Raw genomic sequence first — 144179 nt, forward strand, 5'->3', positions numbered from 1 at the left:
CCCTGACTTCCTTATCTGTGCTCTGCTCATCGTTTCCGGTCCGATGAGCAACTCGGCAGACCAGCAACAGACCAGAGTCGGAGTTCAGAGGCGACGTGCACGACCTGATTGTTTTACAAGTAGTCTGTTCACAAGCTCATTTTAAACTAGTGTTTCAACCAGAGCCTGCTGCGACGCGATTGGTCAACACTCCTCGGACTATGACCGAAAATCTGAACGCTTTCAATACCAAAACATTGTCCCATTGCCTACAGATTCTACATATGAATGCACAGTCTGTTTATAGAGATTAATAAAGTCCCTACACAAGTATAAAGGTCTCGTTATTGAAATGTCTTGGACGGCAATACTCTGTATCTTCTATACATACATACATACATACAAGTGCCAAAAGAATACGCTAGAAGCTGAATTCTGTCTCGTTTGTGTCATGGAACCCTCAAACTCAGACCTCAAACTACAGATGGTGAGATGGCAAGAATAATAGTTGGCTAGAAATAACGGGAACGAAAGCTTACTACAGTTTAGTTCGCCACGTCTCAATCAACTACGCATTTCTTTACCGAAAACCTACAAATGAGCACTGGTTCTCGGACTCACGGCGTAAATGTTGCCCAGGGTGTAGTGGCTGGTGAAGAGATCCGACGTGAGGTCCAAGGCAGCGTGGGCGAGAATGGCAGCATCTGCAGAGAAATGGGCGCGGTGCAGGATGTTGGCCATGTTGACCAGGGCTACGTCCTTGTGCTGCCTACAAGAACAACACACACACACACACACACACACACACACACACACAATGTGAGAGCGTGAACACCTGCGAGCGGTCTCACACAATAACCAAAAAAAACATCTATCGAACAACTATCGCAGTGTCCTTCCCGAGAAGCCGACGTTACCTCGGGGAGAAATGCAGAGCGCGCACCACACAGTCGACGGCCCTCTGAGGCTCGTTCTTCATGCGCCAGTAAAACGACGCCATGTTGTACAGCACCCAGGACGACGAATTCTGGAACACACAAAGACGTGCACACGCACATTTATTTGAACAACTTCGAATGACTAACTGCCAACTGTTAGGAGTCTGTAAAGTATTTTTCTTCTATGCACATTCCATGCTTTTGTCCAATATCAACTAAAAGGGGAGAACAAAAGGTATTTAGTATTTGTATAGTTCGGTGAAGCATCGCTGCTTACCCTCAGTAGCTCTTGATGGATGCGGTGGCCCACCTCGTCCACACTGCGGCCCAGCCTATGAGACAGCGAACTAAAAATCGGGTCCTCCTTAGAGAGCAGCGGGGAGGTCAAGTTCGCCCTCTCCTGCACGCCCTGCAGCGGATAGAAAGGGTAGTTCAATCATGTGATCGGTCACACGAAGGCTACATCTCTGTGGTGTGCAGAGCAGAAATGATCTCACCGGACAGCAGGGCTCACAGAAAAGTATATTAGTATTTATTATAAGTATTAAAGTACATAGACGGCATGCTAACGTCCAAAGTACACACGTTGAATGTCTCTGCGGCTATATTCAAGTGAATATAATATACTGGCGACCGCCCACTGGACTCTTGACCTGATACAGGAAGCTAAGACATTAAATAATAATAAAGTAATAAAGTAATAATAATAATAATAATAATGAATCAGACCTATAGCGCTTTTCAGAGTTTTTAACATACTGTAGGTAAAATGTTTTAATAAAAAGCAGTAAAACTCTTTAACAAAGACAGAAAAAATTAAGAATAAAATTAAAGAAAAGCTCAGAGGAAGGAAAGTGTGTTTTGACGGCCTTCTTGAATGACAATGTGCGAGGAATTGTTAAAACGGTTCGGTAAGGAGTTCCTTAAAATACAGTACAGTTGTTCCTGAGAATATATTTAACGCTAAAATGGTCACTGAATATTAATGTCCTGATAATAAACTCATATTTAAATACAATACATACAACCTTGTCCAAAAACTGCAACAAAAGTTTAGGTTTTTTTTTTTCTTCCCCCACTGAAACCAAACCAGCTTCCCTCTGAGCATTTCTTCTTTTTAATTCTGAATTATTGGGGGCGTAATATATCATATTGCAGCTGCCTCGAGGCCTTCAGAGCGCATAAAGACAGATTCACGTGGCCGGAGACGAGTTGCAAAACGCAGCGCTGTGTCAATAGTTTGTGCAAGCGGCAGCAGTCCTGTCTGCTCACACAAGAAGTGTATTCCTCCACCCAGGTAAACAAGCCATTCTGCTCCTTTGCTGCTTTCCACAGAGCTAATTTCTGTCCGTCTGCTTGTGTATGTGTGTATGTGTGTGTGTGTGTGGGGCTAATCGTCACACATTTCTAATGTTATTCTCTCCTGTATGTGCTTGTTCTTACATAAAAAAATAAAAAAATCCCCCACTGAAACGGTAAACAGAGCATTGCTGTAAAATGTCGGCTGCTAACATTTGATGAAATGTTATTAAAACAATGACCCCCTACTCACCCTGAGATGCTGGAAAGCATGGATGCTATAAGGTAGTTCAAACACGTTAGCGCAGTCGGGCTTTTCTAGATCGGGCGGCAAAGCTGACCGGGAATCTACGTGGTCTTCAGGGCTACAGAAGGAGGAGAGCAGAAAAACAACAATGTCATCATTAACTCAAAAAGCACAATCTAAACGACGCCATAGCTCACTTTAATACAACACGGCAGAGACAACAGGAATGTCGTCGCTCGCTTGATTCACAGAGGAGGAGCTCACCCGATGTCTTTGCTTTCCAGGGAAACGTAGGTGCCGTCGTACAGGTCCAGGTCTCCTAGGGGCACCTTGGCCATGACGCAGTCCGTGTCCTCTTTGTAGTGCCTCTGCTCCAGCCCCGTGTCTCGGTCCTCGTTCTCCTCAATGTGGATCTTCTGCGCCACCAGCTGCTTCTGCTCAACAGCAGCCAGAAAGAGGGGGAACAATCAGGGGGGAGACTAGTAAGCACAGGAAAAACAGCTGACAAGAGTAGGTAATGGACATAGGGGGTGTTTATGTGATCCGTTATCTCCGTTCTGTACAAATGAAACTGAAGGCAAGCAAACTCCTCAGCCGTTAAAAATAGATGATCCTAAAGAGAAACACACTTAGACAACATCTTTGCACATGTCACACACGCACCTCCAGCTTCTTGAGGTAGTTAACGCGAGTCTCTTGCCTCATGAAGATCACAACATCGTGTGGATGCTTCAGATTTAAAGGAGAGTCAACCTGAAACAACAACAACAACAACAAGTGCGTTAAGGACTGACATGAGCCAAAAAGCTAATACATGTAAGGAGATGACAATGGATTAAAACACTATTAGGTCATGTCCAACTTTCATTTTCAAATTGTAACGTTTCACCTCAGCCCATTAGAGCCCGTCCCCCCTTCCCAAAAAAGCCTGTCACATTAACATGAACCCCATCTAAAGCTCGTAGTTGGATGACTGTCACCAACCAACACTTATCACGTTATCTCCAGCAAAATAAATGTAAAAAATCGATTCCCAACGCGGACGTGAACGCGGGCCTGTGACACACTGGTCATCTTGACCTCACACGCCTTACGACAACGTCACGCTACATTTTAAATTTAAAGCAGCTTTCTCGCCGGTGCGTAAACGTCACCCACGGAGCTGGCGAACGGGTCTCCTTGAGATTGAGTTAAGGCTTTAAAAATGACGTTGAGAAAGCCCGTTAACGGGACCCGGTAACGCCTATATAGCTCTGCCGAAGCTAGCCGCCTGACGTCCGCGTTAGCTGGCGGTGACTGTCATACCTGCTGCTGGATCTTCCCGTCCTCCGTGACGACCCAGTGAGTCGTGGCCCCTCCGGAGTCCACGATAAGTGCGCAGAGGAGGATGAAAAGCTTCCCCGGGAATGACGTTTTTCGCGAACAGTTGACGCGACAGGGCAAAGACTCAGGACTGATTTTCCCGAGGTCCGCCATTTTTTCTGTCTCATTTTGCTCTGTGGCAACGGTTAAAAAAAAAGCGTTGCGGCCTCCGGCCAGAGGGGGGCGCTGCGCGCGCGTACGTACGTAGCGAAAAACAACACCCAACTCTACAGGTTGCCGTTGATGACGTATGGAAAAGAAAAAACAGGAAATACCGTAGAAAACGAAAAAAAAAAGTTCCAGACGTTTTCAAGGCTGAAGGTGAGGTATTTACGGACGGATAATATCTCCTATCTGCAGCTGTGGTCAGCGCTTGAACGCCGGTGTTGCTGAGGAGGATGTTTGTTTGCCGTCTCCGCTGTTACGGTCAGTATCTTTTCTCCAAAATTGGGTTCAAAGTTGTAGTTCCGCATCCAGGGTCATGCCTAACGTTTACGACATCGAGTTGACAACGTTGATCAACACCATTTATTGTGTCTGCTGTGAAATAGTTTGCACCGGTGTCTCGGTAATAGCTTTAGATAGGACATTCTTGAGGAATGCTTACTATTTATTTTAAAGTATTACTTTACACGGTACTTCCCATAATGGGTGTAACGTTCACTGTACCTCATTTTATCAGGAGATTGCAGCGCCCAGAGAGCAACGTTAGTTTGTCACAAGGACGGATACATCAAATATATAATATAATGAATCGCCTCTGTCCAAATCAGTCACTAAACTATAACACCCGTACTCTGTTGTTTGTTTGGCTACATCTGTGCATTATTCTTTTGTTTTTCTTTGTTAGTTAATTTAATATTATTCCTTTTATTTGTATATATTGTGCGTTTTTATTATTCTATGCTGTTTTTGTATATATTGTGCATTTTTGATCTTTTATTGCTTACCTGTATGTATAAATGCTGCTTTAGCGAGAGAAACAATTCCCCTTGCAGGATTAATAAAGTAACTATCTATCTTTTTTAATTATGGAAGTGGTAGCTGTATTTTAACATGGCTGCGCTGTCATGTTGATGTTATTGTGTGTTGAGCTAAACATCCTTTTAGGATATTTCCTCATATAAGAGGAGACTGTGCCACGATCAGAAAAATGATTCAACACAAGTTCAAGATTGAATGTGTCAATGCATTGACATTTATTTGAGAGGAAATAAAAGTCTTTGCTGAGCTTTCTTTAGTACTGATGCTAACTTTGAAAAATAAAGAATATTTACACGCAATGTTTTGTTGTTGTTGTTGCCACTCTCCACAGATGGCTTCCTTTGAAAGCAACAAGGGGAGTCTGCAGGAGGACAGCTATGAGGGAGCCTTCGGCGGAGAGCTCTCCAGCTGCGCGTTGGCGATGCTGGAAAAGGAACGGGAATCGCTCCTCAGCCCGTCGGAGAGCCCCGGCGCCTTCATCAGCAGCAGCAGCTCCTCTGCCAGCCTTCAGGCCGCTGCGCCCCTCCAGGGCTACGATGTGGAGTTTGACCCCCCGCTGGAGAGCAAATACGAGTGCCCCATCTGCCTCATGGCTTTGAGGAACGCCATTCAAACGCCATGTGGTCACCGCTTCTGCAAGAACTGCATCGAGAAGTCTATTCGGTACGCTACCGTTGCAGCTCTCCTAAGAAATAAAGTGTGTGTGTGTGTGTCGAAATGATGCTGCGTTTTATCTGACTCGAATCTCCACTCAGATATAACGCCTCGCCTTCAAAATTTGCTGTGTCACTCATCGCTTTTTTCCCTTGCTCTCTTGCGAAACAGCGATACGGGACAGAGGTGTCCCGTGGACAACGAAAGGCTTTTGGAAGACCAGTTGTTTCCGGACAACTTTGCCAAACGGGAGATTCTGTCGCTGACCGTTCGCTGTCCGAACTCCGGCTGCGATGAGAAAATGGAGCTCCGGCAATTAGAGGTGAGCGTTTAAACGCAGAGGCGCGACTTGTGACTTTGAACGCAGCTCAAACAACAACATGGAAATAGAGAATTTAAGTTAAACAAGCTGAATTTGAATTAATTGAAGTTACCACAATAACCTAAATATATTGAAAATCATACGGTGCAACTCAGATGTGTTTATATTTGTTATGCCGTATTTATCATTGTGGTCAGTTACAATTGATCCATGAACTTGTACTTCACTCTATCTCTTTAATTCCAACATGTCCTCACACTCTGTCCCCCCCCCCCCCCCAACAGAATCATGTGGCACGTTGTCAGTTCGCCACCGTGCCTTGCTCCCAGTGCCAGCAGTCGGTGAGAAAGAGCCACCTCGAGGAGCACAAAACTGACGAGTGTCAAAGGAGACCCATGTTCTGTCCGGATTGCGCGGCGCCCTTCTACTACGCAGAGAGAGAGGTAACGTGGACCCGCGTCTCTTGCCGTTTTTCTGGAGTTTCGGTATCAGTAAGGGATTGGTCTCCTCACCAATGTGTTGTCGGTTGCTCCTCCAGCTCCACGAGCAGCAGTGTCCCTTCGTCAGCGTGAAGTGCCAGTACTGCGAGATGGATCTCATCAGAGACCAGGTGAGATACGACAATGTCGGCCATGGAGGATGAAAAAAAAAAAAAGTCCTCTGATACATTTTTAGAGGTGTGAATAATAACAAGAATGAGAAAGCATTCCACTCACAGGCACGGCACATTTAAATAGTTTTCTGAATGAGACGGGAAGTTAGCTTTTTTACAAGAGTTTCCAGAATGAACACAACAATAACCAACTTTTTTTGAAATCCTGATTTAAATAAATAGAAGTGATACTGAAGCTGCGCTGATGTTTTCGTTCCAGATCGAATCTCATTGTGACACAGATTGTCCGAAGGCGCCCATCGCCTGTAACTTCAGCACCTTCGGTTGTAAGGAAAGGGTAGGTGGTCGCGATTGCTTGTTACACAACCGTTTAAAAAAAAAATTCAAATAATAACACACGGTTTGCCTCTTTTTTTGCAGATGCAGCGCCACGACTTGGCTCAGCACATGCAGGAGTTCACGCAGATGCACATGCGCTACATGGCCGAGTTCCTGCGCGGCCTCAGTCTCAACGGCACCGCGCCCAAGTCCCTGTGGGCGCTGGCACCGTCCCTTTCCTCCGAGGATCCGGGCGCCGCGGCGTCCGTAGCGGCCTGTAGCGGACCCAGAGGAGCCGCGAGCAGCAGCAGCGGCGGCGGCGGCAACAGCTGTGCGCCAAGTCAGCCGACTCAGGAGATTCAGAGGCTCAGGGAGATGGACGGGCGGTTGGTGAAGCAGGATCACCAGCTGCGTGAGCTCATCATCTTAAAGGAAACCCAGGTAAAGGATGTCCTTCAGAGTCATTCGGTGGGAAAGTGGGGAAAAAGGAGATGTCAAACTTGCAGTGTAATTTCATTAGAAAAAGAATAAAATTGGTTTGTTGTACTTAAAGCAGGGATACAAAAAGTTCCAAAATCTATGAAATCCATTCGCAGCTTAACAAGATGTGACTATCTTTTTAATTTATTAGCCTTTTTAACGGGATGGTGTGTCGGTGCTCCGAGCGCTGCCACAAACAAAAAGGTCACCTTTACCCAAAGGCGTCCTGCGTGGACTCAGACCGAAGCCGCTACACCTCCTGCAGGTCATAATATAACTGTCGCTCCGCGTCCTCCACAGGCCGGCCAGCTGGCGGAGCTCAGGCGCCGGGTGTCGACGCTGGAGGAGACCGTGAAGGACCTGGAGTCCCAGCAGTGTCAGGGCATCTTCGTCTGGCGCCTGCGGGGTTTCTCCGCCCACCTGCGGAACCAGGAAGCGGGCCTGGCAGTGGTGGAGCACAGCCCCGGCTTCTACACGGGCCGCCCGGGCTACAAGCTGTGCCTGCGCTTGCACTTGCAGACCCCCAACGCCCCGCGCTGCTCCAACTTCATCTCCCTCTTCGTCCACACCATGCAGGGAGCGTTCGACGGGCAGCTAAGCTGGCCGTTCCAGGGCACCATCCGCCTCGCCATCCTGGACCAGGGCCCCGAGGCTCAGCACCACGTCGAGGCCATGGAGACCAAACCCGACCTGCAGGCCTTCCAGAAGCCCGTCATCCAGCGCAACCCCAAGGGATTCGGCTACGTCACCTTCCTGCACCTGCAACAGCTGAGCCAGAGGGCCTTCGTGAAAGACGACACTCTGCTAATCCGCTGTGAGGTGACGCCGCGCTTTGACAGCACGCTGCACCGCGACGGACCAGCGGTGCAGCCCAGAGGACCCGAGGCCTCAGTATCGAGGGACTAAAGTCAAACTCATATCTATAGCATCATCATCATCATCATCATCATCATCATGCCGAATGTTTGACTGAAAGGACACCAGGAGGAGAGAAATTGATATTCACACACATTTAAAATCTGGACACTGCAAGTATCGTAGTATTTATTTGTCCACTCACTTTTAAAATGTCTGTGATTTTATTTTATTATTATTTTTTTTTAATATTTCTTGGGGTGGCTTGTTTAATATATAATTTTTAATATATGAAATGTACGTAGTCACCCACATGGTACCAACAGTCGGTATGTCTCATCAGCTTCACGACACCAGTTTAAAGATGTATACCTGCTGCCTGGCGACTGAATATTTCCGAAAGACTTGTTGGAGGCGGCACTTGTTGTTTCTAAAAAGGTGCTAAATTTGAAATTCAGCGCATTAATTAATTAATAATAATGTGGAGAGCGGCGTGCGTGCGATCCCTCAATCACAGAAGTGTGTTTTTAAAGATATGTTGATGTTACCTGTGGAGTTTTTTTTTTTTTTTTCTTCCCCTTGCCCACTAGCTGCGCTATGGAGCAATATTTTTCACAAGCATTCTTTTCGTTGTATATTTGTTTATTTCATTCCCTACCAGCAGACACAAGGATCCATGTCTGCAGACAAAAATAAGTGGTATCATTCAAAATGAAGAAAAAGCCAAACAGGTGAAAGGTCCAAACATACACCAGAACTTGTAAAAGAACGGGCTGTAAAACTATGAAGACATGCAACAAACACAAAATGACTTAGCAGCGCATTTTCAGATCTTAGTCCAACAAAAATATAACCTGTGAAAGAGCTCTAACGTCTTATTTTCATGTACAAAGACATGGGCCTTTTTTTTTCTTCTTTCTGTCTGTGAATTTGAATAGTTCTAAGATGCCGAGAAGTATTATGTCACGTCGGATCATCTTCATCAAACGGAAGGAGAGCTCCACATGGCGTCCCTCTAGGTTTCATGGTTTTACACTGGATGTGTTGTGGCAGGGAGCTCGCTGATGTTCGAGCAGAGGATGAAGAACAAGACTACTAGTGGGCGTAGATATGGGTATTTGGAAAACGATGCAAAATATTCAGAAGTCTCCATCGCAAATGTATCATTCTGTTCCACCTCGATGATGCATGCCGTGTATTTTGATGAGAAACGGAAGTGTTTTATACAAAAAAAAAGAAAATCCACAAGGAACTTTTTTTTTTTTTTTACATGGGTTTCATCGCCCCTGCATATTGATGCGTCTCACCTTACAGATGTGCATATTGCTTACTAAGATGCTCGTGTCGCCTTTGACAGATTTTTATGCTGCCTTTCACACAAGTTCCTACCTGCCGAGACCTCGAACCGATACTTCCACAGCAGACGTAAAGCTATCATCTTCATGTTCAACCTTTACGCATTCCTACGCATTCCTACATCTGTAACATCGCATTATTATGTTGCCATTAAAAGTGAAATGTGTAAAAAAAAAAGATTACTGTTAACAATTAAATGAGAAGTTATATCATCCAGCACTGAAGAAAACGGCCTTAAATTCAAGTCACGTTCAGTGTAATGTCGCACATTTAATGTGTTCTGCTGACTTGAACCATAAATTATGTGTTATTTTTTGCATTTTATCCCCCCATTTAATTCAAGAAACCAACATTTTATACGTTTTGCTTCCCTAAAGGAAGTTATTTCCATTCAAAGAAGTCTGGTCTCACAACAACACGAGGCCGTATAACGGAGAGCAAAAGGTTTCATTTATTCAGATGAATTATATTTAGTGAGCCTTTTTAAACTGGAGAGCTTGACTCTTAAAAAGAATGAGAAGGATTTAGTGAGTTTCTTGATTAAGATATATAACACACATCCCCACAACACTCAGGGAGACTTCTGAGAAAAGAATAAATTGTATTAAGTTAAAGTCCAATCAAATTAATTCCCCCCCAATCATTATACATCAAAATATTCAAAAGATTCTGACATGGTATCAAATCTCTGGCTGCGTGCTACCGGTTGCCGTTATCTCTTTTATTCATCGATGTATGGAAATCTTTTGTTGGCTCCATATCCCGAGTGACCCGGTCGGGCTTCATCCTCCTCTGGTTTGACTTCTCTCTCTTGACCTTGAGGCGCGCCCTTGGTGCCGCTTAGAGATACTGAAACGTCACGTCATAAGGATATTTAATTAGGCCAAAATGACATACGAGATATAGTAGCAGTAAAGTACTGTTGGAAGAGAAGAATATGACAAGAGAGTCCATGGATGGACATTTACAACATGGAGAAGATAACAGCATCTGTCAACTGGAACAATGTTTGGCATATTGGGAAAAACACCCCATAGACCTGATTTTACTTTCACAAATTAATGAATGTACAATAGAGAATAGAACACTCCAGCTATACATTGTTTTTATTTTTGTTTTTTGTTTCATTGTTTTTTTGTTGTTGTTTATTCTATGTTTTTCACCCCTTGTTCTATATGTGTATAACTAAAATGAGCACATGCAATGTCAATTGTCTGAAAAACATCTGTAAATGTCTAATTGATGCCTACTACCAAGAACAAAAAGGATGAAAAATAAGGAAGAGAAGAGTATTTTTGTCTATTGTCAAGTTGATTATTAATTCTGACTCACTTGGAGCTCTCGGAGCTTCCTTCCCGCACTTGAGTGTGCTCTGAGCGAAGCACTCTGCCATCCAGGACAGCACCTCTCCGCAGTATCGGACCTACACAGCGGCAGAACGTGACTGAGGGTTGATGCCGACTGTCTGTACAGGTTACTTACAAGACGGTGTCGGGTGAAACGGGCTGAGGAGAAAAGGCGTCTTGATTATGGGTCACATGGTGCTGACTTACCTGAGCCTCCATGGATGTCATTCGTTTCTCCTGGTCCTTGAACCCACCGACGATCCTCAGCAGGCTCTGAACCCTTTTGGTCACAAAGAGAGAAAAAAGTTTGAAATGTATTTATTTTTTTACATCTTGGGGGTGTTTTTGCAATTTATCATGTCGTTCTTTAAATATAACTTGTATTGCTTAATCCTGAACAAATGCAGACAAGGCCATCCAAACTCACCAAACACAAATAATAAATGTTATCTCATCCAATTCAGATGCTACGTGCATGTGTCCTGGGGGCTACCTCCGATTCTGAAAAGTGAAGCCAATGCTGAAGTGCCTTAAAGCTGCATTCTCTCTCCTGACCACCAGGGGGTGACTCATCTGGTTGTATAGAAGTCTATGCTTCATGTGTTAAAGCTGCATTCTCTCTAGTGACCACCAGGGGGCGACTCCTCTGGTTGTATAGAAGTCTATATAAATGACTCTACTTCTCTTGATGTATTCCCTCAGTAAACATTGTAAACATGAGTTTATGTCTCAATCTCTAGTTTCAAGTCTTCTTCAATACAGCATGATGTTCATTTAGTAAATTATGGTCATTTAGAGTCAAAGAGACCATAAAGCAGGGGATGCTTTAGGGCGGGGCTACAAGGTGATTGACAGGACGCTACCACGGCGTTGTCTGTTTTGGGAATTGTTTAGTCTTTTCATTTTAGTTTTAACATTTTTGGTTGCCTAAAAATTGTATTCAACAACCGTTAGGACTTAGCTCCACCCTCTCAAGTCATTTCTGGTTGCAAAAAGATGACGCCGGCCAAAAGCTCGTCCACAAAACGATGATGTGACGTCGCGACACCGTTGGGGTTATCAGAGCTCGCCTGCTAAAAAGGAGTATCTCCTCTCGTACTCCTACCATTTGACAGGTCGACAGATTTTGACCCCCAAAAAAATTGCAAAACAACAATTACTTGGAGGAGGTACTCTTGAGTCTCTCCTCACTGCTCTCCCAATGTTGGCGCTCCAGTTTGGCCAGGTAGTTCTCTTTCTGCACCGTCTCCCAGGTTATCATCCTCTGGTCCAGTCCCGCCGGCAGCTCCCTCTCTGGACACACACACACACACACACACACACACACACACACACACACGGACGCAGTCCAATAACACATGAACAGGCAATTTCAGAAGGACCGAGATAAGCACACGGTTTGTTTTTTTCTGTATTTCATTTAATTTTTTCAGCAACTATTTCAAGACCTTCATACCTAGAACCTCCTGCTTGGGCGCGGGCTGCTTGACCAGGCTGAGGAGGAGCTGAGAGAGGTGGCTGATGATGATGAAGGGCGGGGCCAGCGCCGGGCGGCTGTGGTACTCCACGATCAGGTTGTATCTCTGGAACTTCCAGAAGATGTCCGCGTTGCCCTGCACGACCTGGAATGTGTAGCTGCAAATGGCAAAAAAAAAGGGGGATTTTTTAACTTACAAAGAAGCCACTGGCACACGTCAACACGTCGTCACCTTCCTAAAATAATGGCCTAAGTCTTTTTTTTTTTTTTATGATTTTCATGCCTAAATCATCTCCTCATGATACTGGCCACCTCTGGTAAAATCGCCTACATCCTCAGTTGAACAGATCATGTGATTCTACCCCTGTAGTATATATATCAATGAAAATCTCACACAAACATAATATTAGTTACCATAACATAATGTGACCGGTATTAACCTCTGCCTGTTGTGCAGTGTCTAGAGGCAGCTCGTGCACCCCTATTACATTGAGTCAATTTTTTTGTGTTTTCTGAAAAACCTGAAAAAACTACTTTAGGAAGGTGACGACATGGAGCATTTTTTTTTTCTGGCCTCTGACCTGAACATGGCGATGAGCAGGTTCAGCAGCAGGACGTTGGTGACGAGGAGGAAGATGACCAGCAGCAGGATGACCAGCCAGTTGGCGTAGATGTTGGGACACGGCGGAAGCAGACCCGCGATGATCTCCTCCGAGTCGTTGGTGCAGTTGATATCGGGCATGCGAGCAGCTGTGCTCCGGTTAAATGAAGTAGATTAGATTAGAAGACATCTGGCCAACGGTAAGCGTCCCTGATTGCATAGATTAGTACCACGCCAGCACACTTTTCACGGATGATCACACAAGAGTGTGCATAAATAAACATCGAGTGTAATGTACCATCTATTTCCTCCAGGGGGATCTGGCCGAAGATGTGCAGGTAAGGGCGATACAAGGCCCTGCGGAACACCCAGTCGATCCTCGGGTCGTTGGGGTGGAGGAGAGCCTGGGTGGCCACGCCGTACGCGATCATCCACACGCTCAGGAAGAAAAGGAAGAAGAAGACGTCCTTCATCTGGAAAGGAGAAAGACAAACAGGTTTTTTAATCCGCTCAATGGGAAAATGAATATTCCCATTTACGTGCAGCCTTGCATACTCTCATGCAAATCATACTATCTCAGCAAACCGTTGGCACTGTTGGATAACGATCTTTACCCATGAGCATCAACCTGAAGGCTTCGGTTTTCGGGTAAGGGGAACTTAAAGAGACATTTTAACATTGAAGCATGTAAATGTGTTCTCGTAGAAACCCCCAAAAATCCAAATATGAAGCTGAAATCGAGCCCCTTAAAAAAGACGGCCCAGCTTCGTTTTGCTCACCATTCTTTCCACGATGATGATCTTGGGGCCCAGCTGCTTATGGATGGCGAAGATGTGGATCAGGCGCAGGGTGAACACCATGAAGTCTATCGCCAGAACCGTCCTTCCCGCCTCGTACGTGTCGCCAACCATCCTGCAAAATGAAGAAACGACCGCGCGCTTTATTGATATTCATTCACACAATCGCAACCATCGATATATAAACCACACATCTGTGGCCCGTGGTGTCGTGCTACGTTTCTCATAAGGTGTCATCACTTTTAATGCCAGCCATCACCTGCAGGAAACGCCGACCACGAAGAGCGAGATGGCGACCATGTCGCACTTGTTCCAGTTGTCCTCCACGTAGAGTTTGAACTTCTTCAAGATGCTCATCTCTTCATCCGTGAAGAAGCTCTGTGTCAGAGGAGAGGAGTTCACGCGTTAATGGAATTATTTGTACTTAATAAATGAAAGGTAGTTCATTAGAAAACTAGAGCAATTTTCCAGCAGCCTCATACTTGGTGTGAAAAGCGTGACGTGACATTTATTCCCGTTGCAAGAAAGAGCCGGGCTTTCATTTCTACATCCAACATTCTGTGCTGTCACAGAGGTCATTTGATGGAAAGGGATATTACAGAAGAAAAAAAAAACATGTACAAAGGTCATGGTTTGTTTTTTCCCCTTTTTTTATATCGGGATGCTTATATAATATTTTGTGCTATGGGACTGTCTAAATTTAGGTTGGGTGTTCCTGTCAATTATCTACTTCATATGTAAATATATTCAGACCCCAATTGTTCTGGTGGTTTTATGGGTCAACGAGGCTTTGATACGCCTTTTAAAAAAAATATTTTTCTCTGCCAGGTCAGACGCTGCAGTCCCATTCAGACACGTCTGCCAAAAGGGAGTTAGCAGGGGTCACGGCCCCGCTGCTTTGAAAGCACCTGCATGTGTCCCAAACTCTGGATCCTGTAATGAGCTCTCTGGCAAAGAGAGAGAGCGAGAGAGAGAGAGAGAGAGAGTGTGAGAGGTTGAGTCGCCTCCTGGGGTTTGAACGGGGAAACCCGTAAGTTCACCGAGAGCGGCTGCTGGAGCGGTCTGCTGTGTTCGTGAAGTGGTCGACTGCTGGGTGAGACCTGCCTGTACGACAACAAAGCCCTGCATGATGACCGGATCATCAAAGTAGGAAGCCAGACGCAGTCGGTCCTCATCAGCAGCATCACGAAGGCTGCAGGGCCTCGAGCAAGTGTTTTACCTACCCCCTGGTGTTTTTCCTATTTCACTGCATTACAACCTGGACTTGCGTCATGGAGCTTCACAAAGTGAAATGAAAAAGAAATACACTTGTTTTAAAAGATTCTAAACAATATAGAACCAGAAATGGTTTTGCTGTGAAGTCCCGAAATAAGATCTGATGCTACCAATTACCTTAAGAAGTCACACAATTAGTGAAATAACTCCACTTGTGTGCCAGTTAGGTGACATGATGAGACACTTAGATCAGGTGAACTTTATTTAACTAATTATTTGACTTGATTGGTAGAATTTAGGGATTCATAGCAAAGAGGGTGAATTAATATGCACGTACCAGTTTTAAGTTTTCCATTTTTTCTTCTTCACTTTATCAATTTTGACTATTTTGCGAAAAATCAACTTTTCTACGAGATCTTTTCTGTTCAGCCCTGGTCGGTTTCACCATGTGTTTTTATTAATCTTCCTTCGCTCTATATTTTCTGATGATGTCTGACCTTCTCAGGGCAGAAATTATTTGCAAACAGAGCTAGAAGTTTTCTCGCTATCCCCGAGGGCAAAACTAATCAAATGTCATGAGATGAAATGCTGTTGGTTCAGTATGAGGTGCTCCTAAATTCTGTGAATCCTGAATCTCTCCCAGACGGACGTTGAACAGATCGTCTGGAATAACTCGCCAACGTCCTCGACCAGCATGTGATCAACTGATGCAATAACATATAGGCACCTCTGGGCTCGGTAGCATGACAGGGGTCACCCCGCAGCAGTGCGGAAACCTGGGTCGTGGTTCTGTTCTGCTCTGGGACTTTCGAAAAAGCGAAGAAGAACAAGGCCTGTCCCATCTGGGGCCTTTTGGCCCAAGGGAGGGAGTCGGAGCGGAAAGATGAAAGGTTTTGTGAATCCTTAAACACCCCAGAGAGAATGAGCTTATTGTAGCGATCCGCCTGAGTTTTTAGGCCCCAACGCTGTCGTGCAAACAAAGCTGCATTGATAGACGTCCTCAACGACAAAAAATACATCACAAAATAACGATCTGAAAACTTAAAATGGTCACCTGTCGGAGTTCCTCCAGCACCAGCGTGAAGACCCAGAAGTAGAGCATTATTTCCTGGGGCCCGGGGCCGAGCGGCGGCGGCGGGCGGAAGTCCAGCAGGAGCACGTAGGTGAAGAGGAAGAGGAAGGCGAAGTACATGATGACGTTGCCCAGGAACACGGTGACGGCGGCGCTCCAGAAGCGGCGCCAGCGGCGGAGGAGGTACCGCCACCAGACCGAGGCGCAGCTCTGCACAGCCGGACCGCCGGGCGACGAGTCCCTTCGGAAAACAAAAAGAGGGGGAGAAGATTCTTCTGGATCTGTTTTCACACTCAAAACACAACTTGCCATTCAGCGATTTAAAAAGTTGGACCACGGGAGGAGTAATGATGTTGTCTTAATCATTGATGATCGGGTTTGTTGATGCACTCCGGAGTTTTACACATTTATTATATGTCTTACATGTTTTATCATGTTTTTACTCCAGTCTGTGTGGGTCTAAGTTGGCTTTCACTTGGGGGACAATGACCCCTGCGACCTTAAATAGGATAAGCGGTTCGGATAATGGAATGGAACAATGAAGTTTAAATGAAAATGTGACAGCTTTACTGATGAGAAAAGATGAGGATAAACATCTAGAAATAATGATTTACAAAGCCCTTTTTTCTGATTATTTATGTGTTATTTAAGAGCAAACTCACAAAGGGTCGTCGTCATCGTCAGTCAACAGCAACGCCTTTTCCGTGTCCATACTGTCCAGCTCCGCAAACTGCTCGCGGCTGTTGCGGTTATCGAGTTCCTCATCGCTGGGGGAAAAAACACATGAGATGAAGAGAGAGAGCGAGAGAGAGAGAGAGAGAGAGAGAGAGAGAGAGAGAGAGGATGCACATCAGCGCATCCACAAATCGACCACCTGAACTTGATGAGGTTGGTCCAGATGAGTGGTGGAAAGAAGAAAGACACCACGAGTTTGGAGATGGCCGTGTCCGTCGTCATCGCGCCCCACCAGATCTTGGTGAGGAGGGCCTGCCGGGAAAAAGTTGTCATCAGACAGGGTTACACAGCAGGGGTGAAAACAAATCAATATCTAAACTAAACATCTGAATGAAATTCACCACCAGAGGGCGTCAGCTGCCTGTGAGTATTTCTGCCTCTCAGTCTTGTGACTAAACCCATGGCAGTGTCAAACAGGGAGCCATCCCAGCTGGTTATCAGATGAAGAATGCTAATTCCCCCTCTATAAACCATCTCATGCGACGTGTGCACCGCTTCCCTCTCCGCCAGCCGTCCCGCTGCAGACGGATGAGGCGCTTACACGAAAGGACAGTGGGATGCTCGGCCACGGGGGGGTGTGTCCACCTTTATGTAACGGACCAGTGAAATACACGTTCTCTTGAAACAATTCGCAGCTTCCCATTTAAGAAAAAAAAGACTGTCTTCTGCACACTAACTGTCCTTTCCCCGCTGACATTGAATACTGATTCACTCTCAATGGTGACTTTGTAATGTCAAGGGCGTGTATCTTTGAGTCCACTGACACCAGCGGAGTGATATGACTTTGAAATAAGCATCTAATGGCACGCCATGCCCTGGAAAGTGCAGAGCAACACGGTATTGAAATGCATAAGGCAGCAAAATTAACTACATAATCAAATGTACAAAGTTAAAGGGGACATGTCATGACACCTACATGCATACATACATTTGGGTATCTAGGTTGCCCACCAGCACACAAACTGGAGGTGCACCCTATTTCATTATTTTTCTTAAAGAGGCAGGCGCTAAACTGAACGCGTCAGAGAGAGCGTGAACAACAGGTACAATCAGACAGACGGTATGAGGAAAATGAAGTGGTTTTTTGAGCATTATAATAATAACATAATGAATCCCTTAGTGGGGAAATGTATTCTCTGCAACACTGGGGGTTCAGTGTCTTGCTCATGGACATTTCGACTCATGAGCTACAGCCGCCCACATTAAAGCATGTAAACAGGTTCAAATAGAAACCCCAAAAATACAGGTATGAACCTCAAAACGAGCACGTCGTGTTCGCGTTAAGGGTTTCACAATAGCTGAAAGAATCAGTTGACCTGCAGCCAAACGTGGTGCCATGTTACCTGCACTCCGTCGTGGGCAAAGAAGGCTTTGGCGTCGGCCTCGGTGGCCAAGTTGAGGACCGTAGATTTGCTCCAGCAGTGTGTTCTCCTCACCAACAAAGCATAAGCCCTGTCCTCGCTGTTGGAGTAGCACTCTCCAAAGACATCTGCCACAATTAGAATACGATTGCACTTCTCGCTCTGTTTTGTCCTATTTTTTATTTATTTATTTTTTTAGCTTTTTCGGATCACACTGTCATTGAATGGTTTGTGTACTCACCAAGGGCGAACTGCTCATACTTTGCCTCCTTCATACTGCGTGCAGACTCGGCCTCGGATTCCAGTCGTGCCATCTCTTTCAGAATCTTACAACCTGCCAGCGCTGCTGCAACCGCCTCGGGGCCCTGAAGGATTAAAAGAAAGCTGGATCCAAAAGAAATGGCGTCTGAGAGGGAGAGAGTGAGGGATCTGAGAAATCTAGTTGAGAATGTTGGAGAGCTGCGTGCGCTGTGTGCATCAGGCTGAGGTACGCGCGCACACATACTGTGTATAATTCACCACTTACAGGGAGTGTATGTGCTCCTGTTTGAAAATATAGACCTCTTTCTCCCACTGTGTTTACCGCTGATGTGAGCAGACCTTTAACGGCAGTAGAGAACATTCTTAGATGTAAACCTGTCTTAGGTTCAAACCCCATGCTTTGAATTTTGGTTGTGGACTCGTCTCACCTTGGACAAGAAGACTAAAGTGGTGTTGAGAGAATGAAACACTACCCTCAAGCGTGAAAAGGACTTTGCCAGTGTTTTCCTCCATTTGGATTCATGCATACTTTACTTTTCTGCTCCCTGTTTCTCAAGATGAACCACATGTTTTTAAGGTTTTTATGTATTTGTATGTTTTTTTTACCATCCTTCTTATTGTTCACATCCATGTGTGATGTAGAATTATCTTTTAAACACTTAAGTAACTTGTTTGTGAATGTTGAAAACACAAAAAGCACAAAAAGCTTTAAATTAGAAGAAAATTACAGCTAAATTCATCGGCGAAGGGGGGAACTGTTTCCATGCACTGTGTGCGTGTGCTTGTGTGTGTGTGTGTGTGTGTGTGTGTGTGTGTGTGTGTTCAGGAAGTAAAGATGTGCCGTTATGCCAGTAGAGTTGCAGGAGGAGTTGCACAGCTTGTTTGACCTGCTGTCCGTGCCGCTGGAGTAAAACTCATCTTGAAACATCACAACTTGTTTTGTCTGTCATTTTACTGCAAGGAACGACTGGCTGCCAAAATAAAACCCACAGCACTCGATATCAGACTGTCAGCCGCAGCAAAAGTTGACGTTTGCCATCAAAAATAAAACTGTTTTGGAAAGGCAGCGCGGTTCCCTCCAGCAAGGATTAGAAAGCCCGCAGGTCTGTACCGGGCACAAACACACACTGACGCCGGAAGAATTTAGAAGCAATTTATAAGAAACAACTCGAGTGCAGACGTTGGTGCATTCACGTGCTCCTCGGATGGTCCCATTTCCCGGGTTGGGAAGTCATTCATAATGTGCTACAAATAAGATGTGTTGTATTTTATTGTTTCCAAATTGTTGTTCTGACTTGAAGTGGCATCTCCAAGTTGGGAACAAATTTTCCAGACCACATGAGTGCAGCGCAAATGCCATGTCTCGCAGAGTTGAAAGTTCTCTCTACGTTCATTCATATAGCAATGAAAACAACTATAAATATATAGTGGAGTAATGTTTACCTGAGCAGAGAGTGAGGTTGCTCATCATTTGTGTTTCCACAACGTCTGAATACTTTTATGCTGACAGAAAAAAAAAAAATCCGAGCTGAAAACATAACTGTTGACCTAAACGTTAGCAGATGTGATTATTTAAATTTTTAAATATGATGTGTTTGAAAGCGAAGATTGATTGTTCTTACTGCGAGTTCGATAAGAAGATAGATACTGCGTTCATATCAGTCCATGCAATATGAAGCTGGAGCCAGCAGACTGTTAGGGATAATTAGCCAGGAGGAAAATTGTGTTACTTTTGGACACAGGGAGCCATGTTTCCAGTTCTTATGCTAACGTGACGCTAAACTAAGCTAAGCTAATCTAAGCTAACGGTCTGCTAGGTCCAGCTTCACATGAAAATGCCAGATATGCTAGTTGTATCTATCTTCTCAGACTCTTAAAAGCAGTGTTGTTACACCAGGTTGGTCACACATGTCCATGAGGATAGAAGGATGAGGGTGATAATCAATGTATTCTTTCTCAGAAAAGAAAACCTTTAGTTATTTCTGGTACAATAATTGACATTGCCTGTAATGGTATTATAGTAGATTAAGCATTTAGAAATGTTCTAGCACGATATGTCCCCTTTAACGGGGCCCTACTATAGGACTAACATGGCAGGTATATAAAAAGAAGAGCAACATACATAAAAGCTACACTTAGCGGTGGGGACCTCAACCCTCGTTATTCGAATGATCAATAGTCCCATACACCACGCTGTAAATGTCCCTCTTGGGTTCATTTATAAATGGGGGTATTTTGCAAGCAAAAGCCAGCCTGCAAGGATAATTGTGATGTGGCTTTAACCACGAGAGATATCTTCAAACAATGAAATTATGAATGCAGATATCCCAGCCAGAGTGTGAGGGGGGCGGGGGGGAAAGATTTGCAGTGGGGGTTGTACACACACTCGATGCAATTACCATAATTTCCGATAATGTTTGAAATAAGACGCAGGAAAAAGAGCACACGAGGGTGACCGCTTGGGAGATTACAATAATTGGTTCCCTCAGTTCGGGGAAGGGCAATAAGGAAATGAAAGGTGCCATGAAAAGACGTTGAAAACAAAGGGCAATTATCATTGATTGGTGTCTTTTAAACCGCTCACAGCGCATCAATCCCGGGTCGGGATGTATTTCGCATTGCCTTCGTGGGGACTTTAGATACGGGCGCTCTACCTCACAGCCCGTTGGATTCGCCGCCTCGTGAAGCAGCATGACCTTCATTTGAATAATGTTCTCGGAGATAAGATAGCTTTCTAGTTCACCTGAGTTCTTCATAAATATGCCGTTTTGCAGGGCTCTTTTATCTGGGTTTGGCATTTTCATATGGCAGGACTGACCTGGACCTGTGCGGCGCTGGCCCACATCGCTCTCTTTCACCCTGAATGTGGAATACAACACTAGCACGGCATTGTTTAACTCGCCTGGATCACAACTCGAGTAGCGCTTGCCTTTGCCAGGCACATTTGGGCTTTTTGAATCGATTGAGATTGCACTGAACCGGATAAAGAAGCCGAACGAGACTGACCATAGCCCAAAAGTAGTTGGCCATCTGCTGTCGGTTCTGAAGCACGGCCCAGAGGAAGAGGTCCCTCCAAGGATGTTCGCAGCGCTCCTCGAACTCCGCCAGGTTCTTCTGGGTGTGGAACAGTCGGCCCTTCGGTGGCTTCTCCTGGAGCGCACACACTTTATTAAATATGCATAACAAACCGAGCAGCTGCACGCAGTTCACAGGAGCGTGCGGTTATTATGAGTCAAACAATCTATGGTCATTATTGCCAAACAAATGACTTCAAATGACCATCCCCGGGGGGGTGGTCTGTGTAGGTATCTGTCGGTGGTCTGTGTAGGTATTTAAAAAAGAAAATACATGAAACACACGGAGACGACAGACCCCTGACAGAAAGCAATTTGATGAGTCATGATCTGAGCTATAATTTCTTTTTAACAGCATGATACAGTGCTAACAACATACAGAGATAGGGTAATTAACTGCAATTCCAGAGGGTATATTTAAATGAGATTTCCTGGGGTGCGAAAGCATGTTCATGTGCGACGATGCGTCTCTTACTTTCCTCAATTATGGTGAAATCGATGGCCCCTGTCGCAAAAGAAATCTGAACCGCCGCACGTTGACTAACAGGGTAGAAAACAGGAAAACTACACAGTTCTGACATCATATTACATTCCCCGTTGGTATTACCTACAAATTGCTACAGCTTTGCTGATTAGATTATATGTGTTAACCCTACAAGTGCAGGATGAGGACAACGTTAAAGATTCACTGCTTTTCCAGGAAGTGAGTTTACCATGAAGTTGTATACGGTCTTGGGTCTTTCAGGCATTTAACGGTTTGAAATGAAACTGAGGGTTGGAAGTGGAGTGCAGTGTATATGATGTACCGGAACCCAAGAGACAGAGCGTATCACTTACTGTGGGGACCTTTTGATAGAAGCCTTTGCAGGAGTCGTGGAGGAAGTCCTTCAGCACTTTGGCGACCTCGTAGAGGGTGAAGCGGGGTTTTCGGTCCCCTTGCTCGGGCGGGTGGTGCCCCGGGGGCCCCGGCGTTCTTCCGGCTCCGAGCAGAAGCTGCTTCTCCTCGTACTTCTTGAGGAGCAGGTTGTGAAAGAGGCTCTTCTCCGACACGGACCAGTAGAGCTCCTGCAGGCGGCCGTAAGTCAGGAACTCGCCCAGGTTCACGCCGTTGTCCACGAAGAGGCGCACAAAGTCGGGTTTGTCGTTGATGAGCGCGTCCATCATGACCTCTTCAAGGTCGCATGCCTGTAAAGGTTGAGCGTCTTTGTTACAAAGTCAAGAAGCGGCTGCCCAGTCTTTTGAAATTGTGAGGCTATTTTCTCCTTTACTGTAATGGACACTGGCTTGACTCATCATATCTAATGAGTAACTGGTCGATAAGTCCCTTTCATATTGATTGAATATGAATGAAAGTAAATTAGATACAAAATGTTATACATACTCATGAAAAATTGATTCTTAGCAACGCCAGCTGCAAAGCTCAAGGGATGGAAATTAGTTGGTAGGTTGATCAGCCCACATTTTGGTTCAGACTAGAGTTATCTAAAAAAACTATTGGGTGGGTGGTCAGTTTTGTATAGACATGCATGGTCCCCAGAAGATGAATCCTACTGAATTTGATAATTTCCTGATTGCTTCTCTTGTGCCACCATCGCGGTTGACATGTGAGGTTTACTGTGAAATGTCCTGTCAATTAGTTCATGGATGTGTCTTAATCAAGCGGTGACCTACGTTGCTGTAAAATGAGGTCAACATGGCGGCAAAACAAAACTGCAGTTCCTCAAATGGCCTCCTGAGGCTGGCCTCAAAAGCGAGTCAGTCACACCATGAGTGTCCAAATGTCCAACTTTACAACAGAAATAAACATGTTTAGGCCTTTAAAGCTAATATCCCTGTTCATGACAAGAGGGGGGTTCATCTAAGGCCGAAGGTTAGACATAATTAAGGGCGTGGCCTCTTTGAGTGACAGGTGGGTGCCATCTCAGGTTGCTAGCTCCTAGCTCTGCCAACACGGCGAACTCACTGCTAGCGCGGCTCATTCTGTTTGTTAAACATGCTAAACTTCGACATGATTTACGATTAAACCTTTACAGTTTCAACCCCAGAGACGAAGTTCAACTACAAACCTCCTCCTCAAAAATGTCTCACCTTCCACTCCACGTCTCCATTAAAGATGTCACTCTTGGCGATGTCCACCCGGTTCCAGGCGACAGCCAGCTTCAGCTCGTCCAGGAAGTCTTGGGCTTCCTGGCTTTGGCTCTTACAAGCTGAAACACACACACACACACACACACACACACATACACACACAGACACACACACAAGACATACAACAGGTTCACAACATAAGAAGTACTCAAAATGTCACAGCTCTCTCTCTCTCTCTCTCTCTCTCTCTCTCGCTCTCTCTCTGAAGCAGTAATTGTACAGCCTGAAAATAAATTGCCAGTTTCTGGACATCACATCTCTCAGAAGGTACTTTACCCTTGACTAGGGCTTTGAGGATGACCGTGTCCAGCTCGGAGCTCTCCTGTTCAGGGTCATGGACGGTGAGGAGATGCCCGTGATCAAGTATATTCTGGATCTGATTGACAGGTCCACAGTCGGTTGTTACTAATAATGCATTATGATTATTATTAATAATGCAAAATGACAATCCCTTCACTGCGTATGTCAGCTTCAGAAAAGAAAAGAAATCTTCTACATTCTACAACATTCTAAATTAGGTCATCACAAAACACATTTTGAAGATAAGGATGAAAAGTCCCACACCAGCTTCCCTCACAATCTTCCCCATGTGTGCCCCCCTTTTTTTTTTTTCTGGCAACGTGAACGTGATGCGCAACAAACTGCACATCGCTCTCACCAGCTTGACCCAGTTACTGATGTCGGTGCCGTGGTGGGCGCTGGGAAAGGTGTCCAGCAGCAGCTCGTGAACGCTGTCCGCATCCCAGCAGCCCCTATTCATCAGCGCGACGAGCATGTCGGCCACGCCTCCCGAGCCGGCCAGGATCAGCCACGGTGTCGAATTGCCAATGCCTTTGTGCATCCTCTGCAGACAGGAACACAGTGTTCTGAGTCGCCGGGCAAACTCACAAACATCCTCGTATTTATTTTTATTTTTTTCCCCACACTGAATAATTTCTCAACTGGACACAAACAGAGAGTCGTATCGATCCGCTGCACGCAGCAAAGTTGTGGCTCTGTTCATGCAAATTCTGCGGGCGTTGACAGGCTTTTCTTTTTCCAGCCCCAGAGATTAGTTTTGTGAAAACAGAATTGATTCCTCAGTCTGGCTTTGGCCCGCGACGTGCAGGAGGTTGCACCGCCAAAACATTTGATCCGGAGCCTAATCCTCCAGGCTAAGCCACTGTTTTGATTGTGGACGTGACAGAAAATATATCCAGCTCTCTAAAAAGGTCTCTTTGTGGTCACGTCTTTAAAGTTCTGAGTAGCTAACTAGCAGCATTAAGCAAAAGGAAACTCACCTTCAGGATCCTGGGCTCCCCGTGGACCAGGAGGCACAGAACGGGGATCTCGAAACTGCCTGCGCCTGAATGCACCAAAGCAGAGGACATTTATTAATAATATCTTACGCATCCCACTGTTGTGCATTTGGTGCCATTAGACGTCTGCTCTCAACCGCAGAGCAAGAATGCTCTGACCAAAGTGCATCTGGTGACGAACATCTCTTTCACAGGTTCCCTTTTATCTCCTTGTTGTGAGCCGTTAAACCCAAGACGGATGCTCTGCAATTACGAGTTTACAGTTTTTTGGAGGCCAAAAAGGGGAAAAGCGAGAGAACGATCAAATAACATTGAGGAGAGAAATGTCAGAATAATTAACAGATATTTGTAAACTGTAGCACTTTGGTTTTTGCTTCTCACAGCTCCTCATATTCATCTCGTGACCCCTTGAGGGGTCTCGACTCATAGATTGAACCAATATGACCAGCGCACGGCCGCGGTAAACACGTGGCCGACAATGAGAATTAAAACAAAAACACAGCGACGTCGTGGGGTTTATAAAAAAACATCATAGTCGGGCTTAAAATAAGTCCATTTATATATTTACTGCATATATTATGTAATTGTACTTGATTTAGTTATTGAGTCCTCCTTGTGGAGTGAATGTGTATACGCATGTGGGAAGGTATATGTGGATAGGCTGTGCTGGTATGTATGTATGTAGATCAGGGGTGTCAAACTCATTTTAGTGAAGGGGCCACATGCTGCCCATTTTGATTTCAAGTGGGCCGGACCAGTAAAATCACAGCATAATAACGCATACATAATGACACTATTTCTCTATGTTTAAATCATTGGTGAAGCTTTTTGGATGATACACCCTATTTTAAAAGGTCTTTCTACAATAAACTAGAAACATAAAGATCAAAGATTCAGACATCAGCCCACTGTTAACCTGCCTGGGCTCTCCTCTGCAGATTCCCTCACAATTGAGCAATATCTCTAGTAATGCCAGTGGTCTAATCAATTGTGACTCTGGGTCAATGGATAGTGTGCCTGTTTTTCAATCAGTGGAGCAGTGGTTCAAGCCCTAGCTCAGCTTATTTTTTTAAATTTGTAAAAGAAAAAATGTTTTTCTGCAATTTTAACAACTATCCCGTGGGCCGGACTGGATCCCCTGGCAGGCCGGATCTGTATGTTTGACACCCCTGGTGTAGATGCATATGTACAGTATATGTAGTTTTTGGTGTAGATGTGCATGTATGTAAAGGTTAGCAGTTCTACTCTCTAGCAAAACTATTGATAATAACATTACTCTTTTGATTATTGACTATTTATTTTATTATGTTTATTTAAATGTCAAGGACTGTTCTGATGTGTTGAAAATGCAAAAATGAAAAGTTCCCCAAAAAGAATCCATAAACTAAATAAAATGTACATTCCTGATGCTCTTAACTCCACTGACTCACAACGAATGATACAGAAGCAAAGGCAGAGAAGAAGAAAGCCAGCGCAAGAGCACACACGGCACAATTCATTTAACATTTATCAACGACATAATTCAACAACAGAAATGACTTGACAAATGTTTTCTGACCTCAAGCGTTCACACACACACACACACACACCGTGTATTTAAATGAGCGTAAACACAACATTTTGTTCGCTTACAAGACAAAAAAAACCTCCACCGGTTATCTGAGCTAATTTGCGGTTGAAAGACAAAGAACGCTGAAGTGAGGTGAGTGCCTTCGCGTTGGGGAGTCTGCTCACGCGTCGCCTGTTGGGACGGAGTTTGTATATTTACTCCCCTTGAGCAGTAAAGAATTTCAATTGCAGACGTATTGCAACACGGAGCAGATGTGCCTTTACTGAGCCGTACAGTTTTGAAGCATATGATTTTAGAGCGAGGCGAATAAAAAAAAAAGGTCATAAAATATGAAGCAGGCTTTATTTATCAGTGTCTGAGGCGGCCCCCTTGTACGACGAACAGCTCGACAGAGAAACAATACTTAACGCATCTATAATTAAAATGAAACAAGTACTCCTACTTATAATATTTAAGTGAATCCGTACTGTTTCTATTGTTTATTTATGCAAGTAAATGCAGGAACTTCCACCTTCAACATTTTTAAATTCTTCGCCGTCGCCGTTCAGGTTTCTCGGGACCCAAAAGGGCCTTTTTACCTCCGTAGCCGGTGCGCTGGAGAGAGATGTGTTTGAGCAGCTTCACCCTCATCTCACTGGTGGCTCCCGGCCTTTTGGGATCCTCCTCCACCAGCACAAAGTGGGAGTGGTGGCTGTCCAGGGAATAGGCCGACCCGTGGGGCAAGTCCTGCGGCGTGTACACCGCAGGCTCGTCCGCCTTGATGCAGGAAGACGAGAGGACAGCACGAGCACAGAGGTGTAAATATTTGATTTTTTATTCTTTTTTACTGCTGTTTTTATATATATATACATCGCCTATGTGTGAGAAGAAACCTTGGGGTAGTTGCTGGTGAGCGCCTCTCGGTTGTGGATCATGTTCCAGGGCGTGATGCCAATGGCCACAACGCGGACTTTAGAGGAGGTGCTGGCCAACGAGTGATCCCTCACCGCCTGGCCCAAGTGCTTGGTGATGCCAAAGCGAAGGCCGTTAGTCAGGATCCATGCCCCTGGAGAACACATAGGCAGTTGTACTTGTGTGTGCGTTTGATCTTTTTGTGCACTTTGTAGCTATGGGAAGTGGAAGCGAGCGTCGCCTATGTATCAAACCAGAGAGTTGAGTGTGCTATAAAGAGCTCATTATGCAGATCAGGTAACGGCCTAAATGGTTATAAAGCATTCTGTGTTCGTCCTGGTGGTCATTTAATTAAAAAAACACATGGAAAAACAGAATTAATAACGACTTCCCACATTTTTTCTTGCAACAGAGAACACGCTCTCCATCACCTGCTGCACCATTAGCCTTCTGATTATCACCTGTGCTCTGCGCGGCCTTCACGAGTCCCTTTCTCACAGTGTCCCTGAGCCAGGGCTTCATCTGAGTCAGCTCGTCTCCGCCCACCAGCGACACCACCAGGTGTGGGGGAGCGAGGCCCCACTCCTCCGTCAGCATCTGGTAGATCAGCACCGGGTCGGTGTCGCTGCGCACCCTCACGAACTGGAAATGAAAGAAGACGAGTCGATACGTCGCCACCAATCGAAAGAGATTGCATAAAACCTTGCGTTTTTCGGCGGGTTTCACCTTTCCTCTCGTCTTTGTAGTGCCGGCGAAGTCGATGTCGCCCACTCTCCCGTTGGCCCAGTGGCTCTTCTCCTTCTTCATCCTGCTGGCGAGGCCTCTGGCGACGTTCACCAGCGTTTCGTCCACGGTGGAGCAGCAGGGGCAGCCCAGCAGGACACTGGGAGGAACACACACTCACTGTCTATGTGTACTGTAACGTCCGGCTCTTTCTACCGGCGCACGATAGCTGCAGCATCATCTCACCTGGAACAACCGTCTCACTGCGCTCCTCTTAGTGTGGCGAGCATTTGAATAAGATTGTGAACTTTCCGATCTGTACTTGTTATAATACAACCTGTACAATATAACCTGTCCTATTATCAGTAGCTCCGTGCTAAATGTAAATGATCTCCACATGATGTTCAGAGCGCCAATACAGCATCGTTAGCATCGTTAGCTGCGAGCTCCGCCGGCGCTTCGTAGCGTACGATTCGTAGCTTTGTCTATGAGGTTTTTAAATTTATTTTTAATTAGGTTAGATGGATTTATGTAAAACAACACAAGAATAAACACTGGAATCTCCAGTAAATATATAAAGCGAATTATAAATACACTCAATAACTTTTAAATAATGATGTTTATAAGTAATCAATCCACCCCCTTTCTGTCTGAGAACATGCATGTTGTCAAGAAGTAAATGATTTATTGCTTTGTACATAAAATGATACTTGTAATTGGCTCAGGCTTCTTCGTGTTTGCTTCCTGTAGCACCTCTTCCGTTCATGGCCTGATAACCACAAGTCTGATCTAATTGCTCGCAAACGATCTGATGGGGATTTCTTTATCTCCAACACTCCACTGCACTGTAATCCCTTTTCAGATAAGAGCTTCTGCCGGTCGCCGTGAGCGCCAGGGAGCGGCCTAACTGCTATCTGTTGGCTTCGTCTTGGACTCGGACACAACCACGAACCTGTGCTCCTCGGACCACTCCAGCACGTCGCCACATCGCAGGCATCGCGTCTGCGGCCGCAGCGTCCCCTGTAAACAAGCAAATTCACAGACAAAGCCGTTCACCTCGAAATCCATTAGGACTCGCTCACCAGAGGGCGGGGGGAGGAAAAAACAGGCTCTTAGAAATACTTGTGGTCAATGCAAAGTTGGCAGAATTTTCATCCTCGCTTCATATGCAAAGCACTTCCTGCGTGAAGCTTGAACTAGAAATTCACAAAACGCTGTCAGTCAGAGACACGAAACTGAGAAAACTGGGCCACAACACTGCATGTATGGTTTGGTTTCTCACCGGATTGTCTGAACGCAGAACCCCTCGGACGTGTTGTCACATGACAATGACGTATTTAGGTTTCATTAAGCATTCTGCAATCTGCTCTTTGACATTATGGCCTGCACATAACTGCATTACGTACCTATAGTTATTGATTTACAACAAGGAAACTGCCACCGTTTATCTCTGAACGCTTATATTTAAAAAAAATAAATGACACAGAGTTCAGAAAGGAACCTCGTTCATTATTGATAAGATAATCCATTTGCCTGAGTGAACACAGACTTTTATCAGCCAGCCTTATTTGTGTGGGCTGTTTGTGAAGGATGATTGGAGCGAAAACAGGAAATATGCAGCACAAGCGCACATTTCTTTGACAAAGAGCATCTCTTGGTAAGAACAGTGTCTTAATAGAATTGTGGCGCGGCGGTTAACACACACCGAGAGTCAATTTGTGTTGAACCATCTGTTCTAATGTAAGTGAGCAGCTTGTTGCGGAGGCCTTTATTTGACTACGGGTCTGGATCTGGGAGGGAAAAGACCATCGGGTATGCAAACAGGACGATTTGCATGCGAAGGTACGGACACACACAACCCTCACACACACGAACCGTCCTACAATACCATCGGTGGACCACTACAGCCAAGTATGGACCTCTGTTTCTGGTCCCAGGATGTCATTGCAAATGCCTACCTATCAAAGAGGGGACCTACATATACTGCAGTGGAAGTGCCGTCACCCATTCTTTCACCTACTTGCTAACTGTCTTTGTTTCTTTCCACTTTAATGTTCTAAATATTTAAACATTCCTCTGTGATACAGACATTGCGAAACCAATCATGGTCCCTTTAACTGAGAATGAACAATGCTTTACTTGATAAATCTGAAGTGCTGCATGCACTAATATCAAGGACACACCAACACACACACACACACACATTTATATGATATCTTGCTTGAAGTGTGGCATTTAATAAACTTGTTTTTTTCTCTTGCAGAGAAGATGGATATCAGAGACGTCCGAATCGATTCGCAGTGAGCACACAGCTACAGCGTATACATGCGAGTGTGTGTGTGTCTGTCGGGCCCAGCTACCCCCTTCGGACTCGTGTCGAAACCTCTATTACATTTAATGTGTTCATGAGAGGAAAAGCAATACACAATCGATATTGGTTTTTTGAATGTCAACATTTCGCAGCGCTTCAGGTATTATTATCATGGGAAGAAAGAAAGATCTTTCACTTTAATAAGAGAAAAAGAGATAAGATGTTGCACATAGAAAACAAGTGATATAATGATATAGCTTCTGGGAGAAATATATGAAATACAATATTTGTAGTACTGTAGGTACATGGGTTTATCTCTGTAGCTTGTTATGGTGAAGAAAACGATGCAACCCCAAACTTCTGCTCCATCTTCAAAGTCAAACTGTAATTACATCCTCCACATATGAAATTGTGAACTACTTCCCATCACACACACCATACATCAAAGAATGATTTTCCCATAATGCTTTAGCACCCTTGACGTCCAATGTAGGCTGGATCATTAACAGACAACGCTGCCTTGTGGGAAAACGTTGGCCGTCGTGTACAAATAATACACCTTCGCCATAAAGGATCTTTTCATTGGCAAAAGTAGACGTACACATTGATTAACAGAAAAGAAAAAGACAGCTGCTACACTGTCCACACTCACCAGAGGTGTGCCTTGTCTCTCCTGCATGGCTCGAATGAGCGTTCCTCTCGTCCTCCTGCTGAACCACACCTGTAATTGGCTGTTTTTTTTTTTTTTTACCTGCCCAGCCCTGAGGTGAACTACACCTGGGCAATGGTGGGGGCTCCCTCCACCCTTTTTCGGGCCAATCCCAGACTCACACCGTCGCTTTTGCATGTCAGTCAGCTGCCGCAAATGGCTCTCATCATCTCCTCTCATCAGGACCACACACTCCTGCTTTTATTTTGATTACTTTGCTGCCTTTATTCATTTCCCATATTCTTGGCACGCTCTTGAGTCCAAAATTGCCCAATGGATAGATCCAGAATGTGTAATTCCTCCTGTGAGCTCCAGCCATTGATCCGCAGTTGGTTGATTTGACAGCTTTGCAATATTTAGTGTGAGTTCAATGGAGACAAATATGTAATTTGGGTCAAAATAAGTTACAGATGAACTTCAGATTCATTGTTCCCCATCATTGAAGTAGCTCTATGCTGATATGAATTCGTTACTCGGCCTTCAATACAGCAAAGACAGCATGCAGAGAAGCAGCTTTTCAGGGCTGTGGCTCTATGCGTTCACATTATTATTGAGCATAAATGCATGAAGGTATATTTGTGTCTGTATTACGCAAACAAACAAAAAAGGTTTTGAGAGCAAAGTTCTCGTTTGTAAGTAAAAATATATAAACTGAGATTACATTGTGTTAGTTTTGCTTAAAAAAGTGTTGCTCTAAAAATAAATATAACTTTGCAATATAATGTTGCTTTCATAAGCAAAACTAACACATAATGTATTCGTAATTTAATAGATTTTTACTTCCAAACGCGAAATTTGCTCTCTAAACATGTTTTGTCTGCGCTAATAAAGACACAGATATTCCTTCATAAAAATGACCCAGTGAAGGTTTTTAACAAGGACCTTCCTCAGAGAAACAACAACTGTTTAATCAAGTAATAATTATGATGTAATTAGCATATAGTAGTCAATTGATTGCCTTTCCAAAGCAATTGCATCAATTCGGAGCACCCTAATCTGTGGAGGGACACTCGTCTTTCAATGGGTAAAGCCAAAGCAATTAAAGCAAGTACTTAATTACTGTAATCTTGACCTACATGCAGCTTAAACTAAAACTCATTTTAGACCTTACTCGACTTTCTACCTCATTTTGGCAAACAGACTTTTGTCTCCGGCCTCCTGGGAGAAGCGCCTGTAGTGGCCACTGATCACTGTTCCCCAGAGACCGAAACTGCTGCATGTTGGCGCCTTTTCATTTAGAATGAAAAAAAACCCACATAATGTGTTGTAATGTACATAAACAGGAGTGTTTTTATGATTGTTGTGCCACGTGCTAATCGGCTTGCGGTCATTTAAATAGGAAAGTAAAAACTACTTTATTACAACGTTATACATAAACTTGTATTCATGGTCTCGGTGGTCTTCTTCACACAATGAATGGATTCCGCCCCTTCCCTTGATCAGTCGAATCAGAGCTGCAGCCAATCAGCAGCCTCGGCTCTTTGTGTACAAACAGGGCACCGAGCGCCCCGCAGCCTTTAAATGGGCCCGGCGGTGACGCAACGTCCAGAGCCGAGCAGAGGACAGCACCAGCGGAAACTTACACGCAAAGACTTTTTCCTCCCCAAACCAGAACTCCACCAGAGGCACGCAGAGGATGGATGGACCCAGAAAGTCGGTGCGCAGGAGCCTGTTTGGCCCCGTGGACCACGACCAGCTGCGCCGGGACTTGGCGCTGAAGCTGCGGGAGTTCGCGGAGCAGGACAGCCGCCGCTGGAACTTCAACTTTCAGACGGAAACGCCGCTGGCCGGCAGGTTCCAGTGGGAAGGAGTCCCCGCCGACGGCGCCGCGGCCGTCTACCAGGAGTGCGCGCGGCCGCGGGACGGCGTGTGCTCCTGCGAGGACAGCGCGGGCACCGACCAGGAGAACCGCTCCAACGTGTCCAACACGCGCACGCGGCCCGCCGACGCGACGGCCGCGCGGAGGAAGAGGTCGCTCTCGAAGCCGACAGCCAAGCCCGGAAGCAACGCACGAATCACAGGTGAGGAACAAAAAGCCGCGTCCACATCCGCGTTGAGTTTGTTAGTCCACGCAGGAACACGCGCGTATTCAATTGGAAAAGATGAATATATTAGGTGAAGTAAATATATTTCCCTTTTTCTTTTCTTGGCAGATTTTTTCGCAAAGAGAAGGAGGACGACAGAGACCAAGAGCATCCTGAACACTTTCCACCCAAGTTCCAGTGAAGCAGCTTCGTGCAAAACATTACGGTGAACACGCCGCTGAAAATGGACTATTTGTATTTTATGGACTGGACCAAGGCCTATTCACTGCACCAAAGGATTCTATTTTATGTTATTTTATTTTTATTTAATTATTGCCATCTTTATTATTTTATTAACCAGGGTTAAATTATGCATTTTCTTCTGTTATTTATTCTATTTAAGGACTTTAATTTAATGTCTTTTTTTTTCTATTTTATCATTTATCATTTTTCCAAATATGTTTATTTATATGTGTTTTTGTTCTCATTGATGAATGAATGCATTCTGTTTGTCAGTCTTGTTGGTGGACTCTGTTAGCTTTATAGAAAAGCCCCGTCTTGTCCTTGTCATGTTTTGCCAAAATGCACTGAGATTGCCAATGGCTACAAATGTTGTTATTTTAATAAATTGCTTCATCGATTCTACTTCTGAGTGATTATTATATTTGCTGACGACTCCTTGGAGAATCTTTCCTCTTCAAAATACGACATTAAACAATCAACATTCATTTGTTGATCTAATTTTGCAACACACCAACCATCAAAGTGGTTTATTCAGTCGCGTCGAACGCTAATAGTATCCTAATTTTGTTTCCTTTCTTATGGAAAAATGAGACAAAATAGCTCAGAAATGTGTATTTCCTCCCTCTAAAGCTGAAGTGAACTGTTCCCTGCAGCACACACTGATAGTTAAGGATGCAAACACACTGAGCTGTAATGTACAAAATAAAGCAGCCAATGTTTATGTGCAAACAACATGTCTCTTTTTATGACTGAGACAGTTGGCCTGAAGCAACAGACAAAACATCTTGCCAGCCTCTTGCCTTGGTATGTTTAAGGCACTACACACGAGATCGGGAGCATTTCCATTGTCTCCACACGGCTCTCAACATGGCGACCGCGGAGCCGGGCGGCTCGCAGCTAACGGTGCTAACATCGCTGTTCTGAGAAGCTCCGATAACAACACACACACAGAGGGAAAGCAACGTCATTTTTTTCTCGGGTAGACATTAATATATAATATCGCTTATGTGAAGAAAAAGTAAAGTATTTTTTATCTTGACTTATGCAACATTATGTTAATGCTCTGGATCCAGAATACTCCACCTTTAGATGGCAACTGCTTCTTTTTTTACCTAAAGTAAGTGCAGTATCAGGTATTCAAAGTAAAGTCCTCATCATGAAAGTGACGCTTAATGAAAAAGCTGACCCGAGAGTTATACAATTGTGGATTGATGAAGAGAATTTAAATATATTACATTTTTCATTATGATTGCAGGCACATCTTTGGTTTTGTGCTGACTTAGTGGCAGCCACACACAAGTAAGCTAATAATAAGTGTGCCTCTAAAGTCGTAGAGAAAATCAATTCAAGTTGCAAGTTTGGCAATCGAAAGGAGCGGAAAAAAAAGAGGTTTTCGAGTAATTGCATTTTCTGGGCTGTATTATGAGATGTTTCATAACCGCAATCATAAGGACTGTGCTGTCAGGCTTGAAATTATATCCGTTAATATGAGCTGTAACTGCCAAATTAGCCCATTAGAGAGGCCAAATCCCACAGCGGCGTATTCACTCCCACAGTGTCGGGGTTTTTTTCATCTCTAAAGAATTCCAAGAGGCCATCTGGCCGCGGAGCAGGACAATGGCCACAAAGCAGAGTGTGCCGTCTATTTCACCTGCAAATCAGCCTTTGGAGCTCCTCGACGTCCCCCCCCCAGGTCTTTTCCTTAACTTTTTTCTTTTCACTCCATTCCCTTTTCAGAGTCAAAGTGGCAATTATCAATGACATGTGCCCAAACCAATCCCCGCTAATGTTTATTCTCACTCTGGCTCGTGTTTACTGCCGTGCTACTGCAGCAAAAAGAAAGAGCAAACATCACATTTACATTTTTAAACACCTAAATGCCAAGGACAGTCAATGTTAAGTGTGTTATTTCTGCATTGGGAACAGATGATCTTATATTCTGCTCCAATGGATTTGTGTCTGTACCAGTCAAGAAATCAATTATCAAACTATCCCATGGGTCCAAATGATCCCGTGGGATCCCAATTTCTCCACCCAACGGCTTAATTAAATTCCCTTAAAGATGTATACTACAAGCTGCTCAGTGCATCATCAGTAAATTAGGTTTTCAGGAGTGCAGCGGTTGTGTCAATTAATACAGAACTGGTGCTGAATGTATCAGAGACGCACCGTGTATGTTCACACACTAAACTATTACCCAGATGCTGTCATTTCAGGAATGGAAATTGTATTAATCTGCATGATCTCTGCTTCTTCTGATCAAGTTAGTTTCAAATTAGAAGGAGCTCCATGACAAAACTGCAGGGGTGGCAGATGTTGGACGAAAACTTATCTTAATTAAAGGTAATACTTTTCCTTAATTTGATAAATAAGCCGCCTTGGAGTGTAGATTTGGAAATGCACAGGTTTTACATTTCAAGGTGTATACAAATTACACCAAAAGTCATTAAGAATTGATCTAAATGTGTAGCTTTGTATATTTTAGTCATGCTGATGATTCAGCAAATGAACCACCGTTATTTTTTCAACAACGCAGTTATTCCCAAACAAGACAATTTAATTCTTTGGGGGTTGGATTGATCCTCTCTATTTGTGTTTATGTCTGTTGTACTTTTCACTCTCTCTCTGTTGGGAAATCTGCCCTCCCCCAACTCCTGGTCAGCACAAAGGCCAACCACCCTCTGCACACTTTAGGAGGGCGGACGGCCCATTGTTGTGGGCGCCAGAGGCAGATGGTCACTTGGGCCTTTTCTCTGCACGGCCACTCGTGTGAAGGAATGCCTGGACACCCCATGGATGGTCAGCGGGGAAAGGGTCACCATCTGCCGCCCAAAGGTCACCCGTGTAAGGAACGTGGTTTTAGCCATGCTTTTGTCTATTTCCCAAAGTCAGCGAGGATACAACAAAGTGCCATGCAGCACGAGCGATACGCGGTTATTAAAGGAAAGCGTAACTTGAAGTGAAGCCTCCATTTTGATTGATTACTGAGGAGAAGAGTAACTGCAAAAACATTCTCTATTTTTTATGTAGAAACTGAACTATTTGCTTTTTTTTCAACCCACCTCTGGCAAAAGCAAACTCACAATAAACTGAAATATTTAGACAGAGATTCCCTTGAAGGCACCAGACACAACACATAAGACGCCTGTGATGATTACCACAATATTTTATTATTGCAACAGAAGAATATTTCTAAACATTGAAAACAAACAACCGTGAAAACAGCATTTGATTAAACTGAAGGCTTTCAAGTGAAGTATTGAAATGTAAGGCCTTTTCCTTTAAATATGAATTCATAAAATGTGTGTCTTTCACGAGAATACAGCATTTTTAATCACAGTACATGATGCCAAGGCAGTGGCAACGTCTTTGGCTTTACATTGAATAGATTTCAAGTAATATTATAAAAAGGCAACAAAGAATCCGTCAGAAAATTAATTCTCAATGACTTTAAAACTCAAGGCCAATACAATATACTAAACAATAAATGTTTAAATTCAAATAATAATTCACACATGGATCTAAGGAGACGTTTCATGTAAATATGATAACATTCAGCAAGAAGGCATTGAGTAATAACAGGCAATGAGGTTGAAAAAAAGTTTTTCCATTGGTCTCTTATTTGGCACGCTGTGTAACGGATAAAAAAAAAGTTATAATGCCTTAATTTTATGCATTTTTAAGCTGGTCATTTGGAGGATAGCAGAGCCAGCGTGTGTGGAAAGTGAGTGGTGGCAAATTTGCTTGAGCTAATGAGTTGGCAGCAATTAGTTTAGTGTTATTACTGCTTTTTCTTTCAGTCCTGGGTTAAAAACATGGCGGTCTGCTCTGTATGCACTTATCAACGGCTCATTCTAAGGTAACAACACAAAACATGTTTATTTCATCGGCTCAAGAAAACCTACTTATCAATATATTACATCTCTGCCAATAAAGCCCCCTAAATGTTACACGGTGATCCTTTTAAAATGTGTACAGTCCAGAGCTTTTTAGAAATCGAGTGTATCTATTTTGCCAGGTCTCTACTTATCAAACTCAAGCACAGGAACTCCACGAGAGTCAAACGATGAGATGACAGAAATTTGGGCCACTAAGCTAGTCCCGTTAGCTTTCGCAGGATTTCTGAATGCTGGGACGTTTTTCTCCTCATGAGAGGATTTAGCGTCTGCCTCATTCAGCTATTAAAGTACAACAAACTGATGTGCCGAGCTGTCAGCTGCATATATACTTTTTAATTTACAGAAAACACTTCGGGAACTAATCAAATAAAGTAAATTGGACCAGCTGTGTCCGTCTCACTAGCTAGTAACCCTTCACTTTTTATGGCTTTGCTGCTTAAGCTTTTTAGTTGTCTGTATCTCCCCCCAAATAATAAAAATGATCAGGCTAATAATCGTCGGCCTTTGGATATTGTTCACCTATTGCAAGAGATTAACCCAGTATCCATCAGCAGCAAGTCAATAGCTGAAATGACAGAAATAAAGGCCGCTAAGCTAGTTTTAGAAGCTAGTTTAGCTAGCTGGAGAGTTTTTCTCCATCATGAATGGCTTTAACTTTAGTTATAGAATATAACAAAGATATCAGCTTTTGCAAATGAATATTTTCAATATACAGAAAACACCAAGGAGAAATCTAATTAAGTTGACTAGCTGTGTCCATCTCACCAGCTAGTTAGCTTTCATTTTCTGTGCGTCTGTTGTCTGAGCGTTATAGTTGCAGAGTGCAATAAGTGCATTTAGAGGTCAGGGACTACGGAGAAGGTTTAGTTCCTGCAGTTAAGTTTGTTTTTTAGTGTTAATTTATAACTACTGCGAATGTAAAAAACTAGTTTTACAGACGTTACACCTTGTATTTTTGATGACATAACATAATTTTGTTACACAGTAATACATTTCGTAAAAATATGCTAAAAGGTCTTATTCGATATTAATTAGAATTAGAATTTAAACATATAACTCAATTTTGACAGACAGGCGGATGGATAAGATCCGAATGCATTTCATGAATTATACTTTTTTTTTGAGGAAGATTGGTTCCAGGTTTTTCAGCCGCTCTCGTCCTGACTGGCGGTGCTGCTGAAGGGATGCTTGGTGGAGGCCGCGACGGTGTTGGAGGTGAAGGGCGAAGGTGACGAGGACAGCTGTTCGTAGCTCGGCAGGCTGTCCTGGCTGGGGAGGACATTACAGGTCCGTCCAGGCTGTGTCCTCGGCCTGCTGCCACCTTCGCCCTCGCCGGCGTCCCTCTGGTCCCGCAGGAAGGTGAGGGACTCTGCGATGCGGTTCAGAGTGTGGTCCATGTGCGTTATCTATGACAGTCAAATAAAATATGAAAAAATTAAAGCAACATGTACACCGGCTCAGATTTGGATTCACGACTTGTGATTATTTTACTCAAAGACGAATTCTCAAGCGACATTTCAATGGTTTGTCTTTTTTGTTAGACAACAAGCGTCATAGTATTAAGCGTCAAACCAGATTATTGTACAGTAAATGGTCTGCAATGGCCCATCGAACAGAATTACACTTCAATAAACAATGCAACAGTGCTAATAAAAGATATTCATGACATGTCAAAATGCCACAATACTGCAAAAATGTCAAGCCCCAACCACGTTATTATTTACAAAACTAATTTCTCGACCCAAAACATTTATATTTGTTTGGTAATCTCTCGCACCGTTGAATGGGCAGGAAAGCGAGGCCCACTTTTTGTGTATTTTCTTTGAGTTTGTGATTCAACATTTTTGTTTTGACACATCTTGAAAAGAAGTAAAACAAAAAGAAAAAACATCAAGGTTTCTCTTTTTAATGCTGCGGAAAGTGGCACAAGCTGTTCAAAGTTTTGTATTTGATTCGACAGTAACAGGGCCACATGACTATTTCATATTAAACAAACAGTTCAACTGTTGTTGCATTATCCAAAACTATTCCCAATTTGAGTTTTCTTTTGATAAGTGAAACTGCCACTGTTCTGTAGAAAAGGCTTTTTTTTTTTTTTTGTTACATGAATGAAAAAACACAGCCATGTAAATATTTGACTATTCTATTTTACAAACAAAAGAAATGATCTGAAACAGTAAACAATGACTATTGCTCTGCAGTTTTCCTGTGAAGTTGCACACATTCCCACCTTGTCCTCCATCCTGTTGAGCCTGGATCCGATAGAGTTGGTGCCTTTGTCTTTGGCTCTGTCTTCAGGGGGAAGTAAATAAGAAGACGAGAGGATTAGCACTGTGGTTTGTTCCATATAGTTACTGTAACATGATTTGTGGGGTGAATCATTACCGGGGCCGGACTGGAACAGAGTTATCTTCCCTATAGACTGGTCCAATCTGAGAAAAACAACGGGAGTTTCAAGTCAGAGGAATATTTATCGACACGCTCTCTCCGTGTTTCCCGCCATTCCCCCGCCGTCTTGTTTTCTTGAGTTTATTTTTTGCCACGATTGCAACTCACCCTGAAAGGGATTCGTTTCAAATTTAAAAAATACCGGCTCGCTGTGCTTTATCCTTTCTTACACGGCTACTTGCTGAGGAAATCAATAATTTAACACAAAGAATTGATTAGAAAATTGTCTCCTTGATTAAAAAATTATGTTATTGCATCTGTAAAAAAAAAACTAAAAAATCCTCTCGCTGTGTGCGGTGATCAGGACGGTCTGCTAAGCTTTATTTATACTCGTGCGTTGATGGGACACAAGCACACACCAGTACACACAAGGGCGTTTTCATGCTGACTGGGCGTACAAACTAAATGTTCTGTGAAGAAGCAAGAAGAGTGTAAACGGCATAAAAAACAACCTGCCGACGAGGAATTGTAATCAACTGTGATCTCATATCTCATATTTGTGTACTACTCATTTTCTTTCATAAAGTACACTTAATACAATGTGCTCACATTTCGGAGGCGAAGCGGTGTTACCTTCTCTGCAGCTCCTTGATCCGCACCATGAGGCTGAGGTGACCCTGGGAGTACTGCTCAATCACGTCGCGCACATCGTACGGTTTACGAGCTTGCTGCAACGGGGACGAAAGAAACTTTACAACTCTTCCATCAAAAAAAAAGAACATAAGATCACAAATGTTGTGCATTTGAGACGCTTGCTGTTTTTCACTGCTGATATCATCATCAGCTCAACCTCCACCCACCTGTGTGTCTAGCTTTACATATCTCTGGGGCAAAGTATGTTATCATATATTATCCACCATTTCTGCTGAGCTTTACAAACAATAACTCAAATGTGCTGAAATACTTTAAACGTCAACATTTGAAATACTTAAGTCTTGCTACATACCTGGAAATTCCTCTTGGCCACAAAGTAACGCATTCTCTGGATCACCCGGATGGCTTTTCGGTGTGACTCTGTCAATCTGTGTGCAAGAGTTTCATATGAATCGGTCTGAAAAATGCAACGAAGCTGGGAGAATTGTAAAAATGACTGCTTTTTTTTACAGAAGTATCAGAGAAAGCATGTAAAACTTTAACATCCAGGTTCGTCTGCTTGAGCCCGCTGCTTCATTGTTCCTTTCATGGACCGCACCGCTGTGAAAGGATGGCCTTCACTCCCAAACATTTAGAGCGGCATAGTCTCCTTATTACTGTTCAGTCTCCAATAAATAAAGCCTCTACCTTAGGACTTCCTTTGAATGTGAACACGATGAGCAACTGTGATTTTTTTTGGGGGGGCAGAGGGGGTCTGTGTCTTCCCCCTGGAAATCCTTAATAAAAAGCAGAGAATAATTGCAGTGCATTTTAGCCCCCATTATTATGTTGCGGAAAGTATTACGGAGCTATTACTCATCTGGGTTCACGGGGAAACACAGGAAATGAGTATGGGAGGTGGGGAGTAGCTCTTTGTCAAGTCCAGTAGATGAACAAGGCCCGTGTGTGTCTCCATAATGGATTTTTCACCGGGTATGCGCAATGGTCTGACATTCAAATGCGGCGAATGTATCATAACATTTTGTCACATTAGAACTAAATCCTGAAATGTAAAGTGCTCTGTGAGCTATTATCTGCTTCCGTCGCCACCACAAATGGTGTTGACGTAACCAGAAAAAGACGGCGAGTCAAACAGGCTGAGGCAACGTCTTTTACAGCTCTAAATGAGTCTAGTGAATAATACTGAAAGTGCATTTCGAATAGGGAGTGTGTCTTATCTTAACCCCTGACAATAACGGACATGTGCAAATCTTAAGAGATTTGAATTTGAATTGTATCAGGAACTCATCCATAGTTTGGGTTTTTCCTCCAGATGAAGCTTGGCTCGCCCCCATTTTGTAGAAACAGTCAGGACTACAAGCGTGGAGTAAGTCCCGCCCCTTCCGGTGGATCGTATTCATACGTAATCAACGCTGAGAGAAAACTATTATTTTGATGCCATTTGAACTGTGCCATGAATAACTCATCAGATGTTTGTCAAATTAAAAATCAGTTTAAGTTAAAGATGTAGAAAATGTGTCAACTAGGAACGGACCAGAAAGTGGAACTTATCCAAAGCCACCAGACTGACAAAACCCGTACAGTGGTAGATAAGTACTTCATGCAACCCCACTTCAAAACACCTGTCACACACTATCCCGTTAAGGTCCCAATCCTTAAAGATATATTTTGACATAATTAAAGTTTGTTCAATAAGCAACTGAAGCTAGGAGATGATTAGCTTAGCTTAGCACAACGACCTTATCGTTAAAAGTGCCTCTGTTGAATATGGCTCAGTAACTACAAGTATATCTACATGATCAGTTTTGGGAGTGACACCAATCTGGAGTAAACTCGAACTTGTGCAGCAACCCTTGAATAGTTGACCGTGCTTCAATGTGTCCGATTGAAACTTCCGTCGCCATCGAGGGAAAAGTATTCCGCCTCGGCTTAACCCCAAGCGCAACGAAGCAGCGGCCGTCTCCAGCTGCTTCACGAGATCGAAGCAAACAGTACAAAGTGAGAAACACAAATACATCTTTCTGGGAGGCTGTGAACATTTATCCGCCCACCTAACTGCTACAATCCTGGCTTTGTGTTGTTATTTCGCTTTAAAGACCACGTCTGTGTGACAGGAAATGTAATCTGTGTTTGTTTGTGATAAGTGTGTGGCGGTTGCGTTATAACTCTCAATACCTCTGTCTTCAATTTACCAAACACTCTGTGTGTGTCAAAACCAGGGCAGGCAGATGCAGAAATATGACTTATTAATATGACCATCCAGAATCCATACTCCATCTTTTGAATTCAATCTACAACTACAAAAAAAAAGAAGCAAAATCTTCTCCCTTTTTTAAACGAGGTGTTCTCTCATCATGGATGAAACCAGCAGTGGTTGTCTCGTAATGGTTCAATTTAGCATGGGATTTGATGTGGCACGGCTCTGTGTGAACAGCTGGTTACGTATTTTGGACTCAGCAGAGCACAGAGTGATCCTCGCCAGCAACGCTGCCGCATGCAATTCCCCCTCTGCATCATTACCCCACCGTCTAGAAAAGGAAATCCCCATGGGTAAAAAACTGTCGCGCCATTTGTTTCACTTACTGTGCAACTTGCGCTGCACCACAGATACTTAACGCTCATTCCCTCGCATCGGTCTCCGTCTCTCGCCGCGCAAGTGCTTTTTTTTTCTTCTTCTTTCCTAATAGAGACTCACTTCACAGCAGACGCAGGAGCACTCTGGGGTTTGGCACATACACGGGTTAACTACGAGGAGCAAAAAAAAAAAAAACTTCTCCAGCATGCTCATTAAAAACACACTGGCACGTAACACACACACACACACACACACACACACACGGCATCACATTCAATTGCACTGCGCTCACTGCGACACGGAGGAGACGGGAGGCAGCTCGTTGTCTCGCTCCGGCTCCTGGTCCAGGCCGTCCGCGAAGCTGCAGCTCTTCTGAAGGGGGCCGGGGGACTGGACGTCCAGCGGGCTTCTTTTTACTGTGCGTTCACACGTAGAGACACACACACACACACACACACAGACAGACAGACACACACACACACACACACACACACACACACACACAGAGAGTGGACTTCAGTCATCAATGTAATCTGGGCATCCAGAGCATTCGGCGATGCTGCTGATTAGGTTTGTCCAGGGGCCCAGGCGGAGAGCCGCCTTTCAACAACAGTACATTTTAATTGGCACCTTTTGGAAAAACAACCTGCGTTCTAGGAATATTATTTGGTGCCATTGGTTTTGTATGCACTGGAAAAGTCATAGTTCTCTGTCATGGTTTTCTTTTCTTCTTTATGAAGTCAGTAGCAATCTATAACGAAATCATTTGCTTATTTAACAAAAACAAGACATTTATTAATAATCTTTCTTGTATTTTTGTCATGTATGCGATGATAATTGCTGGGTAATATGTATGTTTTTCTTCATCTTTATCTCTGACCTCTCTATATTTCTGCAGGAATGAGTCCTAAAACCTGGAAATGAGTCAGCATTTTGCAAAATGTCAGGTGTTTTTGGGTCGAGGCCTGAAATCAGACCTGTGGTTCACATAAGCGTGGTCAATTTTAACGTTTAACTCGTGGAATTTCAAGCTTTAACGTGTTTTTACAAAAGGCGGTTGTTGCTCACAAGTGTCTGAATGGGTCAGTTTGTTTCAAGCCTAATTGTTAATAATTTTAGTTTCGTATTTTGTATTTTTCTGGGCCAATCCAGATAGTTATCATCGCTAAGTGGTTCCAATTGGATTTTGGATGACTGAAGATGACTGTGGCGAAAACAAGTTGAAAGATAAAAAGCTATGAAACAAACTACAAATACACAACAAGGCCGTGGCGGCGGACTGGTGGACATGGGAGAGCTCTAAAGTTCACAAGAGGGGTATTTACTTTATACGTCATGAAACGAAACATTAAAGTCTCTTAAGCTTGTGTTAACCACAGACTTCATTTCAGGCATCGAACCAAAACCCATTCAAAAAAACCATCGACTTCGAGAAGAAAATGCTGACTCATTTCCTGCTTTTAAGACGCATTACTACAGCACTCTATGCAATAGCCTAAGTAACTAATTTGACTGTAAATTCAATGCATTGTTGGTCAAATATATATATATATATATATATATATATATATATATATATATATATATATATATATGTATATTGTGATTATTCACAATGTAATTTGTTTAATTGGTCTCTGTTGATATCTTGCTGCACCACTCGTGTGTCTCTTGCAATGCCCACCAGGATAAGGAAAATAAATGAGCCTTTATGTTTTATGAGGTTGCTTTGTTTTATTTCCACAAAAGCTAAGAGGAAAGGTTTATTGTCTATTTGCCGCTGTGCTGCCCCTTCATTCCATACATAACGTGGCAATTTCAAACGCATTTTGTTCTTGTGAGAAACCCTCACTGTGTACAGAGGAGTTAATTTGCAGAAACAGATGAAGGATATTGTTGAGATGAATAAACCGACACCGGCTTGATTTATGTTCCCTCGAGTGCGCCATAAAAATAAACACGATTCATGAAAATGAACAGAAATTGAAATATCTAATCAAAACAACCCGACACCAGTTTGATTGGTATTCCCTGAAGGGCAGAGAATACATGAATACAGGAAAATAAATAGAAATCAAATATTTGTATTTGCGGAATAACTCGTATTATCTTTCTCTTCGAGGATGCTTAGGATGCTCCTGATTGAGTGAAGCGTCCTTGATTACAGCAATGAATGCTTAGGAAAGGTGCTTCAATGCTTCCTTTTTAATTTAAGGATTTTTTATTTCGGCCAAAATGAACCATCTTTAACCAAAGGAAAGGACATAACGACGCCCCACAATTCCTTGCGGCAGCAACATTTGAAGCATCACCGCCAATAACATTCACCGATGTTGTTTATTTGTACATTTACCATCCTTCCTAGGAGGTGTGATTGTTTTTTTGGACAGGAATCTTTACTCCGTACGTGCTTTTTAATGTGTTGTAAAGTTTGCTGTTAAAAAAAACAACATCCGCACAGCGTTTGTTTTGTGAATTCTCCAAGACCTCGAGTTGTTTGACAGGACATTTCTTTTTGACGGCAGAACATTCAGCAGAGTTGTTGTGGGCGACCGCGTGGAAACTTTATTGCATTATTTTTAAAAACCGCACCGGAGAGAAATGTGACACAGCCGGTCTGAAAGAGAAAGCGTGGTGTGAAGTGCGTGAGCTTTTAAATGGGCTTCAGAATTAAACGGATGTAATTGGTGCCGTCAACCGGGGACAAACACATGTGACACGACAAGCCATGACGAGCCGGCTGATGGAGCTCGATAACGAGAGTGCAGAGAAGCGCTTTCACCACTTGGAGGGTTTGTGGCATGTGGATCCATGAAGGATTTGTTTTTAACTCACGTCACGTCCTTTTTTATTGACTCTTTTATTTGTACATTACCTCAACATATCCACAGTGCCAGCACGTAAGATATAGACACTTCAAACCATAGCAGACTCTACGCATGACCCCCTAAACCCCCCCAGAAAACTCATAAGACACTCATATTTACATGTGTGGTTGTTACCTGGAGGCGGTGAGCTGAACTGAAGGGAAGACAAAGACGTCCAGGACTGCTGGCAATCTGAAGCACAACAACATTGATGTTATTCACATACTACGGCGCTGACTCAGCATGCGACTTTCCATTAATCAGGGGGGTCATGCTTTTAGAGGAACTGAGATGATTAAAAAAAAAGAAAAAAAGGTTGTTGAAATGGACAGTTAGAGAGGACAGTAAGTGCACTGAGGACACAGACAGCAGCTCACCACATCCGCCCAAAGTGTGGGATCCAAAACACAGCGAGAGAGGAAAGAAAGACACAAGCAAGAAAATAGGCAGTTACATTTGAATAAATGAGCAGATTTGGAGACCACACACACACATAGTCACACATACAGTATAATATACAAATACACTGAGAGTTGTTTCCGCCATTGTTAAATGGGTGGGAAAAAAAGTAAGTGTCAGTGTGATGTAATACAATTCAGCAGTTCCACAAACTGCATCCCCGAAAAGATCATTAAGTTAAATTAACACCTCTCTTAGGCATTTCCAACCACACTGAATAATATGCTCTTGATGGAGGATTAGTAGATTTCACATAATTCATTTGAGCGAGGTGTACCTAATAAACTGGCATCTGAATGTAAGGAGTAATACATCCACCGCCGCACAACAACCAGCATGTGAATGGTTGCATCCTCTCTAATAATCCTGTAAATAAACTACACCTAAAAAAAATCTAAAGAAAAACAAAAAAAAATGAAATAATACCTGAAATTACTGAATTTAATTTAATTTTTTTCTGAAAACCCAAACCAGGCCGCCGGTGTTAGCTGACTCCGTAAGCAGCTGTGCGCTCTGTGCATCCAGTCAATAAACGCACACACCAGATGGCGACGTGGCAATTCAGTTAAATGATTCATAAGTTAAAAGCAGCACGCGGCAGAAGAAAGAGGAGCAGTACGACCTGTAAAATCTCCTCAGCTTCAAATCAAAGACGCTGATTTTCATTGAACGCGAAGCGAACAGACCCGCGTGCGTCTGCACGACTGATCGAATTAAATTCTGCTCTTGCGGCGAGAGCCGAGAGCAAAGCGGCTACATGGAGATGCATTTCAGGGTTACCAGCTCGTGTAGGATTAAAAAAGGAAATATATCTAAGTCACAACAAAGAATACGATCCAGTTAGATGTTTGCAAATGTTAAGCTTGCTCATTGGGGCCTGTCTAGTATCTAATTGTGTTCATCTAAATTAAACAGAAAGTCTGGTAATGCCCTTCAGGCAGTAGAGTCGGGTATTGTTTCAAAAAGCGCATTTCCATCGGACGCCGCAATGTTTTGGCGGGAATACACGGCGTTCGACTTAACCACAGTGGGCCGATTTCATGTCGTAATGAAGGGTAGAAAGCTCACGGTTACTGGCTGCGAGCAACAACAAAAAAATCACATATTGGACCCCAAAAAAAAAGGATTGAATGCAGGTATTTGATGGGAGAAGTTTTACTACTCCTTGGTAATGGGTTATTTCGCTCAATGCCTTCAAGCTATCGAGTACCAACATCCGGGTCTATGCAACACTGACTATGATAATAATAATAATAACCAGAGGGACATCCGGAGAGCCACGGCTACCACATTTAATGGGTTCTCCCAGGCCACCGAGTTTCATGAAAATCTGGGTAGTTTCTTCCCAAAATCCTGTTGAAGAAACAGACCAACAAACCGAACTGAAAACATTACCTCCTTTGCTTTGGTAATCATGATTCATTTAATTTGTTTAAATCTTTTCTCAAGGTAGGGTTTGCATTCATGTGTAAAACACAAAAGGAGAAGAAAACATCAAGGGACGCAATGAAGGTTAAAATGAATAAAGATGGAAAGTGAAATGAGGTGTTTAGGTGTGATGAAAACATCTCAGTTACTTTCATCCCGTGTGTTCGAGAAGGACTGTAAGAAGGTCGCCGAGGATCATTTATGCTGCCCGTACAAACGCTCCACTTTGAACAGATAAAGACAACGTATGTGCAAAAAAGTTGAATGCAGGACTTTTACTGTGCACTGTTTATAATTTTACTATTGATAGTTAATAGTCTTTCTTAAGAAAAAAATTATCTTTGAGCAGGAAGTGTCTTAAAACATGCATTCTCTCTGACTTATTTTTGCAAATTAAGTCAGATTGTATAGAAGGCTATGCTCCGTGTGTTAAAGCTGCATTCTCTCTACTGACCACCAGGGGGCAACTCGTCTGGTTGTATAGAAGTCTATGCTCCGTGTGTTAAAGCTGCTCTCTCTACTGACCACCAGGGGGCGAATCCTCTGGTTGTATAGAAGTCTATGCTTCATGTGTTAAAGCTGCATTCTCTCTACTGACCACAAGGGGGCGAATCCTTTGGTTGTATCGAAGTATATGCTTCATGTGTTAAAGCTGCATTCTCATTGTAAACATGAGTTTATGTCTCAATCTCTAGTTTCAAGTCTTCTTCAATACAGCGTGATGTTCATTTAGTAAATGATGGTCCATTTAGAGTCTCTACCTCCAAAAATGGTCAGTTCCATTCAATAGCTAAAAAAAAAAGCTACATGGCGACGGTCGTATTCCAAGATGGCGACATCGCTGTCCACAAGCCAATGGGTGACGTCACGATGACGACGCCCACTTCTTATACACACAGTCTCTGCCTGTTCCCATTCTGCTATTTACATCCCCTGCATATAAGCATGTATGTATGTATGTATGTATGTATGTATGTATGTATGTATATATATATATATATATATATATATGGGCCCTCTCTCCTCAGCCATGTGCCAGGTAGTCTGACGTAGACCCCCCACACAGTCACGGTGGTCCCGTCCTTGTTTCGGGCTCCTTGCCAGCGTGTTCCCCCGGTTTCCGGCCGGCCTGCTCAGCTTGCCCTCGCTGACTGATTGCTTGTTACTGAACTCGGCTTTGAACTCCCAACCAAAGCAAACGATTGATCGCTTTGAACTCCTCTGCCTGTGAGTCCTGCTCCACATCTCTGAGTGCGCAGAGCCGTTACCGCAAAGGCATTTGTAAAATGAAAGTCACCTGAGACTGTTGAACTCGATTCACATCAACCGATACTCCTAATTGCAAACGCAGCCGCAACTAATTTGAAATCTATCGACAGACGCATGCGGTTTATGCAGGATATGATTTGAACTGCTTCTGCACAGCACTCTACAGCGCTCCACTTCTGATCCAGCAGCACAGTACGTTGTGTGGTGTTTTTTTTGGAAGTTCGGCAGTGCGGCGCCGGAGTTCACGCTCATCAATGCAACCTCACGTTTTATTGCTGCAATGCGCTCATTCATCTTTAATGTCTGGACTTTGTCCTCTCCCCCGTCTGGGGCGACTACAACCTGCCCAAGTGGAGCTCAAATCAAACACTTTCCTTTTACTGTATCATCTCTGAATGTTGTTTTCTCTCTGTGCAGCCAGTGCTGCAGTAGTCATGTTTGGTCATGCTTATGCAGTATATCTTGTGAGAGCTCATTCCGTTCGAAATGAAACCAGGTAAACGGCTCAGGAACTCGCCAACTGGTTTAACGTCTACCGTCTAACGTGGAAAGATGGGATTTTCTGCAAAAGTGCATTCTTAAAATACGTTGTGCTGCAAAGAAAGATGTCGACACAGCGATTAAAGTGTACCGGAGCAGAATCAGTAAAGCCTATACTGTTTGTGCCGTCTCTAGTACCTGTGCCCACAGTGCTGTAGACATCTGAACTCAGCTCCCTCCCGTTGTCGAACACAGAGCTGTAGGTGATGCTGGGAATTGTGGGCGAAGTTGGACCGCTGTCCTTGTCGGTGCTCTTCAACTTCTTCATTATCTTCACCTGCCCAAACAAATGCAAACATCTCAGCTCAAGTGTCCCTGTGGAAAGCAAAACCATGTTCACATATTCATACACTCGTCAAGTTAGCAGCCTGTAATTGCAGCAACATCAAGAATCTGTGGTCGCTGACTTTATATGTTAATAGAAGGAGCAGTCAATGATGCAGTTTATCTATTATTGTTGTCTAAATGTGATTTTATACTGAATGCATGAACATTGATTGAGGGTCTAAGTGCAGCCGCGCAGGAAATACTGTTATATTATATTAATACTTAACATATTTTATACGGCTGTTATTCAGACATTTCAGGACTGAGGTCGGACCCTGTTAAGTCTCGTGGCAACACCTTTGACACACAAGCAACATCTTTCAAACGTAATGATTAGTGTGGGTACGCTCTGCGGCGGCAGTACTATTGAATTGAATAATGAATATTAATATTGAGCTACCGCTGGCTGTCTTGGTTGCAAATGTTTCTTTTTTCTTTCCTGCCTTATTTTCTTCTTCAACATAGACGCCCATCACAGTGACGACAATGCTAATTCTTTTCAAACTTCAATTTCAAGTTTCGTCAACCGGTTTTTAAGTCCTTCAGATCCACACAACAATAACTGTCTGGCTCTTGAGAGCGCGTCCCGGCGTCCGTTGCTTTGGCTTGCATCCATGCAACCGTGTCGGTTCTATTTTGTACCGAGTCTGTATGATAAGACTCGGCAGAACGAGGTGAAGGGGATCCCTCGATCGCCCGAGGGTACAGTATGTCGCACACCGAGTTGAATCAACACCTCTCAAAAAACTGACCATTATTACCTTTCTGAAAGCGGGATTCGCAGTATTGCAGGGCTGTTGCTTCATATTGCTTTAGTTTTGCCTCGGTGCACCTACTAAAACGAGGAAGAGACGGCTACAGTGAAATCTATAAAATGGTTACTAACCGATTTCTTGGGCTTGGGAGTGGACAGAGAGGAGGCGTGGATGTGGGATTTCCTCTTCACAAACATCTTGAATGTGGCAGAATCAAAGTTTTCCACCGCAAAACATCTCCATGATGTCTGAAGGGGGGGCATGAAGAAAAAAAAGCAATATATTGGTTGGACGGGACTAATTTCATGCCGCGCGAGCAAGAAAGCGCGGGACATGAAAGGATGGTCTCAATAATAAGGCCGGGGCTCGGAGACGCCGCAGTCCGCCGGCTGTGTTGCGGTTCTGTTTCAGTGTTCTTTGGTCAAATACCTGAATGAGACAGGCGGCTGCGGGGATCTGTCTGTTGAAATGTTTTTGTCTTTGCTTCTGCTGCACCTTCAGGGCGAAGCCGGAGCCCAAGATTCCCTGTGAACAACCGCACAGCAGATACCGCTCATTAATTCAGTTTTAACGACACACTTACAGACAGCAGCAGCGCGCCTCAGAAGACGGAAATAAACACAAAGTTAAACAAAAAACGAAGGAACAATGGGCTGTTTAAAGCCGAAACATTAAAGTCTATTGCTCACTTTGTTCATTAATAGAATTTGATAGATTAAAATAGTCTTTTCTCAAGCAAAGACGCGCTATCTTATTTATTAGTTACAGATTCTTGCATGTGATGGGTTCCTTGCGCTAACTATGCTCAATTCTAATTATTTCCAACCAAAGTCGCGATTATTCTTATTCTTTACTGACCATCACTCAGGGGTAGACTGAACATATTTAAAATTCGTAATGAATTCAGTAATGAAAATGAAAACAAATTAAATGTAACCCCGTGAGCTGAAGCAGGAGATTTACAGCTCAACGTTAAGCCATTTAAGGTCCTTACTGCACTTAAGTCACAATATTATGACAGTATGTCTCAGCTGGTAGCTACATATAAGCAAAATTAGGCACTTTGTGTTTTCGTAATACATACCTAAAAAACAGACAAATTACACATTTAGTACAGTTTGAATTCATCTCAAAGAAATAGTATGATTATGCAAGAAAGACGCTCTGGTTCAGCAATGTTTCTTTCCCCTTACTGCAGGCAGGGCAAAGAAGGAAATGGCAAAGACGGAGAAACAGGATGCAATGGTTTTCCCCATCCAGGTTTGTGGCACTTTGTCTCCATATCCAATGGTAGTCACGGTCACCTTTCAGAAGGACAACAAAGAATGGGGATTAATACAACACGTTTCAGTGTAGACGCTAACACTGCTGTAAGGACTGTTGCAACACTTAGCTAGGAAAGCTATTAACAAAAACTGTCTGTAATGTTTTTAATAATTATTGGAGCAGCCACAGATCTGTAGATTTGAGAATTAGTCACATAAACAAGAGTCAAAAGAAGGTGGGGCTGAGTACAATTAAAGGCTAAATGAGAACCTTTTAAGAAAGCAAAATGAAGTAAAAACACACTGTGAAGGGGTTAAAGTTCCAGGACAACGCTGTGGTAGCGATCTGTCAATCACAAAGTAGCCCCGCCCCAAAGCATAGCCTGCTTTATGGTCTATTTTTACTCTCAGTGGACCATCATTGACCAAATCAACATTATGCTGTATTGAAGAAGACTTAAAACTAGAGATTGAGACCATAAACTCCTAATTATCTCACAATCAAACATCTTTTCACAAACAGAGTCGCCCCCTGGTGGCCACGAGAAGGAATGCAGTTTCAAGGCACTTCAGTATTGGCTTCACTTTACAGAACCGTAGGTTGCCACCTGGAGAAATGATTGAAAAGTTATTACAATTCAACCCAAGTGAAGCTTGAATGGTTATATAACATTTCATAGTAATCCATCCAACAGTTGATGGTAACCATGGTGCTACTGGGAAAAATTAGGGATCACCAAAGACAGTGGGCTTCACTTTTTGGGAGACTGTAAATATAAGTACATCCCTAGAGCCATGTTGCTGGCGTGGCCAATTTTTTTTCCAACTTTTTTACGAAGTAAAAACAGTTCTAGGATTATTGACATTATGCAACATAGACTTGCATAGTGAAATGCAGTTGCAGCCCATTTGCTACACAAGAAAAACACAAAACAAAAACAGTAGTGCTTTAAAAAAAAGAAATTCACATCAAGTCCATGTTTTCGCTGACCCTGCGACCACCTCTGACTCTCACTTTCATCTTCATGCAGTGAGAGTATTCAACACTGACTGAGTGTGTGAGAGTGGACTCAAAGCTGATAAAACGTAGAAAATAAACCTTCATTTATATGAGAGAGAAGTGGTTATGACTGTGCTGTGTGTACGTTTTTTAATATCAGAGTCCCTGAAGTTTCTTAGGAAAGCAGAGTGGGTGGTGACTTATTGTCTGGAAATACATGTTCTCCCCGTATTCTCTGCACTACTTGTTTTGCTGCTTGTATTAGCGGCCCACTGGATGTGCCCAAGGGTTTTCACACAACTCCTACTGTAACAGCAGTAGTACAGATACAATCTGTTTGTCTTCGACCTTTCACTTGCCAAATACTGTTTACAACAATTCAATGTGTTTTACAAAAGAATCTTACTTTTTGGAAAGACGGGAAAGTGACTCAAACAAACATTTCAAAATCAATTGAACGCTCTCTGAAACACAATTAATGTCAACGTTAACGTTCGTAAGATTTTAGTCCAGAGGAGTCTGATCAAAATGTGAAGATGTGTAAAATCAAATAAAAAATAACTTTAACTAATAATGGAAATGTGCAGACATGAGAGTGGAATCAAAGTGTATTTCCAAAATGTCAAACTATCTTTTGGTGAATGAATTATGCAATAAAAACACAGTAATTCAAACATCATATATTTCAATATACAAGACAATGGTATACAATGGTGGCTGGACCAGGTCTGTTGTGAATGTACATTTGACTAACAGTGGTGAAATAAATAAATAATAAATCAGTTTCATCCCAACCCAGGACATACTGACATTTGGTGTATGTATGTATGTTTATATTGTGCTTTTTCCATGTCTTCAAAACGTATCTTGTAAATCAGTGGCACTTTTCTCTGGTCACCTTGTGATATTTATGTTTTCTTTTTGTCTGAAATACCGCTCCTATTCAGCATTTAGTGACTTATGTCCGTCTAGATAAAAACACTTTAATGACTTCCTCACTTTGGCCTCCACTACGGTCGCAGTAAACACTGGGATAAAAAAAATGACTTACTGTGGGTTCGGCAACAAAACCACTTAGAAAATCCAACATTTTCATTTTTTGTTGTTGTTGTAAAAAACATACAGGGTTGCATCATTCAATTATTTCAGAAACAAAAAAGGAATAACAGTTTTCTGTTTCGGAAAATAAATATCCTGGATGGGCTTGAAATAAGTATGTATTTTAGGTGAAGCGTAAACAAACATAAGAACGTAAAACGCACAACTTGAAAAACAACTCGGCAACACTTAGGATTTTATCTGAGTGTCAAATAATGACGCGGACGGATACATACAGATCATACAGACGCTAAAGGGGCGCGACAACCTGGGAGTGAGAATGAGCTGGAAAAACTCACACACACACACACACACACACACACACACACACACACACACACACACATATCGATCCTTACCACTCCCCACCACAGGGCATCGGCGTAGTTTTCAAAATCGGTGTAGCCGTCGCTGTTGACTCCGTCTTTCTCTGCCAGGTAGACAAAGTACGAGGAGAAGATCAGGCTCAGAAAGCCAATGTACAAGGTAGTGATCAGCTCCTGAAATACGCACGACATACCTCAAACTCAGTCAACAACAAAAGGGTAATTTCAAAGAACACAACACCATTAAATAATATATCTGCCACATTGTATCAGTTGTGAATGTAGTGCGTTGTCTCGGCTGGCTGGGTGGTGAACTAAAAGTGCATTTACACTTGAAGCTGCAGTAGCTACTTATCACTTTGGTAATGATGTTCTTCCTTAAGGAGAAGGTTGGAACTTTACAATAGTTTTATTTATGTTTTCCTTTAGTCAACAAATCCCATGAAAAGACCAAAACCAACAATGCTTCAGTCCATTTCTCAACACTGTGGCGCTCAGCCCATTTGCTCTTTCAGAAGACATACATCTTTAAAAATGGGTCATGATAATATACATACAGTATATATATATATATATATATATATATTTTAGAATACATACATGTATGTATACATATATTTTAGAAGACTCTTAAAACGTCTGGTCTTTGTAGTTTTTCACAAATGCTTCTTAAACATTAATTAGCTTTTATTAGCAATATTTAGCCACAAATGCATACACTCATATGGTGCTTTAGTAATTGTTCATGTCAGCAGGATGCCGCATGTGGGATTGGCTCAAAATAAACGACAGTGGTTCGTGGTGATGAAGAGACATGTCACCCACTGCCCCCGTGTGGCTCATCGATGTGTCTTTACGTTGTTGACAGCAGTGGAGCTCTCGGGCGTAAAGGAGTAAGTCATATCAGGCTTAGGCTCCTCAGGCAACACTAGTGATCAATTCAGTGTGGATTTTGGTCTTTTCATGGGATTTGTGGCCATCTATATTAAAGCCAGCGTAACATAGTTGCTGCGTACATTTAATAGGTTGATTTTGAACGGCTCCATGCCTGCTGGATGTAGTCTATTTTGTAGTGTGCATATACTTATAAATATAACACAGTCTGTAGCATAGTATAGCACAACACTACCACTGAAGGCTACATTTTAGAGCTAAATTAGCACTTTTACAATCAGAGAGGTGGCTGCTGCTGTTGTCGACGACTGTCTTTATCATTGACCCTTCGCTAAGCCCCGCCCCCAGCTGTCAGAGCTACCGCGTGGCCACACTGTCACGAACTGCAACCCATTAAATAAATATGATCTAATATTTGGAAAATGAAGAAACAAGACAGTGATCCGCAGATGTAGCTTCTATCTTTTTTTAACCTACTTTCACGGATGAATCGGTTTGACATCCTGGATATATCCTTCAAACACACACTGTAGATCCTCCTGTCTGCTTCTCTCTGAAATCACTTTTTTGTATAATATTTATTCAGGGGGTTTGCAGTTAGTGGTGGCAGCGTGGTCACCATGGTAACAGAGCTCTGACAGCTTGACGGAGTAGCAGCCGGGGGCGGGGCTTAGCGAAGGGTCAATTAGCGTCTATTGTAAAGAGCATATGCTCCGTTCACCCGGGGGGCCTCATTGGTTGAATGGTGTTTGTTTAATATTAATATGCAAATCAGAACATGTTTCATGCCCGGATGTTTTGCTTAAATTAACCAGACTAGACACTCTCCCTGCAAAGCTGCATTCTTCATCATTTTTGTGGCTAATTTTCAGCGCCAGTTGGTCTCGATTTAAACGTTCGCATCATTTTCGTCCGCCAATCTTTTGAGGACTAAAATGTCTAATTCAATGTCTCTAATTCAAAATTTGTGTCACTTTGTCAACCGTCACTTTCAGATTTTTATTCCAGGAGCAGCAGCGTTATTGTTAAAGAAAAAACCCAAAAAACCTGGGTGATGGCTGTGAATCACATAACCCTATCCTCACATGACACTTCTGTTTTTTTTTATTTTGGGATGTTTTGACAATCAAAACCTTTGCCGGTGGATGTGAGAGCCTGTTACGTCACCGCTTGCGACCTAAATGCATGAATTCTCGTCAAATAACCGCTTTAAATGCAGTCAGGTACCTCTTGGTCACGACCGGCGGTTCGGTAAACACGCTGCCGCCGCCGTGACCCGGCGAACACATTCCAGGAACATGTGCTTCCTCTCTGCCAGTGTGCATTCGAAGAGCAACTGTGCAAATTGTGTTTACAAGCCACGAGTGCCAGAATGCTGCTCGGCGTGTGTTTAAATGCTGCGATAACCACGACAACTGGATGCTGATTGAAGTGACTGAAACTCCATTGACATTGAAAAAACCTCCAGCTGTTAACGCCGAAGGGCTGCAGCTCCACGCGTCGAGGTAAGAGACTGGCAGACAAACATTCAGGCGTTGTGTTGACAGAGAAGCTTCCTTTACGTGACGGCATCTGATGCCTTCAGAGCCCAATCGGGACTAATTATTATTAATTGAGCCTCATTCTGGCCACACCTTCGCCTCCATTTTTTTAAGATAAACTATGTTCGTCACTCCTTGGTCGTGTATCATCTTTGGTAGAAGCGCTTGAACAGTTTTGGGACGCCTCATCTTGGTGAGTGCTTCAGAGACGATGTTAAAAACCAGATTAAGGATTATTTGAGCACTGAATTTACTTTTCCTAACTCTTTGATTGATGCAATTTGCTGGTTCGGTTTCAGTCTCTAATTTTGTATGATTTATGTTGTATTTCATTTTTTGCTGTTTTGTTTTCTGTGTTTTTTTTGTATATGTTACACACTGAATGATGAGAGTCTCCAATCAGTATTCCAGATCAATTTATTTTGCTGTTATTATTATTGTATATATCTTTCATCCCTGTTGTTTTTATATCTTATTTTTGTCTGTAAATTGCTGCTACATCGACACCAAATTTCCCCTTGGGGATTAATAAAGTATACATTCATTCATTCATTCACTCACTCACAACAAGACAGTCCCAAATCAATATCTACTTCTTATCTGGGCCGTCTCTCTTTGGCTGGTCTAACTTGTTTGTTTAAGACCAAAATATAACATGAATTGTGAACACACAACCTGCAAATATACAGCCTCAAATTCTTATGATATATGTTGTGTTTCATTTTTTGCTGTTTTGTTTTCTGTGTTTTTTTTGTATACGTTGCCATCTTGACAAGGACTCCCTTGCAAAAGAGATTTAGAATCTCAATGAGATAATCCTGATGAAATCATAATCCATTATGTGCACCATTTTACGGTCCATCTAAAAACAGCGAGTCTGGAGTCACTGGCAACTTCAACCCTTAAAAATCTACACCAGCGCTTCCTTGTTATCCTCCACAACCCTGAAAGAATGAAAAAAAAGCTGGTGTGGATAATGGAGGAAACTTCATATGAATTTGAAATCTTTGTAGTTATATTTTGGTCATGTTCAAGGCCTAAACCACAGGTTCTCAACCCGAGGCTCGATAAATCTGAGGGATAAAAGAAAAATACATTTATGCATATTCCTTCACTGTCAGGATGTTCAGTTAGATAAATGTAAAAAATAAAAGTAACCGTGACATCTAGATTTATTTATTTGTCTTGTGTTGCATTCACTGCAAACCGTAAATCATTTTAGGGTACGAGAGCGAGGTTGGTAATGTGATGTGAGGTCAGCAGAGAATACCGGCAACGGTCGACGGCATTGCCTTCCAAAGTAAAAAATGTTGTATATATATATATATATCCATATATCCATAATAAAAATATCTTCCATGGGGGAATTTACAACTGGATGTTGCGTAGCTCACAAGTCCTTTAAGTTCACAAAATAATATTAAGAGAGGGCTGCATTTTAAAATATATATCTTTTTTCCAAATACATTGTATTCCTTCACCATAACCGCATATCGGGATGAGTGTCGTGCCGTTGGACTGTTGCTTTCCCTTTTCCCTGTGCAGCATTACACCCATATGCACCTTTCCATGACTCAATAAAGAATGGACCATCTATTTTATTACACATGATGATTGCTTGTGGGACGTTATCCATTTGCAGAGATTTGCAACCTAACAATAGCTTCGCTCTCTACAGGGAATCTACCAGTATCCATGGTGACAGATGAGTCCTATTGTGACAGACATGCATCCCAAAGCCCACCCCGCTATTTAGCATCCTCAATCAAAGCTCGAGTACCTGCCGATGGATGAAGACGACGGAGCCGAGGAGACGCCAGGTGCCTCCCTGCCGGTCCACGTGGAGCATTCGCAGGATCTGCAGGAAGCGAATCCCTCTGGAAAATACCACAAAGGTGTTTCAATGCCAACATTGTATTCCGACCAACAATATGCATGTACACACACAGCTGGCCAGTTCATCCCAAAGGTGTTGGACGGTGTTGGAGGCCGGGCCCTGTGCTGGTATGGCAAGCCCAGCCACACCAAGCTGGGGAAGCATTGATGGGGCTTTGGGCCTTCCCCGAAACGCTCAGTATTCAAAATGTATTAAGTAGTAAGACGTTTGTACAATACAACACATGCTCTCATCAATTTAAACTAGTTTAGTTTTAACTCATAGATTATGAAACGTAGACCAATTTAAAATGTGATCTGGTATTTACTTTCAACTTTCACTTGAGGAGGTGTAACTTCTGAAAAGCGGAAATAATGAAGTGCCTTGAAAAGTTAGCAAGTTCACCAAGAAACTGTTGAACAGGAAGACTGGAAAAAAGTGTTTCCTGCTGTCCATTTTTTATCTTCTATTATTTGGCCATATTGCTCCATTAATTCACCAACCAAGTTCTTCTGAAACGAAGCTACATATTGATTAAAGTATTTCATTTTAGTTTGAATTTGGATGTACAAAACACAGAATTCTGCTTAATTTCAAATCTGGATGTAATCATTTTAAACCCAGTTTGGCTAAACTCTGATTAATCTTAGATTATATTGATCGTTCTTGATGCAACCGAGCCAGAGTGTCGCATCACTGTCTCTTACCTTACAGCGGAGGTGGCGAACACTTGGCCCTTGGAGCCCACTGACAGCACAATTATTGAGGCAACAACCACAATCAGATCTGAAGAAGAGAATGAAAAGTGCTCTATTCGGAAATGATCATTGGTTTTCATTAAAAAATTATTCTCCGTTGAGGTGAAAGGAGTTACAAATAATGTTAATGCTAATAGTCATTGCTGCATATTTAACAAAAAAATAAAAATTAATAATCCCCTGGAGGGTCCAATTTTAAGAATAAAAAGATGGAGGTAGAAAGAAATATTGCAGTGACAGTTTTAATTTCATGCTGAATTTGTCTGAGGTATCTCATTTTGGGATGCAGCTCAGGATGTATTACAGATATTGTTTAAATACTGAGTGTGGGTGAAGAGCGACACATCCGTTTGTGTGTGTGTGTCTATAGATATGTGTGTGTGTGTGTGTGTGTGTTCCCACCTATAATAGATATCGGCTTCCTGGCAAAGCGCAGTCGGCCGCAGATGCCAACGTATTTACTGCGGCAGCCGGCTGACCAAAGGCGGACAAAATATTCCACACCGAAGAACACCACAAGGACGATCTCCTGCCAGAGAAATGAGGGAGAGACAAATGAGCTAGAAGGACATCGGGTGCTGTTGCATGTTATCGAATGCAACACCTGAACAGCTGCTCACACTTCAGGAAAAAAGTGTACTTTTAAAAACTGATGTCGTAGATGTGACGGTTCCACAACTTCTTTTTTTCTTTCAAGTGCAGCCTCTCCATGTAACTCATTAAAGATTATTGATTCTCAATCAGAAGCTGCACCATTTGTCACCGTTTAATTTGCACCACCCCATTGACTCATTCTCTATTTCCGCTGCTGCATGTGTTCGGACCTGATAGGAGAACAAAAAAGAAGTGATTTTATCACCTTGACAAACAGTTTGATAATAGTTCTTTATTTTTGTGAAATACAATGTGTTTACTGAGAGGAGTAGTTCAACATTTTGGGGGAAAAAACCTTGTTTAACTGTAATAAAATACCCATATACATACAGATAAGGCGTGGCAATATATATATATATATATATATATATATATATATATATATATACATATATATATATATATATATATATATATATATATATAGAGTGGATATCTTATTATTATGGCATACGTGTTGTCTTTTCCTGGTTTTAAAGGCTGCATTGCAGAAAAGTTATGTCATTTTTCTTTTCTGTTATTTGCCTTTGCCCACATAGTCATTATAACCACATTTATCAAAGATCTCATTGTGTAAATATTTTCAGAAAGTCAACCCTACAATATCGTAGCAGTGGATCCAAAATGTCTTGACTTTCCCCATAACCTACACACACATACATGCTTAAGTTTGACCTCTGCATTTAACCCATCCAAAGCATTTTAAGGATGCTGTGAACCTCCTGGGAAACAACTTGTCTCGCTCAGGGACTCCTCCGACATGCGGAGCCGGGGATTGATCCGCCGACCTTGCGTTTGAAAGAAAGACAACCCTCCTGTACCCGCCGAGCAGCCGCTCCACGCTGAAAATTAAAGCAAAAGAAAGATACCGCTCTCATATCTTGACAGTAAATAGGAAGCTATGACCACCATGCTAGCTGTTTTAGCTTCACACAACGACTGGAAACGAGCTTTGAACTGGAAACTGAGTCCTGTGCTGTCTCGGTCTCCATACTAGAGTCTGATAATGGGTTTACATCGGTGTTAGTTACAAGTGCGTCGGTATCAGACACTGAGGGGCACTGATCAAGCGTCAGTATTTGATAAGTTGGGAGTGAGAACGGTTTGCACAGTGATGACAAGACACTGTAGGAAATAACCACAAACCCCCAAAACTAGAATTTTTTTACACTTTCTTTACTAAAAAGTGTGTAAATTAGTGACTTTCACTGCTGGGAGGTGGATTGTGTCACATTTATACAGAGCCATTAGCTATTTTCCCCTTTTTCAAGTCTTTGTGCTAAACTAAGCTAACGGGCTGATGGCAGCCCTGACAGCTATGTATCGTGCCCCATCTGGATTAATCCCTTCTTTTCTTTCTCTTTCTTATTCTCATTGCTTTTCATTTGCATGACAATAAACTGAAACAAGCCATAACAGCGTGTGTCCAACGCTAAACATGAAGCTCGTACAATTAAGGCTTCTCAATTAAAGCTGCTCCATTTTAATTCCTCCAGTGGTCCCTCGAGGACAAATAGATTAGAAGAAAATCAATTACAGCACACAATTACACCAACACGTGGAAATTAATGAACTGCAGTGTGAATGCAAATGAAATTACCTCTCTGTCTCTTAATCATTGACGGGAATTTGGAGATGAAATCGCCTTAAAGGTGACTCGGCGCCATTTTATAGATTTTTAATGGCGACATCATCGCTTTGCAGTGAATGATGGAAAGAACATACTGGAGGATGTCTTTCATGTTGCACAGCAGGCGACGTTTTCAACTATTGGAGGTGTTTTTTTTTTTCTTCATCAGAGCCAAAGCTCAGAACTTCCGTGAATATGAAATAGCAACAAAGAAATGCATTCATAATATGATGAATTGTGTTCTTAAAAGAGAATATGTAAAACGTTGTATTCCTTAATTTATTCTCAAAGGATTTCTACTTCAAGGTTGAAAAATAAATTGTCCATTCAAACAGAGCAATACATTAACAAACAGGAGGTGGACAGAAACAGGCATAGAGCAGAATCAAAACCATTGGAGCTGGACAGTTGATTCTGACCTTAGAAACAGCGGTTGACTTTTGAGTCCACTTACTGGCTTGTTACAGAGATTTTGACTGCGTAACACAAATTGTCTGTGTTTGCTTAAAATTTAGAGCTTGACAATTTAATGCTTCCCTGCCGAAACAGAAGCCTGTGGGGTAAAAAAAACGACTCCAGAATAATCAAGACAGTGAACCTGCGTGCAGCGGAGATCGTGTTGTCAACAGCTGTTCCTACAAGAACAAAAACAAAATGTTTAAGCCAACATGAAAGAGAAATCCTAAAAGTGCTCAGAATAATGAAAAGCTTTAAACACGACGAGTAAGTAAATACCATCTGTCCGCTGATGGAGAGCGTATCCTTAATTAAGGATTCACTCGGTTCTGAGAAGAAATGAGACCCGACCGGGGAACCCAAATGGGACCCGGTCGAAACTATATAATAATAATAATAATAATCAATAATACGAAAAAATGTCATTTTGGAAAATACACGGTGTAAAATGACATCACCTACCTTTGGGAAGATATGACACAGACTACTAACACGGATATTCTTACCCTGTACTTAACTAATCTCACTCCTCATGCCTAAACCTAAAACCTAAAGCCAACCGACGCCGGGAACGAGTACCACGAGACAGAGGGTCCGTAGAAAACATATCGGAGTGCAAATTACATTTCTACTCGAATCAACGGAGCAGGACGGCCAGAGCGGCGGCCATTTTTATGTCCACTGTTGTCATTGGGAGCGTTCTAGCGGGCTAACTTCCGTATGAACTAAAATAGACTGACACCGAGTCAAAGCATTAGTTAGCTGAGGTCCAGACACGCTCGTCACAGTTTTGAAAAGCTCATTGCTGTCTGGAACCAGTGTAGCATTAAAGCATAGTGGAATTAACTAACTAGCTAGCTAGTTAGCTAACTAGATAGCTAGCTAGTTAGCTTGCACTGCGTCTAAACGGACATTATTGCATCATGCGGCAGCAGCAGGTGATCTCTCTCCATAGGCTCAGTCTGGGTTTACAGTTTACAGCTATGTTCCTCCTGGTTAGAGGTTTGCAACTTAATAATAAATCATAATAAATTCAGAAACAAACACCAAGACTCATTCTCACCCATCTACCTCGACCGAACCTCTTTCTCTTCCATATCTCTCGTCTCTTGTCACATCCCTCAGCCCTAAAATCCTTCCTCACCTCCTAGTCTCTCGTTACAGGAACCTCAAGGGGGGCAATAAGACTAGGATGCCTCATCCAGCCATTGTCTCCACACTGAGACTCACTCCACAACATGTTTCGACCTAAACCCATCATCAATCCCCATCCGACCTTCATTTCATCCCTCCCTTCATTCTCGACCTTTATCATTCATTCCTTTATCGTCAGTCCACAACCCTCATTCACCCCCCATTTTCCAATAATAAAGCCATTTGCATTCATACAGTGAGTTGCTTGATGGTCTGTTTCTGTGAAATTGCAACTAAAACAAACTGTGTTACCGGGATTTGTTTCCAGAATGAAATAAAAAGTAGGAATACTTTTTTTCAAAGTTTACACTCATTTTTTTTCTCCGGGATCTGAAGAAACCAAACAAACGAGACCTTTTGGGAATGTGTATCTTTTTGGGCAAACCGCCGAGCATCTGGCCAAACACACTACTACAAACACTGTCAGCCGGTGCTGCATCTCCAAGTAAAGAACAGCGTGGTCTCTGTTAACCTTGAGTGTGCAGGAAGAAAGCGGCAAGACAAAGAAGCTGCTTTTGTTGTGGGGGAGGAGAGAATGAAAGAGTGCCAGGGTCAAAGCAAATCTCTGAACTAGAAAGCACAAAGTACCTATGGGACGGAGGATGGAAAGGATGAATGTTTGAGATTTTGGTAGGTTTAGGAGCATGGTAAATATTAATTATTCATAATCTGCGTTAGAGAGAAGAATAAGAGGATTAAATATCTCCGGGGTGAATTTAAGGCAGAACAACCATGTGCCATAAAATGTGACATTTTGTGGTGTTTGCCAACAAATATCACACTCTCTACATAATTACAGGTGTGATTCGTACACAGGAGCTTCTTTGAATCCAACAATGGTCTTGTAGGGTTTGAGACCTTGATGTGCCGGCTCATGAAGCACCGTGACGATTTCATCCTATTACCCCCAGGCCAAGGTGAACTTGTCACATGCGGCACACTCCGGGCCTCTTATAAGAAAATCCTCGAGGCCTTGTTATCCTTTTCTTAAAGGATTTCCTTTGTCGGAGCTCGGGTGACTCACAATTCGCCCAAACAGTTCCTGCACTGAGCAGCTGGTGTTTCAGGGTTAAGTTTTCTCTATTTACTATTGAATGTAGAGGAGGACTGTTGTCCTCTTAGGCCAGCGGGACATCCCAAAATTGTTTACAGGGGGGGTAGAGGAGGGAAAGGTCGATGTGGTCCAACCTAAAGTGTCCCGAAATTGTTTTCTCCGTCAGGTGGCGGTTAGGTCGATCAACACATGAAATTGCTTTTCACACAACAAAAACTGAAATTTGATATTTGTTGTTTTTCGCAACATCCTCCCAATCACAGTGTTGATTGCTGCAGCTTTTGAAAGAAACTGTGTTGCTCTTATTCATCCTTTGCTTCAGGTTAACCAACTTGTGTAGACGCCAATCGACTGCATTGTTGCATAAACATCGTTAACATTTATTTTTTATCAATGAGGATGCAACACGGCAAAGGGAACACAACGATCAGAAGATCAGAATCGGGCCTGCCGACAAAAAAACTAAACAGAAGTGCTGAGCAGATAGTGAAAGTCAAACCAAAGATCAGATCAGGCAGCCGCGGGGGGACAACAGACTTCAGGCTGTATCTCATGCAAACAGTGCTTTTACAAGAAAGCATTTAGATTAGATAGAGATTGTTTCAAGTCGCAATCACTCTCCGAGTACAGAGTCAGACGCATGTGGTTCACGGACCACTGAACTGGATCACTAAATACACCGAGGAGTTCTCCTGGAACTCAAAGTGTTTCTTGCCCAAACACATGCTGCACACCCTAAAGGTTTCAAAGGAATGCATGCAACCTCGTAAAATATCTACACAGGTTGATTTTCTTTGAGTGTTCTGAAAGCTGCATTATTAACAGTGCTGGCTCTTTTCCGGAGGCATCGCATACCTATCGACAATAGAAACTGATTGTGCGCGTAAAGATTTGCATGAAAGTGAGGGATGCACTTGGTATCATCACTTTCATTTGTTAGATATGAGCAGATTTATGTTTAATGCGCCACAAAGTGAGGCAGTTTAACATGCAGGAACACAAGATATTGTGTCCATCTAAGTGCTACACTAATCCATGTAATCTCTATGGGAGTGTACCACCAAGTCTCAGAGCTGGTGTTAAAGCAAGTTTTTCTCTTATTTTTTTACTCTCCGTAGATGTTGCAAGGATTACATCCAGATTTCAGTCTTTGATTGCTTCACATTACATGAATTCACATCGACACATGGAATATATCCTGGAGAATCCAACCAAAATGGAGAAAGCTATCATATTAGTTGAGTCACTCTGTCCAACTTTATATAACCCTAGTCTGCTGGAGTAGAAACTGCCCCACAACAGAGATGCAGTACGGATCTGCAGACTGCAGTTGTGAGAGAGCAGCATACAAATACGTCTCTTGAATGAAGTAAACTAATTGTCCTGCTTGTTTGGGACCAGGCGAGCTCTCGAGCCCATCAATAATCACTGCATCACCAAGCGTGTCAGCACCACCTAATTAATTTCAAAAAGACACGTTCTGCTCGGATCTGCGCTTTAAAGTCTCTAGTTTTTAGCACAGACCGTAGATAGTGGACATAATCACTGTGAGGTCACCCAGTTGGTTTGTGGACTAAAGATTGTGAAGCCTCACGTTCTGCATTTTGGCCGTCGCCATCTTGCTTTTGTTTTGCAACCAGATGTGACGTAAGAGGGTGGCGCAATGTTGAAAAATACATTTTTGGTCAACCGAAAACTGTGACAGTTCACTTTCAGGAGCTTAAACACAATGTGAAAGCGTTAAAGTTTGAAGAAGGAAAAACATGGACACCTTCCAGACCGGAGCGACCTTTCAATGACAAGCCCGAAAGCCTAAAGCATACCCTGCTTCATGTTGTGTTTGACTATAAATGGCCTATCATTTACTAAATGAACATCATGCTGTATTGAAGAAGACTTGAAACTAGTGATTGAGACCATAAAGGTAATACATCAGACTTATTTTAGCCCCCTGATGGCCATTAAAAAGAAAAAGAAAAGAGTTTCAGACAGTTTGACATTGGATTCATTTTTTGAGACCCGGATGTTGTCGTCTGGTTTAGAGCCCACATTCCCGACAGCAAAAGCTAAACCCATTTGACCCCAAACACTGCTCTCCACTGAGAGGGTTAGGACGGTCTAATTGGGATTTAATCAATCTTTAGCTTCTAATTAAAACGTCTGCTGGAGGTAGATCCAATCTCGCAAAGAGACAAACTGGAGACAAAACCTATGTTTTAGTGGTTAATCCCAGGAGTTTTTTTTTTTAATTGAATCAAATTCAACACTCACCACCCAGAAGAGTGTTGTGTGAGCCAGGGCCTGATACTGGTCGATGGTAGACAGAACGCTGAGGATGAGACAGGCCAGAACGATGAGAAACCTGTAGGGCACAAAGCAGATCAGATCAGATTAGTCTGGATTAAAGTTACAATGAGGGAACTTTCATTCTGTTCTGATTTTGCCGTTTCCTGTGAACAAAAGCATGAGTGTCTCCTGAGCTGCAGGTTGAAGCCGGAGTCCCCCGCTAGAGTTTGAACTGAAGGAGTTTGCAGATGCACTTGCATTATTAAGTCTGATTTTTGAGTACACTACAACCACAGGCATTAAACATAACCTTTTAGAAATAGCCAATCTTCTCGCTGACGGGCATCGGTATTACATTGAGAAAAAGTTCCTTGTGGTTTTTAAGTATCATAATTGTAAGCTTTACGATGGAAGCTCTAATTTCCTTTTGATAAGATTTGTATACAATCCAATTGGATACATTACATTTCACTTAGCCGACCTTTTATCCAAAGCGACTTATAATAGGTGCATTCAACCATGAGTACAAACTCAGAACAACGATAATCAAGAAAGTACCATTTCTTCAATAAAGTTAAACTACAAAGTGCTATCAGTAAATGCCATTTAAGTGCTACTAAGATGTAGAGACTTTCTGCTGCAAACAGTCGTGACTCTGTTGCGTGTTTAGCTCGCAGTGACGGAGCTACAAGCCGGAGAGTAACGTCCGAACCAGCTCTTGACTTAGCTTTACATAACTGGTCGTTGTAAGTAAACACACATCTCTTCAAAACCCCTTCAACCTAATATTCATGTCAACATCTCAGCCTTTGATTTGAACAGCAAAACTTCAGTCAACATTGGTGTCGGATTCGAGTCTAAGCTTCTAAACAACTTGGAAAAAAAAAAAAATTCAAGACAGCAAAACATTACTTTATATTTGTGTCATGAAAAGTATCTGACTGATTTTTGAGCAAACATTCAGGGACAGCTCTCTGGAGGAAACACTGTGAACCTTTTGAACTCCTTCATATGAATGCAAAGCGCATGATAAACTTGTCAAATAATGAGCACACTGGTCTGCGCGTGCACACACACACACACACACACACACACACACACACACACACACAGTCAACAAACACTGAATTTCTCCTTAACATTCTTCTTATTCCCCCCCTCAAGGTCACAAGTGTTTCGACTGCAGCAACAATGAGACGACTTTAACTCCTCAACCTACTTAAGAGAAATATATTGAATTTCTCTGAGATCAGGCTTCAAGCTGCAGCAACACACTAAAAAAAGAACTAACACTTTCTTATGTGGCCTTGAGTTACTGACTCTTGAACTCTCCACCAGAACACATCTCAGGAATCTCTTTCTTTAAAGAGCTACTTTTATGACAAAGAGCTACTTTTGGTGCCTTTGTAACACCACATGATTTAGCCCCTAGGAGCTCCTGTGGACAGCTCCTGTTTTTCCTTTGGACACTGCATCTCGTCTTCGCTATCCGAGTTGAAGTCGGGGGTTGTGTTTCACCTCATTTTCATTATGTTTGTCTGTGAGCAAGCTATCTTAGAGGATTAATAATGAATGTGCACTAGACTTTGGTGGTTGGCATTGAGACAAAGGGCAAACTGATTAACTTTCCATTTCCGTTGGCAGGAGATGTGGCGGCGAAACTTCTGAATGGATTCACATGACACCATCTGAAGCCGTTTGCCAGTCAGCTGACAGAACGACCGTCCATGATTGGCCCAATTGGGGGGTAAAAAAAACATGGAGGCACTGGAAAGTTGGCTCTCTGTTTGGATGTAACTGCGCCGCCAGTGTTCATTTCAAAACTTGGTGCATGTGGCAAGAGTGTTTTCATGACGGCACACAATTCAAATGATTAGGAAATAAGACACAATATATAAGCACAATGCAGTTACAAAGGCAAGTGTTGCTGTGCAACGTATCCTCATGCAACAGATATCAATACGATATCTTACAAAAAGGTAGTCCAGCAACACCATTTCCGCTTGTTACTTGCATACGGTCTTTTCAAAATAAACTTCAGTCTTTACAAGAAACAATTTAGTTGTTGGTTCGGTTTTTGGAAAAGATCATAGTTTGGGTTGAAATACGGAAAAGTTGGGTTACTTTAGTACGGAATCTACGTGACACGGACAACGGTCTCCTGGGTGAAAGTGATTTTATAAACAGTGTAAGAGAACAACATGCAATGGGGCATGGAAGACTCCCAATATGGAACTGGCATACCGCAAAGTGTTGTTGGAAGTATTTGCTCGACTGTCATCTCGATAATGTTTCAAACTATTGTTAATAAAACAAAAAAGCCCTGAAGGACCACTGTCTTGTTCCTATATGAGCACACTGGATGGAAACTATGTGTAGAGGGAGTTTCCAGTCAATGTTTGCACCATGGAGCCTCTTATCACCGAATGCTACAGCCTGGGTTTATTGAAGACTGGCCAGGAATACAAATACCCCCCTTTAAAGTAACACGCACACACACACACACACACACACACACACACACACACACACACACACAGGCTTGACCGTGCACGCCGCACGTCAACACAGATAAAAGACAGGAGAGGAGAGACCTGCTCAGGGAAGATGAACCGGTGTGTAACACAGCTAACAATGCAGCTGCTTCTCGACACCGAAGAAGCACACAATACCACGACTAAATGGGAGCCAATTTGTCCATTAAGGAGAGACGGGAACATTGGGCATGAACAAAAGTGCTCGCATCGTTAGGACCCGGTGCAATTTACACATTCTTATGTTCGAGACGTGACAGAGGCGGCTGAAGAAGGGGATCAAAAGAAACACAAATGAACATCAAACTTTCCGAGCCAAACACTCCGATATGCTAATGGAGTAATTTGTCGGCAAAGCTCTGCCTAAACTATTTTTCAGAGCGTTTGAAAATGCCAGCGAGCGCACACACTCGGTATGCGGGGCACACACTTCTGCCTCGCTTTGGATCCGTCTGAGGCGATCTGACTCGTCAGTCTGTCTCTCCACTAACTGCACCATCATATTTCACTTCCTTTTCCTCCGGTGGAGCAACAGACAAAATAATACAGTGGCTCGGCTCCACAGGCACCACTGAACTCTAAACAAAAATGCTCAAATCATTGCTCCCATCCATTATTGATGGGTAGATTCACCCGCGCTCTGCTGTGCAGCGAGTGTAGAGACGTAGCGAGGGACAAGAAGCACGGGGGTTAGCGGTGACTCTGCTGGCCGTGTCACTGGCTGTTAGCGTCAAGCGTCCCGCTCGGACCGGCAATCAAACTTTGTTTGCATCACTGTTGATTTGTGGCGATGACAAAACACAAACTCGAGCAACAGCAATGCAACACAGAGCAGAGGTTCAGATGAATGCAGTGATTAAAGATGAGGACTTAAGGCCTCGTCTGACACCTTTGACTTTGGCTCGTGTGAGGGAAATAAAAAAGCTGAGCGATAAAAGTGACCTTGCCGATGTGCTCCGTTAGGAATCGAAGCACCTGTGTTTCGTGAAAGAGAAGAAAATTAAAAAAAAAAGCCTTTTCCCCCAGTTCCTAAATTACAGGATGGAATACAAGCAGCGTAACAAAACATAGAAAAGAACACGTCAACTCTTATCTGGTTTGTTAAATAATTCAAGGAATAGTGGCAGATTGTTCTTCATTCAACTGGATGCTGTTTGACAGATACATCTGGCTCAGTTTAATGGAGCCGAGTCTGTAAAAAAAACACACACAACACTTTCAGATTTTTGTTTTCTCCTGGCGCTCCTGATCGACTCATCTATAACCAGCATGTGGGATGGATCTACGCTGCTCCAAACCAAGAGGCTGTTAGACTGCAGCACACTGCAGGCAGACACCCAGCGGGAGCATGGGATGCACTTTATTAATTGCTCAAAGCTAAAATTATACCGTGTTCACGCTTTTACCACAATGAAACAAACCTGAGTCCCGGCCAGCATGCTGTATCACCACACACACACACACACACACACACACTGACCAACGCAAACACACACACACACACAAGGGTAGCTCTGATAAGGACTCGGGTCACTCTGACGTGGGCGTTCTGGGTAAGTGATAAGGCCATGCTGTTCTCCCACTAAAACACTTGCAAAACAAGGAACCAAACTGAACCCAAAGAACCTGCCGGATGCTTTGACATCCAAAAAACTGCTCTCATATACTCTCAAATGCAACCTACCAGATCTCATGACAATACAACTCTGCTTACTAACACCTCAGAGACACATGTTTTTTTTAAAGCTACCTGGTGGATGGTGGTGTTTCCGAGTAGAAAACCTAATTGTACTGCAGCAGGATCTGACAGTCTCCCCCGCTCAGTCCTGGTTCTCGTCCTCCCTTGGCTCCCTTTCCCCCCCAGCGGGCCCAGCATTACAGCCAGGGGCCTCCAGCAGCGTGGCGTCGGGTCTGGAGGAGGAGCAGCTGCTGCCAGGCGCTGACGTTTTTCACCTCCTGCCGGACCGCCGACTGCGGGTCGAAGGCGGTAGCGAAGCTGCATCTGGGTCAGTCGGCGGCGCCGCATGGAGTCTGAGCTGAAGGAGCTCCTGGTGAACCTGCATGATTCACGGGGAATCGCTTTGATCTTTTATAATCCATGCAGGTTTCTTATCTTTAGCGCCACAAACTTCTCAATTCTCTCTGCCATCCACGTATCCCGTATGTGCACTCACGGTTCCTCTCGTTTACTTATGTCGGTCATATAAGAAGCAGAGTGTTGAATCGAGACTGTACTCACTTAAAAGTTCCTCAAACTAACTTAAAACATCGTGCAGCTTTCGAAGGTCATGCGTTTTTTACGGCCTGGATTTGATCATCCTGCTCAATAGTTATTACAAACGGAGGAACCGTCCCATCACATCCTCTTCGGGAGGCCGAGCGCGTTGCAGATTTGCTCTAATGCAAAACCAGAAGTTTCAAATCCGGCATACAACAGATCCGGCAAACAACAGATCAGATGGAGCCGAGCTGCAGCAAACAAACAACTGTCCTGGCTGAAAGTGTCCGAATTACCACCAACACTGTGGCTTTTGAAAAGCATATTGATTTTGTATTTCAAGTAGCACTCTGTGGCGTCTCCTGTCATTTTGTGCAGCCTGAGCCATGACAGGAAGGTCACGGCACCTCATCTTGCTGGCCTGCACCTCAGTCTAATATAAACAACATTTGTAATGCATGAACAAGGATTTCTCTGTGATCACAGCAGCCACTAGCTCCAACCTTTATTGCGCACTACTGTTATTGTTATTGTGCCGCCCTCTGAGTCACCGAGACTCTAACCTGCTCCGACAGGCCCGTGTTCCTGTGCCTCCCCTTCCGACGCTGCGGGGTCTAAGGGCGGCAGCGCAGGACAGGATCCGCTACCTCCTCCACAGAACACACACACACACACGCGCCGAGTTTAGCTGCCTGTTATCAGGCCCAGCAAGTGGGGACAGACACTGCACACATGGGCGTCAGCCAGAGGATCATATCCCACATTCCTAAACTGAACGGTCCATTTTGGATCATACTGGACTGACAAAGTTTCCCGGATCTGGGTGACACCGTGAAATGAATCCTTTGCCGTTACGTCAGTGGCGTGTAAACAGGCGTCTATCACCAGTAACACCTCGTTTTTTTCAAGCTACCTGACAAAAGCTGTCACATCCGTTGTTGGGCGGTGAACCATAATGTGACATCTTCATGGTATTGCAGCTTTGGCGGGTACAATCCATCCCACACTGGATTACACCAGGATCTATGTTCATCATAGCTGTATTATTCATATTTCATTTTAGTCTCACACACATCTGTCACACTGTCAAGGAAGGAAAATAAATGTGTAACCCTGTCAGGTTGAAAAGCATTCACTGAAAGCAAACGCCCTCTGTGTGTGTTGTTGGACTCAAACTGTTCAGTGGTGCTGAGGAAAAACACATCTTCCAAATGAAAGATCTTAATAATAATCCTTTAGTACTCCTATGAGGATGTATTTTCTCATGTCTGTGATAAATTATGTGGTATTTTTTTAATCTGCTGGATTTATATATCCTTATAATATTCCAACAGGGACTATTCCAGTCCAGTCCTTCTGTGCTATCCGTGCAGGAATCTTTCTTAAATTCACAGGATTAACAATTCTTTGGAGCCAGGGCTTCCAAGAGTATGCGCAATTAACTCCCTGTTTAATTAGGATCTTAGTTGCAATTACACCCTTGGATACCCTAAGGAAATGGATGATTATGGCAGTAAAAAAAACACACACAAAAAGAACAACACTCACACTGAGAAGTGATACACGAAGCATTTCCAGCCAGACGGCCTTTCCAGGAAGTTATACACGCGTCCTTGGATGTAGGCGCGCGTGAGGACCGGACGGAGCCCGGTGCTGTACACCGACATCCGCACAGACATCCGGGGATGAGATAAGTACGGGTGGAGATGAACAGCTGGTACATTTGTGGAAGTGTTACCGTCCTCTGGCATTCTGTCTCTTTCAGAAGACGTGTCGTTGCCCGCGGGGGTCCCTGGTTCCGGCACACAAAACCTGGTTTCCGACAGTTCCAGATTCGCTGGTCTCTTCCCTCGTGCCACAGAAGACCTCCGTGAGCTCGACATTGTAGCTTCCCGTTATTCTTCTGGCGCTGGGTTTAACTTTTTTTTTCTTTTTTTTTTTTCTTCCACAGTTATTTGTATCGGTCACTGACTCAAACGGACAAACGGCCCATGTGCGCTCACCTTCTGCTGTGCGCCTGATCTCACCAGGGCGCATAAAGCTGTGAGATAAACGGAGTTATTAATGCTCTAGATCACCAGGACGGCGTTTCTTTCATTTCACTTATACGGCTCTCTTGGTTGTTGAGGTTATGGCGAGCCTCAGCCCTGAATGAATACACCCCCCACTTCCGTCAGAGCACTTATCAGCCTGAGGAGCTGTGGGACGCCAGGCGGTGCGCCACGAGTCGCCAGCTGTTCAGAGATTTTATTGTTTTTGCAAAACTGCTCGAAAAGCAATCTGCAGCTGATGAACTTCATCCTCAGATCCGTGTTAAATATGCCCCACATCATTAAGTGTCTTCCCTTAGTAATTACTTTTCACACAAAATGCAAACACGTTTTGTGCTATATAGGTTCAACACACATGGCATGTTGACATTCATAACTAATGAGTCTTCGTTATGTTTTGTTATGGAATGCTGTCTCTCACACATCTGTTAAAGTGAACGTGTAGATGCACGTCAGCAAATTCCTCAATTTGTGCAATACTGTAAAAAAAAAAGAAAGAAAAAAAGCTCTTGCGTCAGATTTAGGTAATCATACACTTAAAGTAACTAAAGACAGACGGCTAACATAAATAAAATGATGACCCCTCCACCGAAATGAAAATACAAGATTGGAACCTGTTGCCACTCCTACATTGATTAACAGGACTTTTAATATCAACAGAAAAAAAAACAAAAAAAACAACATGTGTCTGTTACTTCAATTATTTGTATTTTTAAATAAAGTTCTATTCAATAATACATGTGAGCAGCCGGTATGTATGTCGAGCAAATGACTGAACATATTATTCTAGGAACAACTTGTGTACCGACATTTTAACAAAAAGTAACAGAAGATTAATTCAGGTTGATTCAAGGCCTTCAAAAAGTGCAGTGCACTGTATTGTTGCACATGAATGCTCCCCATATATGCATATCAAGGCTTTACTATTCCATTGTTTGAGATGACATACAGACTGAGTAGATGTTCCTCATTAAACTGTCAGCTGGAAGTAAGTTGGAAGTGGCTCTCATTATGAGAGAGTCTATGTTTGGAAGCTATACCCAGTTCTCCACATCCTCGTCACCACTGGTAGACTTGTGCCCTCTTGGGTGATTTTGGAGCAACGAAAATGTGATAAAGTGCCCTTAGGAATGCCCATCCAATGGAGAAAACATTATGAAGTACTCTCTGCCCTTCTAGTAGAGAAAACATTATGAAGTACCTTTTGATCTTCTAGTAGAGAAAACATCATTAAGTACCCTTTTCCCTTGTAGTATAGAAAACATTATGAAGTACCCTCTGCTCTTCTAGTAGAGAAAACATTCTGAAGTACCTTCTGCTCTTTTAGTAGAGAAAACATCATGAAGTACCTTCTGCTCTTCTAGTAGAGAAAACATTCTGAAGTACCTTCTGCTCTTCTAGTAGAGAAAACGTCATGAAGTACCTTCTGCTCTTCTAGTAGAGAAAACATCATGAAGTACCTTCTGCTCTTCTAGTAGAGAAAACATTCTGAAGTACCTTCTGCTCTTCTAGTAGAGAAAACGTCATGAAGTACCTTCTGCTCTTCTAGTAGAGAAAACATCATGAAGTACCTTCTGCCCTTCTAGTAGAGAAAAAATTCTGAAGTACCTTCTGCTCTTCTAGTAGAGAAAACGTCATGAAGTACCTTCTGCTCTTCTAGTAGAGAAAACGTCATGAAGTACCTTCTGCTCTTCTAGTAGAGAAAACATCATGAAGTACCTTCTGCTCTTCTAGTAGAGAAAACATCATGAAGTACCTTCTGCTCTTCTAGTAGAGAAAACATTCTGAAGTACCTTCTGCTCTTCTAGTAGAGAAAACGTCATGAAGTACCTTCTGCTCTTCTAGTAGAGAAAACATCATGAAGTACCTTCTGCCCTTCTAGTAGAGAAAAAATTCTGAAGTACCTTCTGCTCTTCTAGTAGAGAAAACGTCATGAAGTACCTTCTGCTCTTCTAGTAGAGAAAACGTCATGAAGTACCTTCTGCTCTTCTAGTAGAGAAAACATCATGAAGTACCTTCTGCTCTTCTAGTAGAGAAAACATCATGAAGTACCCTCTGCTCTTCTAGTAGAGAAAACATTCTGAAGTACCTTCTGCTCTTCTAGTAGAGAAAACATTCTGAAGTACCTTCTGCTCTTCTAGTAGAGAAAACATGAAGTACCTTCTGCTCTTCTAGTAGAGAACACATTATGAAGTACCTTCTGCTCTTCAAGTAGAGAAAACATTATAAAGTACCTTCTGCTCTTCTAGTAGAGAAAACATAATAAAGTACCCTTTGCACCCTATGTAGTGTAGAAAGCATTATGAAGTACCCAAAAAAAGAAGAAAAAGAAGCGACAGACAGACAGACAGATCTAATACATACCTACTCTAGAGTAACACATGACATGTTACTGCTTGAAAAGCATGCCTCTTTCCTGACATACGTGTGATTTATTACAGTAACTTCGTCAACCCTGATGTTGGTGTAATCAAGGGAGCTCTGGGGACACACGCGGCTCAGCTGGGCAAGGTTACCCTGTGTTTTTTCTTTTTTGCAGTGACCTTGAACATGCTAGTCCGAGGAGCAGGAAGCGGCTTTGCTGCAGTGTGTTTTAATAGGAGTCGAATGGCATCCATGTGATGACAGGATCTGTTGCCAGGTCGCCATTAAACACAACTCCTGCTGTTAGATGCCACCCACCACAATTTAGTTGATGTATTTAGTAGAGAAAGGGCAGTCATCTTGAAGGTCACCCTTTCATTTGATTGTGTGAAGGAAATAAAATAGCGGATATAATTCAATATTTAATAAGCATGCAGCTTGATAATTGATAATCTCCAGAATGCTTAAAGTTCATAAGACATTTTTCAGTTTTGTGACTAAACACATTGTGTTTGCTGTAAAATGCATTAATGAGTTGCTTTAGTTTAAGAGGCATGAAAGTCAGTTTGTGAACAATCATCCCATTTGTATGGTTTTCTGTGGACTATGTTGATAAGCTCATGCAAATTGTGACGAGCATTTTCCAGTATTTTCCATCATTTCGCCCAAATAAGTTAATCCAAATAAAATAATTACCATATTAATAGATAATGCATATTGTTGCAACGATGCACACACGGGCAAATAAGAGCTCATTGTGAGACAGTACATTTTATTGGAAAACACTAGACTCAGCATGTATTGATGTTGCTCAAAAGAAAAAAACTGCTCTGGTAACATTTCTCAAATATCATAGAAACTAATCAGTGCTGTATTTTACTATTTTTATTCATTTAGGCATCACAGGTATTAGGTATATATTTAACAATTCTACACTTACAATGAGTGCATAATATCACACATTTTAAACCATGTCCAACAGGTAATTTGGGAAGACTGACTCCTCCCATTGCAGTTGACAACAGAGGGCAGTCAAGAAGCTTTTGGAGTGTTTTTTTAAATTTGTATTTACTGTCATTCCAGATGCGATAATGCGATTAATGCTGATGTCGGCAACATTGGACGAACTTAGTAAGCTAGTTAACTAGATTTTTTGAAAGTATGCAAGCGAGAAACCCGGCGCAGTGTTGAACACGCCTCTTTCCAACGCCACTCCCCCAAAATGATGTCTATGAGAGTAAAAAAACAATTTTGTTAGTAATCACAGCTGTTGAGCTAGCAGCTTGTGAAACGCCGGCAGCCAATCATATTACAATAGTACAGTCCTGGCCACAGCTACAGATTTATTTTGTCAGAAAATATGATCTGAGAATTTCCACAAATGGAACAAAAATAAGGTCCCCAAAACACATCAACCACCCCAGCTTGAGGAGATTATTTTTCCAAACCTCAGCTGACACAGCAGCAACTTGTGAGCGAGGGGAAGCAAACAATAACATTCCATAGTAATGAATTGATGATCTCAAATAAAAGAGAGTGAAAGCCAGAGAGAGAGAGAGAGAGAGACGTTACACAGATAGCATCTTAAACAGTTTTCTTGTCATAAATGCTTTGAACTCAGAGGCAGTTACATAAGGTTGAAATGTTTCTGTAGGGCAGCAGAGACAGCCTCTCCAAACAGACTTTGTCCAAGCGTTCAGGGCAGTCAGTTGAAATTAGTCATGGGATCTCAGACTGTATTGTCCTCCATATTTATGAGTAATAAAAGATCATAAAGGGACGGGGAAGCTTTCCCTCGATGGCCGTATCAACAAATTATGAGTGACTGCAACACATTGCCAATCAGGCCACGGCATATAACGCGTGAAGATGGCTGAGTTTTTTTTTTGTGCATTTTGTGGCATCACCCAATTAATAACGATGAAGAGTCTCCTGCGCGTCTCTAAGTTGACTGGGGCCCAATTCAGACCTTTGAAGTCTCTGTTTCTAGAGCGAATATGACAAGGCTGTGCCCGTCTGAATGCAGCAGGAGGAATTTTGCTTGACTTTGAAGGACATAATGGGTGTGTCCTGTGCAAGGGCGCCATACAAAAAAAAACCTAGTTGATATTTTGTTGAACAGGCACACTTTATTAAAATATATTAACATTTGTGCAATTTGGAACTGATTTAAACATATTAACAGTAATAAATCCTTAGTTTAAATACAAACAGTATTCTATACCAAAATAACAATAATAAATAATTTAAAAAATGAATAAAACAATTTCTGCAAAAAAAATCCCAGTTGTGCAATGAATTTTTTTTTCAAATAAATCGATTCTGCAGCACTTAATAGGCTACACATATATATGCAAATATTAGCTATTTGTATTCTCATTTTACATTTTTGCTCTATACACAGCAACAGGGAGCAATTGGGGGTTGGGTGTCTTGCGAGGCCGAGGCTCAAACCTCCAACCCTCTGATTATAGGACGGGCATGCTAACCACTTAGCCACAGTCATTCACAACTTTGTGTTACTTTAGCTGAAACAAGCATCTGCTAATGTCTTACTCAACGTTCGGTTGACCTTTGCTCCACTCCCTCGAAATCAAGGTTTCAAAAACAGCAGTTTACAAACCAATGGGCGACATCACTAATTCAGATGCAACATCACTAATTCAGATGCCTCCATTAGAGGTTTTACAGTCACGTTCAACTGGTCGGAGACCCCGGGGAAGACCCAGGACACGCTGGAGGGATAATATCTCCCGGCTGGACTCGGAGCACCTCGGGATCCCCCAGAACCAGCTGGAAAATGTTGTGGGTCGGCCTGCTGGGCCTGCTGCCACCAAGCGGATGAAAATGGATGGATGGATGAGTGACATCACGGTGACTACGACCACTTCCTGTTATACAGTGTGTGAGGCTAACATAACCACCAGGTCAGGATGAATTCATTGAAACAAACATTGAATATTTACCCGGCGCTGTGGCCTGCGAATTGTGCACCATCTTAACGAGAAGCCTCATGACTCATCGTGAATTCTTTACTTGAAGTATCGGCCATAAATCAAGGCCGATACTTCAAGTAAAGAATTCCACAAAAAGCTGTGGATATCGCATCACAATGCTGCTCCTTCCCGACGTGAAAGCGCCGCATGTCCCCTGCAGTTTCTTCAATCTCGTTGTAACTCTCCAGAGGCCCCGAAGGTTTTCTGTCGGGCTGAAAATCCAGTGGCTGTGGAGGCCATCGGAGTACACGTAAGTCACTGTCATGCTGCATCCTCTTCACCGAAGTATTCATTTGGAAAATGGTAAACCACGAGTTCCACGAGGGGATGCTCCTGGTTAGCAACAATGCTAAGGTTATGCTGTTGTATTGAGGATAGGCGTTCAGAAGGAGAACATTTACCGTCATCACTCGAGAATCATAGATTATTGTTTCATTTGACCAAACAAGGTTTGTCCCTGTGATCACTAGATACTAATATCATTTTGTATTATTGCAAATCCATACACCTTCTCACGTGCAAACCAGAGTTTTATGTTTTGTAGCCAGAAGAAACAACGTCATACCGCTTTAACGACCCACATCATCCGAACATGGTTTGCAGGTTATACACAAATAACATGGTGACGGAAAAAAAACAACAACACTTGTTCCTTACGGCGAAATGCCGTTTTTCCTTGTTTACCCAGAGTGAAGCCGCTACATGAATTAGTGTATAATATATGATTGAGACACAGCAGAGGAGGGGAGTACCAGCTGTGCAGGAAGTCAGGCTGAAGGGGAAACACAGTGAGGGTGGCTGGTGGACAGGTGGGAAATGTCAGCATCTGAAAAAAAGAGACTTAAACACACGCACACACACACACACACACACACACACACACGCACAAGGGGAGGCAGGAGGATGCAACTGAGCGTGGTGGGAACCAAGGAGATTATTGCAACCTCCGGCAATATGTGCACAGATAAACATTTGGCGCGTCTGCGTGTGTTGTAGGCAGTTTTTGACATTTGCTTTCTTTATGCCAGTGCTTTAGTGCTTCCGCGTGGTTTGGATCAGTCACCGGCGAGGACAAGAAAGGGCAGCGTTAAAAAAAAGACGTAATTGCCGCCAACCTTCCCTCCATTCTGGAGTTAAATATACCTCCAGAGTCAGGAAGCAGGCAGGGAAGATCACTGCAGAGCCTTCACACTTCAACCTTTTACTTCTCATACATCTCACGCACGCTCACTCATGATTCCTTACTGTCATGGTTCGGGGCTCTCAATCCTGATACCAGCTGTGTAGATCAGCTGGTCTCATCTATCCAATAAGCACAACGAAACAATGACATCATTAGCCTATCATCATGCTGCCGTCTCTTTTTAAAATCTGATTATCGTTAAGCAGCTCTCCACCTCCGCCCCAGTCTTCGCAGATCCATCAGCTTCATCAACTGGAGCCTCATCAACCCCCACCAGTGTCCGGACGCCACCTCCATTACAAATCTCCCCGTAGAGTCTAAGCGCCAACGACTCCGTCAAGACTTCCATCATCACATATCATCTGTTAATAATAAACAGTTATCTTTTCTTTATCTGACTGGTCTCTCCTGATGGAAATGCGATTCACCCGTTCACACAAGCGAGGTGCCGCCTGCTCATCACGACGACATTCACAGGCGTCCATGCAGACAATCGGGGGTTAAGTGTGTTGACTAAGGACGCATCGACAGGGACCGGAGGAGCCGCGGATCGAACCGCCATCTCCTGATTAGAGGACGACCGGCTCGACCCCCGAGTCTCATGTCACACAACCAGACGAGAACATTGTATTCCACAGGCCGTCACTCTGATGAACACTTAGAGGACATAAAGGACACACACAGCAGATTGGTCAGTGCACGTTCACCTCTGTCAGTTTCTGCCGTTATTTATAGCTATGATAATAATCTATATTATAGCTTGTTGTGACTCTTTCTAAATAAGGTTCTTGACTAATGACTCACGACACTAATGAGTCACGTCACAAATAGACCGAAATGTTCACATTTACTTTAAGTAACGTTCAGCTTTCTTGTCCTTATTTTGAACTATGTTTTTTTGTTTTTCTGTGTGTGTGTGTGTGTGTGTGTGTGTGTGTGTGTGTGTGTGTGCAAAAAGACAAACACAACCGGTGGGGATTCTTGGCATGTGCCCTCGTACCCGTCGAATAAAGCGAATTCTAAATGTTTCACCGTATATTAAATACTTTGCAATTACATATTTATTTTTCTTTAAACGATTTCCATTTGAAAGTCAAGGACATTTTAGGCAAATGCAGTACTTGTTTATGTATGGCTCCAGGCAATATGTTTCAGTTGCATCACCTTCCTGTGCAGCACTTTTGCATATGCAAACTCTAAATGCAGTAGATTTCAGTCTCTCGAGACTCTCCCAGTGAAATAAAGCTTTTATAAAAGTTACTTGCAATATTTATAGCTCTCACAAAGTGTGTGTGCATGTTGTTTGGTCATTAGCACATCTAGATGTACACATACACATGCAACGTGATATGCATTTGTAACGTCACTGCACACCCAGCTTTCTCTGAGTCGCATATCAATATTTTTTTCCAGGGGAAGAACTTGCAGCGCAGGGACAATACATATTGATTTACTGGCCATATCACTCAATTATACAAATATTTTCAGTCCCCAAATAGACATTTTGGAAACTAATGATGCCTTTAAATGTACCTTTAAGGGCACTTAACATGTCAATAAAGAAAACAACCATCTTTGCCATCTCTGCCGTAGAGAAGGGAAATTCCTGATTTAAACATTCCTCCCATGAAATTGAAGCCGAAAAACTGCCTGTATTCATTCCCCAGCTGCAGACTGGAGGTAAACCCAGAGTCCATGCTGGTATGTTGTCTCATCTAGTTAGCATGCCGTGTCTCGGAAAGCAGATTACTGTCCGTCTCCAGCTGACTAAACCGCACAAAGGGGAGCCGTTTCTGTTCTAAATAGTAACTCAACCCGCTTGTTGTGTCGGCCCACAGCTCACTGATGGACCCCTCGGGCAACCATTTTGGCGCTTAACACTGCTCGGTGCTACAGGTTAGCCGTGAATCAGTTGGCTTGTCAATCAAATGCCAAGAGTTAAGTGTAATTGCTGCTGTTGCGTCCCCGGGGTGCTCGTGCTTCCCGTGGCTGTGCGGCCGGGAGAAAGGCTGCATTCCTGATCCTGTCAGCAGAGAGACGGAAGCTGTGGAAGCATCTCGTCACAGCTCATTTCATTTGGTGCAAGACTGCACGTATTGAACCTGACGCATAGCATAAGAATACCGTCGACAGGCAGTGTACATTTGGGTCAGCTCGCAGGGTGAATTTCTACATTTCTTCTTATTGTCTACAAATTGTATATAAAGGCCAAGACTAAAAGCGTTTTTATAACTATTTCCTGTGCAACCAGTCACAGCGCAGTTCTCCGTCTCCATAAAAACACATTAATGAGCCACATTGCTGCACTGGATGCCACGTTCTTTCATTATGATGAACGGGAGCTCTGTAATGTAACTTGACCCATACGTCGCCCTGCTGCTGTAAACACACACACACACACACACACACACACATACACACACACACACACACACAGCCAAGACATTACATCAAAATATGTTTAGGGGCCAGGGAAACAGGGGAACATTTTCCGAGGACCTATACTCATAATCCTAACTCCAATTAACAATATGCTTTCTACCATTTGTGCTCCTCGATGCCATTGGAACTATGTGTATTCTAAAACCTTTTAACCATAATATTACTGATAGATAGTGATAAACGAACACATTTAAATTTGAATCGTTTTAATACCTCTTTGTTTTGCCCTGATATTCCTAGTCAAATGTAGCTTGGCTATATAGCTTCCTGAAGGCACATTAAACGTTTAGGTCTCAGTTTGGGAATCACTGCACTGGAGCACAGTGGTGGAGCTCATGTGGGTCTCAGACGCTCAGTCTGGGCTCCAGTGTTTGTCACTAGTTTCCAACTGGTGTGTGTGTGTATGTGTGTGTGTGTGCGTGTGTGTGTGTGTGTGTGTGTGTGTGTGTGTGTGTGTGTGTGTGTGTGTGTGTGTGTGTGTGTGTGTGTGCGTGTGTCATCCACAACAACACTCAAGGTCAAACCTCCAGAATATAAAATATCATGCTGAGAGATGCTTTTTACTTCTTCCACTCGCAGTAACACGTACAGGTGTTCCAGCTGGTTGTCTGGCCGGGGTTTCTTTAAATGGAGTTAATAACAAACAGAATGAAGGTTAATATCTCAATCTGTTTTCTGTTTTTCTGAGCACTTTATACCTAATTTAATATCTATTGCACTGTTGTTGTCGTTGATTGTTGATTGTCTCGTCTAATGTCTAATGTTATGCACCATCCGCCAAGAAAAAATTCCTCGTTTGTGAAAACATTCCTGGTAAATAAACGGTTTCTGATTCTGATTCTGATGTGTTCGTTTATTCAAACGATATGATCACATTTAAAACAAGCAATGACCAGGAGTGAAACAATTGAAAATGAAAAATGAAAAAATATAATATATATATATATAGCTAGAATTTCTCTTCTGTTGTTACTGATCGACTGCATTGTAAAGGTGGCACCCTGCGGTAATGATGATACCCCAGCTGCAGAGGAGAATACTGTCATTGCCTCTTCTTTTTTTCTTCAAACAAGTTCTATATTTAGCTCGGGTCTTGTGTTCTGAAATACAGTTTCATGCCATCTGAATCCCATAGAAATATTGTATGAGAAAACATGCAGGGGGGCAATACAAAAGGGTTATATGGCAGCACTTTTAGAACATTATGTTTCCACGGTAACAAAGCAAAAAAGGAGAAAATGGTCCCATGTACTGCTGGTTTTCATTCATGTCCACCTGGCTACCCCACCGTCTATGTCTTATGTACTACATGTTGTGTCCATTGTGTTTCCCCAGATAACAAACAAGACAAGCGTTTATGTATTCCTCTCAGGTCTAATCAATGCTGCGCCGTGCAACACTGCCAATTAAAGAACACTGTCTGGGGATTTAAGGCCGTGCACAAGCCCATGCTCAGAAGTAGAGAAAAAAAAGGAAACTGTATGGAAGATATAAGAGCCACATGGGCTCAAGCATTAGGAGTGATCAGTCAAATCTAAAAATCTAATCTAAACCTAACAAGCAGTTATTATCAGTAATATTACCAGGGTTGCATTACCTACTTACTGAGGAGCAGTCCAGATTAATCAGATCAAAATGACATAAAAGCATTAGTCTGTGTCTTTAAAAGACACAACTAATCTAATTATTGCCAGTTCTCTGGGATGACAGAGCGATCTGCCTCTGAATGAGCCTTTCAGTGTGTTTGCCAGTGTGTGTGTGTGTGTGTGTGTGTGTGTGTGTGTGTGTGTGTGTGTGTGTGTGTGTGTGTGTGTGTGTGAAGTTGAAGCTGCTATAATCACCCCAAATATGGATTGTTGCACGACACCATACACGGGCTAACCATGGCTCTGCAGCATTGTTTACACTTGGGGACTAGAAAAGATTTCCCACTGTTTTTGTGATCACACCAAAGTGATGATTATAGGTCCTCTTGGGATGACAACATGTTCCAAATTGCATGGAAATGGCTGTGGAGTGACATCCCTATGCATGGATAAAGGCTCCTGGACCGAGATGGATGTCTGGATCACTTAAAGAGGCGTAATATTCACCACGGCTCGCAACATGGCGACGCATGAGCCGGCGGCTTGTAGCTAACGTTGCTAACAGAGTGAACTACGCCAACAGTGTGAACTACGCTAACAGGGCTGACACAGATAATAGTTGTTTGCTGCTATCTTAATGCTCTGAATGTTGTATATTACTCCTTTAACCTGGCCCTGATGCTATGGCACTATCATGGTAAAAAAAGAAAGAAAAGAAAAGAGCTACTGACAGAGATCCAAAATCAAAAATGCATGCTTTTCATCTGATGTGTAGTGCTGTTTATCAATACAGTGTTTCCCGGAGATATCGGCCGTAGAGACGTCCGCCTTCTCTCCAATACAACATAATGTATAATATATGACACTCAGCTTCTGGTGCACCAGAACAAAACAAAATAAAACATTTAAAAAACTCAACAGCAATGTCTCTTTCCAGAAATCATGACCTGGTTCCTCACGATGATCCAATGACTTTGCCGCGAGCTGTTTAATGTAGGAATTAGTTCCGACTAGCCTTCCACCACAAGTGCCATAAAGTCCCAAATATATTGAAGATAAGAGACACCTCCACAGCCAATATTTCCAAAGTTAGAGGCAACTCATAGCTCTAGAACTACTATAACTGTACCTCTAGACTACTGGAGGTCAGCAAAGATTTCTAGCTGGTGTTGAGTTGCTCTTTGAGAAGCAGTTGCATCCGCTTGGCAATCATGTAATCATATAAAATGACTCATTTAATTTGGCCTTAATGCATATCCATAGCCTGGTCAGAGAAGCAGAATAAAAGAGGGCAGAGACTGAAACAAGAGAGTTGGTCCAGGACATCACAAAGAGAAGGGCACTCCTATTACAAGCTCGGTTCTGGAAACATTAAGTTTCCAGCGCTGGTTAGTGGTTAGAATGACTAGGATACTTTTAGCATACTTTTAGCTTGGACTCATATGTAATTTCCTTTGCAAAGATGCACTGTGTTTCTTGAATTTGCTTGCCAAGATGACTGAGGTCAACGAGGATACCAAATCAATATTCTCTAGATGTAAGAGATCCGAATTAAGATATTTCTGGTAAAAAAACAAACGATGTTTGCAGGCATCCTGTCCACTCTCGGTGCGACATGGATTTCATTTCACTGGGCTGCTCGCAGCACTGAAAATGAGGGAAACAATGCCTCAATTGCTTGGCAGAGAAATGCGTAAGACTCTAGGCCTCAGCCCTGTGTAAGCCCCGTCAACAAGCTCAGCACTCTGAGATGTGCATTGTGTGTTTTTTTTTGTCTTGTGCTACGGAGCAGTAGTCCCTTCCTTTTTTCCCCCCTGACATCACACGGCATTGTCCTGCCTGGGACGGGAGATGAGCCACTGTGGGGAGTAAAGTGAGAGGAGCAGAATGACAAAAAATAAATGCGGGAGTGATCTATACAGAATAGCGCAAGGAAAAACTAAATATTAATAAAATAATACAACACAAAGATTTAACCGAGGATTTTTTTAAGAGGGGAGACAGGGAGGACGCAAGAGCAGCGATTGTTTGTGCGAGATCACCATGTGGGAGAACGAGCGGTAACTGTTACAGCTCCGAACATAGAGATGTGGACTCAGAGGCAGGGCACAGAGGCAGGGCGGCAGGAAAGAATCAATTTGTTGAGTTGGTGGGAGTTCAAAGCAGAAAGGCAACAGGTAATCAGTCAGGGAGGACAAACTTAGCAAGGGGGTGAAAGTGGAAACAGGTTGGGGTCAAGCACATGGCCGGCAGGAAACGAGAATGAAGGCTGGGAAGCTAAGACTTGGTAAAAAACGGGTGAGATGATCTTGTAAATACTGGGATGAGAGAGCTGGTATAGATTCACGTGATGGGGAAGAGGGGACTGGGAATGGTGGGAACACACTGAGGGCAACTACAGTGCAGGTGGGAAATAGCAGGAGATCAAGTCTATAAGTGGATCACGAGTCAAACCTTGACGAAATCTCCGATAATCCGAGGTGCTGCTGTGACAGTCTTGGATACTTTCGAGCATCATGGAATCCAAACGTTCAATGCCTGAACCGTTCATTCCCCCGTCGTAACAGTGTTTGGTTTTGAGGCTGCCTTTAGACGTGATCGATTAAACCTGAAAACAAAAGGTCCAACTCATGAGGGCTCAAGGCAACAATGCCCCGAGAGGATTCTGAGGACGTGACGCGATTAAATAAAGAGGTGGTGAGGGGTGATGCAGACTGATTTACTTTTAATGGATGCCGGAGAAGTGCCAGCTCTATATTTATGTTTTGAAAGTAGAGTTGTTTATCTTTTACTTATTGAAACTAAGCTCATGGCAAATGGGGATAAGGAAAAGGGGAACGTGGCAGAGAAAGGTTCACCTGAGGTTTAGAGTCAGCCGGCCTGTTCTCCGATGCCCACCCTTTGTCATGCTCCTCGGCGTCTGATATTGTCGCACAAGGCACCCATTAGCGTAAAAGGTACCCTTTAGCATACAAGGCCCCCTTAGCATACAAGGCACCCTTTAGCATACAAGGCACCCTTTAGCGTACAACGCACCCTTTAGCGTACCAGGCACCCTTTAGCTTCCAACTTACTCTTTATTTCCAACTTATGTCCAACTTACTCAAATTTGTTTTTAAATATTGTTTTCTTCTGCATTATGTTTTGATGCTTTTAATGGTTTTATGTGAAGCACTATGAATCGCCTTGTTGTTGAAATGTGCTATACAAATAAACTTGCCTTTACCCCACAAGCATAAGTAACCATGTTAAACCCATCAATGTCATTATTTTGGCTGTGATGACACAGTATTAAAAAACGATATAACGATGAACGATATAACACATGCAGAATATAATGCACGCACTAGTCCCTTGCACACGGCCTGTTCAAAGCGTTGAATGTTACATGGAATGGATGGAAAGAGTTTTTTAAGCCGGTCTCTCCCCCAGTGGAGGTAAACACAGAGCTGATGAGACATGCTCTAACATGGTCAAAAGCTGTGGCAGGCTGCATCAAGTTTCCCCAAAGTTGTTAAAATATTAGCATATAACGTCTTTTGTGTCCACTTCCTGTTGTAAATAATAAAATAGGTACTTGTATTCTACCGCCTGAATGAAGTTCATCTATAAAAATACACACATGACTATTGAATGAACTTCAGCAGCGTAATTAAGTAATTTTGCTCTTGATTTAATAATCTGTACAGACTATTTAGTAAATTTGTACGCTCAATTAAATATCAAATTATATATTTTGCCTCATCCCTTCTTTTTGAGGGAAGCAAACACCTTTGGTGCATTCAATCAGGCTTTTGAAGTTTGAAGAAGATGAAGAAGAAACTCCACAGCCCTGAAGCTTTTTAACAAATGGATGACATCTGCAGTATCTTTTTTTTCTTGGCAAAAAGCAGACGCTTAGAGATGCTAAAGATAACACAACAATCTGTTTACCAGCCAATAAATAAAGTATAACAACAGTATCATGCTAAATAAAGAGTGTAGACTATTAACCGTCTGCACAGTTTAAACTATTTATTCTCCACGACACCTTCCCGGCTCAGTGGAACTTGTGATTACGTGAACAAATTCAAGTATGTGCTCAAGCGCTTCGTATAGATATATAAATCCCCTTTTGGGTGAATCTGTATTTGAAACTACTCTGCAACACTGACTACATCAAAATGTCCCCAACTAGTGCCCTTAAAACACAGATGCCATTATGTCCACATAATGAAGGGTCACGAGTTGACATTTACATAACCCACTATGCAGGATTGTGTGAGGATTAAAGGCAGTCATTTATTCTGTCAGCTGTCACTGGCTATTTGAGAAACCTATTCACTGTTCCCGTTGGAAGCGGCTTGCTTTTGGACTTGCAAAGGTCAGACAATGTAAATGTAATATTTGTGACTCAAATTTGTTTGTGTAAAAAGGCGTCTCATTTCTGTTCGCTCTGCGACCGCATTATGTGACGAAGAAAGTCTTGCAGAGAGGAAGAGGCTTCCTTTTGGGGTGGATTTGCACTCATTTTGTTCTCATCTTGTTCACGGATTAGTATAGTAACAAATCAACAGTAGCGGAGATGTGGTCAAAGAAGTGGCGTTAGCCCTGCCTTTTACCAGTAAGGTCTCGTTTCGGTTCTTTCAAGGCTTTTCGTTCTTTTTATTCACATTTCCTTGTCTGTTGTCTAAGAGTTATTAACAATTCCACAGTACTGCTTACAATGTCGGAGACATGTGACTTATGAATGACAAAGAGATTCCATTTGAATAAATTAAGATGTGAGGCTTCTCACTGCTTAAAAAAATGTGTTAAGTTGGAAAATACAGAAGAAGTAGAAAGTAGAAAAATACAAAAAAAGGAAGTTGGATGAGCAAAGTCATAACTTGAAAATGACTTTGTCTGTGTTATGGAAGTTTATATATATATATATATATATATATATATATATATATATATATATATATATATATATACAGTCTATAGATATCATGTTTTATTATTATTGTATAATATACTGTATGCCTTGGGTCTTAGAACGCTCCAGTAGTTTTATTGAAGCATTATAATTTTTTTTTTTAATTATTGTATGTAAAATATGGACATTCTGTAAACCACATAGTAAGACAGAAAGCAAAGCGACAGTAGATACCACAGATACCCACACTCAGTTGCCAATTTATTAGGTACACCTATAGCTGAAACTAATGCAACGATCATGCAAGGTTGCAACGTTCATTTTTTCATTCAAACTGTTGAGAAGTGGTTTTGATTTCATTTACGGTCACTTTGTCGGCTCTAAGTTATGATGCTTTTAAACCGTATTGTGTAATACCGACAGAGACGTCTGCCTTGATTTCTACAAATGGAATGGGATGGACAAAATATTATAAACACCTCTCTTTTTTTATTGAAGAAACCTTTTTTAGCATTTAGAAAATAATTGACAAGCGGGGATTGCAAAACCACATTTACGTATGTAGTGTATTTTGATGTAATGTCTTGGCTGTGTGTGTGTGTGTGTGTGTGTGTGTGTGTGTGTGTGTGTGTGTGTGTGTGTGTGTGTGTGTGTGTGTGTGTGTGTTAGTTGCTACCCACTGCTGTTTCATTGCAATGTGAATGCTATCTGATAATTAACCTGCTTTTATGCTAGCTCTGCAGCGGCACTAATTAGGAATTCATGCTTTGTTATTTTTTCATATGTGCGTGTGCGTGTGTGTGTGTGTTTTGGCATAGATGCTCTCATTGTGTTCTCTCATGTTGTGGTATAAAATATTGGCCTTAGAGATATCATTGTTGTCCTGCACAGAGCTGAGCTCCCCCCTCTGTAATATTGTCTTTTGTCACATACAAAAACACACTCACACACACACACACACACACACACAATTCACACTTTCTCCTTCATACTCTAAGAGCAACTGTTTAAACTCAAAAGTGATGCTTCTCTGTGACAGCGATGTGCTTCCTCTTCCTCTCTTCTCTTTCCTGCTCCCTGTATCATAATTACATCTTCACCGCTGAGCCCCTTCGCTCTTCGCTCAGCTGCACCCTTTGTCAACTCGAAGCTTATATCTGTGTACCGGTGGTCGTCCGCCGCTTATCAAACACACCGTAACATGTCACGTGAAGGGGTTGTCTGCTCTCAGCCACGACTGCTGGTGTTTTTTGGTTTTGTTTTATACGCTCAAGTGAGTAATTATCCGCTGCAGAGCTGGTGTGTCTCGGCCTGCTGCGTGTATCAGGTGGATTTCAGGCCTTCAGATCTCACTTCCCCAGGGTGGTATGTGTTGTTTTATCATCACCACTTCCTGCCGATACCCTTGTTTTTTATACTGCTGTTGTCTTTAATGTCTTTTTTGTCTGTTTTATATGTATCTGTTTTACTGTATATTGTGTATAAGTACAAAGAGCAAAGAGGGCAAAGTGAAACCGGAGTCAAATTACATGTATGTGTAAACTTACATGGCCATTAAAGCTGATTCTTTTTTAATTTTTTATACTTGATATTTTATTTAGACATTTTTACAGTTTAACAAACAAACAACCTTCAAAAGTAAGAAGGAATATAAGGAATTAACCATGCATCTGGCCAAGTGGGCCTTAAAGAAAGAAAACAAATACAAAATATTTAAGCAGGTAAATAAGTAAAAATAAGAAAACAAAGCAATCAAACAACCATGCAACACTTCAAAAGCATTGTCAGTCAATCGTGTCAACCATAAATTCATTCCACCATACATATATATTACACACATTTATATTCAAAGAGTTATATTCACAGGGTTTCAGTAGCCTTTTAAACCCTAACCCCTAATCCTATTTATTGTTTGAGTTGTGTTTAGAGGTTGTACATCGGGATTATAGATTATTGTAGCCCTGATTTTTATGTTTAATTTGATACCTAACATGTTTTTTTTTTTTGGGGAGAGGGATTTATACCATGATTTTTTTATTGATTTTCCTAATAAAATAGCGCTCAACAGGTTAACTTAGTTTTAAATGTGTGTATATATATATATATATATATATATATATATATATATATATATATATATATATATATATATATATATATATATGGGGTTGCATCTTGGTGAAACATAATGCTTGTCTTTTTAAAGAGATACTGAGCTTCTCCAGCCAACAAAATCCAGAAACCCGTGAGGTTAGGGAGGGCGAGTCATCTGCCCATTTCCTTAATTTGACATATATTTGGTCCATTTTGTCCATCTAGCCATGTATATGTCCTTTCTCAGTCTCAGAAGGAAGGTCATTCTTTCCATCTCGTGGATTTCTTTAATTATTTCAGTTCAGTTTTCTGTTGAGGGTGGGTGGGTTTGTAACTAGTTACGAGTGATTCCTTTTTTTGCTGCTACTGTTTATATTTTTAGGAGGTACCTGTCATTTCCTGTTATTTCTTCTGGTAGATCACCCAAATAAAGTGATTCTTGTGGGTCGCGATGACATCAGACTGAACTGAGGTTCATATTTCTTTATTTTTTCATGCCTATTATAACGTTAGCGGTTAAAACTGAGGCTGTGAACGTTGGAAGAGCGTTAAAACGTTGAAATATGCTGTTTTATGCACACTTACGCTATCGGGAATCGTTGTTTTAAAAAAAGTAGTGCTCAGATGATGATGACGATGGAGGGTTTGAACGAGTAGTAATGCGCTCACAAGCACAACATGTTCATAATGCTTCTGAATAAAGAGGGAGGAATCAGGAGGAGTGACTCTCAGATGGGGCCGTTAAGTGAATTGTGTGATGTTGAGAGCTGCAATGGTTGTTTCTTGTGGATTTATGTAATACAAAAATGCCGTGGTGATCTGCCTGCTGTCTCGGTTTCAATGAAACAAAATTGGACAAAAAAATGGCAATTGATGGATGCTGATATAACAGAAATCAGTGAATTGCGCATTCCATATTGATGGATTGATCAAGCTCACTCCGCTACGGGGCGTAAACACATTATGTGGTCTCACTTGAGCAACTCTCCTCTTTCCCGTTCAACCGGCGACCCAGAAATGAGATTTATGATACATAAGATAGGAACTTCTGGTTTTTTGCATCCTTATGTAGGAGGAGACTGATTTTGCCTGATCTCAATATCAAAAATTCTGATTGGAGAATACTTTAATTGCGCATATATTTTAATATTCGTCCAATAATAATCAAAACATACTATACTATATATACATATGATATCTGAGTTGATGATAACAAGCACATGCTAACTTTTTTTGGAAAAATTGGATCAGAATCAAATCAAATCAAACTATTGTCTGTACAGTATTACTGTTCTGTATTGGTGTGCATGCATGTAGATAGTCAGTGTATAGCTGGAAATATGGATTATTATGTTTTTCTTCACATAGATATATAGCTAGACTCTCACTAGACAGACAGACAGAAATCCGTAAACAAAATAGGCTTTACTTTGTGGTCTATACATTTTGTTAGACTATATTTCTTGAATTAGCAGAAAACCTGCTCTATCGTGATACATATTGTTATCAAGATAAAGACGGCGGATACGTCTGTTAGCAGCAGCGACCTGTCAATCACAGTAAGCTCCGCCTTAAAGCACAACCTGCTTTGTGGTCTATTTCCTGATAAATCTAATCCTGTAAATGTCCCCGCTGCAGGACTAATAAAGGATTATCTTATTTTATCTTATTTTACTCTAAATGGATCATAATGTACTAAATGAACATCATGCTGTGTTGAAGAAGACTTGAAACTACAGACTGAGACATAAACTCATGTTTACAATGTTTACTGAGGGAATAAATAAAGAGAGAAGTAGAGTCATTTATATAGGCTTCTATACAACCAGAGAAGTCACCCCCTGGTGGTCAGACAATGCAGGTTTAACAAATGAAGCATAGACTTCTATACAACCAAAGGAGTCGCCTCCTGGTGGTCAGTAGAGAGAATGCAGCTTTAACACATGAAGCATAGACTTCTATACAACCAGAGGAGTCGCGTCCTGGTAGTCAGGAGAGAGAATGCAGCTTTAACACATAAAGCATAGACTTCTATACAACCAAATGAGTCTCCCCCTGGTGGTCAGTAGAGAGAATTTCGCTTTCACACTTGGAGCATATACTTCTATACAGTCAGAGGAGTCTCCCCCTGGTGGTCAGTAGAGAGAATGCAGCTTTAACACATGAAGCATAGACTTCTATACAACCAGAAGAGTCTCCCCCTGGTGGTCAGTAGAGACAATGCAGCTATAACACATGGAGCATAGACTTCTATACAACCAGAGGAGTCTCCCCCTGGTGGTCAGTAGAGAGAATTTCGCTTTAACACATGAAGCATATACTTCTATACAACCTGAGGAGTCTCCCCCTGGTGGTCAGTAGAGAGAATGCAGCTTTAACACATGAAGCATAGACTTCACTTGGTAAAAGCGCTATCTCTTCCCTCTCAGAAAGAAAAATGACCCCGCTTAATTCCCTACAGACACGTATCTGTAGCGTTAGCTGCTAAATCTGATGTGACAACGTCACGTCACCGGGTCCACATCAGGAGATTTCCCCGCACACTTGAGGATTGCGCTGTTGCTCCTCTCAGTCGACTTCAGTTTTTCCCACCGCCATGAAATGAGATGATATACCGTGTGAGATGAAAGCCCTGACAGCCACGGGGACGAAGAGACGACAGACGCGCCTGACAGCCAGGCGGTAGCACAGCGTGGCTGGAGATATAGTGCAGACTACTTTACTTTCAGCCGGCTCGGCTCTTGCTGCCAAGTCCCCCATGGTTCTTTTTTCACCTGGAAATCATGAAACCGCAGCTACTCCAGCAACACTGTGATGCCTCCTCAGTGCCGAGGGTTTTGTTCCAGAGACATTGGAAATGAATGATGAGGCGGCCATCGCCATTATTCATTGTATAAGCCAGAATTTGAGTAATATATTGTTATGAAAAGGATTTTAAAAGCTGTCTCATGTTATATTTATATACACAACATGCCATTTATGAATATATATATATATATATATATATATATATATATATATATATATATATATATACACTTTTAAATAATTTAATTAACTTAATTTACTGTATTTAAGTTACATTGTTGTAACATTGTACTGTTTTATTGTTATTTTATTAATCATTTATTGTATTCTATATATATATATATATATATATATATATATATATATATATATATATATATATATATATATATATATATTATATACATGAGCAGCTGTTGTGTGAGCTGACAGACTGAGGCGTTCAATAGTGAGTGTATAGATGTTGAAAGTGAACATGTTCGAGTCGAGGCAAGGAACACAATCCATGCAGTGGCAACGTCTACTTTTTATTCTGTATTCAAGAATACAGGACAATCACAAACACAAAGATCGTAACAGTTTCTAAACATTTGCATTCATTTTTTCACAAGTGAAGCTTATAGAAATGACACCATCTGAATGATAGATCAGTTATTGTTGAATTTGTTTTACCATCAATCAACGTTATTGTCTCTCTCTCTCTGTCTCTCCTATGTGTAGGCGATATAACTCATCTCCATGTTGTGCAGTCAAGTCTAACATCTGACGCTGCAGCTCCCGCCGACAGATTATGATCTGCCGTTACATTGTGATGAAAAGAGCAATGCTTAGATTTCAACTCGATGACATGCCGGAGGGCTTAACTCAGAGGCTGATTCGGCGGTTTCCCTTTAGCGATTCCTCTTTTATTTCTCTTTTAAAGAGGACCGTTTCTTTTTATGTCTTGTTTCCAAACAGGACAAATTCATTAGGGCCGTTGCCTGTACTGTACGCGGTGATTTATGCGTGCCTCCCTCCTTGACGGAGCAGCTAAAGAGCGTGAACAGAAGAAGTGTAAAAGGACCGCGAGGAAGAGGCGGTGTGGCCTCGGGTGCTTTCTAGGGGAAAGGTCAATTAACACCGTGATCCTTTTCCGATCATACATACGCCTCGAGAATGATGTGCGCTTATGGCTTATCAATGCTGACACTTTTTGACGATGGTGCTAAAGGAAAGGTCTAAGTGGGAATAGGAAATCCTTTTGACTGATTGATCACTGTACATGTTTATGTTTATCTACACTTCACACTTCACATATTACATACATAATTAGCCTTTTGTTCACTCTCCTATTGTTTGTTATTGTTTGTTTATTTACACCTCACAAACTTAATATATACATACATACTTGCACTTTTGCACTTCTACTGTTTAGTTTAATTTAATTCCTAAATTAATACTGTTCTTTTTTCTTTCATCCCAGCTATTTTATTTTATTTTTATTTTTATTAGTATTATTATTGTATATATCTTTCATCCCTGCTGTTTTTATATCTTATTTTTTTGTCTGTAAATTGCTGCTACTTGACACCAAATTTCCCCTTTAATAAAGTATATATTCATTCATTCAATTTAATGTCAGAACAGTGGCGATGGTGTTGAAATAATCAAACATCGTGACAATCAAATGGCAGTTCATTTATGTTGGAATGTATTTTTTTTTATCTTAAAAAAATGTTTGATAACGAGCTTGCAATCAGTTGCCAAGACATGAGTCAAGGCAAGTTTATTTCTATGACGCATTTCAGTCACCACGCAAATCAAAGAGCTTTGCATGAAACATCAAATGACAAAAGAAACACATTATAAAAGTGTAAATACAGTCAAAGAAAAATTAATCTCTAATATCTATTTATATTAATGTGAAAACATCTCCTTCAAAGAATGAATTCAAGTTTCTCACCGACACTACATTTCACGCGATTACACGTGAACACATCGTGACAACGTGATCATTTACCTTTGCCCAAATCTCATTTTCACTAAACAGAACCTAAACGAATCAAATCGTAACCGAACAGGAACCTTCTTCCATTTCACTGCCACGGTGATTTACCGTAAAAGTCAGGTTACAAGCCGCTCCTACCTCCAGTCAGTGTCCCGCTGTAGCAAGCTAGTAGCAGCACTAGCTAGCGCTGCTACAAGCTCCCCGCTCCTGCTGCTAGCTCCCCGCTGCTGCTGCTGCTGCTACTGTCCGAGTCCCCTCTGCCCAAGTTGGGTGTAGAGCCGGGGCTGGTCCCTACCTTTGGTGGTTGTCGGGGAGCTAGCGGAGAGCTAGCGGAAGTTAGCAAAGAGCTAGCGGATGTTCGCGCGGAACTAGCATGAGCGCCAGCTGGCTACAGCGCGGTGCAAATGGGTACAATGACCGAAGGCAGTAGAGCCGTATAACCCGACTTTTACGGTAAACACGGATTGGTTGGTTGCAATGTAACGGGAGAGATTGGTGAAGAGAAAAGCATAAATGCCGATGTCCCGATCTCCTATTTCACACTGAAATTACACACAATCAATCCGCGGATCCATACGGATCGACAGTAACTACCCCTGGACTAGAACGGGGATATTGCCGCTATTTAGTTCCTGCAGGTTTGTCCTCGTGGTATTTCAAGCTGCAAATATACTCCTCCTGGAACACATTGTATAGCCTGGACATTTCAGACTATCGGTGTGGATTCACAGGGTCAACGCACCATCTGAAAGAAGAGATTTCTTTTGTCATACCTTCTGGCTCTCAGCGATGTCCTCTGCGGCTCCAGGCGCTCTGCCTAAAGGTCCAAAGACTTGTGCATCCAAGGATGCCCTTCTGCACACAGTTGTCGTCTTGTGCTTTGTATTTGTATTATTTGTGTACTCATGGCCTTTTTTTCCGCGTGTCCGGCTTGAAGTAGCCTGACCATTCATCTGCTAAAAGGTGTTTTTTTGCGAACACGGCGGTTATTGATGCATTGTTAAAAAATTCAATACAAATCCTCGCATGAAAGAAACCGAGAGGTTGAAGGTTGTGCGTCCACGCGGCACCGCAAATGGAGAAGCTTACATCGTGCGCCTCCACGCTGACAATCTCTTGAAAATGACAGTTTGGGAATTTAAATGTATTGTGTGATTGATTCAGTGATTTGCTGCTTGAAAGAGCTGCCACCGAATTAATAATTAGTATTAAGTATGCCTAATCAAGAGACCGCAGTGTACTCGTATGCTTCTCTTGATTCAGCCAAAGGACAAAGGAGCGTGTGTGTGTGTGTGTGTGTGTGTGTGCGCGTCTGGGGATCTGAAAGGATTCAGAGCTGCCTCCACACATTTCGGTGAAGGCAGTCAGAGTTTCAGGGCTCGGGATAATTGGAGACTTTGTCCTTAAAGGTGAGCCCGACATGTATGTGACATTTCTTTTGAGGGTCAGCAGCAGCAGCAGCGTTAGCGTTAGCGGCGCCCTGAGCAGGAATGAATCACAGCGCTTCTGTTAGCGCCGCCGGCCGCACACAGCAAAAGGACTTGTTGTTGTTGGAGCAACCAGCTTAGTTAGAAAAAAGCATCTCAGATTGATTTCATTATTGATTCGTCTTTTCTTGATCGTTTTATCTATAAATGTCAAGTAATGATGTCTTGAATGTCAAAAAAAAAGTGAAATATGCCAAATCGTGTTTGTCTGACAAACAGTCCACAATACAGAGAAATACCAACCTGATCTCATGGGGAGGCGTGTCATCCTGCGGGAAACAGACACAGTTATGTTTAGGCCACAGTACAACGTATTTAGGTTCAGAAATAACATCATTGTTGGGATTAAAATAACTACCTAAACTAAATCAATGTAAACAATGTAACATGAGGACAGAAAACACATCACAAACGGCGACCTCCGGTTCTGAAAAGGGACGTCAACAAGGAAGTGCCTCACTCTGCTGGCCAGCAGTGGACGACTCTTCTGGTTGTATAGAAGTCTATGAGAAAATGACTCTCACTATTTATTAACCCAATACACATTGTAAACATGAGTTCATGGTCTCCATTTATAGTTTGAAGTCTTCTTAAATACAGCATGATGTTCATTTAGTAAATGTGATCCATTTAGAGTCAAATAGACAATAAAGTATGCTTAAGGGCGGGGCTACCTGGTGATTGACAGGTTGATACTCAGACCAAAGATGGTAACTTCCATTCACTGGTTGCCAAAAAAACCAAGATGTCGACTGACTCAAGGTTTCAAAACCGTGGCGTCGACTTCTTATATACGGACGACGGTCACAAACATCACTTATGTCATTTGAAACCACACGGGTCTTGAACAGCAGTCTCCTGGCTGAAGGTCCTTTGTTTGTTGACTAATTTAATAAACTATTCGTTGCAGCGCTCCATGGAACCAACACGCATTATCGTGTGAAGTGAAGACATTTCTGTTCAGAGATCTTCTTCTTTTTTACCCAGTAAAACGCTTTAATCTGCTTTTGAAAAACGTGCAGGTACATTCAGTTAACATATTCCTTTTTAGTATTTGTGTGGCCTTTAGCAGAAGTTTACCTAATGCATTAAATATAATAGCTTAGGAGCGTGTGAAAGCAGGGAACCTCATTATTCCTTATTATTGTAAGTGCTTTATCATTAGGGTTGGGTACCGAGAACCGGTGCCAATATGGTAGTATGGTACCTACATACTACTTTTTACACTACTCTGTAAAGCTGCACGGTATATAGATACTAAAAAGGTAGCGCGGTACCCGTATGCTAAAAACAATTATTAAAATAGCTCGGATCAGAGCACACTTGCTGCTCTGCTGTCTGTCTGCCTGCATGCAGAGCGGGGCTCGAGGGGGCGGGGCTTCCAGCGCTCACACACACACAGCGCGCGCACACAGAGATCGCTGGAGACACGAGCACGAGCTTTTGAACGTCGGTCCTCGGCTTGTTTGAACAAATCTCTCCCAGTTGATATTAATGATAACGTGTAGTCCAGTAAAGCAGAGTTCTGTTGCACCAGTCCCATTCAGGCCACCTGATGCTTGTGTCTGTTCTTCTTTTAAATATATATTTTTATAGTTTGAAGTTAAAAGGTTTGAAGCTGTAGTTTGAAGTCAAGGGTTTTGTATGTACTTATTTATTTATTATTGAAAAAAAAAATTGCCTTGGCAATAAAAAAGTATCGGTTCAGGCACCGTTTAGACACCGGTATCGTTTTAAAAGTATCGGTTTAGCACCGGTATAGAAAAAAAACAAACGATACCCATCTCTATTTATCATACACTCAGAACATTAACAGCGCCCTCCCCGATTCAATATTTGATTTCCGATGAGACAAAGCTTCATTATCAGTAATACTGAGCAATAAGGTCCTCTTTACATTCAGCTGAGGGAAGATAATACGCTAATTTTTTTGTGGAAATGGTATACGACTTCTTTACCGTGCAATGTTCACCACGGACCGTCAAAGAGCTTTCAATGGCCGTCCGAGCACATCTCAGTGACTGCAAAAAGAGCACTTCCCTTCAGAAGTCATTTTAAATGTATTCAGTGACCTCATGTCACGCCTCACATGTGCTCTTGAGCTCAAAGATCCAGCCCATAATGCACAGCCATGCTGCTGATCCTCATATCTGATGCATCCTCTTGACCAGAGGTCTCCTCCCCGCTGCCTCGGCTCTCAGATTCTTTCAGAAAAAGATTTAGCACAAATGGAAACGTTAGAAGGACTCGAGCGTTTCACTAATCCTCAACACAATAGGCCTGTAAGTAGTTGTTTGTAAAAGTTGAGATTATGTTAACACAGCTAAAAATCTATCTGTCTATCTAATCAGCGTTGTTTTCAGGCCTCAGCAGGTCGCTGTTTTTTTTTGTTAAAAAGCTCCAAAAACTACTTGGCACCAAAAACTACTCTAATGCTTGGATATATGGTTATACCAATATAATTAAAATTTGCATTGAATTGCAATTTTGTAGTATGTTTAAATGTATTCAAAAGCAACGCTTTTGAACTGTATGTTGAGTCGACTTAGACAAAGAAACACGCGTAGGAGTGCAACTTTTTAATGTTGAAAAAAAAAATTTAACAAATCAAGTGCACAGCAATTACAATTATCGACTCTTAGTATTTCCTATGCATGAGTTGAAAAGTGATTTTAATTAGTGCTGAGACACATTGACAACTGTTCAGAGTGTATATTTTAAATAAAAGTGCAAGAAGTAAATATGCGCATTACATAAAAAGTTAAAGTTAAAAACAACAATGTGCTTTGTGACAAAATAATGTGCGGTGTGACCAGATGTTTTCATACACACACACACGGAAATCATACACACACACGGGCGGGAATATCAGGTTTTATTTTCTTATGTGGAACGGGACATCGGAACAGTCTTTGACCTCACGTTAGAACTCAAGTTAATTTAAAGATGCTCATGTTGCTGTCCAAATGTTTTTTCCTGCTGAAATAAAAGAAAAGAAAACCTGATATTCGGTCCCGCCCCTTCCTCTTATACCAGCTGATCCTCATCAGATTAATATAGATAATTCACGCAAAAAAGGCATTATTTCAAATGTGAATATACGATCCATTCATATGGCAAAGGAACGTCTTTAAATCATACAAATGAATTATATAACATGATTTATAATCAAACAAAATATATGGCTCCAACACACGGCGAGCGACTCTCACATTCGCTTTAGAGCGCCGAGAGATCGCCACCGACTGTGACAAGTTCCACACGCAAACTCTTATTGAGCGATGGTTAACTGTCATTGCGAGTGAAGCTCCTTGAGGTAACGCCAAAGCTGTCGGGGAACAATAGCATTTCACGCCTCTATCTATCTATTAGAAAACGAACGCAAGAACATCTTTAGCTTCTGTGCTGTGACGTATTTCACAGCGAAATGAAAGAGTTGAACAGTATACAGTTCCAAGACGGATTTAAATCAACGTCAAATGTTTTGAAAATGAAACATGTTTTCCCCCGTTTATATTGAACCCTCTCCATGTTCCACAAAGGCGTTTTTTAGTGACTGGTGTGTGATGGAGTCCATCAAACATTTCAAACCGTAACAGAGGCTAAAAGTCGCTGCAACTTTCGTTCCACTGGGACTTTAATTGCTGAGACACAAGGATTCTGTGGGTTTGGAGTTAAACTGGGAAATATGATCCAATATGAATGGCTTGGTCGTGTTGATTTTTCATTTGTTCTTTTTTTTAATTTGTCAATTTGAGAATTTAATAAACAATCGTGCTGATGCATTAACATTGCATCAGTACTTATAATAAAACTAATAATGGTCCAAAGTATATGAAGGTGACTGTATTCTCCTGTAAGTGCATCTGTCTATGAAGAGATCGTATGTGATTGGTCGAGATAATCTGAGGCCATATAGGCACAAGATCGTATAGCAATTGGAAAAGCTGGCGATCAGCAGGAGCTTCGGGGACATTACATCTTTGCCAAACAATACTCAGGTTTGCAGAATCTTTTTGGCGAGCTGTATTCCTTCATCCTGTACGCTAAGGTGCTCATAATACACACAACACAGAATCTATTTCCATGAAAATAGAAACGGAAATATGAACCGGAGTTGTTACTCTGTCAGTCATCATTAATTTCTTCACTGCGGAGTCTTGTCTTGTTGAAAAAGTCATAATCGTAATTCTGCTGAATAAATCCGTTGCTTGTATTGTCTGCGAGTAAGAATTTAGAAGCACGGGGGCCGATTTATCATGTTGACTCTTTGCTCTCAGCGGTATTTCTTGCTGGCAGTTACAGCTTTCCACAGCAGCCCGGCTCCATCTAGGAACCTGGAGGTTAGGGATAGACCATTAATTCAATGAATTTGCCTAATTAGCCTACTGCCTCGTGCCAAAATCTTATTAAAATACCCCGGGATTTATAGTCAGAGGTTGCAAATAACTTGTCAATTGCTGCGCTTTAAAAGCAGGTTCTTGTTTTTTGGTTGTTTTTTTTTACATCAGGGTGTTAGGGCAGTTTTGACAGATGTTCTCACTAATAGAATCGATCATGTCGACCTGATTCCATATTCAATCCCGCCTGTTCTTGGACTCACATTCTTCCCACTGTTTCTTACTACAGACGCTTCATTAGGGATGCACAGTAGCATAGCCATCAGGATGCTTTGCTCATGTACTCGTACCACAGGCTGTAAAGAAGAAGTGGACGCAGTCATCGTGATTTTGGACCGCCGTCGTCATGAAGCCTCGACTTCGCCGTCGCCATCTTGGATTACGGCCACCGCCGTTTCATTGTTTTTTTTTACAACCGATGAGCGGAAGTGAGACACTGGGTACGTCTCTGGTAGCGGCAGAAACCTGTCAATCTCAGTAAGCTCCGCCCTAAAGCATACTCTGCTTTAGGCCCTATTTTACTAAAAATAACACCATGCTGTATTGAAGAAGACTTGCGATTGAGACCATAATCACAGCAACCACATTGTTCCCTGTCGTGAGATCTGAGTTGTGCTTTGCTTTTTCATAGCACAGTTTAAATTAATTATTAAAAGGGCAAAGAACTATGCTCTGTTTGTAGTAGAAAAAAGACAGTGTTGACTGTTAAGGGTCCAGCGACAGCATCGTGTCGTATATTTAATTTATTACATTTAGAAAGTGAGCCACAACTCATTAAAATAGAAACACGTTTTCAACGTTAACGTCAGAAGCGCATTGGTATTATAAGGAACTCTTATTGGTTCTCGAATCTAAGCGCTTGGAATGTGCTATCGCTGCATTACTAACCTTGATCCAGGACGAGTATCTGGCTATGCAAACGGACGAAAACAAAGTCAACATTGTATTTCCCGTGGATATTGCACCGTGTATCACTTCTTGCCTTGTGTGCGGAGGGGAGATGGTTGAAAAGCAGAGTACTTAACTTCAACCTTGAAAGCACTGACTGCAAGCCTGACACGAGGAGGAGTGCTTTAAATAAGAAAAAAGAGAAGAAACACAAGTTCCAGGGACACAGTTATGAGTTGATATAATACGGCTGCAGGGGAAATGCAACGTTCCTCTAATGACCACCAAAAACATGAATACATTAAACAGAATGAATAGAATTAACTCATTTTGAAGTATTTATTTACTTGATCTGATCGATTATTCCATTAAGTAAGAGAGCATTGAATGTCTTCAGGTATTTTGTGTTTTTCTGACAACAAACAAGACCAACAATAACTGTGTTATTCCGATAATCACACAGGGCTGGTGGGCCGCCCAACAAGTTTTGAATTGCCAAACATCTCCAGTGTTTCCCTCTATAAATATATATGTCTATATGTCTGTGGTTAGTTCACACGTCTGCCGTGTCTGTTACCTAAACTGCTGAAGTCAGTCGAACAAGTGAAGGGGAGTCTCTGCGTCGGTACCGGTTATAATCTGGCTCGGCTGTTTGTTTGAAGTTTTGCTGGAGGCGGTGAAGCCCCGGCAGGTTTTTTCACGCTCGTCAAAAAAGGCCGGCGACCGCTCGTATAACTTAGGAGGCAATTTGGCCTTGTGTGCTCCAACATGTCGTTAACGCAGTCGTAATTTAGTTTGAATGGAATGAAAGTGCACTCCTGGCATTCGCTCCTGGTGTTTCTTCACCATGAAGACAGAAATTAAAAGGCGTTACCGGCAAGCCGGCTATAAAAACCCTGTTGTTTTTCTGATAAGTGCCGTGGCGTCGAGCTAATTTATGCCAACGTGAGGCGTTATCTCAAAAGGTGACCGATGTATATTTGGAAAAGTTGGTATTTAAAGTTTCTTAATCTTTTCAGTGTTATTTGACAATTAACTTGGTGTGATTGTGTGAGCGCACCCCCAAATGCTCTCCAAACAAGTGCACTCTTTTGCTCCTTGAGCACCGTTAGCTAACTAAAGTACCCAGCTGTTTAGGTACATTATTCAGCCTCTCTTTTCTAAAAGACCCCGCCAGATGCCTTGTTTGTGTTCTCCACACAGTCCCTCCTGTGTAGTCCAAATAAATAAATAGAGCTCAGGCACAATGCAGACTCCAGCTCCCCTGTGACCTTGAATAACCTAGTTCTACTCTTAAATAAATATATACATCTATTAACCAGTTGTTGAAGCTCAGAATTGATGATTCAAGTCAAGATATTTATTTGTGATTAACTGCCAGAGCACCAAAAACTGAAGTAATTTTCTTGATTTTAATTTTTTTTTCCAGTGTAGCAATTTTTGAGTCGAAGAAGAAGTGGAGATGAACAACCTTGTCAAACCCCTGCAGCTATATTATAGTCATAAGGTAGAAATTGCAGTGTATTTTTTAAACGGCATGTCTGGAATACCACCATTGTCTTCCACCCCGCATCTGTCTGCGATACCCTGACTTTCATCCCAAACTCGGATCACCTTTTTGTGCCATTGTCTCTTCGATGGCCGAGGTTCTGCAGCATGGCGACCCAGAATGCATTGTAATAACTTATAGTTTCCTTTTACACACAACAGAATGTCAAGTGAAATGAAGCACACTCGCAGGATTTGCACTTAGGAAAAAAATAAACTCATTTGAAATGCATTATTTCTCACTTGACTGTGTGAGTTGTATACTTTCTTATCATTCTCAATTATGAGGCACGCTTGAGGGCAACTTAGTTCCATTTTTAAATCCTCAGCTCCGTCTTGCACTCTGCTCTGTTGCTCTGAAATTGGCCACTCGCATTTCCCGAATTTGTGCTACATATCACCACGTGCCAAGGGGAAGTGAAGGATGGGCTGTTGAAACGGCATATAGGTGGAGAAGAGACATGCAAGAGAAGAGCAGACCTGGAAAAAAAACCCAATCACGTCATTATATTCCTTCTTTTTTGGCAGATCTATATTTGTATAACCCAATGATCCACAGGCCTCGCTGCAGGAATATTTGGCCGTGGGTCAGATGCCCGCCGGCTGCTAATGATGAATGAATGCCATCCCTGTCATACGGGGAACTATGGTCTGTCAGCCCGTTCATCTCAATGCCGAATTAGTTTAAAAATACGCTGCATGTAGACATAACAAAGCAAAAGTAGAAATACTGGATGTTGTGGAGTTAAAGAACAACGCGCCTCACTAATAACTGGGATAGAAATCAATTTAAGCTGCGTACATTTCTTGCATCAGCGCTTTGATTAAACTGCTGCTGGCTGTGAATGAGGTTTTTTATTTATTTCGTACTATTAATTTGCCCGGGGAACACAGATCTGATTTAGTATAAAAGGTCACGCTCATAATTATCCAACTCGTATGCACATTAAAGCATTTACTTGTTGGTATTCTTCCTCTTCATACGGGCTATTAAGGGATCTCTTTCCAAAGCGAGAGATGGGAACCACGTCGAGTCCTGTGCAACTCCAAAGTCTATTTGAAGGCAGTATGAGGCTTCAGCGGTCTTATCCAATTCAAGTGGGGAACTCCCAAATGTAGACCTCCAGTAAATCATTCCCTCGTTCTGAAAGTATCCCTCCACTGTACTGCAGCTCGGCTCTCGGACACCGTCTGGGGAACCAGGGGGAATGTCGTAATAAAAAAGATAAACTTTACCCACTAGATTTTACTCCGACTGCTTAAGCCTCATATTTAACCTCAGATTAATTTCAGGATGCACAGGATTTGCACAGGATTTATTGTTATTATTAGGATGGAATACGTAGTGCAAGCCAAACCGGTTCCAGTGTTCATGTTGTGCACCTTCTTGAACCATGAAAAGTGTGACCCTGTTGTGAATCACTATAAAGATCAACAGCAATCCATATTCAGTTCTTAATAGGTACTTATAAAAAAGTATACGGGGAACCTTTGGATACACAGTGGCAGTTAAGTGGGCCAATGTAAAGTGCAATTACAAAACACAATACTATTAAAGTGCCAACAACCACATGCTTGCACTTAAAAAACATAATTAGACCAACAACTGGTAGTTCATTCAAGCATTTCTCGTCAAATGTGAGCTGTATAATGTCGCAAAAGCAAAAGAGGAGCAGGTTTTGCCCGTGTGCCATGCCAACTGTTTCATGAACAGGAATAACACATATTCTTGTAAACCCATTTGTTGCATTAATAAAACACACACACACACACATGATTAGTGCAGTCTCAATGAGGAACCCCTGACACATTTAAAGCTGTGTTTGGCAATCTGAAGCTCAGTGAAATATCAGTGCCCTACAGAAATGTCAGACACGGTGATAAGGCCACCGTCACACTGTGGCTGAATGCTAAGTAGGTGGTGATCTGATGTGTTTTAGATTTGTCCTTGGATAGCATGAACTACTCACTGTGCATACTGCGAACATGAAACAAAACTCATAAAACATCAGTGATCAAACCCCGATATTTGTTTTTTCTCCTTTTTAAAAAGTTTTTCTGGTTGATAGTTTATCTGATGTCTTTTCTGACGCCCATTTATTTATTCCTCTCAAAATAAACTAGCATTTTCCTGGCAGGGGCCGTGGCTCGCTCCGACCACTGAAACATTGCCAGAGGCCACGATTGCAATTTTCTTGGCTCATTTCGATTTTTTTTTAAGCATCTTAACTGCTGATCTCTGACTTTTTGCTGATTCAGATTTTCTCTTTCGAAGAAAAACATATTTGCAGCCAGGCTCAAGATGAATGTTTTGTCTCGCTGAATATTGTCAACCGTCCTGACGTCAGCATAAACCATCATGAATTCTAATTGGTATCCTCTACTTTGTTAATGTTATGTATCGTGGTTATTAGCATAACAACACATACTAATCGAGTAATATAGACAGTTATATTTTAGTTTTATTTAAACAAATCTAGTTTTAATGGTCTACTCTATTCAAGTATGTTTCATTTTATGAAACCATCTTGTCAAAAACTACATTATACATTATATTTGCCTTCACCCATTTCTCGGATTTACTGAATAGAGCTTGAACGCATCACACAGCACTGTGTGTTAAGAAAGAACAAAGATTGCAAACATGTCCGTCGTTGCAAACTGTGCGATTTAAAAAATGAGTTTGTTAATTAAACTCACATAGGTAAAGAATAAGAGACTTTGCTTCAGGATGAATCAGCCGTCTGTATATGGTCTGTTAATGAGGATAAAGTGCATCTTTAATAAACCGTGATAAACATAAACAAAGATAAGTGGACTTTGTGGTGCTTAAAGTAGCACTGCACTCCAGAACCAGATCGGTTCTGTCAAATTAGGGTTTTTTCGAAGGTAGCAATTAACTTAAACTGCCTCGCCAACATGTTTACTAGTGAATAGATGCACATTTTAGCAACCAACCGTAAAGCATCGACACCTTACTGCTTTGCCAAAATGTATGCTTCAGCCAGAGGAAAGTGTGAGAGGGAAGCAACCAGAGACGGCCATTCCCATGTCACAACAGATTAGTCCTCCCACCATCCAACCTCCTCAAACGCCAACGCACACGGTGCTGCTCTCACATCGCATTTTTATCTCTTTTTATACAGTGGATTTGTGCAATGGGAATATTTTTGCTTTTATAGCAAACATGCAGCTGGTGCTAAAACATTGAAGCTGACAAACACCTTTCAGAATATTCAGTCTTCCTTAATAAACAATGTGTTAACTTGACCAGGCCGAGGCTGTTTTGGCATGTCTTTTGTTTCCTCCACCAACAAAGAAGAGTGTTACATTATCGCCCCTGCGCTCAAAGCAAACATGTTTTGGCTGAAATTGGAGGACGGCCAGAGTTGCATTCAAAAGCCGATGGCAAAGTCCCAAATCCTATTATCTCCACTCTAATGTGAACTCCATTTTTAAAACACAAGGCGCTTAGATGAGGATAATTAAAAACACATTTCAGTGGTCAATATAATGAAGTGTGTTGATTTGATTTGATATGAGGTAGAAATGTCTGTCTGTAAAAAGACTTGAAATGCTTCGCTGATCTATTCATAATAAGTAATATGATAATTAATAATGAAAAATTGCCATGGTAGCAACCTGTCAATCACAAGGTAGCCCCGACCTAAAGGATACTGCGCTTCTATTTGACTCTAAATGGGACCATCATTTATAAAATGAACATCATGCTGGATTGAAGAAGACTTAAAACTATAGCAATTGAGACCATTAACTGCTATTTACAATCTTTACAGAGGTAATAAATCAAGTGAGAAATAGAATTATTTTTCACACAGGAGTCGCCCCCTGATGGCCATTAGAGAGAATGCAAGTCCAGAGAGATTAAAACGAAGATCTTTGAGATTGCAGCTTTAAATTGGTCAGACGTTTATTTTACCTGTGTGTTTTGCCAAGACCTGCTTTTATGAAAATGTATTCAAGCACACTTATTCTCACATCACAGAAACACCCAGGCATCCATCTCTGTAGTCCGCTCCGTCTCAAACACCCACCGAACTCCCATGGACGTGTTGATCAGCCGTTGGGAGCTGTTAGTGGCAGCTCTGCTGCACGGTGAGGTCGAAGTCTCTGCCCCGTCGTACATTATCTACACATCCACTTACTCTGTCAAATGAAATAGACGTCTCCTTATGGAAGCAGCAGAACCCTCGCTGAGCGTAATGAAATGCCTCTACTTCAGTCGGCCCTTTAGAAACTGTAACGAGAGAAAAAATGGTCGGAAAAAGCCACGGCGGAGAAGTTTTTTAATCAATATTCCATTCTTTACGATGGCGCTTCCCGCAAAAAAAAACATGAATTCTTTTGTGTCTCAGAGGAACTTCAAATTACTGCCACCATGACTTTGTGGTATGACCTATGTCACTATGACCCCCACTATAACTGCAACTGAGAACAACTACAGATGGACTGGTGTCTGAGGTGGTTTGAGAGGAAAGTGAAAATGAAATTTACGGAGATCAAAATCTCCAACCTAGTGATTACTGCCTGCCTCCTGACAGTGTTGGGGGTAACGAGTTACAAAGTAACGGATTACAGTAACGATATTACTATTATAGGTAACGAAGTACAGTAACGCATTACACTCAAAATATTGGTAACTACACTACTTTACTAGACCTCAGTAACGCGCTTTCCTGCGTTACCCAAGCCATTTTTACCAGTCCAAAAAGTTCTCTTTTAGTGCCGCGCGAGTCACACGACACTTCCTGCCTGAACAATAGCAACAAGCTGCTAGCTAGCGCTGCTGCTGCTACTGCCCGCGACCCCTCTGCCCAAGTCGGGTGTCGAGCCTGGTCCCGCTACCTTCGGTGGTTTTCGGGGAGCTAGCGGAAGTAGGATGACGGGGCAGGAGCCCCAGCCGGCTACAGCGGGGAGCTAACGGGGACTCTGACCGAAGGTAGTTGTGGCTCGTAACCCGACGTTTACGGTAGATTGTTCATGCAGGAAGTGTCGTGTGACTCGCGCGATTATTATTATTGGAAATTATTATTGAAAATAAAGTGATGAAAGTGCCATGATGTTTGTCCATGTATTAATTAATACATTTGGACATTTGCTTAAAGTAAAATAAAGTAAAGTAACTAGTAGTGAAGTTACTTTTCAAATGCAGTAACTAGTAAAGTAATCTAGTTACAATTTTCAGAAGTAACTAGTAACGTGTAACTAGTTACTTTTTCTGAGTAACTACCCCAACACTGCCTCCTGAATGCAGGTCCTGTGTTTGTCTGACCCACCCGTCCGTATTTTCATGTCAACTTTTAAATATTCCATTCCCCCTTTACAAGCTTGTGGATTAGCATGCCTGCATTTCTCGGGATGAGGTGGCTGACAATAACCTGGATATTCCTCTTTGTTTGCATCTGGAGAGGATGGTGGGATATCTTTGTGAAACAGACGCCATAGATGAGTTAATTGTCGATGCGGTGATAGTCTTATGATCTCCTTTTTCTCTATAGCCAGAACCCCATAGCTGGATGGAGCCTACTTCTTATGTGGGACCTCCCCTGTGCTGGATCTCTAAAACTGGGGGTGTCCTGTGCGTTGAGGCAGATGCAGGTGAACCTTTGTTTATGTTGTGCCGATGTATCGCCTTGAATATCAAATCAACTTCTGGCCTGCTGACTGATTCCTTCATCATCGGATGAGCATCAATTACTTCCTCGAAAAAAGAGCTAATTGATCAAAATACGAGATTTTGAATACCTATTTTACCTATTTTGCCCTATATCACCAATGCACTCTTTCAAATGATTTAAAATTGTTGACAGTGCATAATAACCCTCAGATGTAGCTTCCATCTCAACTGTCAAAGAGAAAATATTAAGTCCTCGGGCGTGTATAATTCTCCCGCTTCATTATTTACTCGTGAAGTGCCTTTTAGTTTTACCCCCTATGGTTATTTTCTGTGCTGCGTTATAAATTATAATCTCTTCTCCTAAGAGCCATGGTGGAAATACATTTTTCTTTCACATACATAACTGTAGCCCTTCTTGGTGGTGAGAATACATTTGTTAAGAAATTGGTTTCACAGCCCTAAAGTTGTACATCAAGTTCCTTCAAATTAATCAAAAATGTTATCCCTCAAATTTGAATTAATCTAACGTGGAATATTCAATAGATGTAGTTGACAGCTTTTTCCCCCCAAAAAATAAATATCTGCTGTTTGTCCTCAACAAGCCATGGCTCAGCTCCAGTTTGTGTGTATTTATGCTGGCAATATGTTGCTTCTTTTTGATAAGGAATAAACACGCTTCATTCATCCATATCAGCCTCTTTCTTCTCAGCTTCTCTCCACACTGGTTTCATTACAGAACCGATTTTTAAAGTTTTAGTGATTACTCGGCTCAGACATGTCTGGCTGCTCGTCTCTTTATGATCCCAGAGTGAGTCTGCACATCTATGTCTGTCTACGGCAAAGCTTGCATTCCGCTGCGGAAAACTGCAAAGTATATTTTGTCGGTGACCTCTTTCTCAAAACACCTTTTTTTTGTGCCTGTTTTACGCCGCCAGCCTTAAACCAGGCCCCGGCCCGGTAGTGGCCGCTCGTGATAACACAGTCACTACTCTGTGGCCAGGGACAAAACTCACGTTTTATATTGTAATATTATCTGGAAATTATAAACAATATAGCCAAAAGCAGGTGGCTAAACTTAAAAGCGATCTCCAACTAGTTAGCTGCCACCTCATTCAAGTTTTTGTAGTGAAATGAGGAGGTGTCCTATAAATAACTCCTCATTTTAACTTCACCAATCAACCGTTCCTGGGCCATTGTGGCGCTAACAAATCAGGAAAGACGGGAATAAATAGAAACCACGATGTGCAGTACTGAGGTTATTTTTTAGTAAGAAGAATTTATTTGTGCAATAAATGTTACATTTTGCCTTTGTGTGTTCACATTATTGCAATTAGTTTATATAACTTCTCAAATATAAAAACTCCGTATAAGTGTTATACACACTTAACATATAATTTGCCACACTGCCTTTATTGCAGTAGATCTCTTAGCACCCTTATGTACTGAATTGAGAATCAAATTAAAATCGGAAATCGTTTTAAATCAAGAACTGTCTTTGGATAAAATCACTACCCCTAATAATCTAAATTAAATCTTAAATACGAAGATTACACCCCTACTCCTGAGACAGTTATCCCCTTTCCTTTTTATTGATGTAAACATTCATGTGTTGTTGAAAAAATAGACTCAAGCTAAATAATTGCTTCCTGACGTGGTCACGCCTATGAGACGGAGGCGCACGCCTCCTCGGAGATCAAACCCGTCTGAAACATTGTTGTCTAGACGGTGGGTTAATTGTGGGTTGTATTCATCACTCGCACAACTCGTTGCAGAACCACCTGGGCGGAGAGCAGCGCTCCACTGAGTGCACCTTTCTAGTTTCAGCTGGATTTAGTCTCTGATTTAGTCTCTGCCTCGTGCGTTTGGTTCTTGTATTTCCTGTGTTTTATTTCTATTTAAACTGTAGCTGGTGGCCATGTTTCCTTCCTACAAGAGATAACTATCTCAGGAGACTTCCTGGTTGAGTAATAGTATTAGTTTAAGATTACAGAGACGAGGAGCATTCCATGTCATTACGTTATCCATTCAGAAAAGCTTGAGCTCTGTTAGTTGGCGGTCCAGCGCCCTTCAGATAGCATCCCTCCATGTGGTTTCTCTTTTCAGTAGCATTTAGCAGTCAGTACACACCTACGTCTGGATTTTTACTCCATTCCTTTATTCAATTACACAACAGTCTTGACCATTTTAACAGTTTTATCAATGTGTGTTTTTTCCCTTCCAAGTGAATGAACCGGAGACATCCAGTCGGTTGAATATTTGGTATGTGACTTCCGCTTACTCTAACATTGCCTATAACTCTGTCTTGCAGTGTCACATGATGTTATGTTTATTTCATGTAATAAATATATATATGTATATAAAAAATATATATATATATATATATATTTTTTTTTTACCAACCAATATTTTTTTTACCAACCAAACTAATTCTTCTCCGATGTTGTGGCCCCTTTAGTCTCAAGCTGTCACTTAACACCTCTCGGTTTACGTCACTACCGCCAACCATTTAGCCGCACATCACGGCGGCTAACGCAACTTCAGAAATTGCCGAAGCTGACCCGCTTATCGTGTTCCGTAAGAAATATTTAGTGTTAAGCTCAAAGGACAGCTGAGGCTTACAATATGCAGCTTAGACCGATGAAAACGGAGCCAGGCGTGGCTATAGAAATATGACACCGTGGTCTTAACGTGATCTCCATTTTTAACACGACATTTTGGTTTACGGTGCACAAATACATGGATCCTAGGGAATTTGAACAAGTGTCTGGGGTTTAACATTACCCCGAATGCTTGTATGACATTTTACGACCTTATTGGAAAGTACCAACATTAAAAGACTGCAGTGAGATGAGGATTTAAGAGGTGTTCAGTGAAGTGTGCTCCACTATGTGCCTCGTAAGTAAAGCAATGAGCTCTGTGGACTTTACTTTCAGCAGAGTAGATCACCTCAAAAATATGTCTTCACATTCATGTTTTATTATACATTAGCATAAAATAAGCACCCGGTAGTATAAAATGTTATTTATTTTAATAGAATTTCCATCTGCCCATCCCATTTAAACAAGTATTTTAAGAGTTAATGAACATATTATCTTCAGAGCAGACCTTGACTGTGAAATTAATTAGACAACATAAAATCCCTATGGCATAAAGCTCCATTTAATGCATAAATATTGGGTAGTGCTCAGCTGAATGCTGGAAAATGGGTTACTTAAGGCAAAAAAATATTAACAATGTCAGCATTTTTTAGACGCATCGGTGACAATATATCCTCAGGACTTGGACAGAGTGCTCACACTTATTAAGCTGCCAAATGGGTAAACAAATTCACTTTGTTACAAATCGTTAATCTGATGACTTTCGAGAGTAGTCTGAACGCTCTCTTTTTAAGACTAACTTAATCTTAATCTGCTCTTTAGACAGTAATATGTTCAGAACTCAGCCATTAAAAGCATCACTATTGTGCCATATAGCATAATGTACAATGAAAGAATAAAATACAGAACAAATATGTATAGCTGAACATGTTAATACATTTAATGACAAACTTTCTTTGTTGGCAGAAAGGAGCACATACTGTAGGACTGGCTCATTTTTCTTTTCCTCAGTGTGTTAACATGCACAGATTCCCAATTTGACTGTTCACAGATTTAAAAATACTCCAGTTAGTATAACTGATATGAAGGACAACTGAAGCCCAGTTGACAACATTGCTTATCCATGATAAGCAATGGATATACGGGCTACTGATTTTCTTTGAGAAATCAGCGCTAAAGTGTGCAGGGTAAAACATCAAGGCCTTAATAGAAATACAAAATATATATATTTCAGAGAATTTCAATCCCAAACATTTTTTTTTAAACCTGTTAAACATGTTCTTACAATATTACAGCTTCATTCTCTAAATATCAAGATCTTTCCCCCCCCACAACCATTACTTAAGATTTATAATACTGATATTTTTATAGTTTAATTGTATGACTTTTCTTAAAATATGACCATATTCTGTATTTCTTTTCTTTTTCTATGTATCTAATACCACCCCTAATGCTCATATCGTACTCCTCAATTACTTGATGGGACAATATAAAATGGAGAAATTGGTTTCAAGTATTTCAAGCAACAGAACTTGGTTATTGTGCTTCGTTTAAAGCAAAAGACAGCATCAAGACGCCAACAACAAGATATCTCTCTTAACTTGTGTTAATAGAAAGATTGTACCTGCAGACTAATCTCCACATTCTTCAGTTGGAAATGCTATCAGCTGTGATCCGTGTGCTTTATTTTAACCTTTACCTTAATTTCATCAAACACAGTAATCAGGTGGTTGAGTGCATGTTAACATACTGATTTGAGTATTGCCAATACAAATTTACAGAAATTAGATTTTTTTTTTACCTGAAGTAAAAAAAAAAGAAGAAAAGTCAAGGGTATAGTGTCAAGATGCGTTTGCTGCTGTGCAATTTCTATCGCTCATGAACAGAGTACATATTTGAAGCGAAGATAGTATGCATCTCAACTGCAGTTTGTAAGATTACACGGCCTCCATTTGAAGTTCACATGATTTTCATGTTGAATTGTACGGGCGCCTCAGTGGGACTGGCCTCCTCTGGTTCCTCTTTACGCGGCACATATTCAACCTCTATACTTGACTTTAGGTTGTGTTTCCCTCGACTCCAGAGGAATAATATTACAAGACAGAAGAGGACGACTCCGAGGAAAGAAATAAATCCCATGGTGGTCGCGATGATGAGGGTCTTCACGTCGAATGGAAATGGAACCGAGGCTCGGGTCACATTTGCGCCTTCGTCGCTGGGCTGGTTGGAAATGAAGGCAAACGTCTTGTTTGGCTGGTGGGGCCAATTAGGGGAGTAGCTATGCACAAAAAGGTGAGCGGCTTTGGTGTCGTTGCTCGCTGCATTGCTTGCAATGCACAAGTAGGTGCCGTTGTCTTGGATTTGGGCGTAACGAACCTCCAATGTACCCTCGTGAGACACAGAAAGTCTTGACCCCGCAGTTTTGGTCGTGATGTAGTCCTTCTTGGGGGAAAGCCACATTATCACAGGAACCGGATCACCCTCAGCTTGGCAGGTGAAATGAACGGTAGTCCCTTCATCCACATGGCTCTCTTGGACTTTATAATCCATGATCTTTGATTTCTGGCAGATGAAATAGTCGGACGGGAGAATGTCTGGGAAGTCCTTGAACTCTTTTCCTTGAACAACCTTGGGCGAAGCGCACATGGGCTGCTGTCTGTTAAAGTTGAGCCTCCACCGCCGGCGGAAGACCCAAAGCACGCGACAGTCGCAGGCCAACGGGTTGTCATACAACGCCAGAGTCTCCAGGTTCCCCACTGAGTGGAACACGGACTCCTCCAGGGTGCTCAGGCTATTGCTGGATACGTTGAGTACACGGAGGTGGTTGAGTCCTCGGAAAGAGTAGGGCTCAATGGCAGCCAACCTCCCACCAGCCAAATGAAAAGCCTGAAGCTTCTGGAGATTGAACAGTTTGTTCCCTTCCACGGTGTGAATGGGATTGAAAGATAGATTCAAAAAGCGGAGATATCTCAGGTGACTGATGGCTTGGTAGGGGATGACAGTAAGATTACAGTTTGTGACGGACAACGAAGTGAGGTTGAGTCCAAACAAGCATTTTCCGGTCATGGTATCTAGCGCAGGCATTTGGGAAATCTCCAGCACTCTCAGCCGGTACAGCCTCTTAAAGGAGTAATCCTTCATGATGGTGACGTTCAGATAGCGCAATCGAAGTGACAGCAGGTTATGCAGATGGCTGAGGGCATCCGTGGGCACTGAGGCCAGATTGCATCCCTCAATGTTGAGGCTTTCCAGGTTGCTGAGGCCATGGAATGATCGGGGTGAGATGAATACGAGGTCGTTGTCGCCAACCTCCAGCGCCCTCAGGTTGTACAGCTCCTGGAACATATAGTCGAGCAGAATGACAATTTTGTTCTCGCTTATATCCAGCTGGGTGAGGTTGGTCAGGCCTGTGAACACCCCCAGCTGAATGAGCTTGAGCTGGTTGTTGCGCAAACCTAGAGTTCGGAGGTTCATGAGGTTGCCAAAGGCCCCGGGCTCGATGGACGAAATGGTGTTCTCGTTCAGCTGCAGCTCCTCCAGCTGAGGGTAATTAATAAACTCCTCGGTCCCCAGAGTTTTCAGGCGGTTCTTGCTCAGGTCCAGCAGCTTCGTTTCCGTGGGTATGCCCTCGGGAAGCGCCGCCAGTCTCCGTCGGTGACATGCGACTGAGCGCTCCTGACCGACGCAGTCGCATCGCGAGGGGCAACCGGTGGTGGATCCGGACAGGACGGTGCCCAGCATCAGGATCAGGATGGGCTGCCAGCATGCCACCAAGTAGCTGTGCCCTCCCGCCTCCCCCAACACCATCCTATTGCTTACCTGTGGAGACAAAGAAAAAGAGGAGTTGGCAGAGAGAGGAGTGGTGGTACAATTATGGCAATATTGAACAAGTATGTGTCCTGGTGTTATTAACAGATAGAGAGCACGGTGGCTGTATCATTATTTTCTAAGATAAGAAAATTGCACCATTCGGGCTCCGATTATACACCGATTATGATTACGTTATGCTTTTTTAAATAAAAGTGTGAATAACTATCATTTGTCCTTGATTCCAACTGAACACACACAATGACAGCTTTCCGGAAGCAAAAGCTCCAGTATGTCTATTCACCGACATGGTTTCCATATATAGCTCGATATGTCCGCCCAAATGCATACAAATAACAAGGATATATTGTCTTTTAATTAATGTATATAGTTAACATAACTAACTACATTTCCCACATAATAAAACCGTCTATTTTCAGAACTTTTCAGTCAGTGAAAAACACAATTTTGCTCATATCTGCACACCTTTTAAAAAAGGCTATAAGCCTTTCCTTGCATAACGTTTTCATTATGGAGTTTTCCCTCACAAGTAATGAAAATCAGCCAATCAATGAAAGGACTTGGTCACACAATATAACCACCCTGCTGTGCTTCTGATTTCTGAGCACGCTGAAAACAATTACTGCCAATATCAGTGAGACATTGTCTCCGCTCGTATGGACTGTTAAAACATGTTTAACTCGCAGCCAAAAGAGAATGCCGTGGTATATAATTTAAATGACTCCTTGGAATATTTGCAAACTCTGACACACGGCGTGCCGCTGCCGAGCGCCTGACCTTGCGGTGACATAAAACAGAGATTGCTGCCAAAGCGGTGATAAATGGAGAGAGGGCAATTGTCAGAGGACTTTAAACCCCTATTTGATTTTGACTCGGGGGAACTTTAACCTGCTAAAAACCTTCAAGCTCTGCTTCTCACATCAATCACGCGATATTCAGTCGAATCTATATCGGGTGGGGACGCACTCAGAGAGCAGCAGTGTGCAAAGTAAGAGAAATCAGGCTGAGACGTGTTTCCACTTTGGCATTTTGAAGCGAAGCGTTGGTGCGACGCGACGAACGAGAAGCGTATCGCTTTACAACGGGGGAAATAACTGAATTCATCATTCATCACGTCATCATGATACAATCAAACAATGATCCGTGATGTAAAGAATGTAAAGAATGGTGCCTTTTACATTACGAGAGGACAATGCAGCCTCTGTCAGAGTATTCATCATCCTCTCACACGTGGGCGCTGAATAGGCGCCGCGTACTCCGTCTGTAACTCACTCGCCACAAAAGTGCTTTAAATTATTAGTGCTTTTTAGAAACCTCTTTGGCTGTCTAGCCCGCTTTTGCAGCTTTAAAAAGAAAAATATTAAACTTGATAGTGTAGCTTCGGCCGATTTCCGCTTTCATCGCACAAACGCAAATCTAAACATCAATCTCGGTGAATTAAAACCGCGGGACCGGAGCAGTTTGGATTGTGGTCTGAGTAGTTCCACTGGAGACGGTTATTGCTGCTTCCATTTTCCCCTCCTTTCAGAGCTGTTCATTGCAGTTGGCTGCATAAGTCAGACGCGTCGAGGATGTCAATCCGGTGTGTGTGTGTGTGTGTGTGGATAGAGCATTGTAACAAAAAAAGAGAAGAAAAAGCAGGCTATCAGAATGAAAGCTTAAGTGTCCATCGGTAGCTCCTTCGCAAACTCCCACTCCAGGCTGCCTCGCGCTAATTACATGAATTTGCAGACGGATGGCATGGAGACTTTTCTAAAACGGACAAGCACACGTTCAACTTTGATCCACTGCGACAAATGATAAACCTCTTGAGTGGAATGAAGTACTATACCGACGGCAGAAAAACAGGATGATGTGTTTATCTGTTTAGCACAGGAGCATGTTTAAAATAAAACCCTTTCGATTGTTTTGTCTTCTAGATGAGTCAAGACGAAGCCCACCGATGTCCTCGCCAATCGAAGAACAAGCCAAAGCGGCGACGGTTTTCTCCCCAGAGTAGCGTGCATGATTTATGATTCAGAGCGTAGTCAGGGCAGGGGGCACTATCCTTGTAATCTACTATTTGCGGCTCAGATCTGCTCGCTTTGATTTGACCTTGAGCTGAAAATCGGGAAAAAATCGAGAGCTGGCAAATCACCTCTCCATTACCACCTCATACACACCGTTTTGAATCTTTATATGTTTAGATTAGGGTTTAAAGTCTTTGAATTTGAGAATATATATATCTTTTTTTATCCATTAAAGCCCCTGATCCGTCGCTCCACGTATTCTCTTGTCTCCACTTCTTTTGGTGATGGTTTTGTGCAGTGGAGGCATACGAGTGGAGACAACCCCCCCCCCCCCCCTCTCTTCCCGCGGACCTCTCACCCTGTCATCGCCGTCTCTAAAAAAGCATGTCTCGGCTCGCCATTAGTCTCCATCTTGCATATCGACCCCTTCCCGCTCCCGATGCGTCGCCTGAGCGCCGCTCGGTGCCCCTCGCTCGTCTGACACCACCGGCGGTCGGCGCCCCTTAGTGACGCAAGTCAGTGAAGGCAACATCAACCACGCTCTTTTCCCGGACCCAACTGAAAGTGGTTTTGTTGCCTCAACCCCCAAACTTTCCTTTGGAAGACGGGAGGTTCATTTCGAAAAGACGCGATGCGATGCACGCAACGCACGTATAATGTCTACACGCCAGAGGGTCATGTAGAGCGTCGCCTAAACTGCGTTGCTTGTTACATCGGCGTGTTTCCTGAAAACAAAAATATGGTTTCCATGTTTCAAAGTGTTTCTGCTTGCGTTTTCTCCGCGGGCCTCTCGCCCCGTCACAGCCTTCTCGCAAAAGCAATGTCTCAGGTTACCATGAGTCTCATGTTCCCTTCAATCCCTGCGTCTCTTCCCTCACGGCCCTGTGGTTCGATTCGGGGCAAACCGGAGAGAGGTGTGCACCGGTAATGGGTCAGAACGCAGACAAATGAGCTACAGGCATTAGTGCATATATATATATATATATATATATATATATATATATATATATATATGGATATTTACATTGGAAAGGGAACTGGAAGCTGTGTTTGTCTACCACGTCCCTGTCGGATAGTTCCAACTTGTGACAGCTGTCTTAAATCATCAATGCAGCTTGAGTTCTGAGACTAGTTCCCTTGATATAATGAATAATTTAACATTTTGTTTTTGCTTGATGTGCATGCATGCAGTTTGGGCGCGGATGATTTGGATTGCTGATTTCTATTTTTGGTTTCCTTTTCATAGCTGACAAGTGCCGCTTGTTGCCATTTAAAAAAGGATATATGACCCGACTTCTGTGGCATTTGTTTTGGAATTAAAGTACATCAGAGTTAAAAGGTCCTGCTTCAAAGGGCCGGATGGTAATTCAAGATGATCATTTATTTTGTTTTCGTGGATGTCGTAAGACAACCAAATTAATCACGAGCACATAACTGAATTTTCTCTGGAAATCTCGATTTTGCTCTAAAGTTCTTCTAATGAACAGAAACATACAACAATAGACTTATGCTTATAACATGTAGTCTATTTACAAGTTAGAGATTCCCCCATCACAATCACTTAACACTTTTTAGTCATCTGTCGCAGTTAATTGTAAAAAAAAAAAGATTGTATGTTTATTGTTTAATACAGCACACATCTTGGCATTAATATGTATTCGAGTCTGCTCAGAGCTGGTGTTACTGTCATCTATTTTATATTGCTGTGAAAACAGCTGAAGTCATTTGAAACAAGTTTCTCGCCCAAAAATGACATTTTACAAGATTACATTTGAACACATTATGACCTCATTATAACCTTCACCCAATACTCATTTTTTACTCAATTGAATCACGGATCCGTCCTTTGCTGCACTACTTATCAATAAATTGAATCTTTCATTCATGATAATTCAACATTGGCTCCGAGCATCCGTCTTCTCCGTTGTCAGTCTTGAACAATGCGCTCGTTAGCCACTCGTCGTTGGCAAACGAGTCCCAAACAGCTTTTCATTATTGTTCAGAGAATAGAGGATGAAAGGGGGAAAAAAGGGAAGCTGCAGCCAGCGAATAAAAAGGATTTAAAAAGACGGAAGATTGCCTCAAATCACATGTTTGTGTTCAACTGACAAATTAAAGGCAAACATTTAAAAGTCCAGAAGCAAACAAACAAGAAAACCTTCCGGGGCTTCATAAAAGTGACAGTGTTTGTGTAAAAGTTGCTTTTAGGAGACTGTATACTGCAGGATGTGATGTCTAAGCAGCAGTCGTTTGCTGTGCTTTTTTTGTTTGGTGCATACCTAAAATTGCGTCATGATTGTCATGGGAATAAGTAGAAGGGAAGCCAGATCCACATCTGTACATGTAGCAGCTTAACACAGCGAAAGCTGCATGTGGTATTACAACAAAAAAACGCCACGACCTGCAATAATGATCAAACACTCGCAGGGTAGAATGTAGACCCTAAAGAAAAACGCACTGCCAGCTAATCTGCATCCTCCAGAGGAACGAGCAGCGAGATATGAGAAATCCCACGGAAAACAAATCCCTCCATGGAAGTGTCAGATAAAGGTAACAACCTCAGCAAGCCGGAGGAAAAGAAACGGCCCCCGACGCTCTGCAGTGTCCCGGATCAAATGGTTCTAGGAGGCATGTGCGGGAACGGCTCCTGTCGGGATGCAGAAACACACCTGCACGGGGTCAGCAGACTCCGGCTCTTTCCGTTATGTTGGCAGCAGCATCTCTCTCTCTCTCTCTCTAGCACGGCTCTGAGACAGAAAAGACCTCGGAAAGTTCCTGCACACGACACACTTTTCACTTATTTTGGAAGGAGACAAGAGAGATTACAGGAGTCCAAATAATTCTGCAGATCGCCGTAGAGCGCAAAAGAAATGCACGGAAGCTTCTTTTTGAAGGAAAGGTTCATGCTTAAAATTTCAAATGATTTACAGTATTTTATTTTCACTAAACTAGCTTTCTGCAATGTTTTTGTGCTCTCTAACCTTCGTCCAACCAACATATTCTACAGACAATTTTTTTCTGAAAACATTATTAGTTAAGTAACTGATGTCATCTATTCTAGGAAAGGTAATTAGCATACGAATATAGACGGCGCACATGAGAAACTCTGAGTGCACCCGGAGCAAAACATGTTAGCTATCTTTTCTGTTTTGAGAAAATTGGAACGACAGCATAAAGCACCGGTGAGATATGACAGAAAAGTATCCCGGAGTGCCCCTTCAAAGCTCTGTGCCACCGTGTTAACAATTATGATCAAAGAATCATAAAATTATCCATAACATTATATTAGAACAACAGGAGGCAGGGAGAGGATTCAAGGAGACGGATTCAACTGGAAACCAGCTGATCAGACATAAAAAAAAATCAAAAGTGCACAAAATCTTAAAGGAACAGTTCACCTCTGTATCAGAAATATATTTCTCCTCCTACCTGTCGTGCTATTTATCAGTCTAGATTGCTTTGTGGTGTGTAGCCTAGTGTTGGAGATATCTGCCAGAGAGATATTGGCCTTATCTCCAATATAATGGAACTCTATCGGCTTGCGGCAAAAAAATACATTTGGAAAAACTCAACAGCAAATATCTCTTTCCAGAAATCATGACCCGTTTACTCCAGATAATCCACAATAACTCAAAAAGTAGCCAACTCAAAACAATTCGGACCGATACATTGCACTATGGGTACATATATACAGCCAGTTCAGAGGTCCGTGAGTGAAAAAGACTACTAATCCTATTATCCAAAATCATGCAGGTATTGGAGCTTTGGCATTCTTTCCAGGTAGTTTTCAGTTTGACAGGTGACACTCAAGATGAATGTTCCCTGAGCTGCCCGGGGACACGGAGCAGTTGATCACAGGAGCCCGTTCTCTCCCTAAACTATCACCGTGGCTAATGGAACTGAAGACAACCGTCTCCATTAGGCTGTCCACTTGACTCGTCTGTCTCAAAGCATCTCCGCTGCACTCTGACCAACGCGCCATTCATCCAGTTGACAGGAAAGCACGGCTGACAGTGGTGGATGCTGACCCAGCAGGTAATGTAATACTTATTTAATCCCAAATCGAATGAAAACAACAACAAAAAAGCTGTTAGTGGCCATCATGTGTAAAGCTTTTTTTTCGTCTTCTTTTTGCAAAAACACATATGAAGACGAGTTTTTCTCTGCTTTGTGTTTCTCGCAGAATAAAGCTATCTTCAACAATATTAACGCCCATGTCTCTGCCTCGTATGTACTCCTTCCCTCCTGTAGTGTGGATTTGTAGATTGCAGACTGTGTGTGCACCTTCTGCAAGGACCAGCGAGCACTATATGTTCAAAGACATCCCGAGGGTGCTGCCGGCCAATAGCAAAGTCAGGAAGAGTTGCATCCTCCTCACGTGTTCATCCTCCATGCTACTGATCTGGAAATAAGCAGCATCGAGATCAGAAGGCCCCTCTCATCTCCTGTGTGGTCAGCGGACGAGACTAATCGTCTTTGATCCTTGCGCCGTTTGTAGTACACCGAAAAAAAAGTGTTTTTCTTTGAGACACTCACCTTGTCGTGACCTGATAAGCAGGTAGCTCATCATTGGCGGCCACAACATCTCTTAAACAAAGGCCCTGGTCAGCTGGCTCTATAGTCATTTCAATAAAAAAGGGTCTTTTTTTATTCAGACATGTTGACACGTCACAGCAGGGGGGGAAATGATAATGATCCTGGTATTGTGCGTCCATTGTGTTTTATGGTGACAACAGCTTCTTCCTGCTACGACGAATCAAAAGAGCCCCTTGTGATCAACTCGAGATAGAAGAGCTGAGGTGGATCACAGTGACAACAGACTATTGAGAGGCAACTTTTGGTTCTATAAGCCAGAACAAACGTAAATTATTCTCAGTACTTCGGGCGTCATTAACATCGCCGAATGTGGTCACGGTGGTTTGTAATTTCGATGGATTTGTGTGCGTCCTCAAAGTTCACACATCGTCAATACGGCAACAAAACCAACATGAACGGAGCACATAACCCTCCGCCGTGCAGATAAAGACCCTTAATCCACGCATTTATAGATGTCTAATCCTTTTTGTCTTTTTGTCTTTTGAGAAGAAATCAATAAAGTGTGTTAGCGCCTCCAAAACGAGCTACTGGAGCGCTGTCAAAACGTTTCAGTTTCAAAAGAAGAAGAAAAGAAACTCATTATGAAACATCTCACTAGGCAAACAAAGTTGCGTTTTGGAGTCGATGGCTCGAGGCTCGTGGAAAAACAAAAGGGAAATCCAGAAGCACTCAAGGAGTTCTGAGCCGACACCTACGTACCGCGTCCTGAAGAAGACTCATGAAGAGGCTCGTGGGCGTCAGCCGGGCTGGAATCAAAATGCTTTCACTACAAGAGATTTACGTCTTTATTGCATGTAGAGTGTGTATCAATGCATGAGACGCATTTCTCTTGATTGCATTTGACACAAAACATTGTTGTTGTTTTTACTTTGGACGTTTTTGGTGGCTTGTCCATGTACATGGGCAATTTATGAAAAAATAAAACACTCAATATGCTGAGCTGTAAGTGAATGCTGGCGGGGGACTTTGGCGAGACCTTTTCACCTTTTCACTTCCAGTTTGAAAGCAGTTGTTTTCCTTTTCTTTCGGTTTAGCGCTAGTGGCGTCGCAAACAATGCATGATATTTGGGAACTTTCAGCAGCTACATCGATCGGAGGACTTTACAGAACCACGTCCATCAGCGACTGGGAGGACGACATATGAAAATGGCCTGAAGTCACATAAAAGAGCTTTTTTTCCATTATTTAAAAATGTAAACCAACTGCTGGTCGGATTCCGCATGCAAAAGCTCATATCAACAATGTTTTTTGTCATAAACAAGAGACAACAAGCTGCAATGATATAGCACAGTAATCACACTTGTACTTTAAAATGGAAGCATGAGCACAGAATGACGCAATGCTGAAGAACTGGGTTCACCACAGTTTGGATTTGGTGAATAAATAGAAACGTGTTTGATCAAACTTAAAAGTTGCTTCTCGATAGAGTGGGATCATGATGGTTTTCATTCAGAATCAGGATGTTCATGATCCCACTTAAGGGGTTGAAAAAAAAGAAATTGTAAAATTCTCAATGAGCATTTTTAGAGATTTGATTTATTTTAGAGGGTCCTTGAATCAACAAATGAAAACTGTTTGGCAGATTCGTAATCTTAAAACAGGGATCCGGAGAAAATAAGCTTTAAAACGAAGCCACGACCTTGAAGAGCTGCGGCGTTCGCGTGACTTTAATTCTTCAGCCGTGTGAGAAATGTTCCAGCCATTGCATTAATTTTTAGCCATTCTTGGGTCTTACAACTCCAGAAAACAAATATACGCTTCTTTGGGTACTATTTCACACTGTTGGTAGCACACAATCAGCGTGTGGGAGCTTTTCAGCTAGAAGCTTTTGAGCCGGGAGCAGCTGCCCACGGCTTTACATTGGGAGGTCAATGAGAGCCAGAGGGAACCAACCAGTTGGGCTTTGGTGAACCAAAACAAAAAACTGGAAGAGGCTGAGCGCTGCAGACCGGGCTACTCATTCAGCAGTATTTATAACCCTTTTACGACATCATTTAATTCAGCGCGGATACAGAAAACATTGCTTAATGGCGTTTTAATTTGACATCCCAAAGACGTTTTTTTTATGACACGTTGCCTGACATTATATATTAATATATCGAGATCGAATTAAAGATGCCGAGGTATTTTCATCCTGATGGACTCATCACCGGGATGGGATCCATGACAGGGATGTTCAAACGGCTAAATGATCCTGATCCTCATTAAAATACTGGAAGAACAGGGCCTGGAATGGCCCCGGCAGTGCATTTAACCTGTTATACAGTCTCATCATGCAGATCTGCTTCTTGGTTCATTGACAACACTTTCCCAGTGATACTAAAAAAGAAGCTCCTGTCTTCATTAGCACCCATTCCTCTTCAAAGTCAAGTAGGATCAGCTGGAAATTACACAAACCTTTATTCCCTACTCGCCATCAGGGATTACGGAATGTTTTGGGATGGAACTGAGAAGAAAAGGGCTAAATGCCGTGCTAAAGGCAATTTTACGACAGACAAGCCTCTTACAGCCCTCCATAGACTGCTCAATAGGAGATTTTGAGAGGGATTTCACACCAAATCCCTCAGCCAATAATCACCGGCTACAGTACAAATATGGAGTTGCAGGGCCTGGGCATTTCTTTTACCGATACGAGGAAACAAAACCATTCATTTGAAGTGCGCTCAAATTGCTTTCCTCAACTTGTTTGTGTCGCTTTCTTTTAAAGAAATAGGCATAAAGATTCCGGAGGCTTTGTCACGTACCGAGTACCTTGACAATTTTGAGAATTGAGAAAAGACGGAGCAATAGACCATCAAGCCTCTTTTTCTTTCAAGTGAAAGCAACCAGACCGCCGGTGTCCGTTGTATTATCAAGACCCACCAAACAAAAAACGACGAAAATGAACAGGGAGAGAAGAGACTCTTCGTGATTACTTTGTATCGTACAGGCTCTGCCATGCTGGAGCTCCATTCAAGTAGGGAAGCACAAACAAGAGGCCACATCCGTCCTCCATCCAACCAGCCCCCCCTGACTGCCTCATATTTTGCATAAAGCTGTTATTATTACATTTAAATGAGCAAGGCTGCCTTCTGCCGAGCAACAGGGCTGCGACCTCCTGGATACACTTGTAGAACGCAAATTTGAGTGTCTCGCAAATTTGATTATCCCGCTTCCTGCTCCAGGTGGCTGATGGTTACCCGTCATGCGGCCGCATCTGGATTCCAGATGGAACCTTGTTTCAGGGAGCGCTTTAACGGTAACACCCCGGATGTTTTTCTGGCCACTTTTTATACATCGCTCCTTTCTGGGTCAGCGCAAATGAACCGTTGTGTGCAGGAGTGCCCTAATTGTAGCCGTAAATAACAGGAGGCTATTATTACAGCCCACATTTTCAAACAGATAGACAAATAGACCGTGAGAGACCTTGACGAAAGCTTCAGACGGAGGTGACATTATGCATGTTGAAGTATCGCATTAGAAATGCATAATGGGAATTTGATAAAAACCTCCTGAATTTTTAAGCGCTAAATTGATTATGGAGACCCCCATACCCTTTTATATCAGGTCACAAGGTACAAATCAAAAAAAAAACATGGCATAAATCTCCCCACAAAATTCTAAATAAACCCACACTCTAACCCTAATAACCCTAACCCCTAATCCTATTTATTGTTTGAGTTGTGTTTAGAGGTTGTACATCGGGATTATATATTATTGTAGCCCTGATTTTTATGTTTAATTTGATACCCAACATGTTTGTTTTTTGGGGGGGAGGGATTTATACCATGACTTCTTCTTAATTTTCCTGATATAAAAGGGTCCCCCGATCATCCCTTAGGGCTCAACAGGTTAAACATAAAAATCAGGGCTACAATAATATATAATCCAATGTACAACCTCTAAATACAATTCAAACAATAAATAGGATTAGGGGTTAGGGGTTAGGGTTAGGGTGTGGGCTTAAAGGGTTCAGCTGTTTCTACTATGGGGTGTCTTCCTGGATATTCCCAAAAAGACTGCACGAAACATGGCGAATAGTAGCTGGCTTGAAAGAAGAATTCAAAATTGCCCAATTAAAAACAAATTCCCGTGGAACTCTCTCCATGTTGCTATCGTTCATGAGTCAAACGGCCAAGCTGACTTTGTTTTTGTACTTCTTCTCCTGTGTTTACTGGCGCGTTAGGGTTATCCCCATTTGATCCTCCTGTGAGAACATTGTTCGGCATTATGTAGAGCGCTATGTCACCGAACATAAAGCATATGACAGCTGGAACAAAGCACTGAAGAAGAAGAAGAAGAAGAAGAAGAAGAAGAAGAAAAAAGAACAGCAGCACTGCTTTGAGTCTGGCTGTTTTGTTTAGCTCATAATGGAACAGACTGTCAATGATTATCCACATTTAATCAGTTGTTGCATTTTAAGAGAACCGAGATGTGTGTGTGTGTGTATATATATATATCGGCACACTAACAGAACCCTTTGAGCTTTTCTCTCCCTGAGATGTCATGAAGTTCATACTCCAGTGTGCTTATTAGTTTTCAAGTATACACTCTCAAAGAGGAAAATATAGTTAGGAACCTCCCTGGATCCTATATATCCCACATGCTGACTTTGCCTCAACGTCGGCAGACTATTTAAATAGATCTGCATGGACTAGCGCGCGCACACACACACACACACTTCCCATTATATATTCTGTGCAGCCTCACTGTGGGGGGTGTGTGCTATACAGGTACTTCAATAAACAATAGGCATTTGAAGCATCTTGAAAAGCATGCTTGCCATATTTCCCACTAAGTGACCCCTAAATGTAGCTTTTGTGCAAAACACTAGCGATTGTAGAGTGTAATTTAAATGTAATCGACTCAACCAAAGTAAACACAGCAGGCAGCTGTTTTCAATACAAAAAAACTGGTTTGTGTCCAGCTGGTGAACATTAAGCAGCATTTAGCAGCTAAAGTGACAGATATATGTGAGCAAAACAGAGCAAGAAATGTATGAATAGTTTGGTTTATAGTCATCAATGGGCATACAGATAATGTCGTGATTGTTTGTTCATTTAGATCCTCATTCGCTCATAAAAAAAAAAGTTTGATGCTAGTTGAATATTGCGGAAATTCACGCACAATTTTATTGCAATATATAAATCCTAAATCGTCTGGTCTTGTTACATTGATGTAATAAATGTGCATAAACGTTGCGCAATGCAAACAACGTAGATAGTTGACCAACAGATGCCCCCCCCCCCCCCCCCCCACGCTAACAACCAGTTAGCTTTGGTCCCGCGTTTGTTCACCAAATGTTAACCGTCCTATACGTGCTCATTTCAAACCGTCGCAAAAAATTGCTTCCATACGGTGACATGCATCAATAACTACCGATAAGAAAGAAGAGAGATTTCAAATCAACCGCCAGAATCTGATTTCAGGGCCCCAATTAAGAGCTTCGTGGAGCTCATGAAGCCCCGACGTGAAGAGCAGACCCTTCGCTCGGAGGTCGTCATCAGGGGTCCGCGGCTCGGCGAGGTTGTTAGTGTTCCGTTGGAGTCGGAAAAAGGGAAGAGTCCACTCAGCGGCCATGATTACGAAACCTCAAGCATCGGAAATGAAACCGCGAGGGATTTGTTTATTCAGCCTGCATACGTGGTCATCGCCCAGCCTCCCCATCACCGCCACCAAAACACCCGTCCTTCAAAACCTGTGGCAAAAAAAAAATCGAAAACACCTTCATAGGCACTGAAGGGGGAAACATTTTCCAACAGAAAAGAAATGAGCAAATTAAAAGAACATAAAAAAAAGCCTGCTGAGGAATAAATAAGTGAGAGTCGAGAGTCGAGATGAGTTTACTGGCATTTTGAAGGAACATGAATGTTAATGAGGGCAGATTAGGGAAGCGACGACAACCACCCTGTCACTGAGGGGAGAAGCACACAAAACACACACACACACACTCCTGCTCAGCCTCACACCTTTCAGATGTGGTATAGAAAGAAGGAGAAGAAGGAAACAAAAGGCAGGTGTGTTTGCGAGCATCCAATGTAATATTCATACACACCAAGAACAAACACATAAGCTCCATACTGTACATTCAGACGTTGTGTGACACACGCACACACACACACACACACCATCGAACCCCGGATTGCACAGCACACATCGAAATGAAACCCATCTGGATGACAAAGCACAAATAAGCTCTGGAGCCCTCCTCAGTGGATTCCAGTTGCCGACGATACACAATTTCATTCCTGGCATTAATTTGCTTCTTGGCGGATCCCCCGGCGCCACCACTGCACCATAATAAATCTTCCCCCAACGCCTCGCTGCTCCGAGCCCCACCATCGAGACGAGGAGTACTCACCAGGACTGCCATGCAGAGAATTCTAATTCGGGCAGCTCCATGTTGCCAAGGAAATTCAAAATGCCTCTGAAAGCATGGAGGCAGGGATGCGGGACTCGGCGCAGGCTGGACTCAAATGGAGAGGAGGGGGAAAGGGAAAGGGACGTGCGCGAGCGGCGAGAACCCCTCGTCCGTGGGGCATTTGAGAAATGCCTCCGTCCCCTCCAGATGCTCTAAATCCGGCAGCACTGATAGGCTGACATGTCAACACACGGGCGGCTCTGCTGGCTCACACGCGCTCACATACATGCTGCACCTCGCGGAGACAGAGAGAGAGATGGGGAGGCTGAGGGAGGGAGGGAGGGAGGGGCGGCTGATGAGCGAGGTGGGAGGAGGAGCTGCAGTGTACTGGGAGAACGGGAGGCGGTGGGGGAAGAAGACATAGAGATGTTGTCTGATTGCGTTGGCAGCATCCTTCTCTGATTTTTGTTTACTAGTTGTTGTTGTTTTGGTTCTTCTATTTATGGAGGCACTGGGATGATCTGGTTAACTGGGATGCAGGCTGGGAAAACAATTAGTGTGGTGTGTGTGTGTGTGTGTGTGTGTGTGTGTGTGTGTGTGTGGTGATGGATGAAAAGGAGGTTAGAGAGAGAGATGGGGGGGTGGAGTAGAAACGTGCAAATAAAGCAAGGGAATGAAGATGAGCAAAAACAAAAAAGTGGAGTGAGGTTTTGAAGGGAAGAGGAGGAGGAGGAGGAGGAGGATATATGGAGGAAAAATTAAATTAAATTTCTGCAGCATGCAAACCTTTGCTGGTGATGACAAGCCATTTAGGACTGTGTTGGTGGATATGGATGATAAATAGAGTTCTGTTGAGAAGGTTTAAGGATTAACGCGCCACCCCATCGCAGGAACTCACCTTTGCCGTGAGGCGGGTGTGCAGAGGCTTAGCGGTGCTAATGGGGATGTGGAGGCTGGCACACGCATGCCGGCAATGCCAAGGAAGCTCCACAGTCAGGGAGTGTTTATGGGAGATTAGCTTGAGGCTTTAGTGGGGTGGTGGTGGACATGAAGGGCTCCTGGCCACAGAATGAACTCCGTGACAAATGTTGTGAGGCTTGGAGAAAAAAAAAGGGACATCTCACGTGTTTGATTCCCTTTTTTTGTTTGCGTTCCTCTATATCAAAGAGATTTATTTTGATTTGCTTTTTTAATTTAATCTCATTCGACGCGCACCTTTTCTACAAGTGTTTTTTTTTGTTTGTTCTTGTAGTAAATCTGCGGGACAAACAGCAGTACACGGAGCTGGAGACGTCTCTGCTGTACAATAAAACACACAGACGGGGGAAAGACTTATTCAAGCTGTTGGAGAAGAGAGAAAAAAAAGGAGGGTGGAAAGCACTCCTCCCCGATACGACATAAAATATATTTATGGCTCATTTCGCCCAACTAGAAGCTAATCTAAAAGAGATGAGTTATGGCTCAGTGTGAGATATAAAAGCAGATGAAATGTGAGAGAGTGAAATTTGAATGGATGACGCCGAGGATAAGTACCGCACGACAAGGAGCAGGATGAATTCATCTTTTAGTTCTTTTTTTTTTTAACGTTCTGAACGGTATGCCGTGCCCACTATAGCCACTTAGAAAAGATTGGACAGCTGATTCATGACATTTTCATTTACATTCAATGGTGCTATGAATTCTCCCATTTCTGTGTCAGCAGATGGGAAACCATGTGACCCGCAGCCTGTGGATGATTCGTTCCTGACGGCTGGAAACATACAAGTGTGTGTTGTGACGAGACATAACTCAATACCGAACTGCGTAGATTTGATTAGAGAGCGAGGGCTCTCTTTATTAAAATGCCAGCGCTCGATTCCCATAATTGATATCCACACATGTGCAATAACTTCCTAAGATGCAGATTTTAGAACGGCAACTAGCTACTGTCTCGTGGCGAGTTGGAAGCCCATTCGTTCTTTTAAAAGCGCCTCGTGCTAAAAAAAGTTGCCGTTGCTTCCGATTAATCTTCCATCGGCTCGGCCGGCTGTCCGCCCGCAGCAATTCATCCAAAGAGATGACCTCATGCGGCTTTTTGATGGCCTTTAAAAGTTCTCCTAATGGTTTTAATGACCGACCATTGGCTAAGCCCCGCCCACCTCGGCCACTGCTGCTGCCCCTGTCAACCTTTTCATTTACAGTTAACACTCAATGTCGTAAAAAAAGAGAGAAATGGGTCCTTCATTTCAGTGAAAAGTAAGCATCTTTGTGCTTTTTGCTGCTGGCAACCATCAATTTTGCTGTTCAGAATGACTCAATGGCAGATTTTGACAGCTTGGCCTAGCAAACCAGGGGACTTACTTTAAACACACGAAACGAAAATGTGCACTTAAAGCTGGGGAAGGGAGTTTATTTGTGGCAACATTTGGCAAAAAACATCCTTTCTGCATATTGTAATCCAAGTTTTCTGAGAGAAAACGAGAGTTTCACACCTCCTCTTGGCTCAGACGGGAGGCCTTGACCAATCGCAGCTCGTTTCAGACGGAAGGCGTTCCTATTGGCTGTTCTGTCAATACAATTGCGCGCAATAGCATCTGATTCATCGACGGAATATCCTGAAGTAAAAAGCTGTTATTCCAGCATCTGACAACAGTTGTAATAGTGTGCGAGTCAGAGAAGTTATTTCACTTGGTGTTCTCCAAACAGAGGAAAGTGGACAGCGAAACCTTGACTCTTATATTTTCATTCTTCCCACAACCAGTTCAAAACCAGTATGTCTCATATCTTCGGAGACAGCGCCGATTATTAAAACCGGCAATGTGAAGCTCCACTACGAGACAAAGCACAAATCTTTTGAGCAAACCTTCCCACTCACATCTGAGATGAAGACACAGAATATAAACGATCTGAGAGCCAATATGATCATAATCCTCACGCATTAATTCACTGCCCAACAATGATGTTAACAGAGAGCAGAATATGGCTGAAACAAGTGGTTTCCATAAACACAGATATAGTCCCTGCACACAAACGTATCTTTTTAGAACATGGGAAGAATATAATATCATGACACTTCACCCCTGAATGAACTGAATTTGAAAGTGCAGCACAACATTAAAAGCTTTCTGTATTTTTGTTATTGTATTGTAATTGAATAAGAACATTGATGTATTATTGGAGTGTTTATTATTCATAATTCATCCAGTTAAATCAGAAAACTGGTTATAAATATTGTTGAGATATTATAAAATTGAACTTTAAAGGATTTGACAGTCAGTTGTTGAACACACGCAGACGTTACGCACAACTCTTGTCACTAAAACGTAGTGCAAGAGAGACATCATTGTGACGTTCTGGTCCTTTTTTTTTGTTGCATGAGGAAATTCTCTGTACCTGGACCTCGTTGGACATGAATGGAAAACCCCTGATGTGGACGTTTTAAACTCTAGCTTTCATACTGCAATTCAAGAACAGGGCTTCTATGTTGTTCTACCATAATCCTGTTTGGGACGTGGGACTCGACAAGAGAAAAGGGCTTTCGGGATGAGGACTCACCGTAAACGCAGCCAGGGTTGCCCGGGAGCAGATTTGCTTTCAGTTTTGAAAAGGCTTATAACTTTATATGGAGTGTTGCTCTTACTGGAAAGTTAATCCACACAAACATGTGCAACCACTTAGCAACCGTAGGCCTGCTGAGCTTTGATTGGATGATATGGATTTTTCCTCACTTTACAGCTATTGCTTTTATATTGTTAAAAAAATGTCCAGTACAGGTTTCTGGAAACAGATCAGCTCTGTCTCAAGGGGATGGAGGGTAACTGATTAATTTAACAAACTGCATAGTAATAATAATGTGTTTGAATACAAAAAGGGCTGTGAAAAGCTTTTAAACATCTGTTCCTGAACCTTTTATTTAGGAGCTCTGTGGATTTGCTCCTTAATAGTTATAGAACATACCATTTTAGACTATACTATATACTATTGTGGTGACCCACATACGGACTGTGAGAGACATTCACCTAAGGGCTACTGTGCCTTTAAGAGCTGGTGGGGTTTCCGGGGTCGGGGTTGGTTTGTTGGGTTTGGTTTCCGGGAAGCGTGGGGGTTGTGCGCTGCCGCTATAGTACTGCACAAGTATTGTACATTTGATGTGGAGTTTGAGTAAACTATCTCTACTGCAACTACGCCTACTGTCTCGCTGTTTCCCAACTCTACACTATATATATATATAGTATAGTCTGAAAACTCCACCGAAGGGTGACGATGTACGACATGGTTGCACAACAAAAAAATTATTGTCGTCCCAATTTGTTCCAAGAAAGCAACACAATGTTTTTGTATATAATGGATTGACTGAACATACATATATACATACATATATATGTGTGTGTGTGTGTGTGTGTGTGTGTGTGTGTGTGTGTGTGTGTGTGTGTGTGTGTGTGTGTACAGTACAGCTCAGAGGTTTGGGGTAATCTGTTTTATTGCTATTCTTCCTCTTGCCTATAACAGAAACAACAAAGTATAAATGACCAAATGTATTACTTGTGTTTGAAAGTGGGGACTTGGTCTGCTTATCATCACGTAAGACAAAGTGGGGCCCGGAGGGAGAATGCTGTCGCAACCATATGTTCATGCATTCGTTTATTCAAGCGTAAGTGACCCTTGATCATTGTGGAGTGTGTTGAACTGGGCTCTGAATCGATTCGGTAGCCGTGCTTCTTTGGGCGCTCTGCAGTCGACTCGGTGGCCGGAGTGAATAGGTTTAGATGTGATTTGTCACTTCATATTATGTTCGGCTAATATTCTGTGATCCAGTGCGGCAATGGTGCTAACCCTACTTTAACCCACTGTTGAGATGTTTTAAGAATAGCCATGCAAAAGCAACACAGCTAATATTTATTCCAGCTTGTTCAAGACTAGCATTGTGCACTCGAGTTATTTTTGCAAACTCTTAATAAAGAATAACATTTGTACCAAAACAACTTTAAAGACTTTATACAACCCTAAAAGCACAACCCCAAACCTTTGAGTGCCATAATAAATATATATGCTGTATATATACTGTATATATACATTTGCAAAATCAGCTCTGAATACAGAGCATACTCCCTCCAATCGTTTAATACAATGTTTATTCTCTAAATGAAATCATTTGATTACTGCATACACCTGACTATTAATAATGGTGCTTTTAATTTGGTAGCAACACGCTGCTACAGCTTCACATGTGGACACGTGCCACTTCTTTGCATTACAAATTCATGATCGGTTAAGTCGCCAAACTGTGGAGCTGCAACCCGGAAGGCTCCTCTCCGCCACCTCCTCCAAAACATCCCCGTCGCTTGAAGATACACTTACACTCGCTATTTTTTTCACATTTTTTCTCACAGTTCCCCGTTGAGTCCATTTTATTTCACCTCTTAGTGTCTATAATAGCAAGAAATAGCTTGTAAACACATTTCCTGTAGATGTATTTTCTTAGGGTCTTGCCCTGTCGCCTGCTGTTGGTATTACTGACATTAAATGTGGAGGTAGTTCATCATTATGCCAATCGCCGCAAATAGGTCAATGTAACATTATTTATAATTTAAGTAAGATATCAAGGGAGATGGCAACTGACTGCTTAGTTGGTGTGAAAGTGTTTTAGGGTCGAATTTTCCCAATAAGCCAGATCAGTGAGGATTTCAAACCAAAACTGGTGTGCATGTGTTTCCACACCTCCGACTGGTATTATGTTTCTCACAGGCAGCAGCCCCCCCCCCCCCCACCCATAAGGCTGTCTCTGCGGGAGAACCGCACAGCGCCACGAAGAACCAAAGTCGTTCTGAGAGCTGAGAGGGGTCAGCTGTAAGCCGGCCACACGGAGCGGCTGAAGCGCATTTAAAGAGTTTATTTTATCTCATATTTACGCCGCGTTGAATCACGGTGATGAGGGGGAGGTAGCGCACCAGCTAACCGGAGTTAAACGCAGAGCTTTAGAAAAGTATAGTAGGCCCTGTTTTGTTTGTCTGAATGCGGAGCGATTCAATATTAATATACGCAAGATATCTTGAATAAACAAAAACACCCTTTTGGGGGGGCTACGCCAGGTTTATTTACCTCTAATATCGACTGAAGGAACTGAAACATCAAAGACTTTTTCTCAAGCTCATTAATGAGAGTAAGTCTGGGTTTGTCATATTTGGCCTCCCAGACTTCATCACCATCATTCAAAATCTCGTCAAGCCGTTTGCCCAAAAAAATCTAGGGTTTGATGCTAGCTCCTAGCTTTGATAAGCACATTAACCCTTCTGGGTCTTAGGCAGGGCTCTCAAGTGTCACGCATTGAGCGTGACTGTCAGCATTTCGGTCTTAAGTCACGCCCTCCCGCCACACATCGTATTTCTCACGTTGAAAAAAAACTCTAGGCTATTTAATGTGCCGCAGTGCGCAAACATGACCTGGTCGCGCTGCCCTCACCTCATTACCTGTCTTAAAAACTTGAAAGCCCTGTTCTTAGGCCTTTTTCTTGATTTTACATCACTTCTTAAATTCACCTTTTAAAGGCACTTGCATATGAGATATATACCGATGTGTTACATAAAAAATTGCAGAACAATCTCAGCTCTCTATATAATGATGCACAATTGCCATTACTTGCATGGTAGCCCCTCTCATCAGTGGGTGAATGATTCCTATGTAAAGCGTCTTTGAGCATTCAGAAAAGCGCTATGAAATCAAAGTCAAAACAGTTTCTGTCAGGCTGCAGGCAGAGGTCACACTCCCTCACTTCCATGGTGTGAGTTTTCACAGGCTTTCTTTTTGCAACACTCGCATACCCTGCGACCCGTTGTTGCCTTCATTTTGAGGCAGGCTGCAGCAGAAGCAGCTGTCTAGCTTTACCATGCCCATGTACAAAAGCAACCCCATGTAAAATAAACCTATGTCCAAGTCTGTCCATTTATATTATATTATGTTTGCTATTTGTTTTGCAGCCTGTTTGTTAGTGTTTTGACACGGCGTCTTTACCGTTTGTTCAGGGAAGAAGAGTTTGAAGAGTTCAACGGGTGTTGAGCTGTGGACCTGGTGTCCGGGCTTACAACGAGTCAGTACTAAGTTCCAAACGCGTAACAGATCCAGCAACTAACGTTGCCAATGTAAACAAACTAGCGAGGGCTACGGTAGTAACGCTAACGCACTGTGCCGAGCCGTTTTTCAAACACATAACAATGATTCAGCTATGCTTTAGCATCAGCTAAAAATGCTAACGTACATAAACAAACTCACGAGGGCTACGGTAGTAGCGATTACATACCGTGCCGTTTTTCAAACACAACAGAGACAACTCACGAGAGCTACAGTAGCAAGATCACTGAAAGAAAGACGACGGTAGTCGTAACGAGCAGCGAACACGGTGCTAAGCGTAAACATTAGCAACATCACTGTAGTCGTAACGAGAGCAGCGTACACGGCGGTGTTCTCTGTAAACACTACTAGTCAACACCGTGCAGTAACGTAACGGACAGCGTAACCGTGAGCTAAATGTGCTCACTCTGCTAGCGTAAATATGCTATTGCGAAACAAAGTTCAGTTAGTTCGTAAATACACTTACCCGTCTTCAAATGGATCCCTTCGCTCTGCGTAATCTTCTTCGTCGCAAGAGTCGAAGCCTTCACAGTCTGACGCTCCTCCGTTCTCTTCCTCGTCGCTGCTCGCCAAGATCGCTGCAACGGCTTCCTCTGTTGTGAACTGTGTTCTCGCCATGATCCCTTGCTTCTGACTGCACACTGCAGCATGCTTATAAATCCTCAGGTGTGTAGGTCGTTGCAGGTCCTTTGTGATTTTGTGAGTGTTTGTTGGTTATTTTTCCCCCAAAATGTCGACAGACATACAAATGGACAAATCACAGTGAAGGATTTCGTGTGACGAGTACTTTTCAGCACCGCGTCACCGACACACCGCTGCCCCTATCTCTCTCTGTGAACCACGCGCAAGCTCACGGACGGAAGCACCCAGAAGCGGAAACCCTACTGATTCCTCAAGATGTTTAAACGTAGTTCTGACCCATATTATCGCGGAGATATGAATATTTAAAAAAAGGAAACTCTGAATAGCACGCGGGCTTGACGCAAGACCCCAGAGGGTTAACTCAGTAGTTACTTCTTCTTCCTTTATTGGCTATGAACCATAGAATGTAGATATAATGACGGCATCCATTGTTTTTGTGGACCACATATCTGAAGTCTCAAGTTTGGCATTTTGGCCGTGGCCATCTTTTCTTTTTTTTTGGAACCAGGCGGCAAACTCCGGTTCTGAAACACAAAGCCAAAGTCTCCCAAAGAGAAGTCTGAGTGTATAGAAGTCTGTGAGAAAATAATTCTAATTCTCTCTTGATTTATTACCTCATTAAACACTGTAAAACCAAAGTTCGTGGTCTCAATCGCCAGTTTCAAGTCTCGGTGGTGAGAGTGCGTCGCACAGCACACTCGACGAGGTGAAATCTAACAGCTGATTGTGTCGACACGTCGTTGACCTGATTCATGAAGTCACGTTTTCAAGCGGAGACACGCACGCCGTCTAATTAGTGCAAAATCCAGGAGAAATACAATCACTCACATGTGCCAACGCCTCAGTGCCGAGCTGTAAAGTAGGTGGAGAGAGAGAGTGAGAGAGGTAGCTGCGTATAATCTTACAATCCATCCTTTTTTTGGGGGCGTTGTGTTTGATAAACAGTGTCAAAGCACAGAAAAATACACACAGACACACACACAGACACACAAGGACAGCCATCACAAGACTTTGTCTGTATTTTGGTCGAGCAAATGGTTAAGAGTGGTGGATAATGCTCAATTATTTAGCTTTTGGCAGATGGTGACTACGAATGTGTGAAAAATGGCAACGACGCAGCCGAACTAAAAAGACGATGGATGATTCGCAGCCAGATATGCATGTTGTACTCGGGCTAATGTGAGTCTTTATTTAGCTGCATCTCAAGGCCATCGCACAAAGCATTGATCATTGGAGTGCATCACTGAAGTGTTAAGGACGGACGGACGGGACTGAAAGGATTGAAATTGTATTTGTGTTTCAATTAAACGCTCACGTTGTCTGCTTGTCTTTGTAAATGCAGCGGGACATTTTCAAAGACAGGTTTGTCTGCTCGGACGGACACATCTGGAAAGCTGGGAAATGTATATTTGATGAGCGTTGTCACAAAGCCTGTGGCGGTAAATCTTTCATCCGCTGACACCTTTGTTCAGGGCACACGGTGATCACGACATGGCATGATATTGTTTGGTTGGAACGAGGACACCCGAAAGTTTCACTGTGGAGCGTCGAGTTCATCTCGTCACAGCGCCTCCCATTGGGCTGTTGAGGCACTAACTAAGGGTTGGATTGAGAACTATAGAAATGTTCTATAGAAGTCTATGAGAACATTACTCTACTTCTCTTTTGATTTATTCCCTCAGTTAACATTGTAAACATGAGTTTATGTCTCAATCTCTAGCATCTTCATATAGCCTCTATCTTTATAGCATAGAACCCGTAGGTCAGAGAATAGAACCTTGAAGTTAGAGTATATAAGCCTGAGGTCAGAGAATAGAACCTTGAGGTCAGAGCATAGAACCCTGAGGTCAGAGAATAGAACCTTGAGGTCAGAGCATATAAGCCTGAGGTCAGAGCGTAGAACCTTGAGGTCAGAGCGTAGAACCTTGAGGTCAGAGCATAGAACCTTGAGGTCAGAGCGTAGAACCTTGAGGTCAGAGAATAGAACCTTGAGGTCAGAGCATAGAACCCTGAGGTCAGAGCATAGAACCCTGAGGTCAGAGCATAGAACCTTGAGGTCAGAGCATAGAACCCTGTGGTCACAATAGAACTCTGATGTCAGAGAATAGAACCTTGAGGTCAGAGCGTAGAACCTTGAGGTCAGAGCATAGAACTCTGAGGTCAGAGCATAGAAAAACATGGCAACGGACGTAATCAAAGATTGCGACGACAAAATGGGCAAACTCAAGGCTTCATAACGGCGGTCCACAAACCGATGGGTGACGTCATGATGACTAAGGTCCACTTCTTATGTACAGTCTATGCGTGTAACAGATTGAAGTTCAATCCTGATCCGTACAGAACACCCCCAGCCCACATTATTTAAGATTTAGAAATGGGCCAATAAAGGTTGAGAACCGTGACTCGTCTTCAGCACCCAAATACATTAATTTTCCCTTAGAAATGGTTTCCCATCATTCTGCCTATTTGTTGTGTGTGCTTATTTTCAATTCATTATCATAATAAAATATACTGTGACTCACTGAATCATATTAATTAAAGCTGTGACTCATGCATAGTGTGTATCGGAAGAGGCATGGATTAATGTGTCCAAATGGCATGTACAATGCAGTACATCTTCCTTTGACAGAGCGCCACAGTTCACCAATTAGCCTTCCTCTTGCGTTAGCTCTCTGTTACCGTCGCTTGTGTTAACGGGTCGGTTTTGACCCATCTCTTAAATAAATGCACTAAAAACAATTATCTATCATCCAATTTGTTCCTCATCTCTTGGTTACCATTTAGGCTTCCTTATCCAGGAAAATATTGTTGTATGTTTTGATATTTTTGGTGTGGGCCTTTGGACCTTTTCTGTTAATGTTAAAATGAACCTCAAGAGAATCATATAAATAAATAAAAGGTTGTTGTGTTACCTGACCATTACTGAGCGGTATTAGAACACATCTCTTAAACACATTTGTTTTATTTATGTTTTCATTTTAATATTATTAACTATAGTAACATCTATGGTGTTGCGGGTCAATTTCAACCCATTTATATTTACTTCAAGAAAAAAGCTAAAAAGTCTTTTTTCAGCAATAGAACTTTAATACAAACACAAATTGAAAAGCAGAACAAGTCATAACACAAAATATAGATTTGCAAGGTCAAACAAACAACAACCAATCAAGCAAATCTTGTTTTTATAACTGGATCGAAACCGACCCTAACAACACAAAGGTCATAATTTCAACTAGAGCATTTTATAATTTAGTGAGAACATTTGTTTTATTTTGTTGAAATAGAGGTTCCTGACAAAGTAAAAAAGCCTTGATGCAATAAATACATTTATGTGGTTCTTTTATGCATTTAAAAACCTAAAACGGGTCGGAGCCGACCCAACACAAGAGGAAGGTTAAATAAATGCAACATCCAAACACTGTTGTTTTTCTGTAATATGTGTTGCTGTGAAAATGTCTGCTTACACCAGCACACATATGAATGTGAGCAGAGCTGTAATTTAATTGATCAAATGATCATTTACTGGGTCTTAAACCCTGATAGTCTTTGGCGCATCTGGAGTTTGTTGCCTTTGAAAAGAGCACCATCATGTGGATCAGAGCCGTAATGACAATTGTGGAATGCAATATTCTCAGTGTTTCTGTTTGTATATTTTTTTGAGGAGGGGTAAGGGGCATAATTTCTCCAGCATTGTGGTGCTTTTTTATTTTTTTTATCAATGAGTCCATTCATCTGCAGCTCCTTGCCGAAAAGCTGGCGCCCAAACCGAACATATCATCGCCTCCAAACAACACTCGTTATTAATATGCCACACTTGATTTGACATTGACATAATTTACTGGATGACAGCGGCAATGAGTATCACTAGTTATCATTTGAAAACAATCCACACCAGCTGCACAGCCGGCTGACACAGAAACAAGTCCACAGCCGCTGCTTGCTAACATCATCACATGCAGCTGAAAATTGTTTTTGCAAGGAGAAAAAAAAGAAATCACAAAGAAGCCCCTCGGAACAGGGGAACAGACAGCTTCCTCTGTCTTGATGCTGACTGCGCTGGAAGCATGTCAAAGAACAGCCGATGTGTGCGCTACTTGTGCGTGACATATCTGCTGAAGACGTTTGTTTTTTTCATCTTCTGCTGCAGCGAGGGGAATGCGAAGAAGACAGAGAACACCTGTCCCTGAAATTAGGGAAGATGCTCAGGGAGCACAGGGCCGACTGTTCAGAGTGTGTGTCGTTGTGCGAGCTGTGAACCAACCGCCTTCCCTGCTCGGGCGGCCATGCACCTCTTTTCCTGTGACCTTGCTTTACGTCGGATACAGTTATATCCAAACTTGCTTCTGTGTATATTTTCAGGCGTTTTTACCGAACGTATTCTGTGTGAGGCTCATTTTGTGTAGATTTATGTCATGTTTAATTTTGAGTCAAACCTAAAATGATAAAATGAGCCTATATGTTTAACCCTAGAACACTAACGTTAAAAATAGTCACAGTATCACTAATGTCGGGTGAATTTCACCCGATATAATGTACCTGATAAAATATACTTCTCATCGAAATATATTCAAATACAACAATACAAGACAAGTTGAAGAACTGTTCTTTTATTTTACCCTATAGAACTTCATGGGGGGGACGATGAAAAAAGGCTCAAAATCCGATGAAAAATTAGGGAATTGTCAATAAAACATGATTAAAAATATAAACACGTGAGCCTTGTTCTGTGAAGGAAAAATTAAGTAATGTTAAAAGTCAATATTAAAACCCATCCGGAAAAAAATAGTCACACTATCACTAACGTCGGGTGAAAATCACCCGAACAGGTGCCTGTAGAAAAAAACTGATCGGAGCAGGAAGACGTGTTTTTATGAAGCTTTTTTCCACTGTAAGCACAAGATGAAAACACCCCCTAATCCCTTTATACCTTTTAGTCTTGTTTAATGGTTCATGTCGTCTCTGAATGAGGGAACAAAGGTCGCGCCGTACACGGTGAACACTCTATTCTTTGGTGAGTGGATGACCATTCAGAGTAATCAGCGATCAAACCATCTCATCAGTTTCCTCCACTGTGTGATCACAGTTTGAATCGGACATAATTACAGATGTATGCTTAGGTGAGGGCGAGGCAGCAGGACATTACAGAAACGGGAAGATATATAGATGACATATAGATATATACTTTATTCATCCCCAGGCGGACATTTGTTTGTGGCAGCAGCAGCAAGCAAAGTTACATAGGAGACATACTGATATTAAGTATGGAAAATACTCATATACAACACAATAAAATAGCAGAGCATATTCAATTTAAGAAATTAAATAATAAAGAAAATGCAAAGTGTATACAGTGCATATAAAGTGTATATACAGTAAAGTAGAAGTATATATAGTGACTAAACGACAAACGCAGTGCTAGGGTTATTGATGATTCAATTGAAGGAGGATCTGGCCAGAGGTGATTTATTATAAAGTGTTATTGCAGTTGGCAGGAATGTTCTCCAGTATCGGTCCTTGTGACAGCGGAGCTGAATCAGTCTGTTGGAGAAAGTGCTCCGCTGTCCCTGCAGTAGGCGGTGGAGAGGGTGGTCTGGGTTATCCAATATGGACAATAATTTCTTCCTCCAGTGTACTCCTACTCCTGTTTGCAGCCAATGACGGAGCTGGAATGAAGAGGGGTCGGTGTCATTGTTCAAACATATATTAAACAAACGTAAATCTTTCCATTTTTAGAGAAGGGAGCAAATTGCATGCAATTACTTTGTTTCTATTAGTCATTTATAGACAGTTGCAACCAGATACCATGGTCGAAAAAGTTAAGTGTAGTAGAGTGAGTGTTTTATCGCATTTTACATATTCAATTTATGTATCTGTTCAGTCTTGTGCCAGCTGGATGTAAGAAAATAAGATTATTATACAAAGTCTTACTCTCAATGCAAATAAAGTTATAGTAAACCACAAAATCTGCATTCCAAATTGCATATGAGTGTTGGTTTTGGGGCACAACGAGACCCATTCTGGAGCATTAAGCATTGCACTCTGTGTAGTTCTCTGGTGTTGCCGTATCTTAACGATTGTGTGGGAAAAAAAAACACAAAAGCAACCTTTCAGTCGTCGTGCGCGTGACAAAAAAAAGAGCCGCGAGGACAATGGATATCGATAAACACATCAAACAAGACTTTTTTTTAAGTCACATGGTTAAAAATTCATGGCATCTGGTGGAATTCCAGACGCGATAAATAATTCACTTCCTAGTGAAATTCAAAAGATGTCTTGGACAGAGAGAAGGGTTGTAGCTGAAGGGGAGGATCGCATTTGAAAACAATGGCTCGTCCATCTTCAAAAGGAATGTTTGCACAATTCCTCGTTTGTGCAAACATTCCTGGCAATAAACGGTTTTCTTCATGAAAAGCACGTGAAAATCAATTCACGGGGAGATTTTGTGAAAATCGACTGTAGGAAAATATTACACATTTCATAAAGGTGTGAAAGTTCAGTTTTGTTTGACAGATCCTTCTTTTGTTCCCCTCTCGTTAGGGTTCACCACAGCGGATCATCTGTTTCCATCTATTTGGCAACCCGGCCTCGACCGATCCGGAGTGGAAATCAGATTTTATGATTGGAAATTCTTCGTCGACCAACACTCTTGTCGACAAATCAATGAGTGGATTTAAATCGTCAGATCTGTACAACGGAGTTGCTCCGCAAAGAAAAAAAACAGGACCAGGGTCTTTACCAAAGGTCTGGTAAATACATTAAGCTCCATGACTAAAGTTTCATTAGGGTTACTGACTAACTACACGATGAACCTCTCGCTCTACAAAGACCGAACAGGGCAGTTTGAGACCCCACAAACTTCTCAAAGTACAAGCTGAACGCCGATTTAACAAAAGTTGAAAGTTTTTTGATGATTTTTTCAGCCCTTTTTTCTGTCTACTTAGTCGGAACAAAGAGCTTTTGTAATGCCTCCATCGCTCTTAAAGAGCTCACACACCACCATCAGTATCTGACGCCAGCTGAGTTACATGACAGCTGCTCCGGGCTACTTGCAGCTACAGTATTTTTCTTGCCTACATCGGCTCCAGAGTTCAGTTATGTGGGACCCCGGAGGGGGAAGAGGGAGGGGGGGAGATCCCAAATTGACTTGGACCTGTCACAGCCACACGGCGACAGGTTGGCAGGCCGGGCAGAGCGATGCCAGAGTGTCCTCCGCATCGCCCCTAATGGGGGATTTTCAAGTTTCTTTCCCTCTGGCAGATCAGGGGGAGGAACTAGTTTTCCACGCCATGAATGTGCTTCGCTCTGGTTAATGTCTCATGCAAAAAATATATATAATCAGGTTGTTCCACGAATGGATGGTGGTAGTCGAGCCCTGGCTCATGCGTCACGTGTGTGCAATGTGCAAGCCGAGTTTGCCCATTCGAGACCGGATGAATTGAATGCATAATGGTGGAATTGTGCCGCTGCAACACAACAGGCATTT

General features: G+C 42.4%; 6 protein-coding genes across 7 annotated transcripts in view; 2 read left to right on the forward strand and 4 right to left on the reverse strand.

The window, feature by feature from the left end:
- Window positions 1–3939, reverse strand: part of ttc17 (tetratricopeptide repeat domain 17) — a gene marked incomplete at its 5' end in the record, with an annotated part of 14972 nt that extends 11033 nt beyond the window's left edge. For both annotated transcript variants that reach the window (XM_079216517.1, XM_079216516.1), the window contains 7 exons: window positions 601–748; window positions 897–1006; window positions 1195–1326; window positions 2470–2581; window positions 2728–2897; window positions 3127–3216; window positions 3769–3939. In XM_079216517.1, the coding sequence (XP_079072643.1) occupies window positions 601–748; window positions 897–1006; window positions 1195–1326; window positions 2470–2581; window positions 2728–2897; window positions 3127–3216; window positions 3769–3939 (933 nt within the window). The remainder of the gene's footprint in view (window positions 1–600; window positions 749–896; window positions 1007–1194; window positions 1327–2469; window positions 2582–2727; window positions 2898–3126; window positions 3217–3768) is intronic.
- A 160-nt stretch (window positions 3940–4099) lies between these two features.
- Window positions 4100–8486, forward strand: traf6 (TNF receptor-associated factor 6). Its single transcript, XM_079216487.1, has 8 exons — window positions 4100–4251; window positions 5141–5472; window positions 5635–5785; window positions 6070–6228; window positions 6324–6395; window positions 6658–6735; window positions 6819–7157; window positions 7497–8486. The coding sequence occupies exons 2-8, from the start codon at window positions 5141–5143 to the stop codon at window positions 8100–8102; spliced, it is 1737 nt and encodes a 578-aa protein (XP_079072613.1). The 5' UTR covers window positions 4100–4251; the 3' UTR covers window positions 8103–8486.
- Window positions 8487–9841: 1355 nt separating this feature from the next.
- On the reverse strand, window positions 9842–30966 carry trpm5 (transient receptor potential cation channel, subfamily M, member 5; the record flags this gene model as incomplete). The annotated part of the gene is made up of 26 exons (XM_079217344.1): window positions 9842–10256; window positions 10740–10830; window positions 10961–11033; window positions 11914–12046; window positions 12210–12388; window positions 12812–12980; window positions 13130–13304; window positions 13611–13743; window positions 13888–14006; window positions 15898–16156; window positions 16578–16682; window positions 16790–16902; window positions 17994–18139; window positions 18253–18376; window positions 21279–21422; window positions 22184–22531; window positions 23435–23553; window positions 23771–23870; window positions 24153–24338; window positions 24775–24839; window positions 26941–27118; window positions 27235–27407; window positions 27715–27895; window positions 27980–28136; window positions 28929–28996; window positions 30940–30966. 26 exons carry the CDS (start codon window positions 30964–30966, stop codon window positions 10129–10131), a joined length of 3693 nt encoding a protein of 1230 aa, XP_079073470.1. The 3' UTR covers window positions 9842–10128.
- Window positions 30967–32632: 1666 nt separating this feature from the next.
- Window positions 32633–33250, forward strand: cdkn1ca (cyclin dependent kinase inhibitor 1Ca; the record flags this gene model as incomplete). Its single annotated transcript, XM_079217345.1, has 2 exons — window positions 32633–33017; window positions 33150–33250. The coding sequence occupies 2 exons, from the start codon at window positions 32633–32635 to the stop codon at window positions 33248–33250; spliced, it is 486 nt and encodes a 161-aa protein (XP_079073471.1).
- Window positions 33251–36417: 3167 nt separating this feature from the next.
- kcnq1.1 (potassium voltage-gated channel, KQT-like subfamily, member 1.1) lies at window positions 36418–73341 on the reverse strand. Its single transcript, XM_079216547.1, has 17 exons — window positions 72757–73341; window positions 66442–66532; window positions 59585–59711; window positions 59132–59210; window positions 58329–58425; window positions 54147–54287; window positions 51618–51728; window positions 50854–50949; window positions 50556–50672; window positions 49481–49619; window positions 45782–45838; window positions 43072–43195; window positions 40557–40632; window positions 40184–40278; window positions 39548–39594; window positions 39393–39454; window positions 36418–38568 (listed from the first exon to the last, which is right to left on the reverse strand). Exons 1-17 carry the CDS (start codon window positions 73089–73091, stop codon window positions 38308–38310), a joined length of 2055 nt encoding a protein of 684 aa, XP_079072673.1. The 5' UTR covers window positions 73092–73341; the 3' UTR covers window positions 36418–38307.
- Window positions 73342–114136: 40795 nt separating this feature from the next.
- Window positions 114137–115990, reverse strand: lingo1b (leucine rich repeat and Ig domain containing 1b; the record flags this gene model as incomplete). The annotated part of the gene is made up of 1 exon (XM_079217354.1): window positions 114137–115990. The coding sequence occupies exon 1, from the start codon at window positions 115982–115984 to the stop codon at window positions 114137–114139; it is 1848 nt and encodes a 615-aa protein (XP_079073480.1). The 5' UTR covers window positions 115985–115990.
- Window positions 115991–144179: the final 28189 nt, after the last annotated feature.

Source organism: Taurulus bubalis (genome assembly GCF_910589615.1).
Source record: "Taurulus bubalis genome assembly, chromosome: 4".
Lineage (NCBI taxonomy): Eukaryota > Metazoa > Chordata > Actinopteri > Perciformes > Cottidae > Taurulus > Taurulus bubalis.

What these genes read in the sequence shown, in the direction of transcription:
- traf6 (XM_079216487.1), top strand. Translation starts at nt 5,141, where the DNA reads ATGGCTTCCTTTGAAAGCAACAAGGGGAGTCTGCAGGAGGACAGCTAT. An exon ending in TGGAGCTCCGGCAATTAGAG is followed by an intron (nt 5,786 to 6,069) that starts GTGAGCGTTTAA and finishes CCCCCCCAACAG; the next exon opens with AATCATGTGGCACGTTGTCA. An exon ending in TCTACTACGCAGAGAGAGAG is followed by an intron (nt 6,229 to 6,323) that starts GTAACGTGGACC and finishes TTGCTCCTCCAG; the next exon opens with CTCCACGAGCAGCAGTGTCC.
- kcnq1.1 (XM_079216547.1), bottom strand. Translation starts at nt 73,091, where the DNA reads ATGTCGAGCTCACGGAGGTCTTCTGTGGCACGAGGGAAGAGACCAGCG. An exon ending in CCTTCTTTGCCCTGCCTGCA is followed by an intron (nt 50,950 to 51,617) that starts GTAAGGGGAAAG and finishes GGTTGTTCACAG; the next exon opens with GGAATCTTGGGCTCCGGCTT. An exon ending in ATCAAGGAGCTGCAGAGAAG is followed by an intron (nt 39,595 to 40,183) that starts GTAACACCGCTT and finishes TGTTTTTCTCAG; the next exon opens with ATTGGACCAGTCTATAGGGA.